Raw genomic sequence first — 143585 nt, 5'->3', positions numbered from 1 at the left:
CACCACGTAAGGAAGGACTTTTACCTTCTAACATCATCTATAAATTACCAAGGTAGCAGTGAGTGATACACATCACATTGGATTCAGGGCAAAAACAGTAGATTAGTGAACAGATCTGGTATGCAAAAGTGATTTTTTCCACTATCCTAGCTTTTAAGTCATGCATGTCGGGAAAAGCATTTATTTTACATTTACACTGTGAAGCCAGTTTTGATTCTGTGTGCTAGTGATAAAGTGCATGAGGAAGAATATGCATCTGAACTTGAGGAATAAACTTAGCTGCCGAGTGTTGCCATACCTTGGCTTTTACTGGGTAAAACGGATCAGAAACCTGTATATATTTCTCAAAACCCTAGCTTCATAAAAGTCTCAGCTACAGTTTCCAGCCATTCTGGTATGAAAATCTTTAGAACATGATACAATGCACAATAAATATTAGAAAAGCACAGCATTTTATCTTTTGTTTTACAATTTTACAAAAATCACAGGGAGGAAAGGGCCGTTTCATGATTTTTAACCTCTAGATAAGGCCTCGCTGGAGAAAAATCTAATGGATCTGTGCGAATGCTTCTTTAAATGCCATAAAAAAAAGTCATAATGAGTTTAGCAGTGAATATATAGAACTCAAGTACATATGGAAGCTAATTACCTGACACATATCCTGATTAAAAATGCTTGGTTAGTGTCTGTTACGCTCTCTTTTTTGTGTTCTTAATGGCAGTTCATCTATGTCTGTTACTTTCAGAGTAAGATGAGGTGTCTGTTAACACCTCATAGATAGCATCTGTAACAGCTTGTAGCACCCTTTGCACAGCATGTTGAAACTCAGGTAATTTGAGTAATGCTTTGTTATTTCAAGGGATATTGATTTCTATTCTAAAAGCAGAAAGTGACACAGAAGAATACAGTGAAAAAATAAGGCCCTTCTAAAAAAAGTAAGATTTTTTTTTTTTAGTTTGCTATGATGTAAACAGCAGAATTAAAATACTTTCAAGAAATCCAGAAAACATTAATTTCTCTCATTTTTATAGTAAAGAATTTAACCTTGTTTCCACCATTATCCCGTACTTGGTAAATAGTTTTATGTAAATATGTGTCCATTATGTACTAGGGACCGATAGATTAAAAAAGAAAGTACTCTGCATACTCCATAAACATGCCATGTCATTCTTTTTTCTGGGATAGAAACTGCATGCTTAAAGCTACTGTACAGACAGACAGAAATAGAGATCCATCCTGACATATTCTTAGGGACATAGATTATTGTATTCTTTTTCCCAATTCCTGTCAAATGAATCAATTTTGTAAGTCTGCTCTATGGCTCCTGGGCATGCCCTCCTTCAGCACCCAGCGGGAGTATAAGAAAGAAACAAATAAGAAACAAAAAGAGGACCATGAGACAATGGGACAAACCAACCCTCTAGCCCAGCAGGCGAAATATCTAACCCTTCCATGTTTACAGATTTTTACTTTATTGTTTTAGATCAGACGTGTATTTTCGTTATTGTTATGCTTTGTTTCCATCATAACAAAATTAGTTAGTTTATATCTTCCCTTTCAAGCTAATTGAAAGATGTTGGAACACAAAAGCATTGCTAACAGTAAAGTAACATAAAAGTATTAAGCACTCCAAAGTGGCAAATGTCAGAATTAAGATTATCTATGCAACATCCCCCTCATGGTCATATGCATTAATTACAGTATTACAGCTCATTTTTTGTTTCAGACATCCCCTGCTTTAATCAGTGCAAAGAGCACATGGTGCTTAAGAATTAAGTTAGGTAATTATGAAATACAATATCTTCTCTATTGAAATAATCATCTTAACACACATGACAGTGTGTGCAATTATTCCTGTGGTAATGGCATTTAGAGAAACTATCAGAGATTGGGAGTAAAGGTGGAGTGTTTGGTAGACATTAGTGTAGCAAAAGAGATCCCTTGCCCCAAAAACTTTCCAAGCTAGACAGACAGAAGAGCCATGGGTTAGAAATGCAATAGAAATCAGTTAGCCCAAGGTCCTGTCCACTGTATTGGCCACACAAGGAATTAATGCAGCTCTGGCAATAAATCCTGTAGCTCAAAAGTCAGTTTCTGAACAAAATGTGGTTATGCTGGAGAGTTTCTCTTCCAGCTACCTTTGCCCTAGAGTGCTGGATTGTTCTCCTCAGGGACAATTCAAGAAGAGCAATTCAAATTGGTGATAATTCCCTGGAGTTAGGTCTGTAATGAATGCCACACATTATCACAATACAGAACAGCCCCCCAAAATTAAGAAGATAAAGCAGATCTGAATCTACCAATGAGGCACACAGATGTTACTGTGGCACATTTGAAGCTTAATTACCTATTTAAACATTATCCACAACAACTTCAACTATATTTTAGGCCTCTCTTTTGACAAGGGAATTGGTGACATTTTTAAACCAGGGTTTAATTTTTACAGATGATAGCACAGCCTGGTTGCCAGGGATAGTCTGATTATAACATAAAGTTTTACAGCTTTCGTCATGGAGCAGTCCTGCCTCTAATGGACTCATAGAACAATTTAATTGTTCCCTTTGATGGATTTACATTTGTACATTTACATATTCACAGATACAAACCAACCATGAGCTGAAATAATAACTGCATATATAGACAAGGCTATACCTACACAGACATGTTGAAGGAAGGAACTTCACAAAACTCCTTTATTACTACAACCAAATGGGAGTTGCACTTATTTGCTCATGTGAGTGGCAGGTTTTACTCATGACACACAACACCAGAAGAGCGCACCCAGCCAGGGTAAACCAGCTTTAGACTCTTCCTTCCACTTGTATTCATATGTAGCAGCAAGTGGCATTTTGAAAGCAATAAAAAGCCATGATTCCCTAGTCTATTCTTGCAGCTATCTCCAGCAAGAGAATGGCTGGGGTAGCTAGTCATTTCAGACTTAAAGCCAAGAATCTATTCTTGTATGTCTTTGGCATGTCATACTGGAGTTCTGAATGTTGACAACTCACATGGGTACAGCCTGCAGCTGCATCCCACATATTCTGATCCTCTTTCAAACTCTTAATACAATAGGGTTTTGAATACATTGTGAGCAGAAGAAAACAACCCCCCACATTCTATTTTGGTATGTTGAGCCTAAAGTCTATTGGCTGGGAGCTGTCATCAGACATGGCCATATGTTACTCAATAGTATTACAAGTAAATCCTAATTGAGTGCAAATTATGAAGATTAAAGTCACCTCAGATTTAGCTGTATTGTGTTGAGTCAAATGTATTTCAAAGTCCTGTTTAAAATGCTGGCAATTCTCAGCACAGAAATTAGCAGGCTGTCATTACCTTGGATTTTATGAGCTATTCCAAATGTCTGGAGTCCCTTGTTTGGAATCCTTAGCCATAGAATGTAAGAACAGTCCTTTGCAGCTCAGACTGAAAAACACCAAAGACAGTGTATTGTCAACAACTTCTGAAAAAAAATACTAAATATTGATACAACTAAGTCACTGAAGAATCTCCTGGTATAATCTGTTCATAAATAATGGTAAAAGGCTGATGACTACTGTTCTAATTGTGGTTAAAATCGAAGTTTTGCGTTTAGGCAATCCACTGTCAGGATAAGCCAGGACCAGTTTATAACAGGCAATGCATTACCTTTTGGAAACAATTAACTGCCAGAAAGATCTTCCTGGACAATTGCAGTTTATTGCTTTTTCATAAGGGGTCTGTGAAGTAGTAAGGAGCTGAACTTCATCTATTGGTGCACTTCAGATGATGCACTCCATTTTAATGAGATTAAAGGTTTAATGCTGTTAAAAGATTTTTGTCTGTTCAGTGCACTTGGATTCAACACAGGGATTTCAGTGTGATTCACAAACAGAGAGTCAGCGGAGAGCTATGTTCTTCTTGATCAATAAGAGCTTCTGACTTCTCTCCTAAGTACAATTTATTTTCTATTCCATACAAAGACAAAATGATCAGGACATATTCTTTCCTATTTTCAGCACTGATCATGTGCAGCACAACTTCTGAGGAAATCTTTCAGCCAACTCTAGTGCTGGACATGGCTAAAGTCCTTCTGGATAACTACTGCTATCCTGAAAACCTAGTGGGAATGCAAGAAGCCATTGAACAAGCAATAAAGAGCGGGGAGATCCTGGACATCTCAGATCCAAAAATGCTGGCCAGTGTCTTGACAGCTGGAGTGCAGGGTGCTCTGAATGACCCAAGACTGGTGATTTCCTATGAGCCATCACCGCACGCAGATCCCAAACAAGAAGCTGAGACTTCGCCCACTCGTGAACAACTCCTGAGTCTTATTGAACATGTGGTTATGTATGACAAGCTGGAGGGTAATATTGGCTACCTGAGGATTGATTATATCATAGGACAGGAAGCTGTGGAGAAAGTTGGAGCTTTTCTGGTCGACAAGGTGTGGAAGACACTGATAGAGACATCTGCCCTGGTGATAGATCTTCGTCACAGCACTGGAGGACAGATTTCTGGCCTTCCTTTCATAATTTCATATTTACATGAAGCAGACAAGATGCTGCATGTTGAGACTGTATACAACCGGCCCTCCAACACCACCACAGAGATCTGGACACTGCCAAAGGTATTGGGAGAGAGATATAGCAAAGACAAGGATGTCATTGTTTTGATCAGCCGCCACACCACAGGAGTGGCTGAAGATGTGGCTTATATCCTCAAACACATGAACAGGGCTATCACTGTTGGGGAGAAGACAGCAGGGGGCTCACTGGACATCCAGAAGCTACGTATTGGCCCCTCCAACTTCTACATGAGAGTTCCTGTATCACGATCTGTGAGCCCCTTGAGCGGGGGTGGACAGAGCTGGGAGGTGAGTGGAGTGACGCCATGTGTGGCTATTGAGGCAGAGCAAGCCTTGCAGAAATCACTGGACATCCTGGCAGTGCGCAGAGCAGTACCTGACACCATGAGCCACCTCACCAGCTTATTAAAGGACTACTACAGCTTAGTGGAGCGGGTGCCAGCATTGCTGCGGCACCTCGTCACCTCTGACTTCTCTTCTGTGCAGTCAGCAGAGGACCTGGCCACCAAGCTCAACACTGAGATGCAGACGTCATCTGAAGACCCCCGTCTGTTGGTCCGAGTCATGATGGCAGGTGAAGTTGCTGCCCCCCCTGCTGAGAAGCCGATTGCAGTGGCAGCCAACTTACCTGACAATGAGCAACTGCTGCATGCCTTGGTGGATACTGTCTTCAAGGTGTCAGTGTTGCCAGGCAATGTTGGCTACATGCGCTTTGACGAGTTTGCTGATGCCTCTGTGCTTGCTAAGCTTGGACCTTACATTGTCCACAAAGTGTGGGAACCCCTTCAAAATACAGAGAACTTGATCATGGACTTGCGTTACAACCCTGGAGGCCCTTCCTCCTCTGGTGTGCCTGTGCTACTCTCCTATTTCCAAGATCCTGCTGCTGGCCCTGTCCATTTCTTCACAACCTATGACAGGCGCACCAACCATACACAGGAGCATAATAGCCAAGCAGAACTGCTGGGTCAGCCCTATGGGGCTCAGCGTGGCATCTACCTGCTCACCAGCCACCACACTGCTACAGCAGCTGAGGAGTTTGCTTACCTCATGCAGTCCCTGGGCCGTGCCACTCTGATTGGTGAGATCACAGCAGGAAGCCTTTCACATACACGTACCTTCCCTCTGCTGCAGCCTGAACAGGGAATAACCCATGGCCTAACTATCACAATTCCTGTTATCACCTTCATTGACAACCATGGGGAAAGCTGGATGGGTGGAGGAGTTGTGCCTGATGCCATAGTGTTGGCTGATGATGCATTGGAGAAGGCTGAAGAAGTGCTGGCTTTCCACAAGAACATGGGAGTACTTTTGGAGGGTACTGGGCAACTACTGGAGGCTCATTATGCCATCCCAGAAGTGGCTGCTAAGGCCAGTGCTATGCTAAGCACCAAACGGGCCCAAGGAGGTTATCGATCAGCTGTAGATTTTGAGACATTGGCTTCCCAGCTTACCAGTGACTTGCAGGAGGCATCTGGGGACCATCGACTTCATGTCTTCCACAGCCATGTGGAACCAGCATCAGAAGAACAGCTTCCCAACGTGATTCCCAACCCGGAGGAGCTGAGCTACATCATTGAGGCACTCTTCAAAATTGAGGTATTGCCAGGCAACCTGGGCTACCTTCGCTTTGATATGGTGGCTGAGGCAGAAACAGTGAAGGCCATTGGACCCCAGTTGGTACAGATGGTATGGAACAAGCTGGTTGACACGGATGCCATGATTATTGACATGAGGTACAACACAGGTGGCTACTCCACTGCCATCCCAATACTTTGTTCCTACTTCTTTGAACCTGAGCCTCGGCAACACCTCTACACTGTCTTCGATCGTAGTACCTCCCACAGCACAGAGGTGTGGACTCTCCCGCAAGTCACTGGCAAGAGATACGGCTCCCTCAAGGACATTTATATCCTAACAAGTCATATGAGTGGCTCAGCAGCTGAAGCTTTTACTCGCTCAATGAAGGATCTACACCGAGCCACAGTTATTGGTGAGCCCACAGTAGGTGGTTCCCTCTCAGTGGGCATTTATCGTGTTGGTAACAGTTCCCTATATGCTTCCATCCCCAGCCAAGTAGTGCTCAGCCCAGTCACTGGCAAAGTATGGAGTGTGTCTGGGGTGGAGCCACACATCACCATCCAGGCCAGTGAAGCCATGGCTGTAGCTCAGCACATTGCCAACCTGCGTGCCCAGGTACCACAGACACTGCAAACTGTAGGCAAGCTTGTGGCAGATAATTATGCCTTTGTGGACACTGGGACCATTATAGCATCCAACCTCACCAAGAACATCAGCAAAAACAGTTATAAAAGGATTAATACAGAAGAGGAGCTGGCCAGGAAGGTGACTGCCACCTTGCAGGATCTTTCTGATGATGAGCACCTGAAATTACTCTACATCCCTGAACATGCCAAGGACAGCATCCCAGGGATCATGCCAAAACAGGTACCATTCTCTTGTACCCAGCTATGCTGATGCCAGATAGAATGGGAAAACTGAGTCAAATGTCCTATCTTGTTTCTAGTACATATCATAAAGCCACCAGAATTTACCTGCATCCAGAAGAGAAGCCAGTGTCTGAGTAGGTTTTGGAGGCCGAGCTCTCTCTCATGCTAAGGCAAAGTAGGGTAGCAGCTTGTGGTAGTAGATGGTAATTCTGGATGCATGCATTTTGGGAGCAACCTTCAGGCTGTGAATCTCTTTCAGTTGCCATCTGCCACAAGCAAATATGCAGGGCTTCACAGTTAGAGGGAAAATATCTCATTGTCTCTATGATCCCCTCCCTTTCAGTGGCTACAGCTTTTCAAGCTGTAATAAATTAATGCAGAAACCCACTGGTTACAAACTGTGCTTGCAATTTAAGAAAAGTTTTCTTGGACCACAGTAAATGAACACACTCACAAAACATGTGGCCATATAGTTTTTAATGCATATTTCTGTATAAAATTGCTGTACCTGACTTCTGTCACACCAGAATAATAAGCAACTCTTTTGGTAGTGGCAGTGGAAAGTTGTTCTGATAGCATCTTATGCTCAGCATCAGAAAGTTACCTAGTGACCTAGAAATGCTTTGGAAGAAGTATCTGGATAGAAGTTAGGTGACCCCAGGGAGATATTGATTTTTAATAATCTACTTTTGCTTTTGCTGTGTGGTTTGCGTAACAGTCTGTGCTTTGTTCTGAGCTCGGGTATTTATACACTGGTCTGTCTTGGCAATCTTTCTTGTTCATTGTTGTGCTGGAGGGAGCTCCCAGGAGCACTTGTTAAAATTCCATCTTCATATTAAAGGAATGGTTAGGATAACCTGATCCCTTTCTTGGATGAAGTTAGCTCCTTTATGGCTACTGCTCTAGCATGGCTATCAGAGACATCTTTTCTCCAAGGACTCATAAGATTACTTTTTGAAGAGAATGCATTTGCCTTTGCAATGAACCAGATTATGCCAAGTGTCAGGTAACTATTAAATGCTTCCTGGGGGAGGAAGTTTGTGGGATTACACCCTCTGAAGTTTTTGGCATGCATGACTTAAAATGGGCATGATCTTTGTGGTATTATCTGCAACATCAAGGTCGAAGTCTAAGCGTTGCCAGGGGAGGACATTTTTTTTCAAGCTTGTTAACCAAGAGATGCTTGGCCCATTCTTAGCTCTAAGTTTAAAAGGAAATAATAACTAAGGAATTTTTCTATTCCATCACTCTCTTTCCCTCCTGCATTTGTTGGGTGTAAAAAACTTCACCCTAAAGATGTTTCTGACAGAGCCCCTTACTAAATTATTAGCAACATATCAGTACTGATTTATCATAATTTTCCCCCATTCTACAAAGTGTGCCCATCTTGCAAATTAGTTGCTATTTTCACTAGAAGGCTGTTAACAGATATTGTGGGCTATTTTTGCTTATTAAAACCTTACTTACTTCATTCAGACCTTGAATGCTGAGAACAAGATGTACAAGATAAACATCTTATTTGTCATACGATGTGAAATTCTGATCCTGATAAAAGCAGTGAGGAAATGCCATTATACTAATGAATGCCTCTGTTTACCTCGGTTCTTTGTCAAGCAAAATTATTGGAAAAGGTCAGGGATACATCCATAAGACGGAAATCACATCAGGACAAATGCGAGATTTCTTCAAGGGGAAATGATGTATAAATAGCAGAGGAAACGCACAGGCTAAAATATGAGGCTAAAATAATTTGCAAAGGTCTATGCATTCCCTCATAGTTCTTGAGGAAATCGGGAGGCAGAGAGACAAGAGAGTGCAGTTAAGACATGTTAAGGTGAAAGAGGGTGACTGAACAAAGACACTGAAGTCATTGAAATAAAGACTTCTCCTTGTGACAGAGGTAAAAGAAAAGTCATGTATTCCACAGAACATTGGGCAACAAGAGTACCTTCATTTGTTGCCTTGTTTTTGCAGGCCCAAGAGGGATGCTTTCTGTGGAACATTTCAGAAATACTCCATACCAACACCCCAGAGAGAAAATGCCTTAAAATGACAGTGAAGCTTACATGATGATACTAATTGCATTTGTAATTTTTTTGACAGTCCTATACATGGACATAGTGGCTCTTTTAATCTGTGTCACATTTATTCCTCAAAAACCTAGGAGCTAGTTTTTCTTTTGTGCTACCTACCTTCCAGGCCACCTTTTCCCTTGACAGTGGGATTTTCTTGATTATGACCTTGACAGTGAAACAGATCCAACACAATTAAGTGAAAGTGATGATGAATAACTGCAGGAAGGATGGGATGGGACATAGGAGACAGATGAGTGAAATGCATGTAGACCTTTGCATCTGCTACACTAGAATAGCTGTTGAAGCATAGTACAGGGTAGTTAATATGTCTCCTTTATGACAGCAGCAAGGTCAGTGTTAGCCGGAACTGTCTGCTGCATGAATGCCACATTCCAAAGCCAGACTTCCCAGCAGAAGACGTTGTATATATTGTTTGTGATTCAGAAAATAACATTTTGCTTGTAAAGCAGAGGTCCGTAAACTTGCTGATGGGCAGTTTAATAATCCCTACTCCTTATTCTTCTGTTTGCTGCTCTCTCCCTCCAGTTATACCTTCTGTTTCATACTGAAATATTTGTGTTTATGAATACCTGAGTTTTGTAGACTACCTGTGGAAGTAATGCTGCCTGATTTGGCAAATGTGTTACATCAGTTTTAAGTGACAAGAGTCTCCCTGAGTGACTCTTTTGGCCCCTTGATAATGCCAAAATACTTTTAATGCAGTCTTCACACTTAAGAGAATTTTTGCATTAATGTTTTAGATAAGCAGCTGAAAATTATGATCATAGTAAAAAAAATCATTTATGAAAAAAATAGTTCCTGTGTTTGAAATCCTCCTTTTCCCAAATAAATGATATGTATCTATAGCAGAGCATTGTCCATTCTGAAGTAGACAATAATTACAGATGTTTCACTAGAAAGGAGTAAAGTTTGCAGATGTCCCTTCATTGATGAGTGAAATCAAAATGCTCAGCCCCAAAGTGTCAAGATGGATGACCAATTGCTACAACTACTGCTAACAAGTGGAAAAAGTGGGCTCATATGATGCTGATTTATATGAACATAACCACAGTAAAATCAGTGGAACTACACAAGTGTATGCAAGCCAAAAAGAAGTCTTGTGTTTAACTTCCTTTGACTCTACCTTTTGCAATTAATGCTTGCTTCTTGTATTTAGTGCAGAAAAGAATATGACACTGTGTTAATCACTTTTGTTCTTTTTCTAGTACTTTTCATCTTCTGATACTAGCACTCAAGCTCAATGCAGCTTGCACTTACAATACCATTAAAGAGGTCCATTTGTGCTCATTTTTTTTCCATTTTATTTAATGTTACAGTAGATTTGACCATGAGTTTTAAGGATTTTAAATGGGTTTTGGATGAAAATTGAAATTTAGCCATGAATCATATTTTCGAATTTTCCTTTCCAATGTAATCTTCCAGGGCACTGACTAGAAAATAACTGCTCACTAGCTTGCAATGAGTCTATTTCAAGCTGTGTATCACCAGAGCAGGCTTACACACTGCTGTGCAGTGCTGCCCCTTGCAGGGTGAAAATACAGCTTCTCACTCTGCCCTGCACACCCTCAATGGGGACTGAGCGCCTTAAATAACCTCTTTTAATCCTTTCCAGAGCACTGTTCCAGATGGTTTCAGCTTTTGCTTGTCGTAACGCCCCCATCCTGGCTGTCTTGGTGCAATGGAGGACAGGATTAGGATTCAAAGTACAGTTCTGTAAAAAGTGGAGAAATTATATGTGAAAAGCAGGATGGTGTTAAATAAGAACACATGCAGGGTTCTTACATAGTTTCTAGGGTTATAGTAATTGACTGCACAACTCCTGGAGGAAAACAACTTGTTTAGGAGGAGTGCTGTAAAAAAGTACATGGGTTATTCAGAGTTCATATGCTGAGTACAAGTCAATAGAGTTAAGTTGTTGCAGTGAAAAATAATAATGATCAAACTGGAATGGATAAGGAGGAATATAATCAGTAAAACATGTGAAGTCTTCTGCTACGTTCAGCTCTAAAGAAAATTCAGCTAGATTATACTATTCACAGTGTTGGGCAATGCTTTTCTGGAAAGATGTGGCTCAAGTGGGAAAATAGCAGGAAGGAGGAACAGGAGTAAAGAGAAGACTGAATAAGAGTCATCTTGAAACAGTTTAAAAGATTTGAGTTGTTTATTCCAGAGAGAAGAAAACTGAGAGGAGACATGAAAACAGTCTCCAGATATGTAAGAGTCTGTTTCAAACATGAAGAGAATAATCTGTTCTCTTGTTCATGGTAAAAAGGCCAAGAAGTAATGCACTTGAACTGTAGAAAGTAGTGAACTTAGATTGTTTACACTAGATGTTAAAAACATCTTTGTAATAATAAGGCTGGTGACGTAGTAGACTGAATTGCCTGGAAATCACTCAGTGATATGGGTGATTTTAAGAGCAAGGGAGAATCAGTTGTCAGGGATATAGCTGCTCAGTCCTTCAGCTGGGGGACCTACTAGCATGGGTAGTTCTATTCCAGTCTGTGAAGGTACACAAGGAACCCAAATGTTATTCTAAGAGAGAAAAGCACAACCCCGCTACCCAGCCCTCAAGATCTCATGGTTCTTAAACCCATTTTAGGATTTGCAATGGCACAAGAGTGTTGGTTGATGATATTTTAACAGCTGGTGATTGACAGCACTAGCAACCTTAATGGAAATCAGAGTTACATTACAATGGTCAGCACAGAACTAGCTATGAAGATGCAGTTTCCATCTAAATAGACACAATGACTTAGGGGGAGAGGTGAAAGGGGAGAAAAGAAGCAAGAAAGGCACAGCTGAAAAAGTAGTTTGCCCATATTTTGGGTATGTGTCAGTGGCAGAATCAGGAATAAAACTCCATGCATGAGTCCCCAGGCAGAATTCCAGGTCCTATTTTGTGTTACATCACTTGTTCCAGTTAGGCCACTCAATTATGGAAGGAGACTGCAGAATAGGGCAGGACACCCTATATAGCTAAGGAAAAAACATTCTTCCTTGGCTTGAGTGGTGTTAGCTTGGAGGTCCTATAGTCTAACCACATTGCTTATAATGTTCGTACTAAGGCACCTGAGGGTTTATATTTGACATCAAGTAATTTGTATGTAAACACTGCCTGACTGAGCAGCAGGATCTTACTTTCAGCTGCATCCTGTCCCAGCTTGTCCTCACCCTGCAAACAGAGCTCTGTCTTCCAAAGGAGAGCATGCTGTTGCTTTCTGCAGCTAGACTTACCCCCTTAGCACCAGCAGCACATGGCCCATGTGCCAGTGTCATGACCCTGCAGTTTTTCAGGACAGTGACTCTCTCCTATCAGTCTCAGCCTCCTCCCTTCTTTTACTTAAAAATTTTTCCAGCCAGAAGTGTGATATGATGGGTGATTTTCCTCCTGTGTCAAACACCTTGGAAACCCTCTTTCTGTTGTGTCAGACCTGCTTTTGACAGGAGTGCAACCCCAGGCAAGGGTTCTACATGTAAGGCAGGAGATTGCCTGACTCCTCTGCAGCTGCAGAAAGCTTGAATGCCTCCCAGGTTCTGTGGCATGTTGCAGTTTGGGAGAGCACCTTTTAGCACACGACTCACTGCTGACTTCTTGTTCTTTTGGTCATAAAAGTATGGATTATCTGAGATTGGGCTATAGCAGACAGCAAGTGATGAAAAAGCAAGTATAATATTATTTTGACAGTAACCATGAGGAGAAAAGGTCACGTAAGTCATCTATATCCCAAAGCTTAATCTCCTTAAGATGAAGGAGAGTCTTCTGTATTCAAACACATGCATGTGAAGTATAAGTTTGGCAATAGGAGCAGGCTAGCTAGGTAGTTATATCTCCAATTCATATAGGGGTTACAAGGATAACTTTATTAGTTGGCTACACTTTGCTATTTAAAAAAAATAAATAAATCTGCTGTTTAATAACATAAGCTAAATAAAATGAAATTAATTAGAACCTAACACGTGAGGATCCATGCACATGGCCACCATGTAAGAGATTTAACAGGTCTGCCTCATGAGTATCCTACCACATGTCCAACACATCAGGTTCCTCACTGTCACAGGGACTGGTTCATTAAGAGGGGCTGGGGACAACACCACCTGTAGTCAGCAGCTGTTTGTCAGCTGAGGACAATCAAGAAATTACAGAAGTCCGAAGTGCCTGGTTTAGAAAGAACTGCTAAAGGAAACAAGGGGGCTCGGGTGTCAGGTCCAGGATAGTGGTCTATGCTGCAGGCTGGGGTGTGGTTCCTGTAGCTTGCTCAGCTTCTTTGGTCCAAGGAAATTTCTGTATTTTTGAAAAATAAACTGACCACCTGACGAATAGGTGCATGATCCGGATTCTGAGCATGCAATTGATACATCCTATGCTAGGCAAACAGTGCAGCAGTCAATGCTAACCTATGTTTAATATGTAAAAATCTTGATATAATTCATTATGTTCTTCAGACTTGGTCACATTCCTCACATGTCCCACCTGGAGTAAACTTGACCTACATAATTCTTTTTAATTCTTGCGCCAAGATATCAATGCCAGCAAATTATTTATTTTGTTTTTCTAAACTCTTTCAGATCCCGTCCCCAGAAGTATTTGAAGATCTGATTAAATTTTCATTCCACACAAATGTATTTGAAAACAACATCGGCTATCTGAGATTTGATATGTTTGGAGACTGTGAACTTCTAAACCAGGTGTCCAACCTACTGCTAGAGCATGTTTGGAAGAAAATCGTTCACACAGATGCATTAATCATAGACATGAGGTAAACCTTTGAATGGCAAATAACCAAAGCTCTTTCAAAATAGCATTTTATTTGTAATAGTGAATTAGTTTTACATGGCTTACTGTCCTGTTTACAGGCTAACATTGCTGGGATTAAATGAGAAAAGGAAAACAGTCAAGGAAAACTATAACAGTCTGGAAGTATCTCTCAAGATAAGTTGTACCATCACTTGAGATGTTTAGAACTAAACAGGCAGATTTAGGGAACATGCTGCAGAATGCAGGCTTGGATTCTTTCTCTGTTTTCTTTCTCTGATTTCTTTCTAATCTAACTCTCCATATGCCTTGTATTGACTGGGTATGTCTGGCTTAATTAAATCTTTTACTTCAGGCAGTGTAAAGTGACTGGACAGTCAAAAAAACATACCAATGCTAAGGCTGTGTTACAACATTTAGTTTGACATATCTGCAGTGCTAAACTATCCTGGGCAATCAGCCCTATGACCCTTGTGTGCAGAGCACAAAAGTGGCTTAAAGGTACTGTATCACTCCTAGACCTTGCTGCAGCAAGCTGCAGCGTCATATGCCTGCTCTCAACTTAGTATTCTGTTGGATAGTCCCGTGTGTCAACAATGCTCCATATCCTATGAGCCAAAAGACGGCATCCATTTGTTGTCAGCTATCAACGCAGATGAATATCACAAATATACATTTCCCATAAAATATTTTGGTAAGTCATTTTTTGTTTTGGTACAGACCTAATTTTTGTGAGCCCAGAACCTTACAAATATCAACTAAAGGAAAAAAGGCCTTTGTAAGAAATAATTTTTAATGCTAGAACCACTTACGTCCATTGCCATCATGGGGCTCTCAATATTTGGTAATCTTAATATTCTTGTGGCATGGCACGTGCAGGAAAATGTGAGCACAAAGATGAGAGCAGAGAGAGAGATCTCACTCTGAGCACAGAGGAGGCAGGGCAGCAACCAACAAAACACACGATTGAGTTCAAATTCGGCAAAGACACCTCCATCTTCCAGTAGATTTGAGACAGGAGTGGAACAGTCCTATTTCTTGCCCTGGTTTTCTCCAAAGCTAAGGCTCACATCAAGACCAGGAGCAAAAAAAAACAGCAAAGGTGAAATTATGTCCCAGGCACTAAATAGTGTCATTATAGTTATTTTCTTGGATTGCTTTGAGTTTTTTTATATTTAATGTACTTCCAACCCCCTGAGTGGACACCCAGTCTCTGAAGGCATATAAAAGACAACATCAAACATTTTACCTTTTGAAATTCTCTCTAAAGCTATCTTATGATTTTAAGGCCAGGCTGATAATGTCAATTTTGCATGGGATTAACCATAATGCATAATGTCTTTCACCCTTTGTGGAACAGCTGTGCCACTCCTGAACTTCATATTTTTAACCTTCAGAGAACTGAGAAGATACACTGATAAACTAAAGAGTTTCCCTAATGTCACCGAAGAAAGTCTGTAAGGAAGGAAGTACTTGCTTCCAAGAGTTAAGCTAAACTCTAGCAAATGCTCAGTCATTATTACTTACTAAAATTTCTTTAGTTTCACTGTCTACAACAGTCCCAGGAAGAGCTCTCCAGCATTGTCCCACCTCACCCCAGTGACCTGCTGGCCACTCACCTCAGCCGCAATGGCAGCTGCGGGAAGCCGGGCTCTGCGGGGTCCAGCTGCCTCCTGGGCTGTGCAGCAGCAGTAGGACCTCCTGGCAGCACAGCACTATCCAGGACACGCTAAAGAGGCTTATTTCATTTCTAGCCAGTCACAACGTGAATCCAGCATACAGCTCCAAAATGTTGCAGAATAAAGAGGTAGCTTCACTCTTTGGGACAGAGGCCTCTTGGATTGTCTAATCCTTTTTCTGGAGGTGAAAAAAACTGGGCTGGACTGAACAAAACTCCCTTTCTAGCAGATTTTTGCTGTATTGTCTGTTGCCAGGCACTCCTAACATCAATATCAGGAAAGCATTGTATCGATCTCCTACTAGTGAGCAGAGAACAAACATTTCCAGTGCTCTATCTATGTGCTCTAGTATTAGTGAAAAGTGACAGACAAAAAATACTCCACCTTGTGTATCCATAGCAGGGATTCTTCAATAACACTTAGGCTTTTCATTGAATTTCATCTTCAAAGACTGGTAAAATTAAACTACAACCAAAGTTTGCAAACATGACTGTCACCAATGAAGCAGCTAACACAATCTTTAGGCACAAAAATAAAAGGTCTGATTTTATAAGGTGTGAAACACCAAGTATTCTCATTGAGTGCAGCAGGAAATAAGAACATGACAGTTCTACAAACATATGTTGCTTCAACTGGGATCTACTTTTATATATTAGGGTTTAGGTATTTACTCACGCTGCCTATGTCAGTAACAGCATGGGTTATTCAGAGCAGAAGAATAAAAAGAATCTGATGTTCCTCTGCAGATTTTTTTTCTTTGCTCACTTTCTGAATTTTTTCCAGGTTCAATCAAGTAAAAATAGACCATTCAATTTTATGTTTGCTTTTGAAGTCAGTTGTGGGCAACAACAGTCCAAGACTCTTATACAAGATTTTGTTTCTCTGATAAATGTGCAAATGCTGATAGAGGAGAATAAATGTAAAAGTATCAAAATATAGCCATAAGCTCTTTCAGTGCTGATGTTAAGGAACATCATTTGGAAGGGAGATTTACTGTCTGTCGCAAATCTTTAACTGTTTCCTTCGTATTTTTAATTTTTTAAAAGGTACAATCTTGGAGGCTCCACAACTTCTATACCAATCCTATGCTCATACTTCTTTGATGGAGGACACCAAATTCTCTTGGATAAAGTTTACGACAGACCCAGTGACTCAGTAAAGGAAATATGGACCCAGCCAGAGCTCAAAGGTAAAATGATGATTTCTTTTTAGAGTAGCTTTTAATTTCAATTGTCTCTCTTTATGTATTTTAAAGTGAGCCATTAGACAGCATAACTCAGTTGATAAAAGCACCTGCCATGTTTAGCTCAAGATGTGCAGAGAACATAAAAACAAAAACGTGCATTTCAGCCATGTCTCTCAATGCCATCTATAAATAACAGTTTATTGCTTCTAGGAATGTGGTATGTTAGGCACAGAAGTTTGTAAACAGGTTCCCAGAAGTTTAGCTGAATATTGTGTACAGCAATTGTGACCTGTTGCTTTTAAAAGCTGTGAAAATTAAAAATAAATCCTGTGCTGTCTAGACATCTAGTAATATCTCTTCCAATGCTCATACATAGTGTTACTTGTAGCTCCTCACTTCCTACCTGAGTAATCCACTATTTCAGTAGATGAAAACATCCACAATAGCCCAGTTTGCCCAGTTTGCAAGAGAGAGTGAAAAGCACTAAATTTTTCATATCTGAGTGAGTTTAGAGCATTTGGCAATATGTTGCATATACACCCCCACACACACCCTGCCCCACTCTCTGTTGAAGTTGAAAGGATGCTGCAACATGTAGAAGCAGAACTCTTCAGTGCTCATAAAGTTAGAGCGCTAAGAAGCCCTAAACATTGGTTTTATTTCTTTTCCCCTCTAAAGCTAAGACAGTAACAAGAAAGTGTCACAATGCTGCCTGCAATTATTGGCTTGGAGCATGCTTGAAAAAGTTAAATTTCGTCACAAACTGCAGGGTCCATCTGTTTTCCCAGGCAGTCAGAGGTGGGCTGTGCTAAGCGGTATGATTACTATGGACACATTCCAGTTCCCATCAAAGAGAACAGATAGACCCATATCCACTTCAAAGGAGCTGAATCTGGCCCTGTATTATATACATCTACTGTGAAAAGGGTCTTCCAAAGGATAGTGAAATGAGAAGAGCAAAAATGGTGTGAAAATTGTCATGCTATTGGCCACTCTCTTACAGTTTAGTACAAGAATTATACATCAAGCTGTAACTTACTTAAAGAATAACATTTTTAAAACAGTTCAGAGTAATTTTGAAGTTATCAGGTCCCAGTTAAGATGCACTGGCTACTTTTTCAAAGAAACTAAGCTCTCAAAAAATATCTAGCATGTTCAGATATATTTAAAATAAGGTGCAAAAAAACTCCTACTCCTGTCAGCTGGTTTATGTAAAAAAATGAGATAATTTGCCTCAGATTCTAATAATAAAGGGGTATGTGTTAACAGGCTTGGGACAAAGGCCATGCAACAGCTTCTGTTTATAGACTATAAAAAGCCTCTGGGAAACCACTATAATTAAAATTTCACAAAATGTTGCCTCCGTAGTTTGCAGGCCAAGCTCCATGACAGCCACGTTCCTAGAGCAAAGGTGAGAGTGAAACTGAAGATGCTGCTGGGTGAGCTTGGAGTATTCCTGCTGCAGCAGTGGAAAATGTTGCTTTCCTCACCTGCCTATCCCACTCCTCTGATGGGATCTGTAAAAGTCAAAGCCACAGAAGAGCCAGCAGCAATGAGCCTGAGTGGGCCTCCCAGCTGCTGGAGCTCATAACCAGAAACTGACAGCACAAGAGCACCACATAGGCTGACAGTCTTTTTTACAGTATAGAGGCTGGACTAGTGTAAAAAGTCTTGTAATACCATCATGGGTACAAAGTAAATTTCCAAACTTCTTTGGTTGTTAAGAGCACGTAGGGAATGACATATGTTGTATCTTGTCTTTTCTTACTCCATTATGCAAAGGAATCTCCGAAAAATGATGCATTTTCTGATTTTTTTTGTCCTTCCTGGCAGGGGAGAGATACGGCTCTCAGAAAGGGCTAATAATCCTCACCAGTGCTGTGACAACTGGGGCTGCTGAAGAGTTTGTATACATAATGAAGAGACTGGGCAGAGCTCTCATCATTGGGGAACAGACCAGTGGTGGCTGCCATTCCCCACAGACATATCAAGTAAATGATACCAACTTCTACATCATCATCCCCACCTCCAGATCAGTCATCTCTACAGAGGGCACTTCTTGGGAAGGGAAAGGGGTGTCTCCTCACATGGAAACACCAGCTGAAGCAGCACTCATCAAAGCAAAGGAGATGCTCAGCGCTCACCTGCACAGCTCTAGATAGCCCAGTGGGGGAACATGGTCCTAGAAAGAAAGGTAGACTGTAATTTTCTAAAAAGCCCAAGGGACCTACACTCTTGGGAGCTGAACCAATAATGGGTTTAGGAACCCATAGCAGGATTTAACTATAATTTATGTAGCTAATGCAAAATTGAGAGCCCAAAAATCTCAGTGTGTGTATGTGCATATGTGCATGAGTGCATATGTACATGTGAGGGGATGAGTAGGCCACAGATGCTCCTCCTTGTGTTATCTGTCTGACCCGACGAACCATTGGTTGGTTACTGCACAAGAGCCCAGTTCCAACAGGAGAACTTGCAAGGTCCTTCTCCTACTCTGAATAATTCACAAGCATTGGCAATGGTGCTGTTGTGGGTAGCAAAAGTGGATTTGAGTTCCTATCAGCTGGGAGAGGCTTCACAATGAATTCTCATTTTTTGCGTGAGTTTTCTAGTAACCAGGTTCTCAGGGAAAGAAAGCTACCTCCCCAAATGTAAACCCTGGAAAGGAGTGGGCACTTTATTTCAATCTCTGTGGTTAGTGATTGGTTCCCTATATATAGCTCAAAGTTACCCATCTTTCAATGTGCTGACTTTTCTATCCTGTTTTGTGGAACCCAACTCTTTCTCAGCAAGTTTAAGATACTGGAATAATTCACTGGGGTTTCTGGATTCCTCTCCTGTATTCAAATGTAAATGTTAGTGGTTGCAGTGTCTGTTTTTTAAGATGTAACTCCAAATCACAGAGATTTCCTCTGGTCCCTAGAAAACACCAACTGTCAATATTGAAGATATGTGAACCACCTCAAAGCATTCATGCAAAGATAGAAAAGACACCCCTGCTTCTCTGGAAATTGTGTACCTTCCTAATTATACATCTTAAAGAAGAATTAACAGTAGTTGGGAGAGTCTGTTTTCCAAACTGCAAGAGCTAGATGAAGTCTCTTCTCAATTTCATCATTTAGATATACCAAAATAACCATTCCCGGTCTGTCAGGGTTGCCTGTGCTCCTGGTATGTCTGAGGTGCGTGCCTATCTCTCCCCTAATATCTGGAAAAGGGATGGAGAATGAGCAGGAGAAAGGTGGTACCTTGACTCTTTCACCCAGTGTTTAGATCAACTGGGTCAGTGTAAACAATCACATGCATCTATTTAAGGCTAAAAGCAGGTGGCTGTGTGTCCTGCCCCAAAGACAAGAAGAAAGCACAGAAATAACTTTTGCATCCTGCTAACAAGCTACTTATCAAGTAATGTTGTGTTCCAGTGCACCTAACAGCATTATTGACATCAGCTTAATCAATGAATGACATTTCTTGTCTTTCTTACAGTTCTCATCTAAACATCTATCCTTGCAATTATTTAGAAATACCTATAATTCTAATGTGGATCTCAACATTCCTTATCTCTACAAAATGCCAGCTATAAGGCAATTAAGTTAGGAAGATGGTTCCCTGAATTTTAGTCAGAGTCTGTAGTTGTTACACATTGCTGTTTGCTTGCTTATTTGTATGTTCCTGCCAGGATTTTTTTATAAATCATGTTTAAACTCCTGACTGCAGAGAATGTCTTTTGGTATTCACAGGAAAACAATTTTAACAACCAGATAGACTTTCCATCCTTTTTTACTACTTGTTTGTCTTATTAGCTACACTCAGTGTGATCACTAACTTGTACTCTTTTGAGTCATTTTCGTATTCTAATTTTTATGCACTAGCTAATTGTTGAACATCCCAGTGTTGTGGAAAATATTTAAATGAATTAAAACTCATACAAAATTTTGTGTGAAGTGGTATATGTATGGATAATATTAAAGATACTTAATATGGAAAAGACTGGAGTAGTCAATGAAAACCTAAACAACACTAATGTACTTATTCTAGTGTCTTTTAAGCCTCTTTAATATCTAAATGGTACTACTTTGTTTTCCTAAACACAATCAATTGTGCTGTACAGTAGTGGTTCAACCCAACATTTAAAAACTTTATCCATCTGTTCAAGGACCAAAAGCTATAGTATATGGGTACAAATAGCACGTAATTTCTTCCCACAGCAGTATGGTAAGTATTTATGAATAATAAATATATGTAGAAATTGGAATCCAGTTGGGGAAACAAGCAGTGAAGATGCATTTGCTGGTGATCGTATTTGAAATCAGTAGTGCTGTTAGTTCACTGAAGTGATCAGCTTCACTGGAAAATTAATATACAACCTTGACAAATTTTATTAATTGACAAAACATTATTTACTATTTTATAGGTCATCTCCTGGCTAATTGAAACTATCAGGCTTAACAAAGACCAGTGTGTTAAAAACTATTTTTTCCTGTCTTCGCAAACTGCTATGTCATTTTTATTCCCATCTCAATGAGCCTAGAACTTGGACAAGGTGTAGTGCAAATTGTGCTATATTGTACTTCTTGCTTGAGACAGGGTCACAGGAAATCTCATGTTTGAAGAAACTGAAAAGATCAGCTTTCTTATCTCAGAGTGGAGAGATAACAAGCAGGGTAGGTGGACTATGTTCTATCCCCTCTCATTTTAATACTGTGAAGTTGAAAGGAGGTAAATTCAGAACTGAGCAAAAGGAAATCCATGTAAAGGCAGAGCCTGCAGGACTCACTGTTTAGAGGACTGCACTGTTTAGAGGTAACAAACATTTCTAGAACATCTGGAATTAAGATAGTAACAGAACTTTTCCTGGAACCTAAACCTGCACTTTCAGAACTGAAGCTGATCTGTGTCATCTGTGCAGTCAAGAACTTTCTTTTTCTTATCCCACAGCTGCATTCTGCATGATTCTTCCACTTTTTTCTGCAGTGTCAAGAAAGACATAGATCCTGAGCTGTATGTCCTACTTTGTATGTATGTCCCCCAGGTTTGGCTCCAGCTGGCATTTTTTATGTTTCTAGTGACTACTGAAACCATGAGCTCAAACCAAACCATGTCCACAGCACAGTGTGATCGAAAGGCCTCACAAAACTACAGACAGGAGTTGTATAGAAAATTACACTGCATTGACAGGTTTGAACATCACAAAACTATGAATGAAAATCAGTCACAGAAAATCTATGGTTTGTGGTTTAAATTGGAAAGTTAGAAGCTTTCTTAGGGAGGAACAAGCAATTTCTGAAGTGCCCTTCCACAACACAAAAGGAAACTGCTGAAACTGCCGCACTGCTCCCTTCTGGCTCCAGAGCTGACATGGACATTCAACAGTTTATAAGACCATTTCCTTACCATCCCACCCAGAATAACTTCGTAAAGTTCAATCTAATCATATTCCTTTTAAAGGCAGGAAGAAAGGAGCTGGTGTATCAGGCCTCCTAGCAGTATGATCTTTCTCCTTTCAGCATTCACAGAACTCTGACCAAGAAATGACAGCCAGCTTATTCATCTTTTTGCTACAAAATGATGCATTCATGCTCCCTCTAATGTAGCTTTCCCTGATCATCCCACAAATGCTGCATTAGTCCAGTAATTTTCAAACTATGCTCTGTAGACAAATGGTAACCCACAGATTGCATTGATTAGTGAAAAACTACCCCCAAAAAAACAGGTAAATACATGTTTTCCAAAAGCCCATCTGAATGCTGTTTGACAGAGAAACACATTTTCACTGGAAGAAGTTCAGGGGTCAGTGAGTGGGCGAATATCCTAATCCGGTATTCCCTATCAGTAAACCTACTGCAGAAATACAGCCTGAACAGACAAGCTTGACAGCATTGTGTCGTGTCCCTTTTCACTAGTCCAGAAACAGATGTCGTAAGAAACAGTAGTTTGGTCAAAATTGCACATACAAATGCTAGAAAAGACAGGAAAAGAACCAGTCAGCTGACTTCAAATTGTTTCCAGTTAAAAAAAAAAAAATAAATAAATCCTTTATTTTTTTTTTTCTTCCAAGCATTTTTACCTGTAGAAATGACACAAATCCCTGTTGTAAAATCACAGTATTGCACTGGGACTGAATGCAGTCCTTTGTGAGTTCCATAAGTCTCTTCTTCATGAAGTCCCTGCTCTAATGGAGTCCCTTTCCTCCAGCAGGATTTCCTTTCATCTGTACCAAGTTAAATGTTCAGACTTCTAGACATAAGGGAAAAGAAACTTCCAGCATGAATCAGTTATTGAAAGTTTGTTTTTCTTTGTCTCATTAGGCTTCCTTCTGTCTGTGCAATATAACTCAGCTTTAATATGAGTATTTTCATTTAAAGAAATAAAATCTGCAAAAATTTTGGATAAACCCCCCGTTTTATATGACCCAGCTTGGGTGAGACACCCAGCTAAACTTGAGACACATAAAAGACGTTCCCTCTGCCTGCAGGCAGAGCTTTCCATAAGAGCTCATTTTACACATAGGGAATCAGGTTCAATTCTGTTGGCGTCTATGCTGTTTTGCTCGGATGTCAGCACAGGTGTAGCAGGCAAGAAGATGTCATGTTGGTCAGTCGCGTGTGTAAACAAGTCTTAGTTCATAAAGCACTTTAGTCAAATACAGCAAGCAATTTGTTCACTCAATTTTTACACCACTGGCCACCTATGAAGGAGCAAGGGCAGTGTTGCACACATTCCCCTGCAGTGTGATTCCATGTTACAGGAGGAAAACCCCCAATCTTATCCTGCTAGGACCAAAGTGTAGCTGCCCCTGCAGCCAGAGGAGGCGAGGACAGTAGCAGAAATAAAGCTGATTTAAACCCTCTCCTCTTCTTTTTTGCATTTTGAATCAGCTCTGTCACTCTTCGTAACTGGTCCTCTCACCTTTCTGTGCACAGAAAGCATTTATGCATTGCTTGTCATCACAGTCTGTAAGTTACTGTGGCTGAGATATGCCCATAATGAAACTGGGTAAGAGTTCTTACCATTTTTTCCCCCAAAGAAAGAAGCTTTCTGACATAAAGGAAAGCTATCTCTCCCTGTAGTCTTGCTGCTTGTTTAAGCCTCATACCATAAGCAGAGTGAAGTATTTTAGTTACTGGTGAGACCTCTAAGGATGTGGATCTAACACACTGTTGGAAGAGGTTTTGAGCTTCACCAGCTGTTTATCAGTGGCTGATTTTCAACAGTTTCTCAAGATTACTCACACTAACACAAAATCAGAGAAAACATATAACTGGTTAGATTTGGTACTGCTTCATTCTAATCTAAATTATATGCCAGGTGTAGCACACTGGAAAAACAGGCCCTTGGAACAGGGTAATGTTGAAGCGATGCGCCAATATACTACTGGGGAGCACTACACAGCTGGTCTTGTCTTTTTCCAGAAGAAATCTGAAGCTAGGTTTCTAACCATAAAACTCTTAAGAAAACGTGGCCTCTTTCAGGAAGTACAGAAGAGAACGTGTTGCAGCAATGGTACCAAAAACTCTTAGTCTTATTTATACTGGGCCAGGCAGATCATAAAGTAATTGACGTAAATGAGGAGTAGCAACATGGAATTATTCTGGATTTGCACTGGAATAAGTGAGATCACAATCTGGCCTAAACTACTAACGGGAACTATAACCCTAGCCACATATGCATGCAGTTACACCATGGAGTCCTTCACTACACTTTATGGACACCAGCTTCACAGTAAACTGGCTGGCACCCAGATAAAGCCAAATGGAGTGAAATTTGGCCCATTAAACTTTGCTATAAATATATTTCTTACATAGTAAATGTTATTGGACACAAAATAGAGATGGAAAGATTAGAAGGAAACCACACCACCCCCTACTCAATGCAAGGTTGTTCCCTGTGCTACATGTTCCAAAGCTTTTGCTCATTTTGGTTTTTAATTACTCTAGTAAAGGAGCTTCCACCACTGACCTTGGAAAGCTGTGCTCCAACTCAACCAGACCTCCAGTCTCAATTCATGTCTTCTGAACTCAAAGGCATAATGTAAGAGTTTAATCACTTTATGTTGGGAAAATCAAGCTGGGGTGCACAACCAGTGGTTGGCCTGCAGTAAGTCAAATGTTTATGTTCATAGGAAACAGCCATGTATTAGTGTTCAACAGCAACATTTTGGAAGAATCCAGTCTCTTGACTTACAGAAATCTCTCAAAAGATCGCAATGAGTGTAATATGTTGATCCCAACTGATAGCCCAAGACTCTTGGGCTGTCTTTTATCACTCAGATGTGTTTACGTGCTTACACTTGCATTATCAGCATGGGAAATCAAAGAAAACTGCTGTCCACTGTGCAGCAGACTGGATTATATCATCAGAATGTCGGAAGATAATAAGGAGCATATTGCAATGTCTTTTACAAATCCATGGGACACTCTTAGGTGGGAAATGAATGGTTTATGATTATTGTCAATCTGAAAGGAAATAATATCAGATGAGGCTTAGAGATAGGCCACAAAATCAGCAAACAACCTGAAGAATACTATGCTTGTCATAAGCTATCAAGAGCAAGTCCCTAAGTGGATTAAAGAAGTAATGAAAGGCTAGTTGGATGAGCTGCAGTAACAATAGACAGGGTTGTTGCTTCCCCTGCCCAGAGCAATATAATTCATCTGCCTCTGAGACTAAGCAGAGCTCAGACGAAAGGAGGCAAGAGAAAAATGTCTCATATGGACAGGCTACAGGGATAATTTGGCACCTTTAAAAAAAGCTGGAACTGGCCCATGTAGATACCAGAGAATAAATGATCTGGTTTAAAGCAATGCATTTAATGTAAGCCTGTGTCATCTTGTGAAATACATTCCTCTTCTACCTGTTAGCAGCACAGAGCCTATCTTTCACAATTAAAGCGTGCAGACCCTATCAGTAGCTAATAGTAACTCAAATATCCTAGTTGCTTCCTTTAGTATATCTAAAACCTGAAAGCCACAGGCTAAACTGTGCCCCATCAGATCTATATGCCTGCCAAAGTCATACAGATCTTGAAAGCACACATGAAGGCAGAATTTGTGCTTCCTATCTGCACAATAACATTGACAACAGGTCAAATTTTGATACAGATCCAGGTTGACTTGGCTTTGTAAAAGATATTTCAAAAGTGGCAGAACCTAGAACAGAACTCAGATATACTGATTTACAAGTCATGTCCTTTTTGGTCTTCTATTGATGATCACAAATTTCAGATAGAGTCTTAACTTAAATATTTTTCAAAGCCAAGGAGACATGAGATATAAGTTTTTTAGTCAGACTCACAAATCTGATAAGAGAGCTGATTCATCTTGCATAAAGGAGTAAGAGTCCACCAAAACTGCTAGAAACAGTATTCTCTTTTCTTTAAGCGTATGAACTCTCACTTTTTTAATACTTAAAGATTCCCCTTTTAATGAGATGGTTGTTATTTCTGTATTTACATTGTACTGCACAGACACCAGCAAATCAAATACAAGCAAAGAAAACTGTTTGCAAAACAATAATTTCCTTCCCAACTCTTTGCAAATTAATACTGCATGTGCATTCATTTCACTATTTTATTTCCTCAAAAATAGACTGAGAAGGGCTAGACTGAGTTTTCAAAACTTAAAACTCACTCAGGCTCTTGTAAATATTTTATATTTTTTGAAAAGCATCTATTATAAGTTATTGTAAACAGTGATTTCCTGTAAGAAATTAATGTAAACTCAAAAATAAATGGGTACAAGTGAATCATGTTCCCCTTCTTTACCCAACCTCCCAGTCCCTTGGTGACATCTATCTGCACAGCTCTAATTATGAGAAGTCATGTGCCGAGATAAATGATGGCGTTCTCGGAAGTACTCATGACAAATGGGACATGTTAGCTTCTCCTCTCGTCTTCTCTTGCACTGGGACTCAGTTGAGGAGTATTCTTTTTTGTGATGTGATCGCATGTGGAAGACTAAATCAGATGTCATGCGAAAGGACAGGTTGCATTTGGCACACCAGTTCTGGGCAGCCACTCCAAAGGACGTGAAGGTGGGAGGAAGAAGAGTCAAGGAAGAGGAGGAGGAGGACGAAGAAGTGGTTGTAGAGTTTTGTAACTGTCCTCCTGCTCGTTTGGGCCATGGCTCTGAGGTATATGGGAAAGCATTGCTCTGAGTGATGCTTGCCTGTAGCATCTGAGCATTACACAAATCACTGACAAAGAACTTGGAATTGAGAAGAGTGCTGCAGCACATGATGTCTGTGGTGGCAATCAAGCCAGACAGCTCCCCCAGGCTCTTTGCTGACTCACTCATGGGATGAGAAGAATTTATTGCAGCTCTTTCTGCAAGACACTTACTGGGTTTGCTGAAAGCACTCTTCTGTTCTCCTCCAGTTCTGGTGGGCCACACAAAGGAGAATGCACTACTGGAGGAGTTCAGCAACACTTCCTTGGATACCTGCTCTTTCCCAAGCGGGGCTGTGCCATCCTCCTGTTCTCGCTCTTTCAGTCTCTCATTTCTCAGCTTCTCCTTCATCCTCCTGACCTCAGTGAAAGCGCTCTGCTTCTGCTCTAAAGTATCCTTCCTAGCTGACTGCCTCCCTGAATTAAGCTTCCAGAAAGAACCAGCCAATGCATGCTCTCCCCCAACCTCTTCCTTGCCCCCACAGTTATGTTCCTCACTCAGATTATTGGTTTTCTCCAACAACACTGTTTTCCTGCTCCTGTTATTCTCAGCCTCTTCAGATTTTGTTCTCTTTTCTCCTATGAGACCATGGGCATCATCTTTACAAGCTGCCATTTTGACCTCTAGGTCTCTTGCCAGGCTGTGGAAATTTGTGGTCTGCTCAGCTAAGATGCTCTTTTCAGTCTTAGGGTCCTGGAAGTTTTTCCATAGCAGGGCACTCTTCTCAGGGACACATAGGAAGCGAACATGGGAGAGATAGGAATGCTCACATTTAAAGACTCGGTCACACTCTTGGCATCTCAGCTCTGCAGAAACAGACAACAGACAATGAGTTTTGCGAAGTTGTGATCATGAACAGACTCTGACTGTGTCATTGACACAAAAAAATCCCAAAACACGACCCTCCCCTGCCTTCACCCCGCCCCCTCCCCCCTCCCAAAAAAGAAAGCCCAGACAGAAACATTTATTGTGTCGTACAAGACTGTGTCATGGTAAAGCTAATGCCAGTGCAGAATCAGGCCCCTTTCTGCTACAGAAAATGGTTCATCCATATTTGCCTTCGTGTGCCACTTGCAAGAGGCTTTCATTTAGACTCTCAAGCTAAATTTGTATTACGTAAAATGGCCAGTACACAATTGTCTAGATAAAACCATATGGACTTTATGAGAATTTGAAGTCTAAACCCAGATTTGAGGCAATGCTTCCTAAGTCACTGGCTTTAATATAGGCTCAATGTCAAACTCTATGTACCCAAGTAATAAAGTTTGGAGTAAACAACAGCTGGAGTCAACCTTGTCATGGACCTGACAGAGGTTTGCTAGGTCTCTCCATAATCTACGTTTTAACTTTTCCAACAATTGCCAACTCAATTTCTTTTAGACAAATACATTTCTAGCCATATCTCACAATGAACATCATGCCCTTTTCCTTGCTTTTACTGTGTTCCATGCTAAATAGGAAGACTGTACTGTATGCAGTAGTTTGGGTTGTTATGATTTTTTTACAGTCCTGCTTATTTACAGGTTTAAAGCTGAACACTAGCCTGTACCTGATTCCTCAATGAGTTAAAGTAAGCATATTTCCAAATGATATTTTAGGCTTTTAGGATTCCAAGGTAGTCAGGTGCATAGACATCCATTACACAGCTCATCAATTTCAGCATTAATCCCTAGTGTACCATCCTCTCCTGGAAAGTAGCAATGAAAATGCTATTGAGAACCATAAATTTGTTCTTGCTCTCAGCCTCCAGTTCAATCTCAAAGAAGGTGGTCTTTTCTTTTAGCAAATCACCTAGGGATTTAGGCAGGTTTTATTTCCCATATTAAAAGATCACCCTATACTAAAGATGCTGCAAACTCATTTCAGTCCTCAGTGACCCCTGCAGCCAACAACTTAGTACTTACCATTCTGGGGACTCTGGGATTTTATCTCATTGAAACCCAAGAGTCTGGAAAGCTCCTCATCATACCAGACAAGCAGCTCCTCATTTTTTTTTATTTTCCTAGTAGAGCGGTAATATAACTGACTGTTTTCCAAGTAAGCTTCCAGGTTCTGCTCCTTGCTATTGGCAGCTGCTTGTACAAGTCTCATCCAAGGCAATCCCAAGGGACTGTGCGCAGATGTAACATCTACCTGTGAGACGGGACACAAAAAAAGGAAGTTCCAGGTCTTGGGACCCAAAATAGACTTCCACCAAATTCAAGAGCAAAGCCTGTTTTCTGCCTCACACAGAGCCAGTATGCAAAAGCTGTGAGCCCAATTCATACACCAGCATCAACAAATTCAAAGTCCTCACAGGGCTAAGGCTTCCCCTGTGTGAGTGCTGAGAGTTCTGGGAATGCAGCTGCATAGGAGGGAGGAGGAGACACTGCTGTTCCCACGCTACCTCCTGGGGCAGTGCCAGGCATGGTATCTGGCCAGTCTCCAGCCCACTCTGCATGTCCTCTGTCTGATGCAGGTTGTCCCATGCGACTTTGCCAGGTGGGGATCACAGATATATGGAAGGTGTGCTCCTCTGTAAGCAGAGGTCTCAATCCCGTGGTAAAATGGAACATGAGTCAGGAGTGCTGTTGCCTGGGGGAGTGTGAGATGCACAGACCCCCGGATCAGTGCAGTGTGAGCCCAGAAATGAACACACACTCTGGGCAGTTGCACATGGATATGGATATGGATACAAGAGAATATAGATCAGGACGTGCACAAATAACCTTGGGTTTTTTTGATTCAACACCTTAAGGAGACAACATGTGCATATATAACTGTTTTGCTAGATTACATAAAAATTAGATTTTAATAAATACAAAGCACTTAAATTCTCTCTTTCCTTTTTCAGAAATAAAATGACATATTCCTATTCCTGCCTTTGATAAATTGATTACATTCATTTCAGTGTATCTGGACAGATAAGAATCCATCAGATGAATTATTTCTGAGAGCAGCAAGTGGCTGATTTATTTTCAGTATGTGTGCATTCAGAAATACCAATCAGATTAAGTTCAAAAATGTTGTTAGGTTGCAAGGTCAAGCACTCCAAAATTAAAAAAATAGTATTAAGTCTGCTACTCAAATTAAATTTCCTCTCTGTGTCTGTATTACAGCATTGTCCTCAATCACTTGCACTCCTTTCTCTGAGTCCTCACAGGTTGACCATGCTCTGGAAATAATAGAACTATAACCGTTTGCCTTTGTCTCCCTCATTCAGTGTGTGTTGCTCCTATCTTATTTACTTTATTTGATTTGCTAGGAATAGGGAATGATTTATTTCTTTAGAGGTTTTTCCTTGGTGTTTACCACAGCAGATCTACGTCCTCTGCAACATTTGAAAGATGGAGAAGACTTTCATAGCTTGGAGGCTGAAACACAGAGTGATCAAGGGCAACATTTACACACATAAAAAGCCTCAGCTAATTTTTGAAGTACTAAGTCATTCTTTAGAAAGAAGTTTGGAAATGAAAAATATCCACTGACAAGTATGATCTAAATTTCACCCCAAGCAATGTATAGCTCTTTGTTTTCCACTAATTGCAGGGCAGACATTCATTGGTGTTGGGTATCAGAAACAATATTTTGGCTATTTCTTTCCCTGTTTTTAACTCTCTCTATTACCTACCATGAAAAGTATGACTACATTAGTAGTTTAAATACCAAGCATGAAACATTAAGGGACCATTAGGATAAGAATTAATTACTAGAAGGGAGAAAATAAATTAGCATGCCCTGCAACTGGATCTCTCTAAATGCCATGGTAATTAACAACGACTGAGAAATACAAAAGTCTGACAGTGACACAAGCACACCCACCCACACACAGTGGTTGTAACTAATAGCTATGTCAGGGCTGTCATTTATTAGTTTCTGTGTTTCAGAAATACTGAGCATCCACCCAGTGCTCTAAGCAAAGTCAAAGGGAACACAGCTCCTCCAGGAACTAAGCCTCCCAGGAAGGAGCTGAGAGAGCTTAAAGAAAGTGGGGAGGAATAAAGGACAGAACATAAGATCTGGGTGCTGTCAACTAGAAGCATATGCCAGCTTTAGTTTTTCCATGTGTTTAGAGAGACTACAAACCCTGCCAGTCCACCTTCTTCTGGAGATGACAATCCCTCAGATGAATCCTTTGCACATATATATGAAGTAAAGGCTTCAAAGCCCAGCAGACTAAATCACAGCTGGGCTATGGAAGAAACCTGGCTTCCCTGATGGAGGCTGGAGGAAAAGGGAGAGAACAAATCTCTTCCTTGGAACCCACGAGAAGCTGTAAGGGACAGAGGAACTCAGTGGAATGGATGGCTTTGTAAGGGACTGGTTTGCTTTCTTGGGCTAAATGAAAAGAACTACCTGTGCCCATGGTTGCCAAGGTATTTTCTTTGCCCAAGCATACAAATTGACAGAAGAAGCTCAGATTAGGGTCTCCAAGAGAGCAAGAGAAAAAACGTAGAGCTCCCTTTTGGACTAAACATAAAAGCCCAAGATGAGGAAACCCTTGTTAGAAATAATGTTCCCCAAAGTCTTGCAGGAGTGATGCCGAACTATGGTGAACATGAACTCAGCTACAAAGAATTCACCTTACCAAATTTCTGCCTGTATGTATTCTCTTTGCACCACAGCCAGCATATCAAACCCCATGTTATGTTTTGTGCCTCAGTGCCATAATAACAACATAGAATCGTGACTGAATTGTTAATTAATTATCTACACACAGAGTTAGGAGCTTAACAATAGTTCCTGATTTCTAGAAGGTTTACTTTTAATTATGAGCAGCCAACAGGATATGGGACCACCAACTGCAGCTGAAACCATTACTTGCACAGAGTGTGATGCATTTACTGCCAAAAGACAGAGATCTGAGCCAACTCGGGCATCCAGTTTTATGGCTGCATAACAATTACTTAGTTTAAATGGAGCAAAACACTAAAACCATCCCTCTGGAGGGCTCTTCCAATATAGAAACCCTTCAAGCTTCTTTCTTGAGTCTACAGTCATTCCAAAACTCCCAGGAGAAATACAGAAATATTCCATAAATAAAGCCTTGTTTCAGAAGAGATCTTTCTCCAAAGAGCTTGCAGTTCTCTTGGACTACTGATAACACTGTCAAAGCAAGCAAACTGGTGTCAGAGTGTCAAATAAATAGCCAGAAAAACTCTGAACCCTCTTCTCTGTCTTAATTTGTTTAAAGCAAAAGTGGCAAACAGGTATCTTCGGACAGCTCCATCTTCCATATTACACATATTACCTGGGATTTCTCTCCTCCAGAGTACAGAAATCTTAGCAGAACATGGATCTCTCCCAGATCCATCCATGCCATAGCATGTGGGAAATCTGCTTGCTTCACATTGTAAAACACTTCTTCTGTATCTTCTTCTAGACCAACAATGACTGAAATGTACTCCAAGACCCAGAAAGCCAAGATAACAGGTCAGCATGAGAATTGCCCAGATGAAAATGCTAAGATAAGCAGTGGCTAAGGAACAAAAAATCTGGGAAATAGAGCTGGAGAGTTAACACTATCACAGTCCTGGGGTTTCTGACTTTCCCTACAAGACAGTTCCTTTCGTTTCACAGACTTATCTCTGTGGCTTCTCTACAGTGATTCAAAAGTGCAGGTGTAACAAAGGCTGACCTATCTAAGGTAACTTTAGGAGGTTCATGTACTAATAGCAAGCTTGGCTTGGACAAGTGTACTCTACGCTGGGTTAAGAACTGGCTGGAGGGCCGGGCCCAGAGAGTGCTGGTGAATGGGGCTGCATCCAGCTGGCGGCCAGTCACTAGTGGTGTTCCCCAGGGGTCAGTGTTGGGTCCAGTCCTGTTTAACATCTTTATTGATGATTTAGACGAGGGGATTGAGACCATCATCAGCAAATTTGCTGATGACACCAAGTTGGGAGGGAGTGTCGACCTGCTGGAAGGCAGGAGGGCTCTGCAGAGGGATCTGGATAGACTGGAAAAATGGGCTGATTCCAATGGGATGAAGTTCAATAAGGCCAAATGCCGGGTGCTGCACTTTGGTCACAACAACCCCCTGCAGCGCTACAGGCTGGGCGCAGAGTGGCTGGAGAGCAGTCAGACAGAAAGGGACCTGGGGGTGCTAATTGACAGGAAGCTCAACATGAGCCAACAGTGTGCCCAGGTGGCCAAGAAGGCCAACGGTATCCTGTCCTGTATCAAAAACAGCGTGGTCAGCAGAACAAGGGAAGTGATCCTTCCCCTGTACTCTGCATTGGTGAGGCCACACCTGGAGTATTGTGTTCAGTTCTGGGCCCCTCAGTTCAGGAAAGACATTGAAGTGCTGGAGCGGGTCCAGAGAAGAGCAACACGACTGGTGAAGGGACTTGAACATAAGACCTATGAGGAGAGGCTGAGGGAGCTGGGGTTGTTTAGTCTAGAGAAGAGGAGGCTTAGAGGTGACCTCATCACTCTCTATAACTACCTGAAGGGAAGTTATAGCCAGGTGGGGATTGGTCTCTTCTCCCAGGCAGTTAGCAATAGGACAAGGGGGCATGGGCTTAAACTCTACCAGGGGAAATTTAGGCTGGATATTAGGAAGAAATTCTTTACAGAGAGAGTGATCAGGCATTGGAATGGCCTGCCCAGGGAGGTAGTGGACTCGCCGTCCCTGGAGGTTTTTAAACTGAGATTGGACATGGCACTTAGTGCCATGATCTAGTAAACGGACTGGAGTTGGACCAAGGGTTGGACTCGATGATCTCTGAGGTCTCTTCCAACCCAGTCGATTCTGTGATTCTGTGATTCTGTGATAAGTTTTGACTGCCTGAAGACTGTGTGAACTAGTTGCCTCACCAATATCTTCCACAGTTCATATAGCCTGTGCTGGATGAACACTGCCATTGTGGTTTCACTTTTATGGATAACTAATCAAACTGGGTTAACATTTGCCCAAATTTCTCAATAAATGCTGTGAATGTACCACCTGCATAAGTCAGTGCAGTGCCACAGTCTTCCCTCTGCACTCACAGGGCTGTCACACCTCCTGATAAGCCTCCTTTGTAAGGAAAAAACTGAGTGTGAATTTTCTAAACTATCTGTCCCTCTTTCCTCCTGTTCTCTATCAGTGCTTAAGCAGGTCATCAATCATCAGCACAGAAATGGGACATTGTATTTTTCCTGCAAAGGAAGCAGTTTTCACTGAGATCCCTCCAGCCCACATCTCGTAAATCAGAAATGCACTGGCTATCTCCCACCTTTGAAGGAGCTGTTAGTTGTGCTGAACAAAATAAAAGTCTACTCTTTGGCAAAGTTACCTCCTCATGGATGGTGTAACCCATTTTTTATGTGATTCACATTAAATGCTGCTTTCTCCTACCTTAAACACATAGTGGATGTTCCGCCGATCAGAACACTTGAGAGCAATAAAAGCTACAGTGTCCAGCAGGGTGTTCTGGAGCATGCATGGTCCAAAAACAACTTCTTTGGGAATGTCTTGTGTGGTATGAACAGTAGCCAATGTGTCCGGAAAGTGGTTATGCAGAAGTTTGTTGTCACTTGTCCAAAGAAATTTAGGCAAAGATGTAAGTTCCATCATAAACCTGTAAAATAAACAAGAAATTGCATTTGAAATGGAGACAGAAATGGAAGAAGGCAGCACTACTTACAATAAAAGGACTTCCGGGAGCTTCAGGTGAATTATAAGAGCATGCCAGGACATTGTTGGTTAAGGAGTTTACAGCTTTATTATCATCCAGTTCAAAAAGAGAAGAATAACTTTTCACTAAACCAAAATCTTAGGTTTGTAAACAAATTAATTACTCTTTTCTAGAATAGGCAGACACTCTACGAGTTCAGCTCCTCCTACACTGCTACTGTCTGCAGCCAGGAATTAGAAGCTTTGGGAACAGTAAGCAAAATTTTCAGTAAATGGAACTCAGCATACACTTGTTCAGCGCATTCTCAGATACCCTTATTTATTAGCAGTAGTTCACAGAAGCATCAAGAAAAGTAGAGAACAATAACAACAACAAAAAAAGGCAAGCACTTCATGAAATGTGTTTTGAAAAAGCTGTGCTTTTTCATTTGGAAGTGCAACATCATTCTAGCTTCTGGTTAAGTCGGTACAAAACCAGGAATAACCTGAGTCCCGGATCTATCCAACATGAATGCACAAAATCTGTGGAGATTCAAAAAAAATATTATTTTCATCCCATCTCAAGATATAGATGAGATCTTGCTTAGCCGCTTTTGCTGGGAAGATCAAATCATATTACAATTCTTTGTATGGTGATACTCTTAGCATAATGTTAGTAGAGTTTGCTGTCTTTAGAGGATGAATTTTCCTGCCCTGAATGTAGAATATTACATTTTTCAGAGCAGAGGTTATTTCTGCAATATGAATCATAATCTGAGAACTCTGTATGTAGTGAGGAGGCAGGTTTGAGTTATTTTTCATTCTAAGCTTCTCTAGGATTTTAATAAAGATATTGCCATCTCCTGCTCCCAGCTGGAGGTCATGCAAAACCCCTCATTTATGCCATCAAGAGCTGGATCAGGTCCATTAGGCAGGGAAAATTAAAGAGAACAGCAACAAGCCCTGAAGAGTCCTTAGCCTAATAAATACTGAGATGGAAGGGCTGAAGATCCAGTCTAATCTTCTCACTCTCTGCCAACAGAATTGATTTGTTACTCACTGACTCATGACTTAAACTGAAGTGATATGAAGTGCTCAGGAGAGTTGCACTGATTTAACTAAATCAGTTTCCAAATCAGTACAGTTAATCCAGTATAATTTCTTCCTGGTAGGCAAGGTCTAAGGCCCTACTCTAAAAATATTAAAATACATGGCTACATATGCAGTAAACATCTGAAGAATGAGGGCTTAAACCAGCCACCCAAGGAAAAGAGTGGGAGGTAAAAGGGTGAAAAAAAAAATGGTCAAATGGTTTGCCAGAGATTAGTCACTTCGAGGAGGATATAATGGGTCTATGCTTTATGTTAATGATGAGTTTCATTGCCTGGCTTCCCAATGATCTCCTAGATTTACTGTTGGTGGGATAACAAGATGATGTGAACTATGTGTACAATTGTACAATACGTAGGAACTATCTAAATACATACAATATATTCATATGCATATATGTTTCCATTTAAACTACACTGATTTTTAATAAATAGAAACAGTCAAGGCCCATTTATTTTAAATTATACTAAAAGTTCCAGATGGTCAGAAAATAAATTTGATATCTAAAGTGCTTAAAAGTCTCTCTAAATAGGAAAAGGTTTAGAAACAAATTAGAACTTGACCCAGTTCCTTTTCTCAAGAATTCACATTCGGGAAATTCCTAATATCTTCTGACATTATTTTACTTATCCACTTATGACTGTAGAAGGCAAACTCCTCTTACTAAGATTTCCTTTCCTGTGAAATTCATCTGAATTTAACTATGTAGACTAGGAGAGTTCTGTGCCTTGGCACTCTGGTGTCACTCTGGAGAACACAGGAATCCAGGGCCCTCAAAGCTGAGTTTTCAATGGGGAAGGATGCTGGATTTGAGCACACACACTTCTAGGAAGAGAGTGGATGCTACCTGTGTGCAGTCAGTCTCTTCCTCCAGAAATCTCAGACCAAGCGCAGATAGGAAGGTCTGAAGAAGCTACACACCCTTCCAGCTAGCTACTACTGCCTGCTTCTTCTCTCTGTTTCAGCAGCTTTCAAATAGCTATTGTAAACCCAACCCTAACAAGTATCATTTCTCCAGACTGAAAATGTGTGGATACCAGGAAAAAGCCTAAGAATTATGTGTAACAGCACCACCTAGTGATCTTTGCCATAATATACGTCATACGTCCTGGAGAAAGACAGGGAGGCAGGACATGCTTTAGCATTGTTACCTCACTCTGGTTTTATTACCTGCAAGATGGATCTGCAAACATCAGCTCCCAAACCACACCCACAGCTCACACCTCCAGCCCAGGCAGCACTTCTGACCTCCTTAGTGAAAGTCTCAATTGTTCCCAGCAATATGTGTGCTGCTTGCTGTGTTACCTAATCCCCTGCCCCAAACCCTGAATAAGGAAAGGCTTCCACACACCCAGGGGAAGGGCAGGAAATAATTGATCCCCTGGGCATAGGAGTCTCTGCCTGTATGCACTGCCCCACAGGCCTGCCTGCAGGCTAATCCTCCCTTCTGGGGAGGGGAAGGAAAGCCATCCCTCCTCATTAGAAGCATTGCCCTACAGCAAAGGTATCTGGCAAATATGGGGCAAATAAATCAATATTTATTCTTCAGTAAATAAATCAGTATGCGTGCATCTTCAATATCGTTTAATTTGGCTAGATTGATGGAATATAGGAAATGCAGGTTAACAAGGAGTATCAGATACTTTCTAACAGATTTTGCCCCCGTCCAAATGCAAGCATCCCTCAAACTCAATATGCCATTACAGTTTGTTTATTTCTAAGTGACTTGTAAATTAGTCAAAAATCTGTGGTGGGCAAAAGAAATCCCTCAAACTTACAGGCATGAATGCCAAAGTCTCAAAATACTGCCTTGTCTGCTGTGGTTGCATTCAACTTTTGCACAGAAGGGTCAACTTTGTGAAAAGTTATGTAAAGGATGTGCCGTGTGTACATGGCACATCAGCTTGTTACAGTCAGCCTTGCCCCAGAAGCTTTTGGCATGGGCAGATCACTTTCTTCAATAATCTGTCGAATGCACCATCTAGTGTAACATCTAGGTATCACACAGTGTCCCATGACAAAGTGACAGCAGGACATCTCCAGAGTCCCTGGTGTTGCTGGCCTGTTGCACCACCACATCTTCTTAGCATCCTGTCAGGCATGAAACACTTATCTCATGAGTGGGTCATTCTCCCTGCATCCCTCTGCTCAAACAGGAGACTAGGTGCCTCCAAAGGTACTGGGTATTTTAGGATTGGGTCATGATTATGTCAGGGAGGCAGTGTAGTTTAAATTCACAGCATTCTCTTTTTGAAACAGAGAGGGTAGGCTGTACTGGTACTCGGAGTGAAGAGTGGTGATATTCTGCAACATCTTTAAAAGGAAAAGGATAAATCTGTTTTTTATGTTCTCCAAACAGCATGAGAAAGCTTTACCCTCTGCACAGGTGAGCCTTCCACTTGTGTTACAGAGGCAAGTTCATCATCTGAGGGGTAACAGCAAGCAAGCATGACTGTACTGCTTTCAAAAATTAGCTGCTACCTCTGCAAAGGGGTGTGCTGCATCCTACTGGCTTTCCAACATGGATCAGCACTTGCTCAGAGGCCTCCACTGCAAAGTGCAGATTCATCCACAGGACAGCACTGGAACAAGTCTTGCGTCCTGCACAGGTGAGGGGCAGTAGGGTGTTCTCTGGTAGCCACAGCTCTTATCTTGAAGAACTGATATACTGCCCTCCTCAAAAGACTGAGTCTTGAAACATGACTTGAGAGGAGAGAGAGAAATTGAATTGATTTACTTTCTGGCAGCAAAGGAAACACAACTAAGAAGCTGCAGGGAGATAAAACAGCCACCAACAACAGAAGTAAGAGGTGACAGGGAGCTAAATATCTACAGAAGCTTTACAGGTATCACTGCAATATTATGGCTGGATTGTGCAACTCAGCAGCTGCAGCATAAAAGAAGATAACCCCATACACATGCAGACAACCTAGGCAATGTATTTCTACATAGCAGGCTTTTAAAAACTGCTTTTTAATTATTATTGCTGTTAAAGAAACATATCAGGCTGCACGGCACTTTTTAAGAAAGTTTGCTAACATAGATCTTACCTTTGTCCCATTAGTTTGAGGATGGTAGTATCTGGGAAATGAACGTGAATGTGCCTTCTCAGCAAAGCTCAGGGGAGTTTGGCAGTTTCACAAGCCTAAAACTGCCCAATGCTCTTTCTCAATAAAGTCCAGTAAAATATTCTTTGACACTTTATGGGAGCAAATCTCAACAAGGTATGGACCCTAATCAGCTCTGCTCTTTTCAGTCCTGCCACCACTCATTCTAAACCCAGAGACAGCCAAGGAATGACTGCATACAAGGTCAGGTCTGACTGCTGCCGGAAAGCCATCTGCTGGATTCTCTGAGGGGCTCAGCAGACATTTGACTACACTGTGGCACCGTGCAGGGCAGAAGGCTTGCTGCATAACAGTCAGTGCAACCTCATAGCTTGAGAGCGCCAGCAGAAAGATTAGCATTGCTGAAATATAGCAGCACCACCTGGAGAGCTTAAAACAGGTGGCAGAAATAAGCTAGAACAAAATAAGATCATGTGTAAATAGTCCAGAATATAAATCTGAAACACCTCTCAATGTGGATGGAAGTTTGATTGAGATCTAGACTAACCTCTACATGTTTTCCATTCGGCTATAATATAAAGAGAAATCTTCATCCACAACCAAGAATCGTTGTTTTTTTGCAAAACTTTCCTTCATTTTCAGGATCCTCAGTCCTGATCCTGAACGAAAATTCTACACCAGCCCATGAACCCAGTACTTGATCTCTTGTTTAATTCTAAATCTGTTTTCAATGCAGATCTCACATATTTGCCAACAGTCTTCAATAAAAAGTCACACTTACTAAGAATGTACAAATGGAGTCATAATGAGAAATGGAGAAAGTATACTAGAATTCCTGGCATTTTCTTCAATGGACTGAAGTACGTGAATTGCTCACATTCTTCATAGTGAGTGAAGGACAGAGAAAATTATAACAGGATTCTCCAAGACTACACCTAATCAATTACTCCTGTCTTATGTTATTGATTTCCACATTTTGGCTAGCTCATTTAAGGAGCAATAATTCTGGCATGCTCCCATTTCTTATAGATTTGCTAGCTGTCAAACATCTGAGTAATGCATTCTTCTACTATAGCAAAGTTTACAGAACTCTGTCATAAGCCTCTTTGTGAAGGTCATATCTTCAGCTCTGTACCATGCAGGCAATGATATGCTTGCCTCAAACTGCTAGCGCTGGGAGTGCCATTGCCTCCCAGGGACATGATCCCCCTCATGCAACATAATCCTGCTGTTCTCACCCATGTTCTGCATAAGCAGTTCCTATCCCTCCGGGCTCACCCACACACATCTCTGAGAGGGTGAAATGAGATTAATATTTATAGTCCTCTAAGAAGCACATTAGAGTCAGATCACCTGTTAGACGATGAGTACTCTCCATATTTTATCTGTCACAGATGTGAATTCTTCATATGGATGAGTTTAGGGACTTGCTATTTAATGGACTTTTCATCCCCCAGAGAGTATCTGATACACATATACCATGTCCCTGAGTGATGGATTTTGCATCTTGATTTCTGAGAAGTGTGACAGATCTGTCAAACAACAAGTACCTGTGGGCAGGCAACTCCCTATGGATTATGCAGTTGTGGATGTTCCATCAAAAAGCACACAAAATAGATGGTGCTTGCAGCAACTGCTCCCTGCCTGATTTTTTCCAGAAGCAGCACACGAATTGCTAGTCATCTTTTGGTTTCCTGAACACTCTTCCAAGCTGGAACCCTTCTCCTTCTCTCTCCCCATCTCCTAGCACTTGCGTATCATCCCATTAAGTAACTAGGATTACAGTTTCAGCATCCCTGAAAAACTTTTATGCAGTTCCCTCACCTCATGAGAAAAATATGTTTCTAGAAAGGGGAAGTGAGAGAAGGGCACAGCAACAGTTCTGAACTAATTTTCAGATCCCTGATTTTCCACTATATGACCTTCAGATGTCACTGCAAGCTTTTTATAAATGTCTAGAAATATCCAAATGTAGAAAGACCAATTTGAGCAAGCCCTACCTCCTATTTTCGTAGGACTTGGCCTGATTCTCCTTGCCACAGTGACGATGTTGAACTGTGGCATCGCTTGGAATTTCTTGGTCATCATAAAAGCACTGACAGCCTTGTTTAATATTATGATCTATTTTGCAAGTGAGAAGGAAACAAATGAACCACCTTTGCAAGAGGAAAACCTTTTCAGTTAAAACTTAATTAGCTAGATGAGCTCCTCAACGTCATAAATGGAAGAAGATGATAAAAATTGTTTCTCTTAAATTAATTTGATTTTTTAAAGATTTCAATAGCTTCTTCTATTTCATCTTTACTTTCCATTTTAACTGTGGATTAGCTTGCATATATTGATTTCACTTGTGAAGAAATTACCTTATTTAGGATAAAAAAAAGTACAGAAGTTATTCATAAAAACTAATGAAAATATTGGATCCTGAAAAGCATCATCCCAGTCTCCCCAACAATTTTTACATCAACTCCAGAGTGAGGATTAATGTAAACAGTATAGCTCTACATTTGTCATGTCAACTAAACTGAAAGGAAAAAAAAATATTACATATTGGAGCCATCATTTCCTTCACCATTTTTCTTACTACTGTCTACTGAAAAGTGTGACAGCATTTTTCCTCAAGTGCATAACCTGTGACTTTTTGCCGATGTGCTCCTGTGTCCACTGCCAAAACTGCCTTTGATTGCAACAGGAGGTCTGTTGGTCTGAGGAATCCATGACCAGACATGCAGTGTCACACGTAATAAACTACAGATATTAAAGGAATTGAGCTGATGCAGACAGAGTGCTTCTGTCTGCAGCATTTATTATTATCTGTTGTTATAAGGAACTGAGGATTCTTAACACATGAAGGGAATTCCAAGGGAATCAGAGATGCAAAAGTGAGAAAATTCATTTACTGGGTTTTATAAATTTGCTTTCCTTCTATGCAATGTTTTGTTCTTCTTTTTTTTTTCTTTTTAATAATTTGAGTTGTGAACTGCAAAGGAGAACAATCAAAACTAAAACTGAAGGAAACTGGCAGGAAATCAAATAAAGGAAAGGAGAATTATTGTTTTAAAAGATAAAATAAGTAACTCCAGATTCCCGCAAAAAAAAAATCCTGAAAGAAACTGCAACCCATTTCTTAAATCTATTAAATTACAAGCTGAAAAGCTCCTTTTAAAGCATGAGAAGTCTAAATGAGTTGTTTCTTTTAGCTCACTGCCGCTGCCAGACAGAGCTTCTCTGCATTAGCTTGGGCAGAGGTCTGGGAGACATTTGCTTTTGGGCATGAAGTGCTTCCTTCACACCTTTACTGGTGAAAATCCCTCATACAGCCATTAGATCCCAAGTAGAGAATACCAAAGCCTTGGATTACCTTAGAAAGGAAATCATTGCTGTTGACTTTAAGAAAGAAAACTAGTTACATGTCACTTTTTTCTGAGTCTGTCCATCTTTGCAAAACAGCCCATGAACAATATTTCTTGAATTTCTGAGCTCGGAGTATGCTGTTTCATCCTCCCATTTTCACTGATGGCAAATTTGGATTCCAGCAATGATTCTGCATAGAAGCAAAGGGGCAGCTGATACAAAGAGGTCCTTTACCTGCCAGTGAGCCACTTCCCATCTATGTGTTAAGAACGGCCCAATTAGCACTAATAAAGTAACTGCGATAATGATAATAAAACCTGTAGAGACTGAAATTTATTTGCTGTCCACGGCTACAACTGATGCACTCTCTTCTCGATTCCTCATAGCCCTTGATGTACTGCTGCTCTGAACATATCCCCTGTACTCCTGGGATGATTCAGTCCCTGTAGCTTGCCTGAGCTAAGCAGCTGGGAAGAAGCAGAAATAAATACAACTATGCACCAAGGAGGAATTTGCTGACTGCAGAGATGAACTGAATCTAAAGAGAGTGGAATAGAATTGGGACTGAACTATCCTGATTCATGAAAATTATTTTCCCTTGTAATTCCAGGCACCCACAGGTTTCTTTAATTGTACTTTCTTGTACAGAAGCTGCACAACTCTGACCTGACAAGCCCCTAAAAATAGTGAGTAGAAACAGGGAAGCTCACTGCCTGGCATGCCCTGAAAAGACAATGAGGCAGCTCAGAGTGAAGAGCTTAGTATCTATCTGAGCTTCCAAAAAGTGGCCCCTTCTGGAGTGTGAGTTCAATCTGGAGGTTTTGTTGTGAATAAGAGACCTCCAAGGTGGTGCTCAGAATTCTGTTGTATCCTCATGATACCTTCCGGGACCAGTTCTCCACTTCTCACTATTTTAAGGCTTTATGGTCTTCAGACTACTTTCCATCACCTGAAATCTCAGTACATGCAATGTAAGCTGACAGCTCTTGCTGAACCATCATTATATCTTGGATGGATATCCAGCCTAGAGAATCACGAAGCTTCCAAATCCTTTTATTATGAACAAGCTCTCAGACTTCAGTGGGAATAATGAAGAACACAGAGCTAAAATCCCTGCTTGGAAATGAGTAAATACCTCAAGCTCCACATCTGCATTAAACAAGTCTTGTAAAATACAGGAGCCATTTGGAAATGCAGATTAAAAGAAAATCTTTCAAGGTCCTTTGTATTTTCCCTAAGAATAGTGAAAGTTGAAGTAGGGTCTCTCCTGATACATGGTAGATGTCCCACAAACATGCAGAGCTACCTCTCCAAAGTATACACAGATTGAGTCATTCCTCCAAGACTACCAGAAGGATGCAAGTCCCACTGCTTACCTGAAGCCCAGAAACAAAATGCCTGGGACTGAGCATCAGATCTAGCATGATGAGAAAATAACAGAGATTTGAAGTACCAGTAGAGTAATTTACCCTAAGCCCCACTGACTTTCAAATGGCAGCTCAGCACCACACTTCCCTGTGTTCTTAGGAAAATTCCACATTGAACACCCATTTCTACTGCCACCATCTTCCATGGCAGGAAATGGGGTTTGCAGGAGAGGAATGGACTACACCACATTGCATGGAAGCCTGGATAATACTGATCTGCTGGGAGGTGTGATGCAAGAGTATCTGCACAGCTCCTCATGAAACCTCTTTGATTTAGCAGACCTTGTAGTAAACTGGAGGTTTTCAGTGTGGCAGAAGGTGAGCGACAGTCACTGAGGTCTCTGTCCCACACCTCCCAGTGTTTGAATACAAGAAGTGCAGTGCAGACCCTAGGAGGGCTCCTGATGTTTCAAGGTGGACAATGAGCAACAATAATACCGTGCTGTCCTAACCTGAAAGGATGAAATATGTTTATTTTCTGCTATCCCAGTGGTTCAGACAGACTGGGTCTGGGAGTTTGGCTCTGTGATTCATAAAATGCCAATACTCCTTTCCAGTTGGTTTGCCCCAAAGGCAGAATTAGTGCTTCTGTCTGGCACTGCATCTTGATCTAATGGATCCTGCTGGATGGTACTGGCTTGTGCAAGTCATTCATAAGTCAGACAATCCACCTGTGGATAAAAAGGAGTTGACTGCAGCTCTGTGGTTTGCTGGCTTTCAAAAACTTCAGTTTTGTGTGCAGGACAATATATTGAAGGGCTGGCTGTTCACTGGACCACTGTTGTTCTGTCTAATGGAAGCATTACTTTTATGCACCACTTTGTTCTCATGGTTTCAAAGCCTAAGATCTACAAAACAGGGTTCCTGTAGGATGAAGTGAGCATGTTTTAATTCTTCAGCCAGGCTTGGGGATTATCAGACTGTAAATGTTATGAATTAAGATAATTTCAGCTTCATAGTACATACAGTACACTATATGGATATATTTCACTTCAGAGCACATAGTATTGCAATTTCCAGATCTGCATTGTTCAGGTGTTCACCTCAGAGACTTGGTCTGGTTTCTGCTCCTGCTGCTCTGGCGTTGCTCACCATTCAGCAATAGACATAATGCCCAGCAATGTCACAAGGGACAACCAAGAAGGGAGAGAAAGCAGATGTAAAAATGCCTCTACTTTGCTCACACACAAAAAAGCTTACAACAAACATGCATTTTAAAGCAACAAAGTAATTCTATGGGAAGGGAACAGAGAAGACAACTACTCATCTGTCAACATAGTGTAAAAAAGTTACTTGTCACACAGATGATCCACTTTCAGTTAAATCCTTGTTTAAATCATGTAAATAAGAGCCCTGACCATGTGCCACCACTTCTGTTCTCACACAGATTTGCTCATTTATTCCTTCAGCCAGGCATCCATGCAGACAAAACCACCATTCCCTCTGTGTAACCACAGAAAATGGAGAAACAACCAACCAACACAATGCAAACACAACCAGACTGAAACAAACACAAACAGACTGAACCAAAATGTGTAACTTGTCAAAACAGTCACAAATCATTTTTCCTCTCTCTCCCTACAGGTCACATTCATGTCTACTTTTCACAAGTTCAAAGAAATTACGCTATCTAATTAAAGTTCAAGTTATATGAGGTACATTCTTCCTTAACAGCTGTGCTATTTATTTTCAGTCACTCTTGATTAAAAAAAAAAAAAAAAAGAAAAAGAAAAAAAGCTGTTATATATGTTCAATTGTTTATTTCTGACAGGAAACTAATATATTGGTGTGTAAGCACATACGTATATATATGTACACATACATATACACACATACATGCATTCACAGTGATTCATATAGCTATATATACAGCTATACAATAATTTGTGATTTTACATGTTCATCATCTATATTTGAAGATAAATATTTTTAAATTAAGAGCAGTCATGTTCCCATGGTTAATACCAGAGATTTCTTCAACAGTACCAAGTAACATTAACTTACATTTATCTTATTTACATTAATGCTAACCTACTTCAGAATGTCCAACTCCAATAACAGCATGTAACTGAGCTGAAGAACACTATGTAGTGTGAATTTGTGGGGAACAACATTAGCGACTTATTTTACACTACAATGAAGCAAAGAAACCTTTAAATGGAAAGATATTTTTGTAAATTAAAATATGCCTGACCTAAAATAATTTGTTTCTCAACAAATTACTTTGTTCTTTGACCTGGTGTTTATTAATAGAATTTGCAAGTAACATATAAGTGCACTGTAGGAAAATTATACTAGTTGATTCACAGTATTACACACATGAAAATATCTACATATAACATACTAGGATTGAGACAAGTAATTTATTCTGCAAAATCTTCCATACAATCTATAATTCTTTATACAGAACTTATTTTTGTACTTTCCCATTTGGTTTTATCACGTTTTGATAATAGAATATAAAGTAATGTTTTGATTTTACATTATATTTATATGGATATAAAGCTATATTCTTCTATGAGATGATATCTCTGTAGAGTTCTTTAAGGCAGCTTTGCTTTGAAATAGTGGAAGGTGCTTAAATATCAGCTAAATTTGCCTTTTCAAAGAGCAGTTTATGCTTCAGTGTAGTTTCACACATTAAAAGAAATAAATCTTAATATCTCAATCTTCCTACTATGTAAATAAATCGATCTCTTTAGTACCAATTATATTTTGTAAATGGTAAGAAAAGCTGTCAAGCACTAAATTTTATATTTTTAAAAAAACAAAAGTAAAGGATAGCTCCTGAGCAATAATTTATATACTAAATTCTAAATTTCATGCATGAGTGCAAATTCTTTTTATTTAAGAGCAACTATATTAAAAATACAAAACCATTTAAAAATCCTGAATTCTATCAAGTTATTATTGACATATCTTCCAACCAGTACTTGTCTGATCACAGAGTAAAGACATTCAAATGTTACAAGCATTTGTGGTGGACCGAGTTCCTACACAAACCTTTACATGGAAGGATTCGCAAATGTAAAGATCAGTGTGACATTTTAAAGTGACAACAACAGCAGCTTCTAAGTTGTTCAATCAGTAGGAAAATTCTGCTAACGAATATGGATATCTTCATATTACATACAAATAGAGAATAACAATGTGAGCTATTCCAAAGAAAGTTCATCAGTTTCTTAAAAGCAATTAGACCCTAAGAAAGTACCTAAAACCGCCACGATGCTGTGATCCCCTGTCGAAGTTGGAAGGTTGAGGAGAGCTGTAACCAATAAAGAGGGCAAGTGATGTTCGAGAGGTCTCGGCGAGAGAAGAGAAGCCGGAGGGAGGAAAAGGGCTACTATCTTCGGGGTTGCCGAGGGGGTGCCTCCTTCTCTCCCCTCCCTGAGCCGCCTCCGCATCGCCCCCCGGCAGCCCAGGGCCGGTACCCGCCGCCCGGGGGCTCTCCCCTCGCTGCCGCGTTGAAGCGGGCGGTGACACGCTCTGGGTTAAGCACTAGTCACCAAGGGGCTCCCCCGCACCCTCGCCTGCTCCCCGGCAAACCCCCCCCTGGGGCGGCCCGGTCCCGGCTTGCGGCAGCTTCCAGCGTTGCGGCAGCGCCAGGGCTCGTCGGGGACAACCCCCCGGGCCGCCTTTCCGCTCCCGCCGCCCCCTCGGTGCGCACCGGCCGCCGGCACCGCCTGAAACACCGCGACCCCTCGCTGCCCCCTTTACCGCTCCGGGAGGACAGCGCAGCGCTCAGCGACCGCTCAGTCCGGGTGGGCTGGAGGGAGGGCGCGGCTCTGCCAGCTTCGCCGCGCGCTGCCCAGCTCTGCCGACGGCAGGGTGACCGCCCCGGACCGCCCCGCCGGGCCCCTCCGCCGGCCACCGCGGCCCCCTCTGCCCAGGCCCCGCTTACCTGGGGGTCCCCTGCAGACAGGGGCTCTCCGGCACCGGGGCCCCCGCCGTTCCCCCTTCCTGGCGCAGTCCTCTCCCAGGATCCCGCTACGGCCGCGTCCCCGCAGAGCCCTCAACCCACCGCTGGGGCCGACCGGACTCCAAGAGCCGCGCCGGTAGCCCCCTGCAGCCGCACCGCCCCAGCACGGCAGCATCCTCCTCCCCCGCGACGGCTCCCCGCCCAGAGCAGACCCCGGGAAACGCCTACCGCAGCGCCTGCCCGCGGCCCCCCCGCCGGCACCGAGCCGTGCACCCCCCAGCTGTCCCCCTCTCCCGGTGCCCGCTGCCACCCCCGCCCGTGGACCCCTCCCCGTGGCAGAAGTCATCCCGGGAGCGGCTGCGAACCGCAGCGAGGGGGGCCCAGAAGGTGAACGGAATTTCCCCTTGCAACGGTACTTTAAAAAGAGGACTTTCTTTTAAAGTTGAAGGGGAAAACAAACATAACAAAAACACCTCCAAAGTCTTCCTGCCAGTTGTCCTTCAGGGCGTCTGACAACACTTTCGAATACAAGGCTGTTGTGGGAGTTGCAGATATTGACATGAACGGCTTAAAATTAAAATTACTGCTTCATAGATAGTACTCGCAGGATACAAAATTAGGAATTTGTTTGAGGTATGAAACGATTTGTGGCACAGCTGGTATGTAAAATAAAACCATCAAACGTCTTGTCATAATCAAATATTCCCTAAATCTGAACTAGCAACATTGCTTTTGAAAGATGTCGTTCCATATAAATGCCTTTAACGCCTGGTAGAAAAATCTTATGAACATGTTGACAAATGAAATAACCCGGTTTATTTGATTAGTGTCCATGTAATCTGAATATTGGCTTGTATTGGGAAAAGAAACGTCAACCCTTTAATGTTTTTGAAAGGATGGATTTTCGCTGCAATTTAAGAGTAATCTTATACCGATAAAGAGTGAATCACGCCCTACGCGTTCTGTGCTACAGGGATTAAAGAGGATGAAGTCAGGAGTTTGTGTTTTCTTTTAAAATTCAGCTCAGGCAAGACGAACAACGTCAAGGAGCAAAACGGGGGTTTGGTAGCTGGCCCACCGCTGTGGGAAGGTCTGCATCCTGCCACCTTCGCAGGGACGGATTTACGTGCCGGCGGTATCTCGTAATACTTCCTTGGAAATACTTCCTGATTTGTAGTGCAGATGTCAGGAAACCGAGATGAACAATTCCCACTGCACTTCATAGCGCAAGCATTTGTGGTTTTGCAGCCTCTATGCAAACAGCTACAGAAGGCGTAGGGAGGGATAATTAGGTGTTGTCACCTCCCTTACGGAGCTTGAATCACTGTGAGACAGTGCGCTGAGGGAACCTATGTCCTAGGGTAAGATTCACATCTTACGGTCAGCTCAGCTGATGGCTGGTTTGATTTTCCTTCGAGCAATACGCGAGCAAATGAGGCCGGCGGCCGGGTCGCCAGCAGTCCAGCGGCTGAGCCCCGGCCCGGCCCGCCCTGCCTCCCCACTCTGCTCCCTTGGACAACAGCACTAACTCCACGCACACCTCGCTCCGGTTTCGGACCTGTCAGGCTTGCCCGGTGACAGCCACTGGAGGGTCGGGAAGCTTGTTTTGTTGAGAACATGAGGCTGCGACTCCAGGAGGCAACTCTGTGGAGCCAGCCCGCAAACGCTGTGCCCGTCCCTCCTCGCAGGGAGTGGGCGAGCAGGGAAGGGGCACTAGCAGGGCGCCAGCCCCCCGTTCCGCGGGATATTTGCGGTTCGGGACTAATGGTGACAGTCGGTAGCTAGAGATAATCGCGGCGGTATCACTGCTTTCGCGTACGCCCAACGAGCCTTAAAACATGCCCGCCTCCCTAGGACCTTGGAGAAGGCAGTGCGGGCAGCCTACACTCTTTGCAGAGTAAGATCAGTGATCAGAGAAAGACAATGAATATTATCAAGGAGTAGTTACAACCAAATTTTTCTTTGTAGTGCCTTATTCTGCTTTGGAGACTCCCTCGAAGTCTGACACGTTATTTGACGAAACAGTCTGATGTTCACCAAGCACCGAGGGCATATGAAGCTACTAACACTTTTATTTTGTTTTTAAAGGCCGCAGTGGCTGCGGGGGAAGACGGCTGCTTCGGGTAGGGGGTAATGAGGGCGGCCGGGATGCCGTGCCGGGGACGCGGCTCCCGGGGACGCGGCTCCCGGGGACCGTGCAAACTGCAGGCGCTAGTGGGCACCGTCGAGGCCTAAGTCCGGCGGAGCAGGAGGAAGGGGGATTCCTGCTACCCAGCAGCCACTTGCTCACTTTTTGTGAGTGTCATCAGCGAGGATGTGGGTTTCTTGTATTTCTCCATGATCTAAGTAATCGCTGGGTCTGAACTGGCCAGTTCACAAAAACCTTTAAAGTGGTTAGCTTAAGCAGCGCGTTCAACTTCTGCATTGTTAAAATTGGGAGAGCAGCTGAAAACCGGTGGACCCTCTAATCTTTTCTTGGTAAGTCCCCGACCGCCACCGCGGTTGGATGTGTCTGAGCTCGGTCCAACACAGAAACAAAGAACTGAAACTGAGATGCTTCCCTCGCAGCGCAAACTTTATTTCAGATTTGCGTGCGGAAATCTACACCACACAAAACACGCGAGGGGCTCCTGGAGAGGGAACCTGGTCCGACGGGGAAAAAGCTCTGCGTGGCGGGGGCAGGCTCGCCGCGTCCACGCGTGTCCTTGTTGGGCGCAGAGGGAAAGGGCCCGCCGTCTGCGTGGGGGCAGCCCCGCCGCCTCCCGACGGAGCCGCACAGCTACCGCGGAGCCGGCGCGGCCCAGGACAGGGCCGCCCACACTCCGCTCACACCCACATCCCGCAGCCCTTCCAGCTCCTCCCAGCAGCTGAGTCCCGCCCGGGGAGTCCCTGTGCCCCCTCGCGTATCAGCTTTGTCGGGGTGGAGGATGAGTTGTCACTTTCTGCTGTTAGCATGTAAAAGGGGTTCCTCGCTGGAGCGTTATCTCTCGGCTTTCAGAGCGAAGAGGCCCCCAGCGAGGCGGTGGGTGTTTGGGGGGCGGTACAGATGGGGCAGCGTGCCAGCACCCCACTGGGGATGGATTCCCCTCGACCTTGACTCGCGTTCAAAAGTCTCCCCCCAAGAAAAAGAGAGAAACGTCTAGCCCCAACTCTGTCATGCAAAGTGACTCTGCTCGCATTCCTCCCCGTGGCTCTTTTCATTAATTAGGGGCAGCAACGGGTGTGGGGGAGGGGAAAGCGGCTGGAAGCCACTAATTATTCAGACTTTGAAGACAGCATCCAGATGAGCTGGGTCAACTCTTTAGGGCAGTGCTTTGTAACCTGTGTGTATTAGGCTGGGAGTGATTATGCTACTGTGCAAAGCATCCATTAGCAGATTTCGTTTCATCATTACTCATTGCCCGCAGGATGTGTGCAGACCCCAGTGTGGGTAAACTCAGGTTTTTTACCACCGAAAAGAAACAATTTGTTGTGGCATGAAAGAGTTGTGAAAACCTGTCTTACCCCCAGGCAATAACATTTTAAACTGCACTCATCTCCTACAACTCAGTTTTTCATAAGTGCCCCCTCGCGTCGTCCCCCCACCTCCCGTTTGTCGCACGTTTTTGCAATGATGCTTATCATTTCTACAACTTCTTTCCGCCCCGGTGGCTAATGCCCCCCAGCAAGAGGTAGAGGAGGATCGGCAGCAGTGCTCTGGAGGCTGTTCCTGCTCTCGGCTTGGCTCCCCTCCCGCTAGCGACGGAGCCCCCGTGCCCCACTCCGCTCAACCATGCCCCGAGGGCAGCCGGCGCCGAGCCGCCTCCCCGACGCAGCGGCGGGGGCGGCTGCGCTCCCTTCTCCGCTGCGGCTGCTACGGGCCCCGCAGGCAGCCCGAGAGGGAAGGAGAACGGGACGCCCGCCCTGTGCCTGCGGGGAGCGCCGGGGCTCGGGCGCAGCGGTCCCTAGCTTTGGTCCCCCGCTTTCAGCAGCCTTTCCCATTGTGGTATCCCGGAACAGGAAAGTCCCAGTTCAGCTTGCCCCCATAAGATCCTGTCTCCCTCCCCCTGATCCCCTCCCTCTGCCCCTTCCTGCCTCTGGTGCTTGCGAGAGGAGCCGCTGCTCCCCGTGCGGGACGGGGTTGAGCTGCTCGGGGCAGCCGCCGATGCGGCGGGGCATGGGGACGGGGCTCTGCGGACCATCCGGTCGGGCTCAGCTCCCAGCCCTGAGCTAGCAGTCCGTTGCCCGGCGGGCACGGCTGCCTTGAGGCCGCAGGGTTGAGTTGAGATCCTGAAGTTAGTGATTTTTTTTTTTTTCCCCACCCCCTTCTTCTCTTGGCGCTTCCGAAGAGCCCGTAAGGTCTACAGCGAGCGAAGTGAGAGACTGGGGGAGGAGAAAGAAGTAAGGAAGGGAAAAGATGGCGAGTTGCACGAGCAGCGTGGAGAAAGCAGCGGTTTTGTGCTGCTTCTTGCTGGCAATGGGGAGCCTAACCTCCTGCGCCCGGCCGGAGGAGGACGAAGAGCAAGAAGAGCAGCGCTCTTGTCACGGTGCCTTTGATCTCTACTTCGTCCTGGATAAGTAAGTGACGGTTGCATTTAAAAACGTTTATTCACCCTTCAGTGCCTCCTTGCAGCAGCGAAGACGTTATTTCTCCTGTCTCCCCGGGTGTCTTCCCCTGCCTGCCGTGGTGCCAGATGTGATGTGCAGGGCAGAGTTGTTATTTTTGCTTCCCAAAACTTGTGTGTTTCCCAAGTGGCGCATTTTGGGCAGCACTGCGCTTTGTCTTGGGTTAATTGCACGTGCAAACCCGGGAATGCTGGTCGCCTTCAGTTTGTAGCCTGAGGTGCATGGGCTGTGAGCACTGGGTTTGAAGGCATGTTGGTCATCATCCCCAGCACCCTGGAGTGTGGTGTTTAGAGTCGGGCTGAGTGCAGAGATGTTTTCTGTGGGATTTAGCTATGCCAGAGCTGTGCAGACCTACCTTAAGTTAAGACAAGACTGCTCGTATGTAGTGGTTGCTTTTTTACAGACTCACTGAAAGGTTGAGTAGAAATAAGTTTTATAAAACTTCTTTGGAATTGTCTAAACCTGTGTTTGAGTTACCTGTTAAAATATGTTGGCAAATACTTTAATACCGTGTTATCCCAACTTAGGTATGGCCAGAGGGTATGGTTAAGCTCACATTCATAGGCATGTTATAACAAGCACCAGCAAAGTGGTAAACTAGTGCACTCACAGGTGTTTTTTGGAAGGCACCAATTTCTGTCTCTCCTGGTACACTGCACTGGCTTAACAGCCATGGGTTAAACTTGATAAATGGTTAGTCTCCCACATATACTCACTGCGACAGTTGTGTTATCTAAATATATGCTGGGTTACACATTTGACATGGTATTATGAAAGACTGAAGCCAGTTTTTTTGTGATTCTTACCCATAAGCCACATATGAAGGCTGCATTGTTCTGTTTCCCAGCTGGGATAACTGTTCAGTCCATCAGGCCTTCTGCACAGCCTGCATGAGGCAAAAAGCTACGTTCACTCAAGAGCCAGGATATTCCCGTGTTCAGGAAGAAGAAGAAGAAGAAAAGGAAAAAAAAAAGTGTCCTTAAGTAGTGATTCTGATTTTAAAGCAAAAGGATCTGTCTTCAGGCATTCTGCCTTTCTAGAAGGTGCACTAACACACCATGAGGTCATTGTTTTCTTTCACCATGGACTTGTTCCCGTCCTGTCTAGAAAGAACTCTGTGGGGGGCTAGTGTTAGTTCTCAACTTCATTCTCACCAGGGTTTCAAAAAGTGACTGGCAGTGTTATTATGCTCACTTCCCATATTGAATTCCTTGTAACAATAAATGTTGGTGACTGCAATATGGTTTCTCTCTGTGACATGGTGTCTGTCTTCTACAGTGCAATTTCCTTGTTTACAATGTCATTGTGTACCCCTGGTAATCACCATGCTGTGCTCCTATGCTACTTTTCATTTGTAGATCAGAAAGCACTTTACTGGGGTTATTGCTGTTACCACTCATGTTGTATCTGGGGAAATCAAATCAGAGAAGAGAGTGACTTCCTCAGAGTTACTGATATATAAAGCAATAGAAAGTTGGTTCTGTAAGCAAGTCCTCTTCAGTATTGTGGACATGAAATAACATGTTTTCTTTTAGCAGGCCACTCAGTACAGTGATCCACTGGGGACCAGACCTGATTAAGGTTGAAGTAAAAGCCACACACTTTGGTTCCAGTGGGGAAACTCTCTTTGGCTTCAGATGTGAAGTGAGTCTTTATAACCTTTGAGAGTTACACCACAGAGTTCGTCTTTGGCAAAAAGCTGCAGTAAAAGTTACTTGGGCCCTGGGTGGTTTTAGAATCCATCCTTGCTCCTACCAAGTCTGTGGCAATGTGTTGGCAAAGCTGTTTTTGGCCTCAATGAGATTGCATTACAATCCATGTGGGTAATATTAGAGTGCCAGATCTTCGGAGCCATAGGTCCCATGCTGACTGAGGGTGTAGTTAGTCCCAGCTGCATTCTGTGACAACTGGCACAGCACAAGGAGCTTTATAGAGGCAGGGAGGGTTGACTGAGTGGATAGACTCTGGATCTTGACAGTTCATCAGAAAGGAGCTAAAATAATCTCTTTGTGTGGAGAAAGGTCAGGCTATTCCTAGTAGAGAGAAGGCAGGAAGACAGTCAGAAGCAGCTGGTCAAATCTGAAAATGCAGTGGACACAGTTTTTTCAGAATTGGATCCATACTGGCACATATCGGGGAAGAATTCTGGCTCTAATTTCTAATGGGAGAATCCCCAGAGAAGCCCAGCTTTATACACCATAGAGTATCCCCACATGGCCTGGGGATTGCCTTCCTTCACTGGTGCCTTGCCAGTCTGGAGTTGGATACATTCAGTCTTAATTAGCTGTCTAACAATAGGATTCAAGCATTGGCTCTGAGAAAACTCCAGGCTTTAATCCTGTGACCCTGTAGTGTGCTCTTCAGCTGCATGACAGGCCTTGTCTCTAAAGTCAGGCTGGGTGAACCAAAACGACTTTCAATCTGCTGTGCTTTGCTTCCCCATAGAAAGATGTAATCTCACATCAGTAGGAGGCAGATTGGAATAAGACAACAAACCTTTCTCTTTATGCATGTAAGCACTGTGTGTTACTGCAATGACTTTACTGGAGCATGATTTTTCATTCTGCCAGGCAAAGTCTGTGGGGATTTAATCCTGCAGGCAACAACCATCAGATGGAAAAGATCATCTGCTGGTGAAGTTATTGGTATAATATATATGCTGCCAATTAGAAAAAGAAACTTGTTGTTTTTTTACCGTTTTTCTCTGCCTTAGGTTGATGGCAGCCCTCTATGTTAACTCCATGGGATAGGCAAGATCAGTGAAGTGGAACTAAGTCTTGGATGGTCAAGAAGATGGCATAGTGGAACAGAGAAGCAGGATGTGTGGGAGGGTGACCTGCCACCATCCTCCTTAGGATTGGCTGACCATGCCAGAGCCACATTAGGACTGTGTTGTCTCTGGAGATGGATGTTTATATGAGCAAATCTCTTGAAGCTACAAGAACTGGACACGTGCTGGCTGCAGAGTCAGCTGCTTAAAGTCTGCAATCTGTATGTTTTACTGTGAGCTATGCAGGTTTGAGCTTATTCAGAGGTGTAGTGGAAGACTTTAAAGTATTCATACTGAAGCGCAGAATGATTTCTGCTTGCAGCGTAGTCACTCCCTCTGCATGAGGTAAGGCAGTACACTGTGCAGCTGGCATACCCACCTCTCCTACAGCTTGTGGTAAGATCAAGTCACATGTGATATCAAAGATCTTGTTTACCTTTTAACAATCATAGCTCTTAAGCCCACTGTAACGGGTAGCTGAGTACTTTTCATTTGCTTTGGCTGCTTCTTTTACTTTGGTTGTCCCCATGCATGAAGAACTTCTTTGAGTTCCATCCCAAACTGCTGAGGACAGGTCCTCTTGGGGATTAGATTGCTTGACTATTCAGGTCTTGTAGTGGCATCCTCATGTTTGTGTATGTAAATAATTCCCTTTCATCCCTGCCTTGCTGTTAACATCCAGCTGTTGTTTGTAATCACATTGAAATGCACTTGCACAACAGAAAGGGTGAGTGACCTCTAGTGTTTTCTAACTACAACAGTGCCTGGTAGCATCGTTATGATTTTTTATTAGTGCAGCGAATAGAAACCATTTTAAAATAAGGACTTAAATATCTGCCATAAATATCTGTTCCTGGTGATTCTTGACACGATGGATCTGAGCTGCATAGCTCTCTGTATTTTATATTTACGAAGTATGAAGAAATTTCTTTGATTTTTTTTTTTTTTTTTTTTTTTTTTTTTTTACGGTAGGACAGGATGGGAAATGTGGGGTGGCGAGAAATGTGAGATAGTCAAAAGCGTTTTCTTTTATTTCCTGCTGGGATGTTTGCTAAGAAATTGTTTGGATTTGGGGGAAAAATGAGCTGCACAGCCTTGGGGAAATGTTTCCTTTTTCCACAGTAAAGACCATGGAAGTGCAAATGTTCTGAGTAAGGCTCTGCCTGATTTTCTTTGAGAGCAGTGATTCTAACTCTTTGGAGGAGGCTGGCCTAACTACACCTTTTCCAGTCTTCATCCTGAACTTCTGGGTAGTCCATCTTCATGGTACTCCTGTCTTTTGTCTTTCACACCATTTTTTTTTTTTTTGCTTTGTCTCTCGTATTCCCAAGAGCATCCTTGTCAACAGCAGCTCTGGTAAAGACATGAGTAAAACGTGGCCAGTCAAACCTTGTAATCAATTTTCCAGTTGCCTCCCTTTAAACTTGCTTAGCCTCACTCTAGAGGTGAATGTCAACAGTAGGGAGATGGTGGGGAAGAGCACAACCTCTGATTAGATGGAAAATTAGCTACCCTGTCCCATCTCCGTCCTGATTTTTTTGTTTGTTTTGGTTTTTTGGGGATGTTGTCTGTGTCTGCTCCAACATCTCAAATTTCCCCTTGAAAAGCTGGTTTTGTGGGGAAGGGAGGTGTGGGGTGGGAAGCACATTGATACTTCCTAGTTCTCTTCAGACAAGCCAAAAAGCCATCAGAACAAGAGGCATTTCGGGTAGCTGCTCTTTTTGACCAGCTTGTATCTCTTTAAGGCAACTATAGTTAATTGCTGATCTTTAGATACCTTTTTTTTTTTTTTTTTTTTTTTTCATAATATGCCATATTTAAAACAAACCAGAGTTTGGTAAATACATTTTGTGTCCTACTTCCCCTGTTCTCCCTTCCTCCCTCCCCACCCTGATTATTTCCTTGCCAATGACTTGAATGAATTTAGCACTCCTGAATTACAAGTGGGAGCAAGTATTTTTTGCCTTAGGGTCTCACTGTAGCCCTCTGCCTTTCTTCCTCTGTCCACATAGTCTCAGCTCAAGAGTGTTAGGCTGGAGCTGGACCTGTGGGAACTTCTGCAGCTTCCCTCTTCATGCTGTCTTGGTCCCATGCCATTCTGTGTGTTGGTTTTACGCTGTGCTTGAGTAGAAGAAGAGTGTGGATAACAACAGTGTTGTGGTCTGAAATCAAACTGCTGGTGAAGACGGGTGCCCTAACACGTGTTCTGTCACCTAACTTAATTGCATTTGAAAATATCGTATTGGCTGACTTAAACCACTATTCCTGTTGAGACTGAGAGGAGTTGCTATCAGAATAAAAATATCAGCTTTGTTCCTTACATGGCATTAATTACTATAATGTATATTTTATTACAAAGTGGTTGTGTCTGTCTTCCTCCTTTACAGTCTGATTCCCACCCCCCGTTTATAATGTAGCCACATCATCTACATGATACCTCTCATACTCTCCAGCTGCCCGTAAGCAATAAACTTTATTGTTTTCAAAACACAATCTGCTGGTATTTTGCTTTGCATCTTTCTTTGTTGTGGTTATATTGCAGCCAGTGCTGTGATTTTCTTACAACCAGGTATAATTGCTTGGAATGTTCCAAAGCAAATTTTTATTTGGCTTCAGAAGTACCTATGTTATTGGAACCAGGTTTTATTTGTTTGTATTTTGTCTGGTATTATTCTGCCAGATTTGCCTTTTGGCAGGAAAGAAATAGAAAAAGGAAATCAGGAAAACCAATTCTCCTCCCCACTACCCCAAGAAAAAACTCCTTATAAAATAAGGCAAAACTAATGGTTAGTGGTTATTTGACATAAAATGTGTACAGTTAACAGGAAGAAAAAGCCATGGCAGCTTGTCATTGGCAGTTTATTTATGCATGTAACTAAATCTGATTTATTTGGGGCTTGAGCCGAGGAAGTAAACCGTAAGATTCCCACTGACCTAGGAGTCTGGTTTGTGTGCACTCAGTGACTGAAAATTTCATTACTTTTGTCTGAGTTTGCAGCTCAAGTGCTGGTTTGAATTGCAATTTGAGTTTGTATGAGGTGTAGTAGGACTGAACCCTTTCACATAAAATATGGAGAAGATGCACTAGCTCCTGTGAGTCATTAACCACACAAATGCTGTATCTCCCTTCTCCTGGTTATCATTTGCACCTTGATGTTATGGTGTGACTGGGACTGAGTGCTCTGCTTTGCTCCCTGCATTGTGCTGCAGAGGTCTGGGATGTTGGGAGTGGGTATTCCAAGCCTGGTGCTGCTCAGAGCAGCTCTGGAGCTGTACAGGGAGATCTGAAGTGGTTGGATGCAGTCTGAGTGTGGCTTCTGAACTTCACTGTGACGTGGTCTTCTGGTGGCTGGTTATGAAGCAACAGCTACAACACCAGGCGGATAGGATTTGTAGATTAGGTGGATTACTGTAGGAGGGATGACTTAAAGGAGTCAGTAATGCTGCTGTAAATTTTGTCAGTTGTTTTATAGGAGAAAAGCTAGCTAGAAAATTAATGGGTTTGGTCATGAAATCTTTTGGATTTCAATACTCTGAGCACTGTGCTTGGGGTGGTGGCCTAGGACTAAGAAATCCATTTTTCATTCACTTCTCTGTATCTTCCCTTCCCCATTCCAGCCCTTGTGTTGTCCATTAATGTCACAAGTACTTTGGAGTGAGGACGGTCTCAGAATGGCTGTCTCTGCCAGTGTTTCTAATTGCCTCTGGAGCAGATAATATAAACTAGCCCTTCCTTGCCTGGATGAATCACTCAGTCAAGGTCCCTTCCATGCTTGGAAGAAGAATTGTTTGGGAGAGGAGGATTCTTGTCAGTTTGAATGCTCTGCTCTCTCAGAAGAAGGGAGCAGAGGGGTGGATGAACATGCACGTGCATGTCTGAAACCACAACAAACTAGATGCCCCAGGGTCTGCTTTTATTGCAGAGCAGTTATTTGCCATGTGCAAGAATTTTTCTGCTGTCCACAATGGGGTTGTGACCACAAAGAGCTATCTTCAAATAACAACTAAGTGCCACATTTCTGAGCAATGGGCTGTGTAGAGGGCCATGGTTAGCTTGAGGGGATTGAGACTCACAGGGACCTGCAAAAACTCAATGGGTGTTGTACTCCCCTGACACCGTACTCAAACTGAACCCAGCATGAGTAATCGTGGGTCTGTTTCTTGATCCAGGATCTTTGGACTTGCTGCCTTCAGCTTATCTGTAACAGAGGTAAGTAGGGGGGAGGGAGGGGGCAACAGGACAAGGGGCAGCTCTGTATCTTCAAGGGGTGTCACTTTCACACTTTCAGCAGGGAGGAAAGGCTTTGGATCCTGTTGCCTTATCTCTGTGTACCTGAGGTAATAAAAGTATTTACTGTTTGGATACTGCTGGGATATTAACTTTCACCGCTAAGCTGCGAGTCTGATATATATATATATATTGCACCAGATTGATATGTATAGGCTCCTGATGGTGAATTTAGCTGGAACTGTGAATCACATGTCCTAGGACAGACACCTTACAACTGACCCTCCTGGTTTTTGCCTGAAGTAACTGGGCTAAAAAGTGGCACCCTATGTGCCAGGGTTGTGCTGCTTGATTCCTCTGAGTTCTGGGTTCCACTGCCCCTAGGACCCTGTTAGGAAAGGGTATTTTGAGCCTGTCTTGTGCTTTATTGTCTTCTCAAACAGCAGTGAAATCCCACAGTTTAAGGCAGATATGACTCTAACATGCTCACTATTTTTATACTGACAGGGAGCTCTGCTAAGCTAGAAGGAGACACTCCAAAGTAAGCAGGAGCCAGAATCAAGCCTTGCAATCACATCACTTCCTTCCACCCCCAGAAATACTCAATGACCTCCTCTTTCCCCCTCCCATCAAGCAGTAGCAATGTGAAATTCAGAAAAACAGCAGCAGGAGCTGCAGCAGTAGCTGCTCCTCTGAGCTGTGTCCTGAAAGGGCCGGGAGCACATTCCTTCCTATGTTGTGGTTTGCTGACTCTTTGTCTCATGTGTAATGGGAGCAGGGCTGATGGAGCAGGGACCGTGCTTGCAACAAATGGCTCCTGCGGGTTTTTTCACTTTGCTTGGGCCTAATCCTGATCTCAATTGCATAGGTATGGATCTGGGAAATTCTGGTATTTCCCTGGACCTGCTCCAGGTTTACCCCAGCGGAACCGGCAGTAAAAACAGGCCCTGAAAACTTTTCTGTGGTGCTCCAGCTGTCCACAGCATCTGTTTAGTGCTTTGCATTTTCCTTTGCCACGAGAGTTATGTAACCTCTGAGGGCTGGAACCTCACTGTCCCGCTTGACTCCAAAAGGCACACAGACTGTAAGCTGTGGGTCACTATCCACAGAGGTCTTTGGCTTGTGGGGCTTGGTACTTTGCAGAGAACATCAGGCTTGCTGGGCTACTTCAGTGGTGTGGGGAGTGAGCCCAGGGCTTGGCTGGGTAACAATGGCCATTTCAGTTTATGTGAGGGTTTGAACCAGGTAGCTGATGACTGAAAGCAGGAAATCTCTAAGTCATGAGCCAACAAGATAGGCCTGACTTGTTTGCAGACAACCACAGTGCTGGGTTGATATATCCACAGGTACAAACCTCCGCAGCAGGATATGTAGGATTCCCTGGCTGCATCACTTCCCATGGCTTCTCCTAGTTACTGATGAGGGTGGACAAGTGCATTGCATGTCCAGTGCTTTTTCTGCATAGCATTGGTCTTTTCCGTGCTTCATTTATTCTTTCCTCTTTACTCAGAAGTCTTCCCAGTTTGTCTGAAATTTTACAGGAATGTATCATTTGGTGGCCAAACAGGCCAGGCAAGGAATCTGTTTGTGGTTATTTACTGATTGGCACTTTGGGACAAAACGCCAACTCTGTCCAGGGTTCCTATTAACACAGTTATGCTGAATAACAGGAGTTTGTTCTTGGTTACTGTAAAGTTCTAAGGGAAAAAAACAAAAGCACCAGAAGTGCTGTAAAAATCATGCTGTGTGGATGTCCAAGAGTAAGCTGTAGTGTAGAGCATCACTGAAACACCCTGTGCTTTCTTCAGGCTTGGTAACTGTGGAGTTAAAATTGAGAGTGGCTTTCAAGCACTGGCCATGGTCAGAAAGGAACTTAGGGTATGCTTGGGGCCTCCCTCTTGCCATGGGAAACCAAGGCAAAAACTTTCTAGTCTGATCCAGCCATGAAGGGCAGCAACTTAGTTTTGCTGGCAGCAAAAGTGATTCTGCAGTGTGAAAGATAATATCCCAAAAGCAGCTTCTGTTTGTTAGTGTTGGGAGTAATATTTGACAGCATTTGTCAACTTAGTATATAATTTAGCAAACATTTTATTGTTGCATTTTTTGTATATTCTTCCATTAAAACTGGCATTGCTCATGGCATGGGATCAGGCTTCTGGGGCAACAGATGAAACTACCAGGACAAACCCCAGATGTCTCCAAAGTGTGTATATATATATATATACATGAAACAGCAAATAAGAAGACTTTACAAACAGGGATGTTTAAAGGTGAGCTTGGGTGGGAGAGGGGGAAAATCAAGTTTTTCTGTAAGCCAGGCCACCCTCTCTGATCTTCATGAGGGATTTGACATGAGCAGTCTTGGTGGCATTTGGACACCATTTGCAGTGGTAGGTGACACACCTGGGCTTGAAGCAGTGTGGTAGGGAAAGTGATTAAGTGCTGACCGTTTCACTGGTACTCTTTATGTGGGATTTTGAAACAGTAACATATCTTTGCTAGTATTTTTGTCAGGCTTTGACACTTCCCAGTTGATAGATGGAGGTCTAGGCTGTTTCACCAAGCTGTTCTTTGCCTGAGGGGTAGATATAGAAAGAAAGAAGGGAGGGTGGAAATAGTCCGATAGTCCAAAGAAGTTACTGGAAATGTTGATTCATTGCTATTATAAAGAAAATTCACTGCTACTTTCTTTTTTTGGATTGCATCAGTGCCTCTGCAGTTGGCAATAGAAATTTGATACCTCATCCAAAATAGGTCAGTCTTTTCCAAGAAAGTCACTGTGGCTGTTCTATGTAGGGAAGTGATTCCATTGGAAATTGCAGGAAGTGGATTTAAGGGGGATGGAAAGTTCAGAATGAAACTGAAAGTAGAGGGGAGGAAAGAATAAATAGGAAAAAAAAAAAAGGGAACTGTAAATGTATCTTGCATAGATTCAAGGAAAATCTATATGTGTTCATCATGTTTAGAAATTTGGCCTATGACTTTCAGAAAAATCCTGGAGAATCACAGATGTTGAGCTGCCTCAGATCCCTTTTGGAAAAGCAGTTTTTAAAGTACATACCTTGCATCAGTATGAATTATTTTTTTTAATGATGAGAAAAGGACTCATACGCTAACAGTGCCAGCGCCTTTCATTGGTGCCATTCATGAATATATAGATATGTTGCTGTGTTGAATGTATAAATCGGAGATTGCAAAGGATCCCAACCCTTGGTTTTAGCAGTCCCCCCAGTGCTTTGTTGCCTTCTCTCAGTGCCTGGCAATTTCATAATTTTTTGACAACCAGTTCATTCTGCAAATTAATCACCAGTTCTTCAAAAAAGGAGTGCAGAGTTACATGAGCAAGCTTATCCTATCTTATATGCTTCAGGGCTCTCCTTTTGGTCCTTGTCTCTATTTCTTTTCCTCCACCAACACTGTTGCAGGACAGACAGTGCCACATACAGGCTTCTGTATGCTGATCTGTACCTGATGTACAAGGGCAGGAGTGACTGACATAGGCTTGCTTGGAAAACCCATAGTAGAACTGAGAATTGTAATACAGGATCATTTTCTTTCTTTTCTAATACATTTACTCAGAAAAATGTCTACCAGCAGTTAGAGGAAAGCTACTGCTTCACAGTAGTTAAATTTCAGATTGTTATTTTTCTAGTTCTATGTCAGCCCTTGCAACCCTTCTGTATGTACTGTTGTTTTATCTTTCTGGCTAAGACAACTGATAAACGAGTTTGCCTGGCAAGGAAAGCAAATGAGCTGTTCTTTCACAAACACTGCAGACCTAGGCAGGGCTTTTAAAGCCATTGACTTCTAATGATTTTAGCCTTTTTTTAATGGCTTGAAAGTATATGACATATATCCACACAGTACAAATTGCCTTTCGTTTACTATAGAGTTGCTGTGTGCAAGGCTCTGTTTGAAGTCTGAGTCCCACCAGACTCTGGGGGTCCCTGAGAATGTAAGACTAAGCAGAAAAAAGCCAGAGATTGACAGTAATACAGTTTTATGTATTGGGAATGGCAGCACAAATGTGTAAGTTTGTGTATGTAAGTAAGCTGCCCAAGTTTTCACAAGAAACCTGTAACAGAGCCAAAGGTTGACTGTCCAGAATGCTAGTCCAGAAAATTAGCTACAAGTACTTTCTTTCCCTTCTGAATTGCTTTAAAAGCTTTCTCTTTTGAAACAAACAGTAATTCATGGAAACAATCTCCCACGCATTCTGGAAGAATAGAAGATTAGTCAAGACTTTCTGTGTGGCTGCAAAGGCAGAGCTGTGCTCTAGGAAAGTAAATCTTCTAGCAGATGATTTGGTAAAGTCAAAATTAACTAAACTAGAAGAAAATATTTACATTTTATGTTATGAAAGGAACAAAAGCAGATGGAAGAGTTACCAAACTTGTTTCAAAATTGTATGGTAAACTATTTCAGACCTATTTCTACTTTTTTTTCAGTCAGCGTGTTTTGTCATGGTGGTTCCTGTTACAGCTTCTAACACAACTGCTGCAGAAGCCTCAATAAAGTTAGTTGCCTCATTTCCATAGACCTCTGTGTAACTTGTGCCCCTCACTACCTTTAGTGTAGCCCATGCTTAAAATTCAGAATGAGACAAGGAATTTCGCTATGAAATAAGATTAATGTAATCAGTTATGTTTTGTACACAGGTCTGGAAGTGTCAGAAATCATTGGACTGAGATTTACTCTTTTGTGGAAAGCCTAGCTGAGAAGTTTATAAGGTAAAGTTTTCTTAAGATGATATTTGAATTTGCTATATATTTAATTTATATTTTCACTCAGTGCTTCTCAACAAAAGAAAATCTGCTGAACAATGTGTGTGTGTGTGTGTCATGGATCTGACTTGTTCTTTTGTTTCAGTCCAATGTTGCGGATGTCTTTCATCGTTTTTTCTTCACGAGGCACCACAGTCATGAAATTAACAGAAAACAGGCAAGTAGTCCCCACAGCTTCCGTTCAGAAATACCCTTCTTCCCTCCCCTCAAGCAGCGAGTGGCCCCAAGACCAGAATTCAGAGCTCTGCCTTGGTCAAACTCGGGCACTATCTGAAATTTTTTCCACCATTCCCAACTGTGAGAAGACTCATAAGGACTTTGGGTCTTCCATTAATATTTTGTTTTCAGCCTTATCAGAGAAAGGTAGCACTGGCTGGTCTGTTCTTTATCACAGTGTTTTGGGGAGAAGCTGCATTTTCAGTTGAGGATTCATGTACATCCTCACTATCCCAAACTACGCAAAAAAGGGATATTTTTGCGTAAGAGACCTCATACCCTGAGCTGATGAGCAGAAGACTGTATGGAAGTCCCACAGTGCCCTTTGAAGTGGCTCAAGGTCCTGAACTTTATACCAGCAGCCAACTATACCCAGTGCTGGAGCACTACCTCGCCAGGCTATCACACTCCTCTTCTGGGCTAACTTCAAGCAGCACACATGCCAGAGGTGGTTTGCACAGCTAGGGGACAGGTGTCTTAAGAAAAAGAGTCTGAGGCTGGAGCAAAATTCTTGTAACCACCTTCACAAACAAATCCTCTTTTCTAAAAAAACAAACCAACCACCAGAAAACACCACTAAAAGGCACGCACATACGCACGCGCGCGCACACACACACACACGCACAAATATTTGGTTTAATTTGCCTCACACACAGAAATCCCTATCATTAAGGTGTTTCTAAGTGTTTTCTTTCATTTCAGCTTTAAACCCTTGCTTTTGCTACTGCTTCTATCTGTGTGAGAGGGCCTCAGTAGTACGGTGCATCCTATAAATAAAGGGGACTCTAAAGCAGTCTTGAAAGAACAACTCCCCCCCACCATCACCATATTTTGTACTCCAAGGCCTCACCCAAAGCCAGAAATTCTGCCAGTGGTGTCTTGCACTTCTCCTGGCTCTACTGAGTTTTAGCTCAGATCTCCATCTTGTAGCTTGGTGACAGAGTTCAAACTTGCTTACTTCTCCCACTTGGATTTGCCCTTTGTAATATGGAAAGTAGACAGGAACCCTGTGGCAATATGTTGAACATGGTATTAGAATGTTCCCTCTCCTGAACTCCTGTTCTCTGTGTGGATCACCATAGGTGTCTTTCCTGCTCATCTTACACTTTAAAAGAGTAAAAATGTGCTTTTTGCCTAACGGACATCTCCGATCCCAGCTCCTAATTTTACCTTTGTCTTACATAGACTTCTTTTTCTTCTGTAACTGGGTTGTGCCACCTAAAATGCCTAGTTGCACAATAGAGCTTGGAGAGGCTCACGCTATATTTTTAGTAAAAGGATGCCACATAGCATCTGGGACTGATGTTTTGACTTTCTACATATTGTCTATTGAGTATTTGTTTTGTGAGTTGATATTATTTGTGTTCCATCAATATATAAAAACTCTGGGGCAGATCAGGGTCTTTCTGTGTTTGATCCTCTTGGTTACCAGGTATGTGTGTGTGGAGCAAGCAGCGACGCAACAGGGGCCATGGTATGAAACTCCAGGTCTTACAAGGGAGCAGTCTGTACCCCAGAAAGTTTGATCAGTCCATGGTCTTGGATAAGAAATTCTCATCATTCTCATCCTGTTCTCTTATCTTTTGGCCTCTGTCTTTAGAATGGAAAAGTCCTAATCCCAACTGTCCTGATGACTGATTGAATATGGAGGTTTTTATTTGTCCGATTTTCATGACAGGGTCATAAGCTTTTAAATTCTCATTCTGTCTGTAGTTTGTCAGAGTTTAATGTCTGGCATTTGCTTTCTTCAATCTTATCCAGCCTGACAGTGTACCAGAATGAGGCAGCAGAGACAGAATTGCACCCTTAAAATGTGTTAGCCCTGACCTTGCATTATATGTCCAGTTTTGTGCTCCCATGTGTGTTTGGTTGAAAAATTGTGGGTTTTGAAAAATCTTGGATTTACCAATGTTTTAGTTAGTATGTATGCACTCTGTGCAGTGTGGTTACAGAGTGCATAGTCTAACTGTGGAACAGGAATATCTCAACAGAACTTAAAATAAAATTGTTTTCTTCTGTATTTTTTTTTTTTCTTATCCAAAGGGAAGCCATAAGACGAGGGCTCGACATTCTTCAGTATGAAGTGCCTGGAGGAGACACATTCATGCATGAAGGATTTAAAAGGGTATACATCACAGTACCTTCTTTCTTTGATTTATATGTATTAACTTTGCTTTGATTGCTGCTGCTGAACTTAAGAGCTAACAATGTTCTATACTTTGTTGCAGGCAAATGAGCAGATTTACCATGAAACCTATGGAGGTAGGCGTTGTATATGACTCATATTATATATCTGCATTGAAAAGACAGGGATGATAATTTTTTTTTGTATGACCTGCAGTAAACCCACTGAGAGAAGTGTTGGAGAAGGAACTGATGTTACACAATCACTACATTCCATTTTGACTACAGCTCTACTTTCAAATGCATGATTCATGGTTTATTAAGACCAGAGGAGACCATTATGATCACAGACCTGACCCAGTGCAGAGTACAGACCAAAGCATTACAGCCAGTGCTGCTCATCCTGCATCCAGGGGACAGGAATACCCAGATTTTCCTCGCCACTCTGTCCTGATACACTCAGCTCTGTCTGCCTTGTGTGCCTAAGTCCTTGTTCTCATTAGTGTAGGTACGAATAGATTCAGCTGAGATTTTCGCATTGGTGTGGATGATCGGAGATCAGATTTTGCGTTCCTAAAATGTAAATTTTGACTAAATTTCAAGAGGAAAATATATTTGTGGTTTTTGTTTTGTTGGGGTGTGCTGGGGTAGGTTGGTTTGGTTGCTTTTGGTGGTGGTTGTTGTTTGTTTGTTTGTTTGTTTTCCTCCTGTGCCAAAAAAGAGGCCTAATCAGTTAGACTGAATGCTTCTTGCCTGATTTGTACCCTGGTGTGAGATTGTTATCATTTGTGGGCTGATGGTTTCTTTGGAAGATGGAGAAATGGGTCAATGCCTTTTTAATAAAATAGGCTGTGAGTGTAGAGTCTTCAGCAGCAACTCTGTATGGCTTCTTGGAAACTTCTGCCTGTGAAATCAAGAGTCCTGAAGAGTCCAACTGAAAACTATTTTAACTCTTCATAACCTATAGCTAAGGACTAATCAACTGTTCTGTAAGCTGATTAGGAAGGAAAAAGGAAGAGATGAGATCTGGATCCATAAGCTAAAGTATCAAGGAAGAAACAAGTGTTCAAAAGAAAACAAAATAAGATCTCTAATTTTTCAGCTATTTTCAAGCATGCTGAGCAGGAAAAAAAAAAAAAAAAAAAAAAAAGAATCCAAGCTATTTTTTTTTCCCCCCAAGTTGCAGGTCATTTTTTTTAAGATTTATGTCTGCATTTGACATGACATGGGAAGGACTGCATGGCATAAGAAACCTGTCGGAACCAATCAGTCTTTCATTTCAGACAGTATGGGGAAAGACACTTGAAAGTGTAACAGATTATTTTAAAAAATAACAAATACTTCCATGAAAGTAACAAGTATGTATATTAGTTACTTTGCTTAAGAACTATTGAAGCAGAATGATTGATTCAACCATAGTTTGGACATTAAGCTGGTGTAATTTTGTTAACATGTTGCATTTTTCTAGGTAACGTTGTATTCTATACTGTGTTACATATATAGCTGTCCAAAGTCTGTGCAACCTTTTCACTTAAGTTTTGGTGGGATGTGAAATGTCCTTATCAGAAGCCATGATTTTTTTCCAGTGGACCTGATCTTAAGGTTTTCATGTGCTCAGAATTCCTGCGAACCTCACTGACAGCTCTTGTTGCTCGAGAAGTATAGGAACTCCTCTGTAGAAGCACATTTTGTGCCATGTTCAGTGGAGTTGTTCTCTGAAAGTCTGTGGGGGGGAAGGTGGGATGGCAGGTAAGTTCCTTCTGCAGAGACCTTTCCTACCACAATCTCTGGGCAAGGTTTGTGGAGAGACATACTTCTCAAGAGAAGAGAGGAACCTCTCCCTCTCTAAAGATCTATTTTGCCATTTCTCCATGCAAAGGGTCTAGATGTAATCTTGGTGGGTGCTATATTTTACTCAGAAGACAGAAGTTTGTGCATGGACCTCGTTTGAGCAGTTCTTCCCCTTCAGTGTTGTTTGTGATATGAAGGTGCACAGGTTTTGCCTTATTGTGTGTTATTATGCATCTGACCTTCAGCTGGTGTATCTCCAATGAAGTCCATGCAGTGCTTAGAGTCTGGCCTTACAGTTTTGTATTTATTTGTCAGCAAAAAGGAATGCCCTGCTTCAGAATTTCTTTTAATTGCTGAATCTTGTCATACATATGCAATCTGTTAACTATCCTCCATGCAGGCGTTCGGACAGCTAGTGTGATTATTGCTCTGACGGATGGAGAATTGCAAGATGTTCAGTTTTATTATGCAGAACAAGAAGTAAGTCACCTTCACGTTTACCCAAACTAGATTATGTCAAACCTGTAGGCGTTTATTGCTGGCTCCACTGATTATATGGCTTTGCACTTAATGGCAATTTTTTTTTAGGCCAATAGAGCAAGAAGCTTTGGAGCTATTGTCTATTGTGTTGGAGTGAAAGATTTCAATGAAACTCAGGTAACTTTTGCTTTCTTCTTGTTTTGTTTTGTTTTGTTATACCAGTGCACAAGTAACTGCATCAGATGAAGGCATTTATTTAATTACTTGAGGCATAAATCATTTCATGTCAGTATGATGTCTTTTAGCAAGTATGAAAGGGCCCAGTTTTGTTCACTGTAATTTTGTTTTCCTCATGATTTATGATTGTCTTTCTTTGCAGCTGTCAACAATTGCTGACAGCATCGATCATGTTTTTCCAGTTACGGGAGGCTTTTATGCCCTGAGAGGAACCATTGATTCAGTAAGTTGGGTATTCTGAAACCCAGAAAATGACACCCTTTCCTGCCTTAATAAAGCATAGATAAAAACATTTACTGAAAATACCATTATCTAAATCTTTTAGATTCTCAAGAAATCTTGCATTGAGATACTAGCGGCTGAACCATCAAGTGTTTGTGCAGGAGGTAAGTTTCCAAAGGAAATATGTGATAAGGCACATGAATAACAATGATGACATGTCAGTAAATACTGAATGTGGTATTGAAGCTGAAGCCTGTGGATGTGTTAGAGCATCCCCTCAGGCCACGGCTAAAGCCCCGTGTGTTGCTTCTTACTTGAGGAAAAAAATGGTGCCGGTGAACATGTAGCTGCTGCAGCTGAATGCCAGCATGGAGAGTTGGCTGGGGTAGCACTTAGGAACCGGGGATACTGCTTTTCAAAATATCTGAGAGAAGGAGGAGACAGAAGTGATGTAAAGCTAGACTGCCAGAGGTGCTCTGGGGTCTAGAGGTGATGTCTCATGAATTTCTGGACAGACTGCGTTCCTGGGATCTGCTAGGACTTGTCAGCAGTTAGAATAAGATTTTGCAAAACATTCACAGAAATCTCAGGTTTATTGAACCAGATATAATTAACTGCAGAGGCCGAGGTACATGATGTGTTTCCCAAAGTAATAATGTTTAACTTATTTACAATGAAAGCACTGTTAGCATATATGGTAAACATGAAGGGATCCCCAGAGGAGCTGTTGATAATTTCATGCCTTTCATGTCTAGTATATTTAACTTGGATTTTTTTCTGGTTTACATTAGCAATTCCCTTGCTGTGTTTTTGTCTGCTTAAGAGGGTATTGCAGCAGAGTAAGAGTGACACCATAAGTTTGCTGGAAGGTACAGTTTATAGCATGGTTATTTAGACCTGATGTTTACTGTCTTGTGTTCCTTTCCTTATACACTGTAAAAATGAGCACATAAAAATAAAATAGCAATGATGCATGAAAGTTGACCTTGAAAACAGATAAAAATAGGAAACCCAGGAAAAATCTAATTAATATCAAAGAGAAGACAAATAGTTCAATCTTCATTTTCACTTATTGATCAGAACATGATTTTGCCCTGAGTATTTCAATTTAAAATGAAATATCATTGTGTCTTTTGAATTATTCCTAAATTTATAATTGTGGCTTAGACTTCTGTGATAAAATTTGTCTCTGAAGAAATTAAAAAAGGAATGATTTTGCTCTTGAAAATCTCTGTTAAGTTGATAAAGAGAGAATTTAAAAGATTTGACATTTCAAAGCTTTTTTATTTAGTCGTAATAAATTATTTTCTTTTTTTTTTTTTTGCTTGCTTATTGTATACCAGGCTTTCTGTGTGTGTGTGTGCGACAGCTTATTGCAAGCTTTCCTGTTCACCCAAAATTGCATTTAGCAACATGAAAATGTGAGTGTTCCAATATGAGGGATTTCAGTAGTGTTCTTGTAATTGTGTGGAACAATGCTGAGAATATTGGAAAGTTGAATTTGAAACCACTTTTTCAAATGGAAATTTGAAAATGTTTTTCTAAAGTATTTGAGAAAATGGATGTATTTCAACAAAAAGTAAAATTGTCTCTTTCAAAAGGAATATGTTTGATTTCTGATTAATGAGATTAAACCACTTCATTTTTTGCCAAGCTGTCTGGGTAACTAATTTATCACAAATGTTATTAGAAATATACAATTTAAAATAGTTTGCCCTCCTTAAAACAACAAAAAAAAAAAACCCACAACAATAAACCCCATTGCATTACTTGCATCTGTAAAAGTTTTTCAGTGTCTTTGTGGCTTTCAAATCAGACTAATATAAATAAGGCAGAACCAGCTTCTGTGTATTGCTGCTGATCCAGCAATATGCAGGCACTTGTTTCAGTTAAATTCTGACTTTGGGTCTGACCCCGTTGACAAAGCCAGCAAGGGCTGGCACATGGCAAAGTGTGGTGCCGAATCACCAGGGCATGAAGACTTTGATTTCATGTGCTTGAAGCTTTGCTTTTAGCAGCAAGGAGCTTGAAAACAGGAGGAAGCCAAAACTGCAGCTCTGAGTGGTGCTCTGAGTGGTACATACTGTTCTTGTGAGTTAAATGGTCTTTAGCACCAAGAATCGGGCCTCTAATAGCTATATGAGTCTAGTTCTGCAAGCTTTATCTGAAATGAGCTCCTGCAAGAAGTTTTACAGTGTGAAGCTGCAAATATTCATGCTTGTGCTTGGCTTTATCCTCTATTATCCTACTTCAACATAGCCAGAGGTTCATCTTTAAAGCTGTGTGCACCACTGTTTCCTGGGATTGAACAACTTCTTTTTATGTTAGTGTGAATCCAGATCCTGAACCTAGTTCACTGGACAGTCATAGTTCTACTCTATATGTAATGTGATTTATTTGTAAATGTACTTCCTCTGGATTTTAATGCAAAAAACGCTGATGCCTATGAAGTCATCTCAGTATTTTAATGCATTTTAAATTTAGATAATTACTAAAATGGTTTACTGATAATGTATAGGTAAGATATATAGCCATTAAATCCTACATAAAAATATATATACACCTACATTTAGAACTGGCTGAAAACTAGAACATAACACTTTCTAGAAATGCAATATTCTTTCCCCTTTTTTCCTAAGCTAGGAATTAAACAAACAAACAAATTGGTGGAAAAATAGGCCTTTTGAAAGAGTGCAATGTATTATCACATTTTCCAGCAAATGGAGCTTGCTTGTTCACAGCCTTGAAATGTGGCTATGACTGTGCTTTTTGTATGAAACTTATCTGAGTGAGGAGGTTATAATCAGTTTGGCTTTTATTTAGCATTATTACTGATTTTTAGAATCTGATATGAGATCATGAGGGCTTTGTGTTGCTCAGTGAAAGCCAGTCATGCTCAAGGCTTAAAACAGAGTCTGACCCACTCCCTGTAGCTGCTCTTGCAGCTCATAATTACTACTGTGTTGGTGATTACTGGTGATCTTGGCTTCATTTTTGACTTGCCAGAGGTTTAGTAGAATGCTGATGAAACTGCTCCCATGTGGTGACAATTCCAGTTGGGACTCTAGCTCTCTGTGACGAAGCTATCTGGCAAGTCCCTTTACAAATTGATTTCGTCACATTGTGACAGCTGTCTGATGCTTAATGCTTTTTGACCCTGCAAATTCATCATCCCCAATGCGGAGCAATGTAGTTGGGTCCTTCCTGCTCCCTCTGATTTAAAGCGACCAAGACATGCAGCCTGTAAACAGGCTATCAGTGCAGAATTGAAGGTGCCTCATATCCTGTTTGACAGCATCATTGCTTTGATTATGCTTACGGTACGCAGATGTGATTGAAAGGTTTTGTTGGATGTGGCATCCTACTGGCCACATCAACTACCAGGTGTGGATGCAAGCCGTCAGCTTCTCATCAGAGTCACAGAAGTGAAGCCGACAGGGCAGCCAGCGCACACCAGCTTCAACCTACCATCTCGCTGCCAGCGCTGCCCGGTTATTTCAGTGCTGACCTTTTTCCCTTCGCTGTCTTGTCAAAAGCTACAATCTATGATCTGACAGTAACTAAGGAAGAAAAGGACGCAGCCAGAGCCAGGGTGCAAAATTAAATGGAATTAGCCATTTCAACAGACCATCATCTAGAACACATTTATGCTCTGGAGCATCCGAAGGGGCAGACTTCTTAACAGCAACAACCGAATCCAGTACCAGCTGTTCATATTTCCATGCAAGTCTGGTATTGAAACTATACTGTCATCTTGTGTTGGTGGACAGGTTGTTCACAACTGACTGTGCAGAGTGGCAGTGACTGTGAAAAGAAGGGCAGGAGAGGTAAACTGTCTTGACAAGACTAAACTTCTATATGTAGCTTTTACCTTTGATGTTTTGTGTTGAAAGTCTTTTACTTGCTGTATCTTCTTAAAGCCACTGAAATAGCTTTCAGCTAAGCCTTTGTGGCTGCTGCCTTCGAAGACCATTAGTTCAGGAGAAAGGAGGAAATCAAAAAACCCTAAGTGTAGTTTTGTTTCAGCAAACTTCTTTTAATAATAAAAAACTGAGAGGAAAAAAGATTGTCGTTTTATCTAGGTGTTCAAGTCACTGTAGAGTGGGCTGACTGTAAGCAAGTCTGGGCTAATGCCTGGTCCCAGGCAAGCAGCTCTGGCAGGTGGACAAAAGCCTGGTTGCCCTCAGCTGCTGGCCAGGACTCTCAGCTCTGTTGGCAAAAGCCAAAAGGGGATGCTCATCAAGAATAACCCTCAGCATATCATCTGGGTTAGAAGTGGAGTGGCTCAAAGCATGAACCAGGCTTAGAGTAACTCCAGGTACTTACTGGAATAAGAAGCAGCTGAATCTGCCCTACAGTCAATTTTTATTTGTTTAAAGCACTCTCCAATCCCAGTGGGAACCGGTAGATATAACTCTTCCCTTAAAAAAAAGAGGTCAAATTGTAATGTTGGTTTTGTGTGTTGGGCTTTTGATGTGCCTGGTGAAGTCTCAAATTTGATTATCTTTCTTCAGCAAAGTGCAAAGTATGTGTTTCACTTTAGTATGCACCCCAATAGATATTTTCTTTTTCCCTCTCTCAAAATTTCTTCTCTAATTCTTGTGTTTCTTGCAGCCTGTGTCAGTTCAGAGCACTGCTCTATGGGAAAGTTAATGTGAGGAAAACCAGATTGTAACTTGTCCATGCCCTTGTCCAATTCATCCAAAGTTGCATTAGACCTCAGTCCAGTGAGAATGTGTTTTTGGCAAGGACAAACTGTTTGTATGGGAAAGTTAAAGCACTTCACATCCTCATGCTAGCTTGCCTTGCAGTAACTTGATACTGAAGAGCAGGCACACTAAGCTGAATATGTATTTCAGCCACCTTCGGGCCTCATGTAGTGTTATGCAATAACAAGTCCTTCCTCCGAAGCATATAAATAAAACGGCTGTGCATTGTATGAAATGTTATCAAAAGTCAGACCTCGCATCACTAAAAATCAGGTACTGCTCCCTTCAATTCTATCAACATTGTTTTCCCCTCATTTTTAGTATGTTTGTCAAACGATAATGCACATGGACTTATTCATGGTTTTACTTGCTGCTAGTGGAGAACTTCTGTGTAGTTCATTCTTATTTTTCTATGTGTAGGCAGAAGATTAATTGGTCCTGTATTGTGCCAGTATCCTGCTGGTATTGGGCTGGTCTCAAATGCTGCTCAGAGGCTGGCATATTATAAGTGAGGTCTATGAAGGATTCAGCTAAAGTAGGATGCTTATGTGTGAAAGTGCAACTTCTATGCTTTCCCTTATTGCATGTTATGGGTCTCAGCTGTCATCTGGCTTCTTGTGTGTGGTGTCAAATGGAGTTTCAAAAATGCATTTGGGACAGAAGAAATTTTTAACATGTGTCTTCACCTGTCTGCATTGAAGATGTTATTTCTGCGGTTAGTGTAGCAGCTACGATGTATTTTCTGTCCTAGAGGGGAATTTCCTTTGCCACCTCCCCTCCTGGTGTATCTTGTGCCAAACTTGGCAATTTGGGCTGGCCCCAAGAGGAAGGAGATGGGGTGGCTCAGTGTTGGGCTCCACCTGTGCACAGTAAAAGGGAAGGAGGAGCAAACAGGTATGTTGCGCTGTTGCTAAGCTCTGAGAAGTGTCACGTGTATAGGCTACCAAGAAATAATTTTAAAAAGCTTGCTGTGGAGAAACCGAGAAAATAAAGCCAAATTTCTTAATACCTTCTTCCTCAGATTACCTTTCCTGTCTCTTGTTGTACTGGGTACAGTGGGTCCACGTGTTTTCTTGATAAACTCAGCTGGTGTTACCTTTACTTGTCTCTTTCCCTTCCCTTTTCTCACACAGTTCTGTTCCCAGCAGATGCTCAGCCGGGCAGATCACCTTACTGATATCTCTGGCAACAACCAGAGGGTTTTATTTCAGATGTGTGAGCAAACTCAGTGCTCTGCAACATGATCAGTGGTGTCAACAGTGGAGGGCATGTGCAATTGGGATCTCACTTCTGAGAGCACCCTTCCTAGATTTGCTTTATTCAAATGCAAAACTGCTCTATCAGTAAAAAGACTATTGAAAAGTTTGCTAAAAAAATGATACGGCTCCTGCTTGAATGAACAAATCAGTTGCTTATCATGATAATGACAAAAATCACAGGTGCCCTCCCTATCAAGACTGTTGCAACAGAAGCTGTGAGAGCAGCTGGAGGGCAGGTTTAGGAGCACTTGCTCTGGCCAGTAGACAGTGTGTCTTATGTGACAGGCTTCTTGTGCCACTGATGGTTTCTGCTGCTGGGGTAGGGGTATGGAAGAAGAGCACAAAGGAAGTGGCAGTGCCTGGTTCCTTAGTTACTCCCATGAGCAGCAGATGCTGGTGGGGCTGTCCACAGGCTCAGTTCTTGTGTGGGCAAAAGGATTGTGTTTTTCCAGGGCTTGATCCAGATGCAAAGCTTCCTTTCCAGTTCACAGGGGAGTTAGGAGAGGAGTCCTGTTTGTCAGCATCTGCCTGAACAGAGCTGCTGCTGAAAGCTGAGTGCCATCTACCATGGAGACAGAAGGGAGGACTGGTGTTTATGGTTAGCAAAAGTGTCTGTCCCAAAAGCTGTGGAGGAACCATGATATGACATCAGCAAAGTCAGACTTACCATATTACTGTGACACCTTCAATTAAGGCACTGGGGCTCTGTGGTATCCTTGTGAGAGCAAAATTGAGTCGAAGAGAAGACTGTGAAGCACTAATGCCACTATAGCACGCTTGGCCATTGCTGCTGAATAGTGAGGGTATCAGTGTGAATGTTTAGTTTCAGGCACAAGGCAGAAAACAGTCATTTTCATGTTGTCCTCAACATCACTCTGGACCGAAATGCTGTATTTGAGTTATTTTTCATAACTCTTCTCTATTTTTACTTACAGAATCCTTTCAAGTTGTGGTAAGAGGCAACGGCTTTTATCATGCCAGAAATATCGACCAGGTGCTCTGCAGCTTCAAGCTCAATGACAGCCTTACTATCAGTAAGTTTGTAGGCTGGTGGATTCCAGACCCCCTGTGGCTGTGTCACCTCATGGGACACAGTCCAGCTCTCATCCATGTCGAGGGGAGTCCTTGTAGTGGATGTGGGGAGAGCTGGATAGGGATCTACACCTGGCAGAAGCTTGAAATTCGTCCTTATTAAATTTTGTGACCTGTGGGCATTGTGTTGTGAGTGCTTATATATGGGGCATGCTGCTGTACAATGAATTTCAGTCATTGTAATGATGCACATGGGTAATGTATATACCATCAGTGAGAACTGGGTATCAGCTTTTAAGAGGGAGAAATAAAATTGCTCCCTATTCCCTTGTTCATCACCAGTAAAAAGAAATAATGCTATCTTGATGCAGTGGTGGTGTCTTCAGACTCTTTATTCACCAGCTCAGGAGACACCATAAAGCAAGGCCTTCCTAGGCTTGCGCCATTCCTCTCTGATGCCAGCAGCTTGTCTCATCGCATCAAGCATCTAACGTGGAAACTCCCTGTCATCGCTGTGCTAAACAGGGTCTTTTGTTTGCTGCCTCAGCAGCCAGGCAAAGGACTGAATGGCCAAAAAAAATGGACTGTCCAGTTTCTCAGCAGTCCTCTCTTATTCCTGAGAAGTTGTGTATGTCTGGCAGGGTGAAGCATGGCACGGGGAGGGGAGTTATGCTTCTTTTCTGTATATGCTACCCTTGTTGGCTGAGCACAGTAGAGGCTTTCATATCCTGTCGTGGTTAGACTGGTGCCTTCCCTAGCAGTGAATTCACTTACAAGAAGGAGTACATGAATCACTCCTTCATTTCCTATCCTAGTTGCCTATGTAGAGACTGTATTAAGTAAACTCAGGTGGTCTTGCTCTCATTCCACCTACAGATGCTCTTTGCCAGAGATTCATTTCTTGTGGTTTACCAGGTAGACAGACTTTTTGCTTTTTCTTCCTTGTCCCTAATCCGCTCGCACCTTGACTGGACTTCACACAGTGAGTGCTGAGCCAGGCCTGGAAGTATCCGGGAGTAAAGCTACCCTAATTCCCCATCTCCTCCACATTATGTTTTTCCTTGGTTTAGATCCGCAACAAATGTGGTGAGACACTGATATATGCTGGCTGGTTTTTGCTCTCAGTCTGGCCTTAAAACATACCACTGTGATTTCTATGGCCTCATCTCTGCCAAAACAGGGAAATGAGTTTTGTCTTTAGGTGCGCTTGGAGTGGGTGAAGCACAAAGGAACAAATCTTATATATATTGTTGCTTGAGTTATTTTTTTTCCCCTAGGTAGAAGGAGTGATCAAGTCTCTTAAGTATAAATAAGGTAGTAGTTTTTACCTTATTCAACCCTTATTCAGATGAGTTGGACTCTCGTGGAGCAGTCTTTCTCTGGGCTAGCAGGGTAGCTGCTTTGCTGGCCATTAAGAGCTAAGCTATGGTCACAACAGTGATTTGTCTGGTCTTCTGCCTCAGCTTAGGCAGTTAGTGGAGTGGTGTTGCAGGATTACTGCTGGGCCTTTTCTCGGTGTTCATGGGACTTGGCTTTCTGGGTGTGACTTTTGAAAGCAACATGATTAGCACTGCTGACTCAGAGCAGTGGAGTGCAAAGAGGTGGGAAAACACCTGTGGCCTTGCTTTTGATTCTGCCTGCACCAAACCACCATAAACATGGTCTATTTGTGGATGAGGCTTCCACAGAGGGGAGGCTGGGGACAGGAGAAGCATCAGCTAGTGCAGGACGGTTCCTCTTGTAGCATCAGTCATGGCCCCTCTCTGCATGTCTCCTGTATATGAACAACCATGGTTTGTTTGTTTGTTTTTCTCCCGTGTCTGTCCACTTCATCCCAACTTTATCCTTCCTTTTCCATGAACTTTAACAGTGCAGCCTTGGCTTCTCCTCTATGTGTGTGTTTGGAAGTGGGAAGGCAAAAATTTAACCCTGTACTTTTGACCCCTTGAGTAGCTTGTCAGGGTATTCAGTGTCAGTAGAATTTGCATGCACTTTTCAGATATACAAGATGAATATTGCTCAGAGCTGGCTTCAAAATGCCTGATTATTCCTGTTGGGAACAGAGATATATTTCCGTTTTTTAACTGTGGTATCTCTAACCTGATAACATTGTATTGCCATCTAGTACTGGGTTTTATGATCAGTGCGATTGGGGAATATAGGTACTTGCCCATATCCTGTATTTGTCTGTGGCTCTCCAGGGGTGGCCTGCTTGGGATGATTTTTTTTTTTTTAATTTATTTTTTTTTCATCCCTGACAATTATATTAATTTCTTTTCAGATGAAAAGCCGACCTTTGTTCATGATACTTACTTACTCTGTCCTGCGCCAGTGATAGAAGATGCTGAACAGTAAGTACTGTTTTCCAGCATGTAACAAGAGAGAGGAGACTTCTGGATGAGGATGTCACTACTGAGCCAATGGCTCAGAATTTTGCCCAAAGTGCCAAGCTAATAAATTTGTGTGTGTGGCAGGATTACAGCATCCCCTTTGTGCCAAAACCCCTCCTAGTATGAACCAGCTCTAATCAATGCTGGGTATTCAGCACTGATTAACCAAAGGCCTTGTTGGACCATTTCCCCATATTGTAATCATAGAACAGTGATTTCTCTTCTGTTCCTATATCCTTTTTTTCAGACCAAAAGGTAATTGAATTCCAGGCAAACTTTCCATTTTGATTGAAAAGAGGTGCTTGATTTGAGTTATTTTGGTGCTGTTGTAGATTTTCTTCCTGTGTTTTTGCCCTGCTCTGTCTAGTATTGGTGTTTTTCAGCTGTTTTAATCCTGCAGACTCCTGGGAGACATGGCACAAGGCTCTACCTTCCCTCTGGGTGATGTTGTGGGTGCTTAAATACTGTATGTAGGTGAGGGAGAATGCTTCCTTCTCCTTCCTTATTCATGGGTGAGGGAAAGTTGTTTGGGGTTTGTCACCCCTTTCTTTTCTTCTCCTCTTGTCAAACCCTTTCTCTGATATTGGAGAATGACTAGAGCCAAATTCTTAAATTTTGTCATTTCAATGTTTTTACCCTTGACCTTAGTGCAGGTATTCTCGATTTGCTTGGATATAAAAGAAAACAAGTTCTGGCTCTTTAAGCTGCAGAAGGGTTTTTTTAAAAACGTCTTAAAGTTTCTTGTGCTATCTAGGGTAGTATTGCAAATATCTGAGACTTTTTTATGACTTGCAGTCCTAGTGCCTTTTGCCCCAGGTGGGATGGAGGTTTTTTAATAAAGAGCATATGCCCAAACTCAATTAAGCCAGCATAAAAAGTGTAGCTCCTGGGCAAGCAGTGAGCCAAATGCAGGTGAGCACCTGAGGCCATGAAAATGCCTTGACTCAGCAGGACATGCTATCCATGCGTGTTCACAAGCCAGTGGCTAAAACACAGCCAGAATAAAGGTAACAATGGCTTTAAAAATGACACTAAAAATAAGCGTATCTGTTTTGTGCTTTAGGGTGGTTTTCCTACAAGTCAGCATGAACAACGGGCTAACGTTCATCTCCAGCTCTGTCAGCATCACCAGCACACAGTGTGTAAGTAATTGCAATGGGGCTTGACAGAGAAACCATGAGATTGTGGTAAGAGACAGTGGTTCTTCAGGCAAAACCTCCCTGAGTGAGCATCTACAGTTTCTGCATTACAGTTGCTGACTGGATCCAAGCAGTTCTTTGAAAAATAACCAGGGCTAGTTAAAATTAAATCGTTCTTGATGGTGGATAGATCATGATATATTCACTGCATAAAAAATTACAACAAAAAACACCCTTCCATTCCTGTCTGAGGAAAGATTGATCCTGAGAGCTGGGGCCTGACTAGAAGGGAATCTGAGAAAATGAGGAAATGAGCATCGGGAAGCAACATGCCGTTGAACTTTGAGATCCCTTATGGTGTTCAGGATGAAAGGTGCAGCTGCCAGGGCTTGGATCTGGAAGGTCCACAGCATGGAAGTTCCTCTAAATTTGCCCTGTTATTTTTTCGTTGAAGCTTAGAATATTTGTTCTTAGACCACAACAATTTACCTTTACTGGTTCAGGATTTACTAAGGTGTTTTTACAGTTTTAGTGACAGGGGCTAGTTGTGTTTCTTTTGGTGTCATGGGGGATGACCAGAAAGAGAAATCAGCCTCAGATCTGGGCATGAGCTTCTTGACACAAGGCTCCTACTCAGCCCAGCCCAGGGAGAATGTGTCGCTGCAGGACAGTGATGGCTGTCATATGAGCATCTCCTGGTCAAAAAAGCCAGGTGGAGTGTCAGAGACCAACAGCTAGAAGTAATCCTGTATCAAAATCTGATTTTGGAATCAAACAATCAAAATGAAGAATCTGACTATGAGATAAACAGTTGTCTTCCTTGTCTTGGAGTAAAAATAAGCAGTGCTCATAGCTGGTGCTAGCAAGTACAGTAGCTAGGGGTGTTGTCTTGTGCTTGTGGAGTAAACCATGTTAGCTAAAGTACCTGATAGCAAGCACTTTGTATCAAAGTAGAGCTTTACCGTTATTAGAGTCAAAAGGACTTTGATAGCCTATGACAAATGCTGTCATACTGGTTTGTAATCATTGTTGACCTTTTTGACAGCTGCAGAACAGAAGGGCAGGAATGCAGATAAATGCAGTGACTGGAACTTGCAAATCGCATTTTCTGATGTTTTCAGCAATGAAGTTGGGAAATATCATACAAGATTGCTGGAACAGCCTAGGGTACAGGGACTCAGAATTTAGCAGAGATGTATTTGCTGCTTAACCTGATTATTTTTATTTTTCCAAAACTTTCTCCCCAATTTTTCTATACTGAGGACTGATATTTTCACATTTTATTCACCTCTTCTACCTCTAGTATAATAAAACTTTTTGAGTCTGCAGTGAAACACAAGTGTTAACTGATGCATTTAGTTACTCATATGTAACTTATTTCTGATGAAGACTGAAGTCTTAGCCCTAGCTGGTGTTCTCACAGGCCATAGCATGGGCAGAGGAAGCTTTCTTCTTGGTAGCCTTAGGATAAAGAGAGGAATCCAACCTCCAGTCCTCTTAATCTGACAATTTTGACCAGTCTCTTGCAGATGGAATGGGGAGTCAGGAAGCCTAATTCTCAGCTGATACAAAAAGTCTGTCTCTGGTTACATCTCATAAACAGAGAAGCTGGCAGTTTAGTGTCCTAATCTCCTGCATTTCACTCTTCTCATTTTAGAGACTCCCTCCATTTCCTTTCCTCTCCTGTTTCCTTTTGTGTGGGTGGCAGTCAGCTGGCCTGCTCAGCTGTCCTCCCCAGCTGGCCCTTCTGTCTTTTCTGTACAGTAAGTATCTTCTCTCTTCACTTTACTCCTAAAGCCTCAGTGTGATCCCTGTGCTTACTTCTGTTCAGCTGCATAAAGTCTGCTATTTCCTTTTCAAGGTCCAGCTTCACTATGATGCTTTGTATATTTAATCATTAAAAGAGGACTCTTTCTAGCTTCTTGCTACCAGCAGGTCCCGAGCTGCTGCTGGCAAATGTCTCTGCAATTTGTATGAGCACTTAGCAATGCCTGGGAACGAAGGCTACAAAACAAGGAGGTAATGTGTGTTTGGAGTAACAGTAGCAGTGGTATGTGTGTCTGGGACTCATGCACTGCATTGATCCTGTGCTTGGATTTGGTTTTAAGGAGTGCAGTAATACCTCTTAAAGTTATACTTGACTTTTGCTCATCCTTTTCTCAGCAAACTGACTTCACTGGGAATTCAGGCCTCTCAAATATCTGCTTTCCAGATCTGTTGGTGCTACATGGGGCTATAGGAGGGCCAGATAAAGGAGGCTGCAGCAGTGAACTTCACCTGAGTAGTGTGTCATCTAACAGGACTCCTTTGAGCAGGGAGTCTGGCACATGTTGCAGCACTCCACCTTGGCTTTCAGTTGCTCCCTGACCAAATGAGTGGGGTGAGGTAAATAGTGTATCTCAAAGCAGGTCAGTCTGTGTCTATAACAAGAAGCCACAGAGCAGTGGAGGAATGATGATGCTGTGACACAGAGATATGGATTACTGGGCTACCTGCCTAAAAGCATGGAGTAAGAGCTGTGGTTGTGTTAGTCCCATCTTGAACATGTCAGTCTTGACAGCTCTAGGATTTGGCCTGAGAAGGTGACACTTGGTATCTTACCCAGACCTTGCAAAGCTGATACTTTATTTTCTACCCTCAATCCTTTCACTGTTTGAAGGTAAAACAAGCCCACGTGGAACAGTGAAGGCAACTCCTGTTGTTAGATGGGGGTAAGCATCAGTTTCTGGTGTCATGGGAATTCAGCAAGAAGTTTCATTTAATAAGGTGAATCCTCCATAAATCTTTGGAATTTGCTTTCTTTCTGTTTCTCTTTCCACCTGTACTCCTTTGAAAATCTCTTGCAGCTTCCTCTGTATCCAGGTCCCATTCCCTCAGCCTGATTCACAGACCTGTCTTTAAGCTCTTTTTACTTCTTCCTGGTTCCAGGCTCTCCTCTAGTTTGCTGCCAAGTTTTGCCTTTTCTCTGGCACACCTGCTGCTGGTGAATTGAATCTCCTCTCAAACTCAGAAAATGTACCATTGAAGAGGTTTCTTTTCCCAGTATAAAAGAAATGGCTGAATCACCAGAGCTAATCTTAAACTAATCCCAGAGCTCTGTACAGTGCAAGGAACAGCTTCTCCCAGCATGCCTCTGCCCATCTGAGATAAATGTTGAATTTCCAAAAAGCCATGTGCTCTGTGTGTTCTGCAGGACCAAACAGTGTATGAATACCTGCTTTCCTGTAGTAATCGGGGCAATACACAGAGTTAATACATCTTCTGAACACGCTGACATGAAATGCTCCAAGTGCAAAGAATCCATTAAGATTTACTGAGAAAATCAGAGCTGTGATTCTGTTTTGGTTGTCTGGCTGCTCCAAAAAGATAATTTCAAGTGTTAACATGTGAAAGTTTTTGGATTCTAGTAATTTTAAAGAAAATTTAACCTTGATTTTGGATGTAGACCCTCATCTATCCAGCCCCAGAGTCCTACTGTTCTCTGCCAAAAAAAATACATGGAATATAAGAATCAAAAATGCTTAAGATCCTGATTACAACATCTCATTAAAAGTAGTGAAACCAGCTATAGGAAGCATACCAAGAACCAGCAGAATTAAGGACTAGTTTGCATAATCACTCAGGCTGGGCTTGTGTGTGCAGTTTGAGGAAATACAGGCAGGTTTGGGAGCTGATGAAGCTGAGTGGGTAAGTTGTGTTCTGTTCTGTGATGTTGACATGTGAACAGCTATACATAAGCTCTTAGCTCCAATATTCATTTTCTTTGAATATCAGCATTTGCATATTCTGCATCTCTAGTGATGAAAGTTTGCTCTGCACACCTGAGAGTTCTGTGGTCATGTAGTTTGCAATGTCCCTCTGACAGTACTTAGGGACCTGTCAGCACGGATTTGGCAATGGTTTGTATACAAGTTTAACACCCTTGAATCTAGCGGGCTATAAACATAGCATAAATTTATACATAAATTGTACATATGTGCACCACAAACAGGACGTGCTTCCCTGAATCATGATTTCAAATACTGATATGACTCTAATGACAATAGCAACAGACTGCACAATATGCCTGGGACCTTGTAGTGAGGGAAATCTGGTTTGTTTTGCTCAGTCTAAATGTGTAACTTCAGGTCTCCTGCCTTGTTTGTGACATGTGCAGATAACTCAGAAATAATCATCTTGTTTACAGCTGACTGGGACCATCCTTTTTATTGCTCTCCTGATTCTCTTTCTGCTGCTGGCTCTGGCTCTTCTGTGGTGGTTCTGGCCCCTGTGCTGCACAGTGGTAAGTACAGGCTTTTGTTCTTTTGATTTGGTTTAATTCTTCCCAGAAAAAGCACAAAGTTTAAGTGTTGGAGAACAAGATATGAAATTTGCTTCAGAAAAGTGTAATGGAACAGGGTTACTAATATGTATGTAAGTTGTTAAAACCCTTTTTAGACACAAGAGTTAGGCTTTTTTTAAAAAAAAGAAATTCAATTCCGAGGAGCTGCAGATTCTGAATGATTTTTTTTTTTTTCACTAGTTTGGCGATTATATGACATTTTTAAGGCAGAACTACCAGAATACAGAGCTGTATTGTGAGTTACTTAATAGGGTACTTCTTGACTTATCAGATAGTATAATGTGCTGGATTTAGCTTTTCATCTGCATTTAGTTTATGCCTGCTCAAAAGCCGTGGGGCTAATGGGAGGATTGAATGTGGAGAATAAAGCAGGGCAACCCACCTGTGATATAAAAAAGAAAGCAGAGAGAACATTACATTGAGATGGATGAACCCTGGCATTATCTCAGGCTTCTCCCATTATTTATATATTCCAGGTAATCAAGGAGCCACCACCACCACCACCTCCAGAGCCTGTAAGTATGCTATTTTTGAGCTCTTCCACTGTCTGCAGTCACTGTAGCATATTGCCCTGCCCTGTAGTACACTGTAGAATACTGCCCAGGAATGTCACCCCTGTAGGTGTCTAAATGACACCCTGAAGGCTGTGAGAGGAAGTCTCTTGGGTCAGGACAGTTATTTCTGCCTTCTAGCCTCTTTATATACATGCAGAAAGATTATTTCCATCCACAGAGAAAATAGTTACATAACTCAGTAGTACACAGACCAAACACTTCCTATGGTATTTTGCTCCTTGTGCTGCACATCAGACAGGTATGTAAGCAAGTCTTTGCTTCTCAAGCTGTGCTGAAAGCTGTGCCTCCTTCAATAAAGCTGCTGTCACTCTCAGCAGGACCTTAGCCCAGACTGGCAGTAAGGAAAAAAATCTGGCAGCTGGAAAAAAGGACAGCAAAGGCCACATTATCGGGAGACAAGAGCCTGCCCTGGCTGTGGTTCTGTTGCAGAGTGACCTTTGGAAGGACATTGAGCCTTTCTTCATTTAGGTTGTAAGCTGTTTGAACCAGGGTTGTGTTTAGTTCTTTTTGGGACTGTAATACACTGACTCTAACCTCAGCTTAGTTTCTCTGTACTAATTTCATGGAAATAATAGTAATAAATAAAAGTACCTCCAGAGAAAACTCATGCCTGCCTCTACTTCTTTCCTAGGCATAGACAGTTAAATGATGAAAAAATACTTGCCTAACCCACAAGAGAAGCTTACACTTTGCTGCTAACTTAATGTAACTTGGCATGAATATAAGGAGGCAACCACAGCTGCTGTTTTGAGGTTGCCAGAGGCCACCATTACTGTGTATGTGAGCCTGATGCTTGTCCTGGGCAGCAGCACTGTGACAACTTAACTTTGAGATACACACCAAAAATCATACTGGTTTTAGGGTGATTAGTGTTGTCACGAAGCATGCAATTACAGCCATGCTGTGTTTGAAAGAAGTTTCAGAGAGCATCACACCCCTGCAACAGAGTTCCCAGACGCTTTGTGATTACTCTGATCAGCAGAGACTTTAAATGCAAGCGATGAGACTGTGAGCTGATGTAAGCCTCCAGGAATAGCGCAGAATACAGATGTTATCCATCCCTTTACTTGGCCTTGTCTTTATCCAATATGGATTGTTGTTTCATTATACTTATCACTAGCCTCCCAAGGTATGATGGCCTGCCCTTTAACAGATACAGTCTGGTATTTCTCCTATTAAACTGAATATAATTATCTAAAACTTGTTCTAAATCGCAAGCATTACATGTCCATTACTTTTCAAAATGTATGTGGTAGCTGTTGATGTTATGTGTTCCGTGCAGGGGATATTTGGTATAAATCCTCTATCAGATGAAAAAGTATCAACCTTCACTATTAACTGTGTCCTGATACTGTCAGGCTTACCAGCAAAAAGGTTGTTAGACACGAACATTTGAAATCTGTGTTACTTTGCCTGGAAGAGGCAGGATATTTTATATAGGACTCAAGTTCACAACTAAATAAAACACAAAGGAATTAAAACTGAGCACTATTTTTGATGTGGCATGAAGTGGGATAAAACTTGTGTATTTGTTATACTCTCAAAAACCAACTAAACAAACAAAACAATGACAACAAAAAAATCAGTCAAAAACCCAACAAACCAAAACAACAGAATCCAATGGCAAACCACAGTCACTTCCTTGTATATTTATTTGCCTGACTTAGGATAAAAGCAAAACAACAACAAAATACCTCAACCAAAAAAAACCCACAAACAAACAGACCCCACAAACAAACAACAACAACACACCCACCCCCCCAGACAAACAAATTTTAAAAAAACACCCACCCACACCCCTTACTAGTTAATGGAAATGTCAGCTCAAGTCTTGCCTAGCCACACTAAAAAATTTGTTGGAGGAACTGACTTACAAACCATGGCTGAGATCATATGTCACTGAATAACTGATGGAAATACCTTTCTCCAAGGCATAACCTAAGAGTTAAATATAAACAAATGAAAACTAAGTCATGTTTTTTAAAAGTTATTATTGGCTTTTGGACTTTCAATTCCTTTTACATTCCAATAGAAACATGTAGGGCAATCTTGAGAAAATGTTACCTAGTAATCTGACAATGATTTGTGTCCTTTTCTAGTATTTGGTTTTCTCTTTCTTAATTTTTACTTGAAAAAAAAAAAAAAAGGTCCAAGCAGTGTTTCTATAAACGTACTTGTACTGATGCAAATTAGCAGAGAGCACTGTGCCTCGCCAGTCTGAAAGCAGCACACACACTTGCATATCAGCATGAGGTTTATTTATTTGTCCTTAATAAAGAGTGTGAAGAATGAAGATGGTATTGTAGGAGGCTTGTTGTGCCCTTTCCTCAGTTATGTATGTACTTGGAGAGTCTCATGGTGTGACTTTCAGCTGCCTCAACTCAGTGTAATGGTAGGGAGGCTGAGAAATCCCAGTGACTTTTATCAGCTCAAGATGATAGAGCTGGAGATATGTTCCCAGGGTTGTCAAACCAGAAACATTTGACAGCTTTTAGTTAAGCAAGAACAGAACAACAAACCTGAAGTAAAACCCCGATTCAGACTCTCTCACGTTCCAGAAAAATAATCTGCAGTCTTCGTAATTGCAGGTCAAAAACTCTGAATCTGAGCTTCCTGACAATTTGGAGATGTTCCAGTCTGAGTCTTGGTTCCAAACTGTACAGCTTGAGCCAGACTCTACAAAGAATCAAGCAGTGTAGAATAAATGCTTACAGCTGCCATGAGAAAGAGGTCTTATGCACATGTTAGAAAACTCACAGTGGTAGGGTTTTTTTCCCTGTTAGGTGACATTGAGTTCTAAAAGTAAAATTAATAAATTATTTCTTTGGGCTGACTGATCGCTACATTTTCTGCATAGCATAGTGGCAAGCCGGTATAATGTACAAGTCATCTCCAATTTGCCTTTCCTTACAAGTTAGTCATCATTTTGAAACTCAGTGCATATTTGACTAAATAAAAGCTGCCTAGAGAGAGGAATAGGCAATCCTCTTTGACTCCCCTAGTTAAAATTTCAGCTGCAGAGACAAGAGACTTATGGGTTTTTTTGTCAGCAAATAAGTATAACACACAAAGCCAAGGATTAGACCATAGGATGTTCACTTCTTTTTCCATAGTTTATGCTGTTTATGTGAGAACAGTAGTAATATCTCCCTGTCTTTCCCATAGGAATCAGATGATGAAGATGGATTGCCAAAGAAAAAGTGGCCAACCGTGGATGCATCTTATTATGGAGGTCGAGGTGTTGGTGGAATTAAGAGGATGGAGGTATTTGGCTTGTTCTTTAGTGTTGTAAAAATCAGCATATTTAAATATAAATTGTAGCAATATGGTTTTATGTGATTTTTAGAAAACTACTTTGATGGACTCGAGACTGGGATTGAATTAGGGTTTGTCTACCTGATTGCACCTGCTGTCCAAGTAACGGACATCAAGCTGCCATCATTTGCATGAATAATTACATGAATATAGCATTATGAGCCAGAGACAATTTGCAGGTTAAGAAGTGGAATAAGCACCAAAAGAAGTTTTAATTTACTGGATCAAAGCCTTCAGTGAGTTGGGTCCCAGTTATCTTGTCTCAGGCAGAGTTACAATGGTCTTGAGTACTTGAGGGTGCTATCTATGCTGTGCCTGGCTGGCTGGAAGCAGTTGGTTTGGGGAATTTAAATCCGTGATTTTTCTTTTGTTGTTTTTGTTTGGTCGAGTTTTTTCACTTTTATTTTTTTCCTTTTTCAGTTAAGCATTAACTCCTAATGCACAAAAACACATCTGTGTTGAAATTGATCAGCAGTTCAAATCCTGCCCTGGAACATGTACACAAGTCAGTCTTGATGTGTAAAGTGAGGAGTTACTGTGAAAGAAGTTTGTCTTGTGCTGTCCTGTGGCATATGTGTTTCAGGGAACCATATGATCCAGTCTGTGATCAGCTAATTTCTGTAAATAACCATTTGGGTGAAACCAGTTCAATATTCCTAACCATGAATAATATACAGCAGTGAATTGTTACTCACCTTTGTCAGCTGAGGGCATAATGATGACTTTTAGGGATGTCATAGAGTAGAATCATAGAATCATTTCAGTTGGAAGAGACTGTCAGGATCGTCAAGTCCAGCCACTACCTAACTCTAGCACTGAGCCATGTCCCTAAGAACCTCCTCTAAATGTCTTTTAAACATCTCCAGGGATGGTGACTCCACCACTTCCCTGGGCAGCCTGTTCCAATGCCCGACAACCCTTTCCATGAAGAATATTTTTCCTATTATCCAATCTAAACCTCCCCTGGTGCAACTTGAGGCCATTTCCTCTTGTCCTATCACTTGCTACTTGGGAGAAGAGACCAACACCCTCCATGCTACAACCTCCTTTCAGGTAGTTGTAGACAGCAATAAGGTCTCCCCTCAGCCTCCTTTTCTTTAGGCTGAACAGCCCCAGTTCCCTCAACTGCTCCTCATCAGACTTGTGCTCCAGGCCCTCACCAGCTTCGTCGTCTCCTCTGCACTCTCTCTAGTACCTCAGTGTCCTTCTTGTGATGAGGAGCCCAAAACTGAACACAGGATTCAAGGTGGGGCCTCACCAGTGCCAAGTACAGTGGCACAATCACTTCTCTAGCCCTGCTGGCTACACTATTCCTTATACAAGCCAGGATGCTGTTGGCCTTTTTGGCCACCTGGAAGCACTTCTGGCTCATAGTCAGCTGGCTGTCAGTCAACACACCCAGATCCTTTTCTGCCAGGCAGCTTTCCAGCCATTCTTTCCCAAGCCTGTAGTGTTGTCTGGGGTTGTTGTGACCCACATGCAGGACCCAGCACCTGACCGTGTTAAACCTCATACAATTGGCCTCAGCCCAATGAAACTCACACCAGAAACCACACTAGATCTAGCTGGTAGCTGGGGGAGGTGGGCTAATGTAAGCCAGCTGAGGATCTGGACCAAACTAGGGCTAACAGAACAAAAGCAATGGCTTCTCAGTAAGTCCCTGCAAGTCTGCAATTAAAGTATTGTATCTTGATATCCTTCACCATTTTCCTTGGGAGGATTTTGTCCTTGATGCTGAGTAACCCTATGGATCATATATTGTCCTTGAAAGCATGATCACATTTCTGTTTGAGATAATTTAGACAACAACATCAGAATTTCAGCTTGAAATAAGTAGTGTATTGTATATGAAGATAAAGTTACTGACTTTCTCTTGTGGCTGTGCAAGGTCATCTTTGGAAGAACTGTTTTTAATAGTAGCTGCGCAAGTTTGAGGGCTGATGCTTTCAAACTGCCCATGTGCTTGTCTACTGACCCTTTTTTTTCCACTTTTGAACTGAACAACAGGAGCTGCATAGGGCTGGTTGTAAAGACTGCCTGCCTTCAGCTGGTGCTGCTCCCTGCTTTTTGCATGAGGCAATGGGAAGCGTGTTATAGCTGTGTCCTAGCGGAGCTAGACAAAGCACTTCAGATTGCACTGGGAAATGGGCTGATCTGCCCTGGATGCTCTGAATTCCCACAATACCGTAGGTTGCTAGAGGTGAGAAGGCTAGTAGTTCAAGCTGCTTTTGAGTGAGACTATTTGACTCTTAAATGTGTATCTCTGATTACAATGGGAGTTTGTAAAATTATCTTTTTAAAATTACCTTCACGTCTGGTGGCACTGGGTCATCTGATGGGAACTTGATTAATGTCTGTGAAAACCACTTGTTGGTGGTGACTGCTGAAGTATCTCTACTTACAGTGTGCTTTCCTGACTTCAGGTGCGATGGGGAGACAAGGGGTCAACAGAGGAAGGAGCAAAACTGGAGAAGCCCAAAAATGCTATTATTAAGTTGCCAGAACAGGAGTACGAGCCATGGGAACCCAAGCCAAAGAAGCCCCATGTGAGAAAACCACCTTCCCAGAGGAAATGGTACACTCCAATCAAGGTAACGTGTCTGCACCTCAGTTTTACCAAGTCTCTTGTGTCATGCATGTTGCTACATCCCACTTTCTAGTGCAGCCTTTCTTATGGTGGAGCTGAGAGAGCCCATTTAGGATAATGATCAGTAACCCTCAACTTTGCTCATTTATTGGAATGTGCGTTTCACCTGGCACTGTGCTGCTGTAGGTTTTTTGAGGAAAAGTGTAGGGTATTGGAGAACATGAGCAAAGATCTTTCCTCCCTCAGCTCACACCTTCCTTTCAGGTATTTTTGCACAGCCTGGAGCATAGCAGCAAATATCTCAACTCTTAGGGAGTGTGGAAGAAAGTGCTGGTTTGTGCTATCTCAAAGCAGCACACAAGGAGGATCAGATAAACTGCACCATCCTTGCTTTGACTGTATTGTGGTTAAGACGTTGGGTTGGGATTCAGCTCTGTTCCCCTCTAGTTCAACCACAAGACATAGTCTTTGCTTTCTGGGCAAACCATTCAGTCTCTCCACACTTTCATTCCTCGTTTCTCCTGTGTCATTATAGTATCTGGTGTCTCACTGTCTTTTAATGTATATATCCTCACACAACCCTTGAGGCAGGGCAGAGCTGTTATCTCTGCCTACAGAGAAGTGCAGGCCAAGGGACTAGCACACCATGCTCATCCCAGAAACCTGTGTCCCAAACCAGTGCTTTTGTGGAATGAGCTCCCTCCTCCCCACCTGTATAACTCACCTGTAGTTTAACCTCATGCTGTTTTCCATAAATTTCTTAGTCATGTCATGTATTTATTTATTTATTTATTCACTCTTTTTTAATTGTTCCAGGGCAAACTTGATGCACTGTGGGCTTTGGTTCGAAGAGGCTATGATCAAGTCTCTCTTATGAGACCGCAGCCAGGGGATAAGGTAAGGAATCACAACCATGTTCACATGTCACTTCTCTGTTAGCAGCAGCAATGCTCTTCCCTTTCCAGCCAACCCATCCGTTTTTTTCCCCCCCTTTCCCCCTTTTTTTTTTTTTTTCTTTCTTCTTTGCTTGTCTGTTTTCATGTTACTCCAAGGCTGAAAATTTGTCACAAGAACCAGAGATTTCAAAAGAAATGAAAATGTTTGCTGTGGCATCTACTTAAAAGTATTGCCCTAGAAGGTCAATACCAATGTCTTCACTGTGATCACTGTGGAAGAAGCTGGGCAGCCACAATAGTATGAGATGTTTTTTGCTTTATATAAGTTCTTAGGCTTTTTTTGTCTGGGGACATATGTTCAAGTCAGAGGATAGGTTCCTTGTGGGTTTTGAGGGGCCGTTCCTTTTGAATGTAATATGTAGTAGTCATTCTACAACAGTAATTACCTTTCCTATACAACTTCATAAAAATGCTTCTCAGATACCACAATAAAGTTAAGTGATTAATGAGAAAGATCATGAACTGCACAGGTGATGAATAAACAAATTATAGCCAAGTTAATGGAGAATAAAGTTTCTGTAGAATTATGTCCAAATACACATTTCTTAGTCGTATCCTATATGTAGGCAGAGAGTAAGTCCTGTCTTGATAAAGTCTATTTGCCATATGTAGGTGAGGAATAGATTTCTCCTGGAAGAAAACAGGGCAATTTTCTGTGCCTTGCAGAGGCACACAGATGTCTTAGTGCCATTCTTGGGCCACTTGCAACAGCTTAGTTCAGAGCTCTCACAATTTCCCCATGAGAGCCTGTCACCGTTATGATTGTCTCCATCTTGTTTTTACGGGGGACCGCTCCATAAGAACTGAGTGTTGCTGCTTTGGGCTGTAGCATCTTCAGGTCTGGCTTTCTGTGGTGCTGCTTTGAGACATGAGAACTAAGACAACAGCATCTTTCTCCCTGCCGTGGCCCTTCTGGCCAGGGTCCATACATTTCATCACCTTTGCTTGCAGTGGAAGGGGTTATAGAGTTAGAGCAGTAGGAGTCATAAAGTGCTTTTCTGGGGCAGGAGTGATACAGAGGCCCTTGTGCTGGGCTTGTTTGCCTGGGTGATTTTCACACCTAATAACAGGCTTTAAAAGTAGCACTAATTTGCATCATCTAGGGCAAATAAGTTGCATTCCTCTGGCTTTTGGCAAAATACCATTACAGCATTTGTCTAGTTATTAACCAAACATGCAGTTGAGGTATTTGAAGTTTAGTCTCTTCCATTTTTCTTTTGGTGCATAAGAAAACTAAGAGAACAAATCCAGCTTCCTATGCTACTTTGTAAAATGGTCTTAACTGTTTTGCTAAGCTGCATTTTCAAGGCAGCTGTGCTTGAGACACGTTATTTACTTTTTAAGCACGATCTAGGGCTTCTGAATAGGCTCTTTAGGCCCAGCTGTATTTTGATAGCACTAACATTGTATAATACAAATCTATCCTCTGCCTTTCACTCCCTTGGTTGGTACGTTTCTATCAGTGCAGTGCACAACAGAGCCTCTGTTAGCCTTCACAGTCAAGAAACATGCAGGGGGCTGGCTCCAAACAGGGATCCTCAGTTCCTTGCCTTCCAGCTCTGCTGCAGAGAGGATGAGGGAGTCAAAAGAGTCAATGTAAACCATAGCGAGCTGAAGGAATCTTCTATCAGGGGGAACATTAGAAAAATCAAATGTACATCTGGGAAATAGGGTGGAAATAATTCTGTTGAGCCATATTCAGTGGAAGAATAGGATCATCTCTGTTCCCTGGCCTGTGGAATTAACTAGAGCTGGAGAATATTGAAAGGGAAACAAGAAAATGGCTAGAAATCCTTCTGCTGTTTAAAAAAAAAAAAAAATGTCATCACAAGCCTGTATGTCATGGAGAAAGCTGGCACAGGGAAGAGCAAGGTTATTATTTATTGTTTGGTTGACTTTTCTAGTAGCAATTCTACTCAGTGGAGAATTGGCTCCTTGTGAGTTAGGCTTTTTGGTAGAGGCAAAGTGAATAAATAACTGTACGTGTATGTACACATAAGTATATAGGATTATACGTACACAAAATTATATAGGCATTTACATACACATGCGTGGAGTTTCTTCATGGCTGAAGAATGAGGAGGTTAAGTCACTGCTATGAGTGAAGGGCAGCATGGGGAGCCTGGAGCTCTGACTGTGCAGAGCTGGAGGAGCCCAGCAGCCCCAGGAACGAGCCCATAGTTCCACTTGACCCCACCCCAGTGGGGACAGGGTGTTTCCTGTACAGGGGTGCTGACAGCAGTGGATGGATTTTGGTTTACTCTTGGGTAGACATTACAGCACCTCAGTGCACCATGTTCTTCCAGACTGCACCATCCAGAGACCAGTGACTGTGTGGTGGTCTTGGAGAGACGATTGCTTCGCTTTGTGGGGCAGGGGAGAAGAATTCTTTGGGATTTTTATTTTGCCTTTTTTTGTTTGATTTTAAGGTAATTTCATAGTCATCTTGGCTGTTCAGGAAAACTTAGAGCTCAAAAGGCAAAAATAACACACAGTTTAGTTGTGTTTTGAGGGTGACATTTGGATCTGTAACTCAGAAAATTCCTATGTCTGAATTTCCTAAAACAGGTCAGATTATTTTCACATTTTCACAGATTAGCAGAAACACAGGTTATTTTCCACTGGAACAAGATAACTCACTAAAGCTACATTTTCTAAATTTCTGTTTCACAGTTTAACTCCATTAAAAAAAAAAAAAAAAAGTTGTCATTTTCCATTTTTATTGCTATACTTGGAATATGTTCACTTTTGGTAGCCATTGGAGGAAAGCATAGCAAGACAATTTTTCTGCATAACGAAAATATTAGTTATAGTAGTGAAATAACATCCACTGTACAGGGAGAAAAATATTTTTCACAAGGGTTTTTGGACAGGGAAAAGATGTCAAAGGATAATTTTTGGCATTAAAACACTTCAAAATTGTTTGATAGTTTTGGTGAAAAACAAAACATGTTAGTGTTTTTTATTTCACTAAAGTATCTGGTTTTGCCAGAGAAGCAAAAGTATGTTAGACATTTTTTGGAGCTGTTCAGTATTTTCCCCACAACACAGCACTCTTCTCTTTGGCTCTGCAGAGCATACAGAGAAGGCAGTATTGCCACCCCAGGTTTTCAAAACATCACTTCTTCCCCACTCCCATCATGACAGGAAGTTAAACATGTCACTGTGTGTAATTTTTGAGTTTTCATGTGGTGTAGCCCATTGCAGAGCGTGTGTGAGAGCCTTGCAGTGGAAGTTCAGGCTGAAGTGTGTGTGCAGCAATACAGGGCTGACGGCTACAAGGGACTCCGTCCTTTGCTCTGGGTGACCAGGGCTTCCGTCTGTCCATACTAATTTCTTTCTTCATCATGATCTTTTTGCCTTTCCCAAACCACCTGTGCTTTTCTCAGCCTGTGATCCCCTTGGACTCCTGCCCTAGACATTCCCTTCTGTTTCTTTATTTGGTTTCTTTCTCTCCTTGCTTTCTCTCTCAGTCCTTGGTAGCTTACATCTCCTCTAGATCAGAAAGACTACTGCCCTGCAGTCCTGCCCACTGAGAGCAATGGGCTGGTGACCAACCTCCTTCCCCTGCTGCTCTCCTGCTGCAGGAATGGAGCTGCTGGTAGGAGCGTGCCCCAGCTATGGCTTTGCTGCAGAGCTCCCCTGTCCTGGCTGGTGCTTTTCAGGGCATGACAGGGTTTTCTCAAGAAAAGGATCCAAGGATGGATGACCTGGCAGTGTTAAATAGGATTGTTTTAATAGAACTGGTTGTTAAAATCACAGGCGCTTTTCGGAACTGACTAAAGAAAATCAGCCAAGCACAAGCTTTGATGGCTGTTCTCCTGGCAGCCATGCCCGCACTGCTTGGCTTGGCTCTGGAGGCAGCTCCTCTTCTTGGTCTTCATTCAAGATCATATCATGGGCCAAGCACTGAAACTGCTTGTTATTAGTTTGGCAAGTACAAGTACCTCAGTATAGGGTCACAGCTCACTCAACTTTTGCAGGTCACCCTGGCTGGAGCTTCTGTTGCATCAGGATGGGACAGCAGGGTATAATCACACACTTAGCTCTACCTTATCATTAGCAGACAGGCTGCTATTTGTGGGATGGCTTTTTGCTGAGCTCTCTGACAGCATCAGCAGAGATAAAAAAGGGCTAGCAGCTCTCCTGCAGATTGTTCGGTGTTCTTCCTTGCAGTAATGTACAAAGGTGAAGCCTTGATGGGCATTTGTGATACTGCTGCGGTGATGGATCCCTTGGAGCTACGCTTCTATTCTTCACTTCCTGTGAGAAATTTGGGGCTTAGAGGACCATCAATTGTTCTTTTGGCCCAACAGAGGGATTGAGAACTCTGACATGGGGACACTATGCTCACCAGCAACAGGGAGTATGTCAGAGTGGCCATGTGGCCAGGCAAGCTATTTCTTGTTCAGGATACTCAGGCTGTGTTGAGGGCTTCCTCATCATTCTGTGTTGGTGTCTTTCTGAGCTTGCAGGGGCTGCCATGAAGATTGGAGTTTGGGAAATATTAATATCTGTCTGTCTCAAAGTATCTCATAGAAACCACAGTAGCTGCTGGGACAGGTTGTCCGTAGTCTCTGCAAAAGGAACTTTCAAGCTCTTCCTCTTGGCCTGATGGACCAAAAGTGGGGCTGTTACCAACATCAGCAAGTAAGCTTTAAAACCTTCATTATGTACAGAGAGGAAGGTGAGATGCTTCTTTCAAATGGTCTGCTTATTTGCTGGTTTCAGCAAATCCATTCCATTTTGCATTTCAGCACATACTGTCACAGGAAATTCTCAGTAGCTTGGTTTACCCAAAACCTCAACTGAAAAAAAGGACAACATTTTTTTCCTCCAGGCAGAATTGCTCTTTTTTTACGTTAAAGCTTTAGAAGTGATCTCATTTTTGTCACTGGAAATTACCTGCAGGAGAGGTTGGGAATATGTACTGGATTTTGCTGTCACCGTTGCCCTTGTATACTCATGGGACTTAGGAAAAAGCAATGCTTTAGCAGTACTGCCCTGTGGTTTGCACATACAAAGCCCTTTCCTGGGGAAGGGGACTAGAAGCAGGCTGTTCAGAGAGGGGGGCAAAAAATAAAAGCTCTCAGATTTTTGTACCTCCATAAAACTGAAGATAAAAATACTGCTGCCCAGACAAAAATTTCACAGACTATGAGCAGCTGGTCTTATTGGAAATCAGAACTTTTGGGTTCTTTCAAGTTCTCACCATTGAGTTACTGTGTGACTTTGAACATGGCATGGCAGCTGGAATTTTAAACACTAGCCTCTGAAATGAGGAGAACAGGAACATTTGGGTTCTTTATTCTGTGCATCCCTTTCAAAGTGATCACACTGAACCTGATATATTTGTTAAAGCTCAGAAGGTCTGATTATCCTCAAATTTTGAGTGATTTCTTGTAATGCTGGCCATTACATATACCTTAGTTTTCCTGACTGCAAAACGATAATGAGAACTCAATATTTACCTTCCTTACAGCTGTGAGGCTCAGTTAAGTCCTACCAGGCAATTCATACTCCTCACATTAGTGGTGGGACACCAAACCTATTGATTATTAATGACTAGTAATTACTTTCTGGCTGCTGTCTACAGGTGGTCAGCAATTTGAATCCAGACAACAGGGATGGCAGCACCCACCTGTCACTCTGTGCTAGCTGCCCATGGACAGTGCTATTTGAATCTCTCGCTAATTGCTTATTTTCAAGAGCAAGTAATGACCTTTAATAGGCTTCCCTGCAACTTGCTTGGAGATGTGTTGTAATCACCCAAGTAGTAATCGACAGAGCTACAGGGGATGCTGGAAATGCAGCACTAAACTCTTTCAAAGATGGTAGGTATCAGCAACTGTTGCTGGGTTGTGGAGCTTTTCTCCCTGTTTTTAACCTCTCTGGAGCCAATTAAGCTGCTGAAAAATTAAAGAGATGGTGATAGGGCCTGCCACAGGACGTGATATCACTTTGTCACTTTCAATGAAAATGTGACACAGGTAGCTGTTTTTTTTTATTTAAAGGACACTAGTAAAAAATCTCCCTGGTGTGGGACCAGTGTCCTAATGCATAGTTCCCAGGATATGCTGAGCCACTGCAGCTGAAAATATGTACTCAGTGATTAATGAATTTCCTGTCCTGCAAGACACTGACATACTGGCATTACCCCTCACTTGTGCCAGGATCATGTTATTTCTGATGTGCAAGAACTTACAAATGGGCTTTGGGGATCGATGCCACCTGGCTGCCCCTGAGTGGAGTCAGTGGTGTGTCCACATCTTTGGGAACTGGAGATGTCTTCAGTAACAACAATCATAAGAGGTTTCTCTGAAGGACAGGTAGCAATCCCAGGGCTGGTGCCACTTAGCACACAACGGGATGAAGAAGAGTTAACTCTGTGGTTAAAACACTGGACTCTGACTTCAGAAATCTTGGCTGCAGCTGAAATATTTTACTTCTGCTGTACTGTCATTCCCCACCAATAAGTGAGATGAACAGTAAATTGTAGGAGGCTGAAACTGTGTTCTTAACAGCACACAGATCACTTCATAGATGGACTATGTTAGGTAGATAGGGATGGTTCTGCTACTCTTTAAGCATGTTTACCACTTTGATATTTCTTTGATTTTTATGGTAAAGGAACAGGTTCACCAGGTCTGTCTCTTTTTTTTGGGGGGGGGAGGAGTGTGACTTTGGGATAAGAACTGTTGATTTAGTCTCTTGTTAACTGCAACTGTGTACCTTGGGGACATAGGCTCTTGCATGTTGTTATCAGAGTTTTCCTGGCAGAACTTGATTAATGCTCCACAATTGTACTTAAGAGTACAGTGTGACTAAGTTACACAGGCCTGGCTTGGAGTCAGGTGATTACTTTGGGGCTCAGGAAGAAGCTCACAACTGAAGATACATGGTTTTTTAAAAGACAAGTGTACAAATTTACATGCAGTTGCTTACTAGGACTGCATATACAGATCCACTATTTGTACATGCAAGTGTACAGATATGCTGTGGCCAATATGTTTGTTTCTTGGCAGTGCCCCTGGATCAATGCTGAACCCCATGTAACCTTGTTTCAGCTGGATTGCTGCAGGCTGTATATTCCTCATTGTTTTCTGAGTTAGGTAACAGTCCAGACTTTAACCCACCTGGCCCTTCTCAGCTCTGTGATTACATATTTCTAGTAACTATGTAGGAATTAGTTCTCTCCATATGCAGAATGAGTAATGCTGTGGTCTTCCCCTGTAGGTGATTGAGCTCTAGAAATAAAAGAGTAAGATAATGTATTAGTGATAGTATTTATACTGAAGTTATTGTACAGACTGATAACTAAAGATGATCATTGCTCCCTACAGAGCAGCTGTAATTCTGGATGCCTCTGTTCGTGTATAAGCTACTGTGGTTCATGTTGTGGTACCAGAATAAAACTCAAATTGTCGTGTCTGCTATTGTAGAAGTAACACAAAGATACAACCCAACCTGAAGACCTTATGAGCTATGTCTGTTAAATCTTGTTCAAAACAAGATTAAGATCATAAATGCGTTTTATATGCTAGTTTAGTCTCAGGAGCTGTTCCTGGAACAAGAAGACTGTAAACACTTTGAGCTCTTTGCACCAACACTGGTGATTTCTGCAGCATTTTAGCAGCATTTTAGGATCTTTCTGCCCCTCGCCCCACCCCCTCCTTTTTTTTTTTTTTTTTGGAAGGTGGATATATCCCTTCTTTTTGGGTTTCTTCTAAGGAACATAATCACCCAAGTAACCACCTCAGTCTTCACTGGCTGATAACTCTAAGGAGTGGGATATATAAAAACTTTAATGGAAAGCCTACCCCAATAGCAGTGTCCCTTCTTGCAGTGCTAAAGGCTAGGCATGCTGAGTAGAGCAGAGCTTTGAAAAAATGAAAGGAAGTGTACAAGTTGGTTTTTTTTCTACTGCTGTGGGACAGGCCACTGTTTCTGGTGAGCTGAGACCAGAGTGTAAAACAGAGTTTGCATGACAGAGGTGGCAATGGGGCATTCACTGAAAAGATCAACTTCAAAATGCAGAACTGGTACTTGATAGACTGGTCAAGCTGCATAGGGGAAATATCATTGAATGGTTGGAGTTGGAAGGAACTTCTGGAAATCAACTAGCCCAACCAACCTGCTGAAGAAGGTTCACCTAGAGTATATTGCATGGGAACGTGTCCAGGTGGTCTTGAATGTCTCCAGAGAAGGAGACTACACAACCTCTCTGGGCAGCCTGTTCCAGTGCTCTGGCACCTCAAAGTAAAGAAGTTTCTCCTCATGTTCAGATGGAACCTCCTGTGCTTCAGTCTGTGCCTGTTACCCTATCATCTGGCAGCACTGAAAGGAGTCTGGTCCCATCCTCTTGACACCCACCATTGAGTTATTTATAAACATTGATAAGATCCCCTTCCATCCTTCTCTAGGCTGAGCAGACCCAGCTCTCAGTCCTTCTTTATAAGAAAGGTGCTCCTGGCCCCTAATCATCTTTGTAGCCTGCTGCTGGACTCCCTTCAGTAATTACTTGTCCTTCTGAAACTGAGGAGCCCAGAACTGGACACAGTACTCCAGATGTGGCCTCCCAGGGCAGAGTAGAGGGGAAGGATAACCTCCCTTGACCTGCTGGTCACACTTTTATTAATGCACCCCACAAGGGCATGTTGACTCATGGTCAACCTGTTATCTATCAGAACTCCCAAGTCTTCTGCAATGTTGCTTTCTAGCAGGTCCACCCCTAACTTGTACTGGCCCCTGTGGTTATTCCTGTCCAGGTGCAGGACCCTACACTTGCCCTTGTTGAACTTCATGAGGTTCTTCTCTGCCCAGTCCTCCAGCCTGTCCAGGTATGGTAGGGATATATTTGCATAGGGTGTCTCTATAGCACACTTGAGTTCCATGTCAGGACTTAGGTACTTGAGTTGTTCTCCTGGTGTGTTCATTCATGGAAATAACACGGTGGTTGTGTCCCAAGAACGTATTCCATCCAACTTAACATAAGAGCTTTTGGGGGAGGAGAGGTATTCTGTGCTTTATAAACGTGTCATCACTGATAATGAACTGTATGAATTTCATCCCAGGAGAAGAAAATCCTTGTGAGATAAGGACAGAGGAATCTGAGAACTGTGGGTTTACCATCTACTGGCTCTAGGTATCAGCAGAGCCATTTAAGGGCCAGTTACCCAGAGAGGAGCTGGGGATTCTTGTATCTGTTTCCAGACTCTGACCAAAGAGGCAGCTTGTCTGTGTAGTGGGCCAGGATTTCACATTTTTGGCCTAGGCAAGGCAAAATAACTTTTCACCAGAAATTTCTCTAAGAGTCTCGAGAGTTATCATATACCCTAGGTGGGTAAAGAGCATTGTGCTCTTCCTATGTGCACACCATAATCCCAGCTTGCTCCTGAATAGACAATCAAACATTTCACCCTGGGAAACACAATGACACTTAATTACGGTTTGGGCAAGACCAGTTATGGTCCTTGGTGGCCTAATTTGCTTCTCCCAGCAAGCCATCAATACCTCAAGGCCTAGCATGTCGCACCCAGCAAATGTTTGTTTGCTCTTGTTGCCATGCTCCAAAGCCACCCCTGTCCTAGCTGAAGGACAAACACAATCTTTTCCTTGAAAATACCAAAGGAAAGAGAAACATCTTTTGCAAACCAACCACTGATTTGTTTTGGTTTTTTGTTTTTTCATGAACCACATTCTAGTCTGTTCAGCATTCAAGTGTGGAAATGTGTGGTACTGTGGTTAAAACAAGGGATGTGAGTCACGAGTCCTGAACTTGTAAATACTTCTTTTTTTTTTTTTTTTTTTTCTTTTCTCCAAAGTTGCTGCATAACTTTGGGCAGATGACAAGACCTGACAGTGGCTCTCTTCACTTCCTCCACTCTGGGAGCCTCATCCACAAAAGCTGTCAGAAAAGATTAAGACAGTAAATCATGTGTTGGGAGTGCAGGTTTAGGTTAAGATATTTCTATCAGGTTTGGGTGGGATTTGGTCTGGCATGACTGTACTTCGAGATCGGTACTGAATATAAAGTATGCCTGATAGACTTTAACTTTGCTTATGCCTAGTGTTATCCTTTTCTGTTCCCTTTGCCACTTCAGCTTTTTTAGGGCTCAGAATCAACAGGCTCTGTTATGTGCCTTACTTCAGCCACAACCTCAGCAAGGTCCAAGACATGTGATGTTTTGTGCATTCCTGCAACATATCTTGTGACTCTAGCCATTCTTTCAGAAAGTGTCTGTAGCCCATTGCTGTGTTTTCCTGCTAAGGCAGGGCTCAAAACAATGCGCAGCTCCCTGCTGAATGGACCATGATACAAATTATTTGAATAGCCCTGTCTTTGCTACCGAGATGGGTTATCTGTGTCACTTGTGTGCCTAAGGTGGAAAAGTGGTATCAGGCATGTGAGAGCTGGGTGGTGGGGATGCACTCAGCACAAAGGTTATTTTGCTGAAGGGTACTGATCCTAGCTTAAAAGGACAGTTTCCCTGGGTGGGCTATTCCTCCCTCAGATTCCTCATTCTTGGCTGGTTTCTCCAAGGGTTAACTGGAAGTAGCCAACTTCTCTTCAGTGTATTGCTGCACTGATCTTCAAACTGACTGAATAGATTGCTCTCAGAGGACCCAGTCTTGGTTTCAGAGAGTGCCATGTACAGTTGGGACTGTGAACTAGAGAGCAGTGTCTGCAGATGTGCATGTCTTGAGAACCTATCAGTACTTGATTGTAGTCAGCTCTCAGTATTTTGATTAAAGAAGTTACAGTAGCCTGGGATACTGCAGCTATTACTCTTACTGCAAAACAGTTCCTATCTGTATCTTAATTCCCTAATAGATCTGGACACCATTTTCTAGATTTCTCTCTTTGTTTTGGCTAAAAAGTGCTTCTTTAGATGATCTGTAAATATTTTTGCATATTAGTGGAATTAATTGAAGTTGAAAAATAGCCTCAAAAAATCTCAATATTTTCAATTTTTGTTTTGAAACAACTTTTTTGTCCAAAATTCAAAGAAAATATATTTTTAATTGAAAAACCTATGTGTTTCAAGTCCAAGTGAAACATACTTTGCCATATTGCTTCTACCTGAAAAATGAAGACTTTTGATTGTTGTTGACTTTTCCCTTGGCCAGCAAGTGAACCGAAAGATGACTTATATTGCCGCTGTTTTGTGTTGTGCATGCCATGGGCTTGTTTGTGAGGTTGCCCTGGCAACCCACCTCCCTCAGCCTCTGGGAGATCCCCTGGAAGGGGTTATCAAACACTTGGTGTCAAAAGAATAGCTCCTGTGCCCTCTCCTTTTTTCCCTACCTCATAAATCCTACTTTCTCAGTTATTTGGCTCCCAAAGCCACGGTGTCTGAGGGCATACAGAGAAAGACTGGTTCCCTCTCACCTCTCTGAGAGGGGCTCGGGCATCTCTGCTCTCACCTGGGCTTTCTGGGCAGCAACACAGGCCATGCTTTGGCTAAGCCAGGAGGTTTTCCTCCGAGTATGTCGGCAGCCCAAGGTATTGTTTAGCTGTGTCTCACTGTCACAGTGGGCTCTGTTCTTGGCCTACATGCAGGAGGGTCATTTGTGGCTCAGGCATCAGGGTTTCTGAAGCAGGGACTAACTTTCTGTGCTGTGTCTCTCTGCTGCTGCACCAGTAAGCCAGTGACGGGCTTGTGGGTGGTTTAGTCGGGTTGCTAGAAAATAAGAGAAAAGGCACAAAAGCTGCTTGTAAAGTATCTTTGTGGACTGTGTGAAGGATCTGCATATGCCTCAGCTGCTTTAAATACCACTGCTCCCTCTCAGGTCAGGACATGTCCTGTTTAAAATAGTGTTACTTTCTACATACTAAAGCTCAGCCTAATTCCTTCTGTAGCGTGAAGCACATTGAGCAAGCCCAGTAGGTTACACCTTTTGGCAGCACGGTCTTGCTCACACTGTGCTGTAGACAGAGTTTGCTGCTGCTGACTGGATCATCCTTATGCATTTGCATTCATAATTTTGTAATTTTCAATCTGACTTTGTGGTGAACCACAGTAGGATCCTCAGTGTTACAACGTGAGTGATTCACAATCCGCAGTGTTGGGGTTTTGTTCCTCTTCAATACTCCACCACAGAAGGAGGGAGCAGAAGTGATATGAGCTTGCTCATAGAGAGGTGAAACAATACACTGGTAAAGGAAGAGCTGAACTGATTTTTGCTTTTTAAAGCAGCACTAAAGAAAATAATAGTTATATTCTTATTGTTGGATATTGCCACTTTACTGGACATTAAAGTCCTCCTTTCTTTAGTCAACCCAATTTTCTCTTTATCTCATCATAGTTTTGGATTACCATCATTTTAGGCATCTGTGCTGAGTTGCCATATAGATTCCAAGAGAATTGTCACTGACAAAAGAGGACTTATTAAACTGGAATATAGTTAAAGAGTCAGATTCTCATGTAAACAAATATTTTATGTTGATGATATTTAATGTTTTGATTTGAGACCTAATAACCAAAAATAGCTTCATATAAAAATTAATTACAAGTTAATCAGTTAATTGTTAATGATTAATGCAATAACCGCAGTATAATTAACGTGGTGATTAAAATTTAATTGTTAAATAATATACTTAGAAATTAATTAGAAATTACATATTTATTGACCTCAAAGCACAATTGGCCACCAATATGCTGATATGGAAACCTCTGACATTTCCAACGCTTTATTTTTAAACAAGAAAACAAAATCTCAGTCCCAAATGTAAGAGTAGGAGTTAGTAAAAGTTACTTGAATGTGCCTGAAAACCAAGCAGGCTTCGGTTTTAAGTGACAAACTGTTTCAGCGGCTCACTAATTTCTAGCCTGTATGCTGCAGGGTAATCAGTGCAATTCCCAGGAAATCCGTGAAGGTTTTAATGAGCCGTGACATGTTCAGCGCACAGTCAGCATGAAGCAGTGCAGTGTGAGGAAGCTTTTGGCAAAGGCTGATGCACATAGATCCTGACTCCTGAGGAGCCAGTTGCTAGTCCTGACACTTGCACAGGGAACTCAAATAGTGGGAACTCCGTACCACCTTGGTTCAACTCTTTCTCTTTAAAATTACTGCATCCATAATCTACCTCATTCATAAATACATTTGCTAAGCAAGTTTTCCATACTGTTGCTGTTTTAGGATACTCGGTGTAGGTGTTTCTGCTAGAACACTCTTGCTCTTTATGGGAGGGATTAGCCTGTCCCTTGATTTTTTTCCAAGATTCAACTTTTGCAAAAGTCACTGGTCTTAAAGGTATATATCCTGTTGATTTCTGGGTATGTGGATCAAAACCTTGACTTAGCTAAGGTGATTCTGACTTTTTGCAAATACTCACTCTTGTGGTTTTGCAGGCAGCATAAAAACTTTTGAGGTTTTAGAGCTCTACTTTTACATTAAATATCTATTGATAGTTCAGGGAGCGAAGCTAAATGTTGATGAACTATGTCCATAGCCAATTGGCAGTCATTCCAGTAGCATCTGTAAACAAAATAGAAGATAAAGGTGACTACCTATTTGAACCCAAGAAAATCATGTTCTTTTTAGATTTCAGCAGACAAAAATATAGTATTTTTGACTGGGAGCTACTTCATTTTTAGTTTGGTGGATCAGGGTTTTGGATTGCTATGCTCAAACTTTGAAGGAATTATTTTATTTTAATCCACTCTAAAATGTAAAGGCAGGTATCATATTCTTACAAAGTCAAAGACCAAGAAATTTCAGTCAACTTTTAAGTCCTCAGTCAGATATCCCCCTCCGCTAGTCAGAATTACAGCACTGAGACTCCACAAACAAAACCAAAAGTGAATGAAAACTCAAGCAAAATTTGTAACAGGAAGGATATATTTTATTAGGTCAACTAATGGAGCTAAAAATAAGAAACAGACATACTTCTGTGTACACAAACACTGGCATGCATGGAGATGAAACTGGATTTGACTTTTGTTAAATAAACCCCAAGGCACATATTAAAATGAACAGAGAAAAGGGGTCGCTACTGGCAGATGGGGCGGATTTTTTAAATTCTTTTTGCCAAAGTGCTCTTAATATCACGGATGAAGAGACTAGTTCATGGCACTCTTGATTGTCTGGATCCTTTTAATAGTTCTTTCTTTCCATTGAAAACTTGCTGAGTGGTAGCTAAAGATTTGAGGGCAATAAGCGCTGGGGAATGATGTACTGAGCACTATGCTGAAAGTAGCCTAGAAACAAGATGTGGTGGCTTTCAAGAGGTTCCTCCCTTCCTTCCCCCCCTTAAACCACATACAAAAACAGATCCTAGGTGGTCGAGGAGGCATTGCCTAGAAGTACAAAGTGCCTGAATTGCACATGTGATTGTTACACTGGGATAAAAGCTGTAGTTGGGAGAAGGGCAGGTCCCACTGCCTCAGTATTTGTACTTTTTGAAAAGCCAATTTGGCAAGCAGCGTAACAAGAGCCTGACAAGTGGATGGACATATGGGGAGGCAAAATAATTGTGCATTAGGAAGACTGTGCAGATGTGAGCTGAAGTAAGGGCGTAACTCCATATGGTGCATTGCTGACCTTCACTTGGTGCCTGAATAATAGTACGCGGTGTGGGTCGCACCATCTGAGCGATGCTGTGCTGGGAGCAGGGCTGAAACCAGACAGAACTGGATTTACGCAGATCGTCTGCTTCCTAGAAGACAATAAAGCAGCTACCGACAGCTGTTGTGCCTGAGATTACCACAGTATTACTGCACCTTGCAGTTCTGACACCTTCCCTAAAACACTTCATATATACCACGCTTCAGGGGAAAAAATACTGTTACCACTGCTGAAGTGATCATGACTCTTAATCCCTGCTAATCCCCTGTGCAGGGAGACCGTAGGTGAGTGTGCAGGATATTCGATTTCTGATTTCTGTCCATGTTCTCTATGGTTTGAAAGCCTTTATATGCCTTTGGAGAGGAAATTGCTCAATCCTTTCAAAAACAGAATATTAAAAATCATGTGGTTAGCATGTTTATTTGAGAAACATCATGGATTTTCTATAAACTACCCCCAGAGAGATATGCACGTTAGGTAGAATATCTGTACCACTCTGTTATTAGGGAAGAGTGATAAATTGCAGGCTTTATTCTTCAACCTAGAAATCTTTTGATGGGTCCAAACTATGACTTATGATTTATTATCATTTGTTCCTCTCTTCCCCTTTTGGCTGTTAATCCTAACACCAGCTAAGAGTTCAGCCTCATTTTATCAATGGCTGCTTGAAGTGCTTGGGAGAATTTGCTCTAGTATTCACCAGAAGTCTTTGATATATGAGATTGTAGGCTAACACTGATAAGCTTTTGTGAGGAAGTGTCACAATACATACATCGATCATCCAAGCCTCTATCTGTCAGACTCTCCCAACCCAACCGTATTTTTCATGACACAATGCGGCGCATGGCCTTTAAATTACCCATCTGTCTGACAAATCAGTGAGTGTGGCAGAAACTGGCAGCAGTTTGACGTCGCCTATCACTTTAACTGAAGTGAAAGTAATGCAAACAGATTTATGGGATCCCCTTTGATTATAGACTATGAATGTATTTGGAATTGATGTTTGGGAGAGAGACACAACAGATAAGCAGGAAGGGCTTGTAGGCTGTCCTGGTTTTGTTAAAAAAAAACAAGTTTCTCTTTTAGGGAATTTGCCTGTCCGCTAAAGCTTTCATATTAGCTGCATTTTCCTGGAAAACCAGATACATGATTTGGTAAACCTAGCAATGGAATGCGAGGTTATTGGTAAGGATGCATACACATCTCGCGAGAGGGGCAATGAGAAACAAGTGACCAAGAAACTGTCCAATGAAGTATAACATGCCATTCACGTGAATACTTCATATAAAAGTGGGAGATCACGAGGATCTCGTCCCTTTTCCTTATGGCCGACATTAGAAGAGGACCTTGCTAGTCATCCCTGCAAACTGAGGCCTAGTGACAGACTGAATCCAGTTCCGGTTGGCTTCAGAGTCCAGTCCAGGACTTCGGGTGCTGGCCCTTTCATCTGCCAGAGCAGTTGCAGTGACTTTGAAGATGGGTTTTGTATATTTTGTATTATTTTTCTCTATTTTATCAGTAGCATTAGTAAAACATTTTTAATTCTTCCAGCTCGCTTCTCTCTGTCCTTCTTTCCCTCCCGATCGCCTGTCCTTAGTGGGAAAGGGGGAGATGGAGGGGCTGAAGGGGGAGGTGGGGAGAGGGGGCTAACAATACATCTGCCACGATTTTATGGTCACTCCGCAATCAAAACCTCGACATAAGCAAAAGCAGTAGTGTTGGGTTTGCAGGTTTGCATTTACTATGAGGGAGATTGTTCTGCTCTTAATTTTTCTCTCTCCATATATTGCATCTCAACTGAATACCTCTGACTTTTTTCCTCTATTTTTTTTTTGTCCTGAGTGATTATTTACTTGTTCTAAATGCATAACTTTATAAATATCAACGTTGAGTGTTCTTAAATGTATTTGCAGTACAGCTATCAAATACATTTGTGATATCCACTGCACAGTAGTAAATATTGCTAAATTTCCGAGTGTGCTCTGAATACAATACAGCATAGCAGAATACAAAAGGTTGTTGTAAGCTGACAAGGATAGCTGCTCACTGCAATGATGGTGAGGAGTTGTGTTCTCTGATGGAGCAGAGCAGAGCGCTGACTTGAGGTTTTTTGAGACAGTGTTTTTTTTGTTGCAGAAGTAACCAAGACCTTGGCTTTTGCCCTTTGATACCTATATGCAGAGACTCTGGCCCTAGAATAGTGTTGCCTTGAACATGGTTCATAACCAAAGTCTGCTGTAAAAGCCTGCTTTTTTTAGAAAGGCAATTTTATCCTACTTGTTGAGTCTGTTGTTTAAGTGTAGTAGTGAATTTTTGATGGCAAAAACTGGAACTGAGACCTACTGAGTCTCACGTACAGGCAACAACACACCCATTCAAACAACTCTTGGCTGCAGCTGAGCTCTTGAATCCCTGAGCCATCCAGCCCAAGTAGGTGGTAGGGTGGTACTCTTTGGGTGTTACTATATTCATCGAATCATTTTCTGAGCTCTCTGGAGCTTACACAAGCTTCTCTTGATACTCTGCTTGGCTTTCTTCAGAAAAGCCATAGACTTAAGTTATTCCCTTCTTTTTAAAGGAATAGTTTTCACAAACAAAGGTGCAGTCATTGGAAGTCACTTAACAAAACAAATAGTTGTGGTTCAGCTGTGATGGTTTTTACCTGAATTCCAGGGGAATTTGCGATTTGTGGGGTTTCCACAGAAACTCAGCCCATTCCCTAAACACCTTCAGAGTTTTCTCATGCGGGGCAGCACTGAGCTAGCAGTGATCTGTCACTAGTATGGTTTTTTTATTGCCTGGTTATCACAGCCATTGGTATCTGCAGGGATTATGATCCACAGCTCCTTAACTCCGAGAAATGCTTTTCTAAATCTGGAGTCCTTCTCCTGAATTTTGCTTGGGGCCTGTTGGCATAACCTTGAGCTGAGTTTGGTTTGATGATTCCACTGTTCACCCTAATTCTCTGGCCAGGCATCATGACTTTGTTGTACTTTCAAAACAATGGAGTGCTGCCTGGGCCCTCTGCTTATAGTCCCTTTGGCAAGCCGGTAATGAGTCAAAACACCTGCTTCATAAGAATAATAATTTCTTCTTTACTTCTAGGGAAGATGCATAAACTTCACTCGGGTGAAATCAGATGGAACCTCTGCCCCTTACAACCCACCACCAAAGCTGCCACGGCATGACAATGTTCCTCTCAACAATGCTCCACGGAATCCTCCTCCTCCTGTGTCTCTGCAGCCCCCTTCCAGGCAGCCACCTCCCGGACCACCCCCATCTCGAGCCCCTCCTGGACCTCCTCCTTCACGCCCACCCCCGCAACCCATGGCTTAGGGTGCAGCAAAACTCTGATCGACAAAACATGTCTCTTTGCTAAACACGGCATATTTATTGAGTATTGGTTTACAGTTAAAGATATCAAAATTTGTTGCTGGTCAGCAAAAAAAGAAGAAAGAAAAAAAAAACTTGCCAAGTGTCAGTTTTAGTGTATGAATATATTTATAGCACACGTGCTGAGTAAACATTCAATGGATAGATTCAGAGCTATGGGGTATAGAAACAAACAAAAATTATCATCTAAATACAGTAGCAGCTTTTGTATGTATACATTTGAAATTTACATATGACATTTGTCTGACTTGGTATGTCAGATCATTCACTAATAACCTTAGCTGGTACATGTGCATCAGTTGTTTAGATACCTGCCACCTGCAAGTGGGATAAACATTGTTCATTGAGGAATTTGCTTTCTTTTCCCCATCAGTACTGCATCCAGATGTGAATACGGAAAAATAATCGCAAAGATAACTTTTTGCCTTTGGTTCTGCAGGTGGAATTTCCATAAAACTTAATGAGAAGGCTGTAACAATAATGAGGTAAAATGAGACAATGTGTCAGTAACCCAGCAACAGTAATCTAACATAGAAGTATCTTTTTCTCCTGAGAAAATCAGTTTTGAGCCTGCTGTCTCTGCATATCTTTAGACTTGGTTGCATAGGATAGCCACTGAAGGCTAGATACTAGTTCTAGACATCCAAACCTTGAACAAGACCTGGGTTCAATTTGTCCAAAATTCAGAGAAATTTTGAGAAAAATGTTTTGGCTGGGTGTTTAGTTTTCATTTTCAGAAAACATGGTCCAATATGGAGTAAGTATACATGAAATTTGAGCATGAATGCTGTAATATGCAAACAGAATGTGTAATTTGTATCAGCAACATTGAGGGACTGATTCCATTGCTATTTAATTAGGTAAATTTCCTTTTGAACTTACTGCCAAGCAGAACTAGATCCTCTTGTGATTCAAACATGAATTTCTCTATGAGTAGCTCTTTCTTTAGGCAGCCCAGGTCCCACTAATATGTAACCCTGCAGTCTACCTGTGGTTGAGAGGCACAGTGTGATGTGTCAGTATTAGCTTTTATCCCTGTTTTCTATAATGTTTGACTAGAGGATTTCCCAAGCATTGTGACTGATTGCCCATAACCTCAATTCTGTGTGTCATCAGAAAGTGATGCGACCACCCACACAGAGGTGGGAATTTATGACGCGGGAATGTGGGGCAGCCCATGAATAGTGTTCACTAAGCAATACCTGTTTGGGCTGTGACCAGATAATTCCCTAGTGAATCAGAATAACACCTGAGCTTGCTTTTTCTACACTACTACCTATCATATTGTATTATAGAGGGTGGCTGCAAATCCCTATGAAGGTTCCCTTTGGCACTGGCTGTGTTGAAAGGATAGTTGTAGAAATAATGTTTATGCTGCATTATGACTCAGCATATACCTGTCTCTCAATCTGTGTGTAGGTGTGGGTGTGTGTCACATCACAGTAGTTATTGGCACATAAGTCCAAGATAAAACATTAGCTGTAACATGCAGTTACTCCAGATTTAAGGCGTCTTCGTGCAGTTGTTACAGCCATATAAAATTGCACTGGTGCAATAGAAAGCAGGCTTACTATTTCCAGTGGAAGTCCCACTTGCAGAACACCATACCAAGTTCTCATCAGTCTATGCTGATCACTGTGACATGCCGTGTGTATGCAGCTGAGGCTGTCAAAGATAAACTCAGAAGAACCACAGAGCCTCCTTCTCCTCTTGCACTGCTCTGCTCTCTTGAGTTATGCTATTACCTCATGCATGTTGGTGCAGGTAGTGGAATCATACTCGTGGGTGCCAGCTGGCCTTGGAGCTGTTCCTAATTCAGGCCAGAGCCAGCAAGCATTTCTGCATGCGTTAAAATGTCCTGCAGGTCAAGAGGAGCAGCCTTATGCCCAACTACTTTGCTGACCTGTGACTTCATTGTGATCAGATAGGAGAATTGGGATGCACTCAACCCTGTCCTCATTCCTTTTAGTCACTTGAATAGGGTCTGCATAATTTGGTCCATAAGAATGAATTTCTGTTCGGAGGAGAGAGAAGTGTGTGCATGTGTCTGTGTTTGTGTGTGGGAACTGCATAAGTTTTTGTTAGTTTCTCTTCCTTTACAAAAATTGCTGGGAGACTAGCACTCCTATGAATGGAAAGGCCTTTTGCAGCCAGTGTGATGCTCAGTCTTCACTTACTTATCTCTGTTCCTTTCGGTTGAAAGGTGAAACTGAAATATGCCAAATTTTCCACTGTGTTTCTGGTGAAGCACCACTTTTGACACCAGTGAAAGTAACTGGATGACTGCAGTGAGCGGGCAGGGACCTGGATGTGAGGGAAGGTGCTTTACAAGTAGAGACCATTGGCTGATATTATTTTGGTTGTATAGAAGCCTATGTGAAATAAATTTGCTAGGTCTAAGACCAGTTGTAATGGGTATATACAGGTGAACCTAACAGCCTCTTGTGTTGGTTGTCTAAGAATAATTAGCCAACAAATGTTAACCAGGAACTGAAATGGCAGAGGGTATTAAAACTGATTCTCCTGCCAGGACAAATGTGGCATTTGGATTTAACTGCTTGTGGGAGTGGGGCAGACCACTGCTCTGTAGATGCCAAGTCTCTTATCAGTAGGCATTGATGAGATTGAAATAATGGTAGAACTCACAAGTAATATAACAATAAAAAGAAAACTTGCTTACAGAATAAGTATCTGCAAATAAGGTTGAATTGATGGGTCAGTAGTAAACTTTAGCTAATAAAAAAGCCTGGGATACAGATTTTGTATTATCTTGCACCTGTACAGTTCTTCAGAGGGACCATTAGAGTTGTTGCAGATTTGCATTGATGATAATGTTGGTAGAATTCAACCCACTTTGGAGAATGGAGGTGTTGCCTTAGGAAGGGCTTTTCACAGTCACACATGCAACATGCCTGTTGTTGCCTTTTTTACTGGAATAGCCAGTCTTGAGGAGATAACGGATACTAACAACTTCTGCATAACTTCTAAGTGTAGAAAGGATAAGAGTGGTTTGGGCTTCCAGGTGACCAGATCTGTGTATGTTAAAGCAAGAAGCACAATAAATTCGAAAATTAGATTCAGCATAAATGGAATTCCCAACATTTTCACTACATAAAATTAAACATTTGGTGTGCAACTCAAGTTTTCGCTGCAGCTTCTGTAGTGGGAGCACTGCAGGTTTAGTTTTCCAGTAAAACAGGGAGAAAGCGAACCTGAAGTGAATTGCCTTCACAAAGATGGGGCAGTGAATATGCTGCACTGGCTACAGAAGGGCCTTTTGATTGTGTAGAAATGTACCCGTTTGCAGTGACCTCTGGCACTTTAACAATGCAGGAGAAACTGGTTGATGTTCTGTTGAGCTTGATCCTTACCTGGTGTAAATCAACATAGGCCAACTGAAATCAAGGCAGTAATATTGGTGTCTATCAGCTGAGAGCTGGCTCAAAATAAATGAAGGGACTAAATCCCTCTAAGTGGCTTGATATTTCAATGTTTGTTTTAGTATGTTTGTATGTCTGTTGTGATAACAGTAGTTACAGTGCTAAGAAATGCTCTCATGTGGGATGATTCCCCTATATTTTCCAGCATATAGCATTATTTGAAACTTGCAAAAAGTGAGTGTCTAGTGTTTCCTCAAATTCAAGAGAAAATCATGGATTCAGGGGCAACTTTCTCTCACACTTAGCAGAAATGTGAAGTGACACAAGGTGTAAAGCAGTGGGGAGGGGAACCCCATGTGTTTAAAGCTGATACAGAACCACATTGACCAAAGCATATTTATGGCCGTCTTTCAACCTCAGGGCATGTATTGCCATCTGTGGGAGTAGCCTGCAGAGCAGACGGTCCTAAATGTAAAAAGGAAAAAAAAAAAAAGAATGGAAAAGAGTCAGCTCCTCATTTGAATGAGCAAAAGTAACAATGAATGACATTATTTCATGAACTGTACCAGTTCAAATGCATGTGCACCTGGTGCTTCTAATGCTTTTTACTCCTGTTGGTCTTTAGACAACATGATCAGTAATATACTTTCTCTCTTTAATGGTTTGCTAGTTTTATTGTTGTTATTTTGTTTTGTTCGGGGTTTTGTTTGTAGAAAAAATAAAATAAAATAAAACAACACATTTTACTGAGAAGACAACCCTACTTCTGTAAATATAGAGTTTAACTTGGAGGAGACAGCACATTTCTGGATGTTACTGCTGGACAGTTATTTATTAAAAGGGGTTTAAGGTGAATAAATACAGGTGGTTCAGGATACATGCATGCAAGTGTGATAATGCAGTATAGCATTTTCAGTTCTCTGTAGTTTTTGGGGAGATTTAGGTTCATCCTAGTTTGTTCAGAAGTTTGTTACTGTTCTGATACTTTTGAATAATGCAATAGGGATTTCTAACATATAACAGTGCTTGAACAGATGTGTAGATTATGATAGATTTTTCATTTGGGGGTCGTGGAGAGTAGTGAAGGAGAAACGTTTTAGTTTTTAAGGGAAAAAATGTACCGTACTGAACTTTTTTTAGAAAAAGATTTGTTGTTTCAGAAACAGTGGGGATATGGGCTAATAGACAGCCAGGGCATGGAGATGAGGGACGGAGGAAACCGTTTTTTGAGGGACAAAGAAGTTTTACATGGGGGGTGTGTTTGTTATTGGTACACATGGTACAAATTTCTGTAACTGACATGCTGCTTCCATGTTATAATCCTATAACCTTTATGCATTTTATGCGCTTGCTCATTTTTTCTGAGAAAACCTTGCAAATGTAATGCCTGCATGCAAATGTGGGAGATGTAGCCAAAGTCTTATAATCCAACATAATGTAGTCTTAATGGATTCAAAATCAACAATAAAAGTGCTTACTGGTTAAACACTACAGAGGATTTCATTGCAGGGTCATTTTTAAGAGGCAATTTAGGCTCAAGATTTTAGCAAAGAGAAATTCTATGGCAAACCCTACACCTATGAAAACACTGGATTCACCAGGCTTCAAACACAACTACTGATTTTTAGGAGTCTTGCTGGAAGGAAACAGGACTGAATTATGAGATTCCTTATCCCTCCCTGCCTCTGAAGCTAGTTTTTTCTTCTCTCTCTGCTGCTAATGCTTCCCCTGTATCACTTTGAGCCCCATTGAGGACTGGGAGTTGAAGGGGCTAGTAGAAATAAGACAGGCAAGAAGGTCAACAGGGGTAGGCCACAAAAATCTCTGAACACCAGCAGGCTGCAATTATGGGTAATGAAGGCTGCTGCAAAGCTGCTGAGCTGTGTTACACACTTGGTCTGCCCAGCACAGCAGCCACAGCCCTGTGTGCAATGGGAAAGGAAGCTGGTCCTTGTGCACATGCAGCCCCCCAAGCCCATGTGAGCCCCATCTGCAAAAATGGTGGGCACTGATTTTTGAGGGTCTGGTAGCCACATGAAGTCATTGTGGAAAAGCAGGTGGGAACTGTGTGGTGACTGAGCCAGGCAGCCCCCCTCCTTCTGGCAGCTCCAACTGGTCGTGCTGCTAATGGGAGCAGAAATCCTTTGCCTGGAGCTGTGCTCCTCCCTCCTGGAGTCGGAGGCTCTGACAAAGAGCCCGGCTTGATCTCGCTCTGCTCCCCAAGCAGACAAGACAATGCTCACCCAGAATGGTTTTGTGGTCTTCACTCTTTTTTGTTCCTCCATCTGCTTCTTATGTGAAAGGCAGGCACGGGTTCTTGAAAGAGATCAGATAAACAAAAGTGGACCTGGAGCCAAGGCTCTGGGCATTTTTGTTTTACATTAACAAAAACCCAACACTGGCTGCAGCTGTGGCTGGTTACATTTGTGCATGTCTGAGACAACAGAATTCAGATTTAACATGAGAGCTTCCCCAGAGACTGGGAAAATGCAGATCCAGGGCTCTGGTTATGGACTTGTCTATAAATAGCCTCTAGTGCTGATTTCGCATCTTCTATCAAACACACTTCATAGTCTCAGGAGCGGCATTCACATGTGAACATACACCAGCATACCATATTAGGCTGCATGGAAGCCAGCAGCAAGAATTTTACTGGCTTTAGCAATCTGAGCCAGGAACTGAAAAAATGCCTTTTCTCCCTATCCTCCCATTCCTTAAGAAACCACAGGCAGAACACGTTGCCTGTGCTGCAAGTTGTCTGATCTTTACTTTGTGAATGTGCTTTGCTCTTTGGATTAGGATTCATCTCAGGCTTCATTGGTTTCTGCAGCAAAGTTCCCCCCTCCCTGAACACTGAAGACCCCCTTTTCACTGCAAGGGAGGGTAGGCTGGAAGTTTTCTAGCCAGCTGTTACTTTGATTACTGACTGCAGCTCAGGAGAACTGTGAGATGATGAGATGAAAGAGTTCCCTGAAAGGGAACATTCTGCTGAAAAGTTTTGCCTGTGACATAGATTGAGAAATGTTTCCTTTCAAGCTTTCAGAGTTGCAGGATTGTTGTGCATGGATAAATACTTCACTGAAGGTCCTTAGATAACCCCATCTGAGTCTCTGCCACAGACTTCAATGAAGTGAGCTCTCCTCATGCCAGCCTATCACTGCTGTGTAGCAGCTGAGTTGCCCTTCATCCATACTGGTGTCCTCCTGCTGAGCCTCTGGGCCATGATGCTTGGACGTAGACTGTCTGTTTCTTCATTATAGAAATAGAGGCCCTGCAGAAATGTCCTAGGTCCTGTGACCCAGAACACCTCGCATTGGAGGTACAGACTTTTCCCTCTGGCAGTAGAGGGATATGGATTTAGAGCATGAGTCTTCCCAGAGGGCACATGGCTACATAGCTGTCAAGATGTATCCACATGTAATAAATACACACGTATTTGACACAGGTTACTAAATAAAGCAACTCTTTCCTTATTGATCATGGCTTATGCACTGTTAAGGCAAAACACTGAGTGCCCTCAAACGTTTTCTACTGTCCATTTTACTAAGTACGTAGGAAGATGTTTTGAACTGAAAACAGGAGTCCCAAGATTTCCCTTCATCATCAAAGGCATATTTGGCCAACCAAAACCAATGGGAAAATATGGCAAACATATGTGGCAGCTCATCCTCTCCAAAAGCACAACTGTGGCTGCTTTGTGCCTCTCTTTCATTGTGCGTCAGGAATAGCTTAGTTAAAAGTGAACCCACCTAGATGTAGAGGTTAGTCCTGGTCAGCTTTAGGGTGTTTCTCAATTATTTTCTGGATTTCTGATCCACCTGTGTAAGGTGTGTTGGGATCTTCTGTGCTAAGGGGGCGCCAGTGCAGCAGTGATGCTGTTGGGCCTGGTGCCAGTTGGGAAATGCTCCAATGTTCTCAGCAGACAGGTGCCTTCAGAAGATAGTTAATAACCCTTTCAAGCCATCAACATCATGATGGTACACTTGGGTCTACCATGGGTCACCAGGAGCCACCTGCTTCAGGAATGCATGCAGCCCCTGTCTGAGACACCATGCGTGACAGCCCATCCACAGGAACAGTCAGGGACACCCTGGTGGGCTCTGTCTATTCGCAAGCTAGCGGGTACAGCCAGGTACTACTGGTGCCTTGCAACCTGTGTCTTTCTCTAGGGGAAAAAGTGAGCAGAGAGAAACTGCAGCTCTCTGCAGGCTCTGGAGTTTCCCAGCTCTCTCTATTTTTGCCAATACGAATGGTTTCTGCATCGCTGAAGTGATTCATAGGTCAAAATAGCAAATAGCTTGTTTCCCTCCTGGCCACACACAGGAGCAAAAGAGCAGCTCTGCCTCTAACCCAGACCAGCTGGACCCTGCCCCTGGAAGAGCAGGCAGGGTGCTTCCCAGGTGACCTCAGACTGCAGCTCTGCCATGGTCTCCTGGAAGGTGAATGTGGAGAGTGAATTTTCTGCATCCCCCATGAATCCTGTTGTTCTCTTTTTACTGAGCCATGCACAGGCAACAGTCATCTGCTCCCCAGGGGCCTGAGCTGCAGCTTGCTGGTGCCAAGAAAGGCTTCAAGGAGTTGAGGGAGTGCCCCAGGTTCACCAACTCTGCAGAGTTATTTTTTTGTGGGGTGCCACAGCCAGCATTAAGCCTTTCTTTCCCCCCTGTGATGCTACTGCAGGCAAATCAGGATATGGATGTTTCTCTACCGTCCATTTTGTGCCTCAGTTTTCCTTGCTGTAAGGACAGAGCTCAGCTCTGGCTGTTTGAACTGTACAGCTCAGCAGTCCTGGCCTGGCAGTTTCTGCAGCTGTAGCTATGGTGGATCCTCTCACACTCAGCAGCTGCCAGTTTTCATCTCTGGGTACCTTTGTAGCTCCCCCAGGAGCAGAGGGAAGAGGCAGGAGAGGCTCCCATTGCTGGCCATGTGCATGACTCACGTCTGGCATTGCAGTATTTTTGGTAGTTCAGGAGCAGGTCCAACTCAACAGCAGGAAATAAGTGTAAAAATAGCCCATTGGTGTGTTTGCAGCCAAGCAAAGTGCATGATGTCTCTCTGCCAGGATCCAGTCCCAGCAACCTCTTTCCTAACCAGCTCTTGGAGAACTGCATGCAGAGGCCAAGCTGTGAAGAAGCACTTGCCCCTGAAAGTCTGCTGCTGCTCAGACAGTGGGCTGAGGGCAAATATCAGCCCCTCAGGACCTGTAGGCTTATTATTGCAGGGTTGCCTGTGAGCTCCAAGATCACTGCCTGTCTTTCAGCACAACAAAGAGGGAGGTGATTGAGGTTGGTCTGGAGGCCACGCTCTGAGCAGAGCTCTTCCATGCCCCAGGGTGGAAGGGGGCATTTGCCATTGAAGTTCCACTGTACCCCTGTCACCCTCACTGGGCGTTGCTCTGAGAGGTGGGGACCAGAGTTGCAGTGAGGCCTCTGGCTGCCCAAACCTCCTCTGCCCCTCTGCTGAGGAGTGAGTCTCCCCCAATGCTTACTCTTGCCTCATTGATGGTCCTGGAAATATAGCATTTCCCCCTTCTCCTCAGTGGTGGGAATCTTGACCCTCTGGCTGCACGGTGCAAGGAAATAGTTAACGTGTGTTTGTCCTGTGAGAGCTGTCGAGTATTTCCCAGCACAGATGCTGTGAGACCCAAACCAATGCCAGCCAGGAGATGCTCCTTGGCAGGGCTGTCACCTGCAGAAGGGAGGCCACCACACACAGGTAAGGGGATGTTATGGCACATGGCACAATGCCAGAGTGGGCATTTGGACTGCAGCCCCCTGACAGTGCTCAAAGTCCTGGTGCAGGGTTCGCTGAGGCTGAGGAGGGGGACAGTGGCCATGGTGATTGGGAGGCAGACCTGACTGGACTGCTGCTGGAGGGCAAGGCTTGACAGCCTATTTCCCATGTGAAGCAGCCCACTTGGATTTATCCAGAGCAGAGTGGGGAACCAGTATTTCTTTAAAACAACAACAAAAAAAATCTATTTCAAGCTGGTGGAAACCCTGCTTAAACTGACAGTTGCAGCTCCAGCAGCCGCCTGTTTTACCACCTGTGAAGTGAACATGCTGTCCAGGTGCTTTTTGTTCATCTGTCCTGCTAAAAAGCAACTCCCTGGCTGTAAAACCTGTGGGCCATGTCACTACCATTTTCTGGTCCTCCTCACCCTCACCTCTGAGCAGCAACCTCCTGAGCCACTATGAGCATGGGGTCCACATGACTGTCTGGGGATTGCACTGTTTCTAAGCAGGGAACAGCTTGCTGCTGTAAATATGTGTTCAGTCTGGTAGATCAAGTTGCTTTTGTCCATAGTGTTGTGTGCTTGTAATCTTAGGAAGGGAGTTAATGCAGATGTGTGTCTGTTAAATTGACCTGTTTTATGTAGGCATATGCTCACATACATCAGGGGAGAGAACTGCCTTTTGCTAGAAATGGAAATTGGAAATGGGAACTGTAAAAGTCCCCTAGGATAAGAATTTTCGTTTGTTCTGCAGTTACCATCAACTTGTGATGCAATACAGCACTTTTCTTGGTTATATAAGAAATGCCCAATCTCTGCTGAGATTCCCAAAAGCTCATAGGAGCAGAACTGGGTATGCTGACCTAACAAAAGCAGCCTTCCAGACACCACACAACTTCTGCAGCAATGTGATGCTTCCCCTAATGCCCAGCACTAGAGAAGATGAGTGTCTCCTAAGCCGACAGCATCTACTGTTATGCATCTTGCACCAAACTAGATCTCTGCAATTAAAAATTATCTGATGGCTAAAGGCTTCCACTGAGATTCAGTTATTGGAGCAGGAAGGATTCAGTATTTCTGGGACATTCAATAGCAGAACTGCAGGTAGGTAACTGTAGCCTGGTAATCCCACTGCTCAGCATTCTCTGTCTCCACTGCAGGCTGATCCGTGAAGGAAGCTTGGGGCAGGCCTTGGGGCTGCAACCTTTCCTCCTTCCAGCTGTCATAGACCTCTGCCACACTTGATCCCTCTTCAGCTCCTTCTATGATCAGTCTTTCTTCTCAGATTCTCCTTCACATTCCCTAGAGCCACTCCTTCCTTGGCCATGACTTCGCATCTTCCAGCCTCCATGCAGATCCAAGCTGGTGATGCAGCAGTGTGCATGAGCCTGTGCTGTGTTTTCTACATTGTGCTTCATACAGGCACACGCTGCTGAGCTGTGACCTGGTTGCTGTATCACTATCAAAGAGACACAGATCAATGCTGAAACATGTGCTGAGTAAAATCCTTCAGGCAAACAAGCCCTATCAGTCCTCTTCTGTTCTTGCACCTAACTGAGCTGATCTATGAGCTAATGACAACGATTCTTTGTCTGAAATGATCAGCCCTCATTTATCACCTTTGTGACAAAACATGGCATTGAAAATAACCCACCGTTTGGGACACAAGGTAGTCTGTTGAGGCATGAATGAATACTTCATGCCATTCTGCAGTTGAGACACTGTGGTACTGTGAGTCTGGCTCTTGGGAGAGCTTGTTTTGATTCCTTGCTCTCTCCATGACCCTGAAAACATTCTTTCCAGTTTGACCCACTGGACTCCAATCATCTCAGTATGATCGAGGAACTGATCTTAGATCACCCACCCGTATCTGGCAGAGGTGTCTGGAAAAAACTTGGAAGATTTTCAAGTAACACAGCTAGACCACAACCCTCAGCTTAAGGAAAGCTGGCTGTTTTAGGAGCACTATTGCTATTTTTAGTGCCTTTAACGCAGAAGTCTTCTCTAAGATTATTTACCTTTTTTAGATTATTGTTACTACAAAAAGAAACTGTGAAATATGTTGGTTTATCTTATAAAGCAACAGCCACTGTGTAGGTACACAATAAAATATAAACCCAAACAGGGTTGCAAGTCAGTAGGGTCTACAAAAGATGGTATCGGGTGGAGACCCTGTCTCCCAGGTGTGTCCAGCCTACTCCAGGTCTCAACAAGACAGCAGGATTTCTGAAGAGTTGTTATTGTCTCCTGTCCTTAGTCAAAGGCTTTTCTTTCCTCTCTTAGCTAGGTAGTGTGTGATTTCTGACTATTTGCTGTATAAAGATGTTGGTAGATACCTTGGGTGACCAGGAAGTCTGGGCACCTGCATTGTACCCCATGCTAGCAGCTTAACAAACCTATTTCTCTACCCTTAGTAAAAGTAATTTATGTCTCCATCACTACTAATAAATGTGTAAAAGCTGGAGGAAAGCATAACTTCCCAAGAAATGCTGATTGTTAATTAGTGCAAGCAGTAAAGGATACATTACTGCCTTGCTACAAACTGCTGGACTTCAGAAACATCCAGAGACTTTTTCACTTCTCCCTTAGTCTGTTCTGTATGTCTGTCTCCAATGCAGAGTTGTTTCAAGCAGCAGGATCATCTTTAATTGCGTACAGATATCTATACTTATTCCATCAAGGACTACACATAAAAAATCCCCATAGAGGCCAGGTGAGGACATGCACAAAATATTTCACACATGATCATCCAAAGGCTTCCCAAATGCTGCCTTCCACCCGCGGCTGGCATGTGAACTCCTGGTACGTGTCGTGTCCCCGTCAGACCCAAGTGAGCTGCTTTTGCCCATTTTGATTCAGAGTGTGCTTTCTTTGTTGGCCTTTGGCATTAAGCAAGAGCAGTAATTGCCTGCTTTGTGTGGGGAATGGTTTTTAGGGTGACTGGGAGGAATTCCTTGGCAGGAGCACTAGCACAAGAAAGGAATGAGCAGAAAAATGCTCAGCCCAAGTCAGCCAGAAGCAGAGCAGAGCCAGAGCAAGCCAAGGGGACGTGCTTTGCAGTGTTTGTGTTGGTGCCTCACCCTGGCTCTCCCACCAGCAGCAGTGGGGCCCTGTGCAGCAAAGGTGCTCTGGAAAGGCCACGTCGACACACCCTTGCCTAAGCTCTGCAAACTTCTGTGCAGAGTCCCGTGCAGCACTGCCTGTCCCTGCTGACCCCAGGACTCATCTTCCAGAGCTCACAAAAGTGCTGAGGGGAAACCAAGCCTGGAGTTTTTACTCTATTGCTACTTCTGTGATTAAACACCACAACATAGAGACATTAATTTTCTCTTATGATGCTTGGCACAAAGTTGCTTGCAGTAATGAAGGAAACTTGGAAAATTATGCTGTGGTAGTGATTTTCAAATGAAAATAATCATATTCTGGGGTCATTTTCACTGTGAAATATGTTTCAAAAGCACAAGAGGGAAGAATAGGGTGAGCACTGAGCTGCCAGATATGCGAGTGCATTTTTTCTAGGCTTTAGTAACTTAATTTTTGCATTACAAATGCTCTCTTTACTCAAAACTGCTCCCTTCCCCATCTGCTCATTTTTCCCAGCTCACATCTCTTTCATAAAAAGACAACTACTTTTTGTTTGGATTGGCTTGCTGGCAAATTTACACAGCTCTCCCATATAATGATCTGATTTCAGGTGCCTATGAGCTGATTAGTGGATGTAAGGGCATCTGTTCTCAACAATCGTGAGAGCATTCAGCTGTACCCTTCAATTTAAGTAATGATAAACAGGAAGAAAAGGAGAAAGAAAAAAAAAGGAGCAGCAGATAGTGTCTGGTCTCTGGACTTTTTTGCAGAGCAGCTTAAATTCTGTAGGTTGAGACTAGTGTAGTTTGCACAGTGAGAGTGTAGGCCTGTCTGCAAATACAGCAGCTGTTGGGGTGAGAGACTGGTTTAAGTCACTGGAAGGTAGGGCAAAGTGTTCTTAATAATGAGTGTAGAGCTAAAGGACTTGTAAGCAAAGGGGCTGTGCCCAGACCTTGAAAGCACAATACTGTATGAGTTTGGGGATTTCTTTTAAGTATAAAAGAAAGTTCTGCAGTTTGCTGAACTGTCTGCTCATCAGAGCTACAATAGAACTACAATTCTACACGGTATTACTTACAGACTAGATTAGAGAAAGTTTTTAAGCTTTTAGCTTTGTAAAAGAACACCTTTCCTCTGTTTTGTCTAAAGGGTGAGCTCTGATTTCCTCAAATTTAAGTAGCAATGTTATATAATTCATCAGATTGTCACTTTGCATCTGTGTGCTTGGTCTGCTGTTTCCACAATGATTCCACCTGATTTCCAGGTTGCTGGCTGAAAGAAACAATCAAATACAAACTTTAGGGTGAAATTCCCAGTGGGTTGTGATGTTCTTATTAGGCTTCAAAAAATTTTAAAAGAAGTGAAAGGCACGGAATAAGTAAAATTGCTGAGCAGTTGAGAACCTGGTTTCCATAAGGTTTCATGTCCCAAAGCAGTCAGCTCCTGGCTTGAAACTTTCCAGGCACAAAGCCAGACTTTATAAACCTACAAATGGGAAAGGGGAAAAGGGGGCTGCCTCTGCACCCTAAAAGATGTTAGTCACCCTCAATCTAAATTAGAGTATCCTTTAGACTGCTCTCTTGACCGAAAACAGAGCAGTGGGAGCTTAATGGGCGGTAAAAGCTTCTTGAAACAATGCCAGAGACATACTGTTCTAAGGCTATCAGTGCCTTTATTTCTTGCCTTAAATATTTTCAGGGTTTGAAAAAGGTTGAGCAAATTCCTGGTTGTGATTCCTTTTAACTTTCCTTACATTGGTTGAGTATATATAAGGGGCAGCTCTGATGTCACTGATTCAAGCTTGGAAAGTCCCAAGAGTGAAGTCAAGAAAAGTGAAGTACCCTGGTAGCTTCTTCATTTTGTCTAGCTGAAAACTGATTTTGACCAAATGGGTTAAAAAAAAAAAAAACTGCAAACCAAACCTGATTATGGTGCATATGCTGCTTCTGCTGGAGGTTTCTACCCCCTGTTGTTGGCTGATGGCTGTGCCACGCACATCAGCAAGAGCAGAGACTCTCTGAAAGCCTACATGATATCTGTAGATGAGGTCTGGGAAAGATTTAATGTGGAGACACCTTACAGGAACCTATACCCACAGCTTGATTGACCCACTGCCCAGATAACCATCTTGCAGATAGCTGAGAGATTACCATATTTTGTGGGTACTACAGAGTACAAGCAAAAAGGCTCACTGTCTGAGACAGATTCTAGCCACCTTAATATGATATTTAGCAGAGTAATATGATATATTGACAGTCCTTTTAGTGCATTTGGAGCCCACTTTCCAAAAGTGAGTATTACCTGAGAAGCAAAAATGGCTTCAGGCATGGTGGGGAGAGAGACTGAGGTTTGGGAGAACTTGTACATTGTATTCTGACCCTTTTCTCAGGTTTTGTACATTCATGAGGGTAATCACTGAGCTGTACATAAGTTTGTGTCTTACATAGCTTACTGGTGCTGTAAAAGGCATGTGTGTCTCTTGGGTACAGAGTAGTAAAGTGTGTGAACCACAGATGAGCTCACTCACGCAGCATGTGTGCTAAGGGAAGGTCAAGGAATGTAGTGAAGATGAGTCTGTTCTTGTCTAAAGCTGTTCAGTTTAACAGCACCTGCACAAGCGAAAGGGATATTGGACTGTAGTGTCTGCCTCCTGCTCTGCTGGCCTGTGAGTGCTGACTGCTCTGGTCTGTATTGAGACTGTACAACAGTACACTGAGCCTTGCTTCAGGGTTCAGGTTCTTCCAGCCTTTCCTAGCCCATCCATATTGATCTCTTAAAATCTGGGTAGTGTTTCTCCGCATTAAAGTCCCTGCTCTATCCCTTTGCAGCCTCTTTAGTTCATGTTGTCAAGAATGACCACTTGGGCTTTTTCCCATTTTCCGTCTGGTTTGGTCTCTGCTCCCCTCTGTGGCTCACAGCTGTTTGTTGTAACTGTGATTTTCTGTCTAGAAGGGCTTCTTTGTCCTTGGAGTCCTCAAGAAAGCTGACCTTCGTGTCAAGTTGACCCAGTTAAATCCCAACACAGGGAAAAGGCATATGTAGGCAGCCAGGCACAGCCTTGGGATCCAGCAAAAGCAAATTCACCCTGCTTTGAATCTGTCTTACCCCCAGAAGGAATGAAGAACCACTCATGATCTCTCCTTGCTGTGTGCTGTTGATGAACCTGCTTCTCAAGCACAGCATGAATCCAAGCCGGTGCAGACCCTTGCCCATGCCTCCTCCTTCACAACTTGCCCTCATGATATAATGGATGTTTGAGGCAGGAGCAGCTGGCACAGCTCATTCTCTTGGGAATAGCCAGCGCAGCTTCCCAGACCATAGGGGACTCTGCTGGGTTAAGTGAAATAGCAGTGTGTGGGAAGGAAATAAGAGAGGCCAATAGTCTGTTGCTTACCCAGCGTCCCACGTGGGTCTGTAAATCTAAGAGGCGACAAAGCTCCTACACAGCAAGGGTTAAGATATAGCTGGTGGGAACATTTCCATCAGGGCAGCTCTCCATTTAAAATAAGTAAATAAATGCTGGCCTGGGTGAATTCTGACAAAAGTCTAGACAGGAAAATATTGCTACAACCATAAGATATTTCAGATTATTTCACAGAAATATTTCTCCAAATTAGAGCATTAAGGGTTGTTCAGCTCTTTTTAAAACAAACACACACACAAAACCCCAAACAAACAAAATCCACAAAACAAAACTACTACAACAACAACAAAAAAATACAAACAAAAAACCAACTCCTCAGCCTTAACACGTCACAGTAGTTGCTGCAAACGCTATGACAACTTTGCTGAGGATGGTATTACTGAAAGTTGTTAGTCTTAAATGTGTTGGTTCTATGTTAGCCTAGAGATGCTTCTTGACTCCTGTCATGCCAGTCTAGGTATGGGATAGGGGGGGACCTCGCAAGCCTCTGTAGAGTCTGCTGCTTTATTGAGCTTTACTATAAGAATAGGACATGTATGGTGTGGGGTGTGTGTGTGTTTGTGGTGGTCTGGTTTTGTTTTTAAAGGAAGGAAGGGAGGTAGAGGAGGGTTTGTTAAGTTTCTAGAATCCTGTTTTGCTGTGTTTCAGGGTGGTAGAGATAGAAAGATTTGGTAAAAATGAGTTGCTTACTCTGTTGTAGCAAAATACAGCAAGTCCCAGTGGAGTTTTATGCTGAGAAGTTACCTGGTTGTAATTTGCACATTGTGTTGGCGCTAGAGGCCAAAATGTTACTGGGGAAGGGTGTACGTGTGGGGAGTAGCAGTGGAAAAATTAAAATGAGCTTTAGTCACAGGGGTTGAATGTAGGGATCCTCACAAGGGAAGCCTCACTTATTAAGCAACTTGATCTCTCCCTCTGAGATCATATGTGAAAAACAGGTTGAGCCATGTCTGAGGGCGTTGCCCCATGTTATTTGTAGATAAGGATGATTTATACCTGCTTGTTCCCAGCACAGAGAGGCCAGTTACGTTCTGCAGCTACCAGAGGGAATAAACTTCCTGAGGAGTACAGTTATTCCAGTTTCCTTGTGGTAAGTTTATAGAAAAGAACTTTTGTTTCTTCCTTGTGTCCCTCCACCACCTTTGAGTTTCAGATTCCCCAACTGTGAGGTGTGATATGTGTGTTTTTCTTCATCAACAGACCCAGGTATCACTACTAAGACTGCAATGGCATGGTGGAAGGCCTGGGTAAGTAGAGAAAATATTGAAGACAGACAACCTGGTTTGTTTTGTTGTTGTGTTGGTTTTTTTTTTTTGTTTGATTGTTTTTTTTGCACCATAATAAGGTAACTTGTACTGTGTGGGAATGAAATGTTTCCTTTAAAAATCAGTAAGACCTATTTACTGGTTTTCTGACTATAAGATAGCATTCAGCACTTCAAAACCCATGTTTAAGGAAGGTGTCAACATGATTGCTGGCTTTAAGAAGAAGAGCAGGCTCTCCCCGGTCCTTCAGTGGAGAGCGGTGCAGTGGGGTGTTTTTGTGCCTGTGTGCATGGGGAGATGGTGCCAGGGAACAAGTTACATGGCTGAATTCTGCAGGCTCCTTATCTGTTCCCTTCTCTTGTGATAGTGAGTTCAGAGCACTGGCCTGTCCTCATTTGGGTCCTCAGTTGTGCTGGCAGTCTGTGGTTACAGAGGGAGATGTGGTCAAACTACAATGTCTTTTTCTTTGGTAGGTTTTTAATATTGCGTGACAATGTGGATTTAAGCTCTCTGTCTGTCTGCTAGGAGCCAGAAATGCTGTGTATGTTCTATTTTAACCTCTCAAGGTTTTGAGAGGAATGTGGCAGGATAGGGTGGTACTCTTGGGATGCACTGGGCAGCCTCCAGGATATGGCTCAGGTCAGATGGGAGGCAGGTCTGGTGATGTGCAGATCTCTGCTGCCATCCATGGCAGTTCTCCCATTAGCCTCTGTGGAAGGCCAGGCTTACCTCCAGACTACAAAGCCTGGAAGAGACTGGCTGAAGATGTGTGATGGAGGAGTACTGGTAAAGAAGTCTTCTTTCCCAGCCCCACCCCCTGCCCAGCACCACTACCAGTAGTGCACAGGCTTTCTCTGGAGTGCTTTTGTCTTGCTTGTGGAAAGATTTGTCCCAGTCCCCCTGATTCTTGCTGTGAAGACACCTTTATGTTTCAGCAGCCCATGCTAGGAGTGAGCCAGCACCGAGGCTCCAGTGCTGCTGCTCCTCTCCCACCTGGGCACTGGCAGCCCTGGTGCAGGCGGCTGGGCTGGGGACAAGGGGCTCTGCTCCCACATGCCAGCAGAGGTACCTGGAAAGTGCAAGAGAGCTGCTCTGCAGTGTGTATCACCTCAGGTGCAATACAGCATCAAGGAGTTAGAAAACATTTTGCAAGAAGATGATCATTTTTCAAGTTGTCAGTTACAATTTTGCAACCAAGGGGTGGGAAAGAAAAACAGCCAACCAAACAAGCAAAAAAGACTTTCAGTAGGCTTCAGATAGGGAAATTTTCTGATCTCAAAATATCATGATTTTTTTTTTTTCCCCAGTAATATTAAAATTGTAATCTTCTTTTCTGCTAATTTCCCTCTGCCTCCCTGTTTCATTTTGGAAGCTTAGTATAGTAAAATGGATTTTTTTTTTTTTTTTTTTTTCAAAGCTTGTAGAAGCTGTCAATTTCTTTCTTTTTCCTTTCTGTTGATCTGTTCCCCATTAACCCCCAAGCTAGGAATCATTTGATAACTTAGAGTGAGAAAAGGAGAAGGGCCCTTGAAAGCTCCAGTGATTTCTTACCTGTCAGTGTTGTAGGCAGCAGAGGCATGAAAAGATGAGAGGACAAAGGAAGGATGGTAAAAATTGTTTTGATTTTTCTAAACCCTTCACAGAAAATGCAGTTCAAAACCAAAAAGAATGAAAAAATGTGAAACTTTTTCAGAAAGTTTCAGCTGAAAAGTCCCCAGTAACCCTGCCTGTTCCCAGATTCCACCTTTTCAATAAAACACTCTTTTCTTACCAAAATATTTTCAAACCTAAACTTTTAATATCCCTCCCCTTCATTTATAGGTAAAACTTTACAGAGCATCAGCTGTAAGGTATGCTGATTCCATTGCTTTCATACCAATTATTCATCTATTCATCATCACTTAAGAGTTATACAGATGCCTTGAGTAGTTTCAGTTAGGTAATTGTAGGATCGGTTCACCTGGGAAACAAGACCAAACTCAACACGGTTTCTCTGGCAACCTGTTGTGATTGTGTCTGTACTGGAACAATTATGTACACAGAGAGTAAGGTGTATGAGTGCGTCATGAGGGTGCTACCTGAGCCAAGATGGGCTGTAAATGTTTATTGGAATTAGTACCCAAAAAGACCATTGTTTAATTTGTTTCTGTTGCTGTCAAATGAAAGCTCAGCTTTGCACTCCCTCTTTCACTGATTCACCAGGCACAGATCCAGAGTGTTTCTTTCTCATGGTCCTGTAGTGCAGCTAGAGAGGATTGTCCATATTTTTCAGAGCAAAATCAGATGGACGAGTGTAGCATGCTTTCCAGGGTAGTTTTTATGGTGCTGGTTGATTTTGCAGGGTACCAGAAAAAGAGCACTTGCAATGGTCCTGTGAGCTCAGCCAGACTCTGTTCCAGGCTGATGACAAGCCATTGGGGATGTTAATGCTTTAGTCTGTCACTCTTCTTTCTGCAGTGACAGTTTCAGCACAGCCTTAAACTTGCTGCTCAGTTATTAGTGGGATTCAAAGCTGCAACTATTAAGAAGTTTCCTGTTGATACCATCTGTTTCACAGCTGCTCTTTCTCCTGGGAGCAAGGTGTGGTAGCACTGGAGTCTGTCTCTGTGCTGGCTGTAACACAAGCTTCTCCAGATCTTGCTAGCTGATGAACATACTGCCTCTCTCAATACTCCTCATTGCCTTTGGTTGCTTGTCACTGCTCCCAGAGCTCGGCTGGCAAAGGGGCTGGAATGCGAACATGTGCCAACTGCGTCTACTGGTAAAGCACTCAACAAGGGCACCTGAGCTGGTTTACTCTCAGCCAGCCTGAGCATCTGTGCAGCACAGTGAGGGGATGCTTCATTACAGCACTCAGCCAGACCTGGCATTTGTTGACAGACACTCCTGAGCACACAGCCATTAATTTTCCAGCCTCTCATTAAAAACAGGAATGCACATCCTGAAGGGAATTTCCACAAGCTAGCAAGGATAACTTGAAGGCTTTTTCCTTTGGGGAGGCTTTTTTCTCCAGGGAGGACTTGTGTGACCTGGAAGGACTCTAGACAAAGAGGGCTCTTTCAAACAGGAAATAAGAGCAGAAGGGATTTGCATCATAGCAGGAGGCTTCTGGGTGACACTGTGTGTCTGTATTTTCCAAGTCAGGAGGGATAACTGTAAGTGATTCCTTGCGATCTGTAAGCTCTGATTTGAAGGCACTTTTTATCTGACTGTGAAGCCACCCCCATTGAAAAATCCACCAGGTCATATTGATATCATTAGTTCAAAATTATTCCTACAAGTAAATTTATGAAAATACAGTAGTTTCCTGGGGCAACTTTAATCTCTCTGCTGCTTAGAAAGAGAAAATTCTGTCCATTATTGGAATGAAGTAGTGATGACTCTTTGTGCCTAACAACTCATGTACTCCACTGTTGATAGGACCTTGTTGTTTGAGAAGCATCAATATGTCCAAGCCAGTCCCTTGACGAACAGCTCTTGTTACAATGAAGCTTCTAAGCGTGGGTCTTGGTTGATGGCCCTGCTATGTTGTGGTGATGGGAATAAGTCTCAGTGGGTCTTCCTGCCCTGGGCCTCTGGCACTGGCAGCACCTTAGGGGTCTGTCTGGAGGATTCCTGTGTAGTTGGCTCTTGGTTTGGGGGAGAACATCAAACCTGCACTCCTCCAGATGGATCTCTTCCTTCCACGTGTTCTCTTGGCTTCCTTCTTGAAACCAGCTGTGCAGAAGTGCAGCAGCAGAATAAAACTGCTACTTAGAAAAATGGTTTCTCAGAGCATGACTATTCCATGAAATCAGAATGCGTGAAAACTACCCTGCCCTAAATCACTGGGAAGTGCAGTATGATATGGTGGCATGTGAATCACTGAATTTAAGGGGTGAATAGGAAAGTCTAGCCTTCTCAGCTTTTTCTGCCAGACTAACTGTATCTAATATCTGTTGCAGCAATGTCAGTTATGCTTCGCACTTTGTGTTTCTACTGATGAAAAGCAATAGTGAAATGTCCCATATTTTTCTTCCTCTTTCAGAGTGAAGCAGAGGGCAAGTCCGTGACAGGTGCTTTAAACTTTGACCCTGTACCTGATGCTCAAACTTTGTACAAAGCCATGAAAGGTTTTGGTGAGTTGACTCCAACTACATGTGTAAATTCTATTTTCTGCTTATGATTGCCAAGTTTAAAGCCATTCCTTTAGAAAATTGCAGCCAGAAATATCACCTTTTTAAAGTGGAAAATTAAAAATTAAAGTTTTATCAGTACATACTTAAACTTCTGCATGAAGGCAGTGAACTAGGGAAGGATGTTTCGATATTCAAAGTGAGTCAACTTATTCTGTGCACTTGTTGTTCTCCACAGGGACTGATGAACAAGCTATAATTGACGTCCTAACCAAGAGAACCAATATGCAGCGTCAACAGATTGCCATATCATTCAAAGGACAGTTTGGAAAGGTTCTTTCAAAACAGAGCCATATTCGGTCACTGTTTCACTGCATTCAGGGTGTAGTAAATGGGTATACAGTTAATCCTGCAAGCATGAGGCTAACAATATGCAGGTCTTCTGCAAATAAGTACAATAATATTTATTTATAAAGCCTGGAGGGAATATGTGAAATTAATTTCTGGTTGGAAAAAAATTGTTTTCCCCCAAAGATTGGAATTTTTTTTTTGTATAATGCTTTTTGACCTGAAATAATTTTTAAACTATTTTAATTTAAAGTTCTTACTGTTTTAAATGCTGTAACAAAAACTGATACCTTTCTTAGTGGCATTTTCAGTAAAATATTAATTTGATTTGGGGCCCTTTAAATGCCAAAGAAAGTTCAATTTAAAGGCTTTTAATTACATTCATTTGGAGATTCTGAACATGAAAACAAACTAAGCTTATTGACAACCATGTTTTCCTGTGGCTATCTTTGAGAAAATCTTTTCTTGGGAAAACTTTTCCACTGGAAAACTCTGTCACCAGTCCTACTCTAGAGTTCCAAATGGAAGGGGGACAGGAATGCAAGGGCCTCAAGAAAGAAGGAAAATGGGCGGTGCAGGGGTTGAAGCCCGGGACAATGAATAGCGTGCTTACATCCCACTAAAACAGGGTGAGTCGCACCCTAAAAAAACCTGCGTTATAGTGAAAGGGAAGTTTGAAGTCTGTCTTCAGACAGACTGCACGTCTGATTCTGCAAAAGTCCTGTGTGCATGTTTCTATGCAGGCTTTGGGAATCATCTCTGTCTGAAGCTACATCCCTTGCTCAATCCAGGGCCCTTAGCTGCCTGGTTCTGCTCACTGAGTAAGGCAGGGTGGAGGAGGATTTTAATCTTCCCTATTCTGCTGCAGAATTAATTAGTACCTTGGAGAAGTGTGAGTATTGGGACAGTAGGGAATGTGGAAGGACCTAGACAAATCCTATTTGGAGTTGGGTGCCTTTTTCAGTCCCAGGACCTCTTCTGATAAGCTATCAACACAACACAGCTTCATTGCTGTAGGTCACAGTGATGGAAACAGCACCAGGCAGTAAAAAGATCCTGTAAGGTTTTTTATGTAACTGTGTGATGCATGTTTAACAGGATCTGATTGAAAGCCTGAAGTCTGAACTGAGTGGCGACTTTGAGAGGCTCATTGTGGCTCTCATGTACTCCCCATTCAAGTATGATGCCAAGGAGCTCCATGATGCCATGAAGGTAAGTGAATTGCATGCTGATATTTCAGTAGTAGCGCAGACACAGTTCTAATTTCCTGTAACTGTTCTTCTAATGCAAGTGGTAATAACCGGACTATTAGATGATTGAATTTGTTATTAGTGGTAGCCCTTGAGAAATAGTTGTATCATTAATGCCTACTATGGGGGGAAATGCTGCTTTAATATTTAGGGCTTTATGAGAGTTTCCATACATAGATGTCTCACAGAGCCTGGGGAAGGCAACAGCAAAACTAAGTTCAGCTTTGACAAAAAATGAACATATACAGATCATGTTTTTCAGTTAAACATCTCTTCACTGCTTCTTGCAGTGCTTCTCCTGAATGAAGCTCAGTCACACAAAACTTCTGCCCTGACACTCTGCCTGAGATGTGAAGCTTTTAAGAAATCAAGGAGTGGTGGTGCAAGGGCCAGGCTAGGGTTGCCTGGATTCTCAGCTATTGATACAGTATCTTTTCAAATTTCAGATGCAGAGAATTCTTTTAAAATGGTACAAAGATGGACTGAATAGACAAACATTGGTCTCCCTACATCCGTCTAACTCTGTTTGTTATCAAAGATACAAATCCAGAAATGCATTGCAGAAATGCAGCGTTACATAAAGTAATCCTTTATGAACTAGGCACCTCAGTAAAAGAAACCATGGTCAAACCAAATGTGTTTCATGTCTCCAGCTTTCATCATGACCACATCTCAGAGCTCAGCATGCAGCCTAACACTTTGATGCCATCCAACACCTCACTTGACCATACATCTCTAGCAATAAATTTCATTCCACGCCTTTCTCCACCTTTATTTCTTCACTATGTTTTCTATTAAAGGGTGTGGGAACAAGTGAAGATGTTATCATAGAGATCCTGGCATCCCGAACAAAAGCACAGATCAAGGAAATAATTAAGGCATACAAAGAAGGTAAAGTGCCTGGGGCTCTGATTTGTGTGGTCAGACCAATGTGGGATGGCCTGATTACACAGCAGGAATGGTGTTATCAACTAGCACTGTCAGCAGGAAAATGGGCTTTTTAAAAGCAAGAAGGTGCAACCTAACTCTGCTTTCAGCCTGGCAAACAAAACACGACTATGCTGAGAGAATTTAAAAATCCCTTTCTAGGTCTCTATGCAGCTACAGGAAAAGGTCAACAAATCACAAATTTTTTTGGCTTGGGCACACAGGCTATTTGTCAGAATGCAAAAGAAACTATAGCTATGCACTTGGCTTTTTATCCCCACTAAATATGTTCTAGATGAGTATTTATCAAATCTGTATTTGTAAACATGTGATATCCCTTTGGTCCTTAAACTAAATCTCTGACGTTAACTCTGTTAATGCCTTGAATATCAGTGGAGCTAATGACCCAGTCACATGTGAATGCCAACCTGGGTACCACTGAGTGTGTGAGCTGATCTCAGACCTAGATTTTTTTCCCTAGCGACCTTCTTGACTAGTGTCAGGCTATTGTGTGCTCTTGAGTAACTAGTAGTATCTTGACTATATGACCCAAATAACAAATCCTTCCCTTGTCCTTCTCTTCTCCTTTGGTAGAATACGGTTCTGATCTGGAGGAAGACATAAAATCAGATACAAGTGGCTACTTTGAACAGATTCTGGTTTGCCTTCTTCAGGTAATGCTAGAGAAGAGAAATGAGGGTATAAAAATCTTCACATTTTTCTCTTCCTTTTTGGAGTAGACATGTAATAGAAGAGGCAATACAGTCATGATCACCAGAGAAACCGCAGAGACAAAAGTGTCACTTGAACTCGATGTGTTTCAGCTTCAATGTGACTGCAGTAGGGAACCCTCCCTTAGCTGCAGTAAGAGAGCTGGGAGCTTGCAATCATCTCTGCTGCAAGGAGGTACCTCACTTTTCCATGTGCATAAAGCCACTGCACTCTACCAGGGTCTTAGAAAACAATGCCACTCAGCTATGATTCACTACTCTTCCAGGGTCTGTGCCCTCAATGCAGAGTGCATTCAGATGAATTTATCCCATCATGTTTTCTGAATTTTCCTGCCTAGCAACAGAATAACTTAGCATTTTTTTTTACTCCTCTTCCTGTGACTGATTTCAGTGCTTTTCAGTGTAGACATTAGCACTTGTGCTGTCTGAAACATTACTGTTTGAGTACTCTGCAGAAATAGGTAACTGAGAAGGATAATTGATTTTTTTGCCCAGAACATACATTGTGATCCTTATATTTAGAAGAATCTTCATGAGACAAAGTGGTTATCTTTCTTTTTTTTTTTTTTTTTTTCTCATAGGGTGAGAGGGACAATGAGTATTTCTATGTGGACATAGCACTGGCTCGCCAAGATGCAGAGGTACTCTCAAACACCTGTGATCAGTGATACGCCTGCATTCTACCTGCCTTGAGCTTCAGAGTGCATCAGCAGAGGGCTGGAGCCACAGTAGAGAAGGGGTGGTCTTGAAGTGGAAGCAGCTTGGGGGTCTTCAATTTTGCTTTGCTGTTTCAAAGAGTGGTGAGAGTTGGACTTGGGCTCATCTGGTTGTGACATGTGAAAATATATGCATATGGTGTGGTGTTACAGCACCATAACAGCACGAGTATTGTTGGTTGCTCCAGCTGCTGCAGGAGGGATGGAAAGGGTGGAAACAGTGGCTGCTCCAATTTGACTAGAAGACATGGTCTAGGGTTTTCATAACCAACCATTCCAGTAGAGTCTAGGTCTAGGTTTAGGTTGCTTTGAACCTCTTTATCCCAGCAGTGCCTTAAGCCAAGCTGTGTTCCTTTACCAGCTACATACACACAGAGAACATCTTTCTAACAATTGTGTGTTAAACTACAGACTCTCCATGCTGCTGGGGAGAAGATAAAGGGCACTGATGAGGTACAGTTTATCACCATCTTGTGCAAGAGGAGTGCCACACACCTGCTGAAAGGTATGGAGCAGAGCCTACAATCCCAAGCCTCTGCAATGAGAAATCATCCTAGCCAAAAAGAAGAGACAGGGCTATAGATGGGAGAGATGGGTGGTCACAAATAAGTACCTGAGTCTGTCTGCTAATCCTTGGTCACTCCAGTGATGAAAAGGTGCCAGCAGCTTTCGTGAAAACTGATGAAGACTTAGTGCTGCTGAAAATCAAGTGGCTTATTTACAAGTCCTTATACAGTGGCAATGGCTGGGTGTTATAGGTTCTTTTGTAAACCCAAGGGGAGAAAGAGAGAGAGAGTCTCTTTCCAGCCAGGTAGGAGCTTGCAGTGGACAGATCCATGACCCTTTGAATGTGGGTTCCTCTGGGAAAAAATTGCCCAAAAAGTCATTGGTTATTCAGTGCTGAAGAATGACAGGGTGCACCCTGCATTTCTGCCCCAGGTTCTTCTGAGGACATCAGAGACTGCTGGGATAGAAGACACTAACCCACCTCCACCTAAGGGAGCCCTCAGCTCCCCACTGCCCTATGCAGCAGAAACCTGGCCTTGTCATCTCAAGACTTTTGAGGCAGCCCAAGGCCTTGGTTTTTATTATGTTGGCTGAGTATAAGCATATCAAGTACTGTGTAAATGAGCTGGACCTAAACTGATAAATTTAGCTGATGACTAGGTATGCCTGAGTTTTTTCAAGCTGAGGTCTTCTGAGACTGTTTTCCAGAGCCTGGAGGCCAGCTCCCCCTTGTGTTTCAAATTTAATCTCACAGCATCACGTAGAAAACAAACCCCCAAAAGCTATCTTTAGTCTTTGGCTGTGTCTGCCTCTAAGAACTGAATTTCAACTAGTTATAAGGATGTAATCAATCTTTGCAACCTCCTGTATAACCAAGCAAGTAATTTCCTCTGTGCTGCCACAGCCTGTAACTGTTTATGTTTAAAACTTGAGTGTAATTGTTAGAGCTAATTTTTTTTTCAATATGGAGAGTAGGCCTGAGTTAGAAGGTTTTAGCCATCTGTCTACTCTGTGGAATTGCCTTTCCCTGAAGTATCTGAGTGTTAACATTTAGGTTTCTGATCTTGAATGCTGAGCAAACTTCACTAAGATGTCTATTGCATTAGTTTTCCTTCTTGATCTGAAAGCTAGGAATCAAAATTGATATCCATAATTGTGAACCTTGGAGTACACAGAGTACATAAGGTGAACAATTTCTCTGTTGCTGAGGTTTTGTTACTGTGGGATTTCAATTATTTTGGAATTTGCACCTGTGTTTTGCTCATCTTTTCTAAATGGTGATTTGTGGTTTTGTTTTTGGTGTTCTGTTGTTTTGTTTGTTTTTTTTTTTTCTTTAATTGTGGTTGAAATAATATGTTTTCCCAAACTGCTGTCATAATTTAAAAGTCTAAAGACCATAAGCAGCACAGTTTCCTAGGGTTAATTGGATATTATTTTTGCTTCTGAAGCTAGTGATATCAAACACAGGACCAAATGGTAGAGTTGTGCCTAACCTTCTGTTGTCTGCTTCATTTCTGCGGTTAAAGACAGTGGCAAAGGGTCACATTTCAAAATAAATATTAAGTGACTGAGCTTGCATTTTTAAATGAAGGCAGGAATTAAGACCTGTGGATGGGTTGGGTTCTTCTGAACTTTGCCATCCATTGTTGTAGTTGATTTCTGTGCTTGGCTAACGCCTCCTGCAGTTGGTGCAAATGTGGCCATTGTTTCGGTGAGATCTCTGTTTACATATTGCAACACAAGCAATCCCTGTAAATATTTGCATCAAAGTGTCTGAGCAGTTGCTTGGTAAAAAAATTGAAGTTCTTTGTGTTTCAAACAGTGTTTGAAGAATACCAGAAACTGGCTGGTAAGAGCATAGAAGACTCTATCAAGAGTGAAACTCATGGTTCACTCGAGGATGCCATGCTGGCTATTGGTAAGAGTGGCTACATTTCCTTTTCTTTTGTCTGAGTCTGCTGTCTTTTCTCCTGCAGCAGTTGACTGTTATGGGATGGATCTACTTTATAAAGGTATCTGGTAGGAAGTAAAGGGTACTTCTTAGGTAACATAAACACGGATCCTAGGGGCACACTGAATTAATGGAAAGCATGTTGAACCTCTGTTACCTGCTGCCCTAGACTGGAATTACCTTTGATTCTTACTCAGCCTTTTTGTATGCCTAGTGAAATGCACCAGGAATGTCCACCGCTACTTTGCAGAGAGGCTGTACCATGCTTTAAAGGTAAGACTCTTCATTGTAACATACTTGTTTTCACACTGGACCTGTAAACTGACTTCCACCAATTCAAATTAGGAGACCCAAGGTTTTGGTGAAATCCAGCAAGTTTAGTGCTATTGTTGCGAGTAACAGTAAAATCCTTTCAAACACCTTGGATAGAAAAGTACCCTTTAAGCTTGCAATACAAAGAGAATGTGGCTTTTCTGACTTGGCAGTTTGCAAGGAACCCAGTCCCACCTTTTGGAATACGGACAAAACTTTTGGAAGAGACTTTTCTAGGAGATAGATTTTGATAGAGTTTTGCCCATAATGTTAACTTCATGGACTGGACCACAGTATTTCCTTTTAAGAAAGCAATTCTCTCAATGGCAGTACAAAATGAAAAAGTTCCAAAGGGGGATGCATAAGGCATCTGCAAGTTGTACTGCTAGAACTCCCAACTGATATGTAAAAGATGTTAACTCTCCCAACTTTGTGGAAAGCTGAGATGACTGATTATTTTTGTTATCAGTGTGATATCCTGTGAGTGGTTAAACAATGCTGGTTGAAGACAAGAGTTTCATGGGTGATGCTGCAGAATGACAATATGTATTCAGTGCTGACTTCCAACTCTGTAGCATGTTTGCTTTTGCATTTGACATGTGTAAAGGCTTATAGCACTTCCCTGGTTGGCTTGTGGTATTGACAGTGGCTTCTGGGAGTGGGGTGGGCATTGACCCTCCAGAAAGAGAAGCAGATGTGCTGCAGAACACATGCCAGGTGATGTTTGAAAGCTCTCTCCTCCTGAGCTGGACCACTTTTTGCAAAAGCTTATCCCTTGAACACCCACTAACGTCACAGACTGATACATCTGTTATTCCAGGGGGCTGGCACTCATGATGGGACTCTCATAAGGGTGATTGTTTCTCGAAGTGAAGTTGATTTAAATCTCATAAAGGCTGAATTCAAGCATATTGCAGGGAAGACTCTCTCCAGTATGATTCTGGTAAGCAGCATCCTCGTATGATGGTTCTTAGCCATCATGCAAATTCCTATCCTGTCCAGCACCATGGGGTTCTTCCATGGTTGTTTTCACTAAAAATGTCTTTTCTGCTAAGATCATAGCTCTCCTTCATTAGGCCTATTTATGGTTATCTCCTTGAGAGACATATGCCTGAAAGGTGAGTCAGATTGTGTGCTCTGTAAGTGACTTGGGCAAGTCCAAACTTGAGGAGAGACTGCTCCAGGTTTTTCATGGACCAGACTGTATTTCTGCACTTCATGATCTCCTAGATGACTCTATATGTATTTAATCCTCCCTGTTAAATCTTTGCCACACTCTTATGTCATTTTCTCCTCTCTCTCTGCTGTTCTTAGCTACTTCAAGTCTGAGGCATATAAGACAAAACAGCGCTGGGGTTTTTTTAATTTTCTTTTTGTTGTTGATTGGTGTGTGGTGTTCGAGTGGGTTTTTTGGTGGTATTTGGTTTTGGTTGTTCTTGGTTTGGTTCACTCTTTTGTTTGGTTGGTTTTTAGCTGATTTATCTCAGCTGATGGCCTGGTCTATACTGTGGTGAGATAGGTTTAGAAACTGAAATTTGTCAAAGCTTGTTGTAGTTTCTGAGGTTTGAGTCTCAGGTCTGAGTGAATGACCCTGTCCTGATACAGCTGAAATTCTGGATTTTACCAATTGTCCGAAGGACTCTGGGACATTCCTCTCCCCCAGTGCAAACGACACAGAAACCCTATCCTTAGCAGTCCCCATGGCAAGTCTGTTTCTGTAATGAAGGCCCTTTCTTCTAATTGGTACTGTCAGTGTCTGTCTTGTTGATTAATGATCAGTCTTCAAGGGTCTGTATGGAATATTCATTCCTTCTGAGAAGCAGAGCTGGCTTTACACCTGTCATCACAAAACATTCAAAGGGAGCAAAATTTTTATCTAGTGAAATTCTCTGTAGTGTTTGTCTAGATCAAGATGACCATATTTGTGGCTTTTTGAAAAATGTCGTGCATGAAGGCTAACTATACTGCCCTTTCCCTTCTTGTAGAGGAGAGACACTACACAAATACCCAGGGACATAAAAACCGAGCACCACAGGGTTGGTTGCTCTTGTTCGTGCTGACTTTATCTGTGCCACTCTGTGGGACAGAGCCCTGATCAATTGCTCGTCTAGACTCCAAAGAAAATAATTGGACTTGATAAATGTTATTTCAGGTGGCAGCTACAAGCCTCATTTCTCTGTTCACTTTTGATGGTGTGTCAGCTGGCCGTAACTGCTGAAGTCTGACTTGCTCTTTCCAAAGTCCTTTTCCTGCGTGGGCATATTCCACAGACTGACAAATTAAACACTTGGAGCGTGCAGAAGAACTTCCACACTCACTTTTTTTTAACTTTTTCTCCTGTCAGGATGACACCAGCGGTGATTACAAGACAGCCTTGCTGAATCTCTGTGGCAGTGACTGACAAAATCTAGGAAGAAGATGTTGAAATGGATACAGAGAGAAAACTATGAGTGAACAAGGGTCTGAAAATGTACATGTAGAAAATCTTTCCATGCATCCAAATGGGGTGAAAAAGATGATCAAATTTATGGTCAGGATTTCCAAAGCTCTCTGAAGGCTGTGAATGCTCATTACACATTAAAAGCTATTCGCTTCTCCAGCAGTTTTTCAAACACAAGTGGGAATGTTTCTTTTTGTTTCCATTTCGTTCTGTGCAATTTCCCTTCCCTTTTAACACACTGTGTAGGATGGCACTTAGACATGAAATTAATGGCTTTTTTGAGTCATTGAACCCTCTGTAGGTGTTTCACAAGTCTGAACACCCCTACAAAGCCTGGTCTTCGTTAACTTCATTAGGATAAGCTGGTGAAGCACTCACCATTCGATGCTAGCAGGATGGGTCTGGAAGGAGTTCCAGATACTAATGGGGCTTTAGGATATGGGTCAGAACAGAGAATTAAATCCTAGGGCACCTGATTAAGCAGACTTAGTTGCATGACTTCAGTGAGAACTCCCCAAGGAGCAGGGAATGGCAGGGCCAAATGGGCTGGAAGCATGTAAAATTTGAAAGCTGTGTGTCCAATTTCCTTCTAGCTGCAGGGGTGGGGGAGACTGGCAAGTTCAGATGTGTCATCACTGTCAGACTGTGGGAAAAAGTAAACTGGGGCATATTTTTTTGTTTTCAGTGAATATAGGATATCCTGGTCTTAGCAGACCTGTTTCTGCTCCTAGTTTTACAGTCACTTCACAGAGGTGAATGGACTCCTTGGGAAGTCACCCCCCCACTTCCATGACCCCACCTACCACCTGCTGAGTTGGGGCCCCAGATATGAATAGTGATACAGAAAGAATAGGCTAAAATACTTGGAGCAGCTTAGGTCTGCCTTGATGAACGGCTCTCTGCTGCTCCCTCCTCCATACCTAAGGCAACTCATTTAAATGTCTAATTACCAAAAGCCATTACGTTCAGAGCAGGAGATTTTAAAAGTGGAGTTTTCTGGAAGAGGAATGGTCCCTCCCTTGCACTGCTGAAATAGGCAGGAACCACTGCAGTGAGAGTAGTGAGTTCAAAAAGTCTTAGGGAGTCCAGGGCCCAGAGGTGGGATCAGGGTATCTGCATCCCCCAGATGAACATGAAGAGGAGGTTTCAATCTCTGATCCTCTAGCTCCTTCTGTTTTCAGTGATATCCCAGTTTCTCACCTGGACTAAAATGACTTGGAGATATATCTCTAGACTTGAGCATCAGGGAGAGGTTCTTCACTCAGATTTTGGGGGATGTGGGCCAGCTCCAGGCATCAAAGGACATCGACTCACATGTCCCTTCTGCTGGCCAGAGGGCTCACTTGATTTTTCTTCCCGTTGACACTGACAATCGGCCTCGCCCCGTTTTTTCTTAACAGCAGGTTCAGGCGCTGATTCCTAGCTAGAGGCATGCCGGGCATGGGGGTGCGCGCTGCGGAGAAAACCGGGCTTACACCACCACCTTGTGGGTGACAGCCTGTGTGCAGCCGGGCGGCGGGACCGCGGCGGGGAGCTCACGGACCCACGCAGGACCTCGCCCACGCCCTCGAGACCCGGCCACCCCCGCCTCCTCCGGCACGGCCCCAACGCCTCGGGCACAGGCCAGGGCTCCAGAGAGAGAGATGCAGAACAGGCACAGAGTGGTGAGATTTGCTGCCCTTTAAAAAATGCATGTTCTCCCTTCCAGCTGTGTTAGCATCTGTAATGCTTTTGCTGACAGGTGTCCCCTTCGTGAGCCTAATTTGGGGACTCTCACCCTGCAGCCACCCGGCTCGGGTATGGCTAAGGGGCTCTGCAGAAATGGTCTCCTCTGACCAGGTCTGTGTGATGAGGTTTTAGTGAAAATATGAGCCATTCTCTCTGTGCTTAGGGTATTATTTTGGAAAGGCCAAATGGGAATTTTGAAGTGCTTAAGCAGTGAGTGTGAATGATTTATACAGTTGCACCCATGAGACATTTGTGTCCCCTGAGGTTGGACAGATGGTGAGTGAGAAGCGATCTCAGCTTTGAGGGACTTAAAATCTAACTAGAAATTCCTAATAGAAGCTCAGGTCTTCAAAGACATTTTAGTTCAGAGTTGTCTGTTGATTTCAGCATTTTTTTTGGTGCTTATATACTCTCAGAGTTCCTGCTGTTATTATCAGGTTATTCAGGTCAGAGGTTGGATTTCCCTGTTATCCCATGCTTAGCACAGTGGGTTAGGAATAGAGCTGTTTCAGTGTGTTTGTGGTCCAAATTTATTAATAACAGCTTGGGAGATGTAAGGTGAATTGCCAATAGACTCACAGAAGATCAGGAGTAAAGCTGGGAAGAAGGAACAACCAAGGGAAACTGATTCTATCACCATAATTGCTGGGAAACAAAACAATTGTAAAACATCAATAAGGATTTAATTACATATTGATTGCTGCTAAAATGTTCCCTGGTTGAACAGGCACTCTAGCAAAGCGGAATTAATTCCTAAGCTGTTCTAACCAGTCTTTTCCAAATCCAAATATTGACTCAGGGCCTTTCTATTCATTCACAGTTTAATTAACATGGTTTTATTGCACAAAAATTGTGATATACACTCAACAAGGAAAAGGTAACAGCAGCAATGTAAAAAATGCCCAGGCTTGGTGCAGCCCTATCCTACCTCCTGTGCAACAGAAAAAATGTGTGCATGGAGTCAGGGTGGTGAGATTCTGGGGTCTGCACTAATGGCACCTTGGTGTCCCTCCATGGGTGGCTGCTCTGCATCACTGGATGGAGCACACACAAAGCAGGAGCTGTGCCAGCTGGCAGTGTGGGGAGATGGAGGTGCTTTAGCTCTCTGCTCAACTCACACCCAGGTGTACACAGAAATATTTGACTCCAACTACTAACTCTGTTCCTAATACCTGGGAAAATTAAACATTAAAAAAAAAAATGTCTTCTAGATATGATGTCAATGCACTTAAGTCATGTTTAGCCACTGAAGGTTCACATTCCATAGAAAGCTGACTTTATATAGTGCTGCTTAATTCTCTCAGCATCCCAGTGCAGATGTGACGTCAAACCCAGATGGCTGACCACAGGATCCCCAGGCAGTGGTGTCTCCCAGTGTTGTGGTTTATTGCCTGGCTTTCTTGAAGGAGCACAAGATGGCCATCTGATGACAAAATTGTAGACCTTCCTTGGGACTTACTGGATGGTATTTCCCTTGTAAGGAAACTGAAAGATGCTAAGACAAGACTGTGCCCAAGATATAACAGGCTTTCCTTCAACTTCTGCCTTGAAACCCTGGAAACATTCAAGGCCAGGCTGGATGGGGCTCTGAGCAACCTGCTCTCATTGAAGATGTCCCTGCTCATTGCAAGGGCTATGGACTAGATGACCTTTAAAGGTCCCTTCCAAACCAAACTATTCTGGTTTTATGGTTCTATAAATCCAAGTGTCCAAGCTAACTCTAAAACTCTTAGATGCTTTAGTGGTTGGGGTTGATAAGTGCAGCACAGCCTTGTGCCTGGGATATTGCAGCAGCACAGAGATGTTTTGTTTGACACAGTGCAGTGACCTCTTCTCCTCAGACCACATGCAAACAAGAAGGTCACTCCAATACTCCATCACTCCCATTGCTGCAAACAATACTGGCCTTGTAAGTAGTTGTCATTCAGTCTTTTACTGTCATCCATTTGAAACCGAAGGACTTGTTCCTGAGGTTCCAAGAAATTATCAGTAGAGAATTTGTTGTTTATTAAAAATGCTATGTTAAGCTGCAGGAAAAAAAAAAAAACAACGACAACAACAAAACCCACATACTTTAGGTTTTCATACCTGACTGTCCTCCCAGAAGATCACAGAAGGAATCAGCCAAAGGGACCTGGGCTCCTGTCTGTTTGGAGGAAAATATGATTTGTTCAAGCTGTGCCTCTGTTTTCCCCAGATCCCTTCCTGTGCAAGATCTCAATTAGCTATGCTGTGTCAGCATCAGACCTGGGGCTGCTCATGTCTGTTGGAGACTTAGGACTGGCATTTCTGACTGAAAGTTGCATGCCCGACGCTTAAGGGTTTCATTAGCATCTGAGTTCACAGGGACTTTATCCCATAATACTTAGTATTTATTTGAAACTAGAATAATGCATATTTTTCTATGGTATATAAATCATGATTTTATAGTCCTGAGAACCCTTTTCTGAGAAACATTTATCTGGCTAGATAAAAGTACTAAGTGCAAAGGAAATTCAGATGTCCATAGACTCTCTACATGCAGGGATCTAACATTTGGAGAAATAAATCACTCTGGATCACACAGAGGAACCAGTGCTGTTCTCTCTGTGGTA

General features: G+C 42.5%; 4 protein-coding genes across 6 annotated transcripts; 3 read left to right on the top strand and 1 right to left on the bottom strand.

The window, feature by feature from the left end:
- Positions 1-3857: 3857 nt before the first annotated feature.
- RBP3 (retinol binding protein 3) lies at positions 3858-20722 on the top strand. Its single transcript, XM_005497989.4, has 4 exons — positions 3858-7015; positions 13683-13873; positions 16595-16737; positions 18568-20722. Exons 1-4 carry the CDS (start codon positions 3968-3970, stop codon positions 18894-18896), a joined length of 3711 nt encoding a protein of 1236 aa, XP_005498046.4. The 5' UTR covers positions 3858-3967; the 3' UTR covers positions 18897-20722.
- Positions 20723-25523: 4801 nt separating this feature from the next.
- Positions 25524-47847, bottom strand: ZNF488 (zinc finger protein 488). Of its 2 annotated transcripts, XM_065067351.1 has the most exons (5): positions 47337-47847; positions 46647-46700; positions 34219-34441; positions 28805-29033; positions 25524-27706 (listed from the first exon to the last, which is right to left on the bottom strand). In XM_065067351.1, exons 3-5 carry the CDS (start codon positions 34435-34437, stop codon positions 26538-26540), a joined length of 1617 nt encoding a protein of 538 aa, XP_064923423.1. In that variant the 5' UTR covers positions 34438-34441; positions 46647-46700; positions 47337-47847; the 3' UTR covers positions 25524-26537. The 2 variants fall into 2 exon arrangements, with proteins under 2 accessions (XP_064923423.1, XP_064923422.1); XM_065067350.1 differs by lacking the exon at positions 46647-46700.
- A 3332-nt stretch (positions 47848-51179) lies between these two features.
- Positions 51180-113950, top strand: ANTXRL (ANTXR like). The gene is made up of 18 exons (XM_005497988.3): positions 51180-51911; positions 63616-63687; positions 63827-63898; positions 66001-66082; positions 66186-66219; positions 68273-68352; positions 68461-68529; positions 68732-68812; positions 68915-68975; positions 75715-75813; positions 78093-78162; positions 79265-79343; positions 83527-83622; positions 84159-84197; positions 87423-87521; positions 89996-90163; positions 90976-91056; positions 108792-113950. Exons 1-18 carry the CDS (start codon positions 51751-51753, stop codon positions 109020-109022), a joined length of 1674 nt encoding a protein of 557 aa, XP_005498045.1. The 5' UTR covers positions 51180-51750; the 3' UTR covers positions 109023-113950.
- Positions 113951-125705: 11755 nt separating this feature from the next.
- On the top strand, positions 125706-139440 carry ANXA8L1 (annexin A8 like 1). 2 transcript variants are annotated; one of them, XM_065067348.1, is made up of 13 exons: positions 125706-125791; positions 125902-125948; positions 129994-130084; positions 130320-130414; positions 131528-131641; positions 132480-132570; positions 133201-133280; positions 133919-133978; positions 134465-134558; positions 136383-136478; positions 136726-136784; positions 137644-137766; positions 139168-139440. In XM_065067348.1, exons 2-13 carry the CDS (start codon positions 125928-125930, stop codon positions 139222-139224), a joined length of 981 nt encoding a protein of 326 aa, XP_064923420.1. In that variant the 5' UTR covers positions 125706-125791; positions 125902-125927; the 3' UTR covers positions 139225-139440. The 2 variants fall into 2 exon arrangements, with proteins under 2 accessions (XP_064923420.1, XP_064923421.1); XM_065067349.1 differs by lacking the exons at positions 125706-125791; positions 125902-125948 and adding an exon at positions 126370-126435.
- Positions 139441-143585: the final 4145 nt, after the last annotated feature.

This window comes from Columba livia, chromosome 6 (assembly GCF_036013475.1).
Source record: "Columba livia isolate bColLiv1 breed racing homer chromosome 6, bColLiv1.pat.W.v2, whole genome shotgun sequence".
Taxonomy (NCBI): domain Eukaryota; kingdom Metazoa; phylum Chordata; class Aves; order Columbiformes; family Columbidae; genus Columba; species Columba livia.
This window is presented reverse-complemented; position numbering and strand designations above follow the sequence as displayed.

Coding starts and splice junctions, on each gene's coding strand:
- RBP3 (XM_005497989.4), top strand. CDS start 3,968: ATGATCAGGACATATTCTTTCCTATTTTCAGCACTGATCATGTGCAGC. Junction 7,016..13,682: donor CAGGGATCATGCCAAAACAG/GTACCATTCTCT, acceptor AAACTCTTTCAG/ATCCCGTCCCCAGAAGTATT. Junction 16,738..18,567: donor GACCCAGCCAGAGCTCAAAG/GTAAAATGATGA, acceptor CCTTCCTGGCAG/GGGAGAGATACGGCTCTCAG.
- ZNF488 (XM_065067351.1), bottom strand. CDS start 34,437: ATGATGGAACTTACATCTTTGCCTAAATTTCTTTGGACAAGTGACAAC. Junction 29,034..34,218: donor ACATCCACTATGTGTTTAAG/GTAGGAGAAAGC, acceptor CCCGTCTCACAG/GTAGATGTTACATCTGCGCA. Junction 27,707..28,804: donor ATCCCAGAGTCCCCAGAATG/GTAAGTACTAAG, acceptor CTGTTTCTGCAG/AGCTGAGATGCCAAGAGTGT.
- ANTXRL (XM_005497988.3), top strand. CDS start 51,751: ATGGCGAGTTGCACGAGCAGCGTGGAGAAAGCAGCGGTTTTGTGCTGC. Junction 87,522..89,995: donor GTGGAATTAAGAGGATGGAG/GTATTTGGCTTG, acceptor TCCTGACTTCAG/GTGCGATGGGGAGACAAGGG. Junction 91,057..108,791: donor GACCGCAGCCAGGGGATAAG/GTAAGGAATCAC, acceptor CTTTACTTCTAG/GGAAGATGCATAAACTTCAC.
- ANXA8L1 (XM_065067348.1), top strand. CDS start 125,928: ATGGCATGGTGGAAGGCCTGG. Junction 133,281..133,918: donor TTCTGGTTTGCCTTCTTCAG/GTAATGCTAGAG, acceptor TTTTTCTCATAG/GGTGAGAGGGACAATGAGTA. Junction 136,785..137,643: donor GGCTGTACCATGCTTTAAAG/GTAAGACTCTTC, acceptor CTGTTATTCCAG/GGGGCTGGCACTCATGATGG.